The 120,920-nt window shown below is 33.9% G+C and overlaps 1 protein-coding gene across 2 annotated transcripts; it reads left to right on the top strand.

Moving 5' to 3' along the window:
- Positions 1-19,395: 19,395 nt before the first annotated feature.
- Positions 19,396-103,363, top strand: NCKAP1 (NCK associated protein 1). Of its 2 annotated transcripts, none has more exons than XM_032479876.1 (31): positions 19,396-19,754; positions 33,931-34,041; positions 51,347-51,439; positions 51,626-51,682; positions 52,387-52,529; positions 52,613-52,703; positions 54,939-55,076; positions 55,896-55,944; positions 57,321-57,477; positions 59,986-60,042; positions 62,217-62,313; positions 62,693-62,799; positions 63,566-63,698; positions 66,360-66,441; positions 68,057-68,115; positions 73,535-73,680; positions 75,852-75,984; positions 79,940-80,059; positions 80,704-80,843; positions 81,826-81,957; positions 84,207-84,425; positions 84,621-84,751; positions 84,985-85,082; positions 91,056-91,149; positions 94,858-94,940; positions 95,403-95,483; positions 97,168-97,261; positions 99,026-99,142; positions 99,804-99,913; positions 101,365-101,454; positions 102,441-103,363. In XM_032479876.1, the coding sequence occupies exons 1-31, from the start codon at positions 19,647-19,649 to the stop codon at positions 102,555-102,557; spliced, it is 3,387 nt and encodes a 1,128-aa protein (XP_032335767.1). In that variant the 5' UTR covers positions 19,396-19,646; the 3' UTR covers positions 102,558-103,363. The 2 variants fall into 2 exon arrangements, with proteins under 2 accessions (XP_032335767.1, XP_032335768.1); XM_032479877.1 differs by lacking the exon at positions 19,396-19,754 and adding an exon at positions 32,820-32,864.
- The last annotated feature ends 17,557 nt before the right edge of the window (positions 103,364-120,920 follow it).

The raw sequence follows: 120,920 nt of genomic DNA, 5'->3' as shown, positions 1-120,920 counted from the left end.
TTTCATTGTTTCTATATGTAGATTAACAAGGGCTTATCACGTGTATCTTCTGACTTCCCGTCAACATTTTCATTATCAGTAAAAGTACTGAAGAAGCCTTTGTGCAATAAATATATACTGTTTGTAAGAACAATTGGAGCAAGTCCTTTCATACACAGTTTCAGAAATTGGGGATGCAAACTTCCAAACTTACAAAACTGATTGATTACAAAATCAATTACAGAATGATTCTGATTACAAAAGGATGATTGTTTTACAAAAGAAATTACGAGATTCATTTAAATAGAAAATTTTCTTACCCCACTTAAAATCAAATGCAATTTTAAATGGACTTAGACACAATGTGTAAATACATGTATCAAGTGAAGAAGTTGCACTTAAAGAACACTAATTCACAGCACAGCATATTAAAATTTTTGTTGTTATTGAAACTTTCTGACTTAAAATTAAAATAAACCTAATTTCTCCCTGTTGAAAAGAGTGCGATATCAGCCCAGGCTAACTACAGAGCACTCTAAAATGAAGAACTCAAGAAATTCTTTGCATCATTTAAACAATCACATGTTCATCAAAAACAACTCTAACCATAAATCATTTCATATATTTATCATAAAATGATCCAAAAAACCCTGCCAACTATTGAGCACAAACTACATGCTATGTCCTGTGCTTATAAGCAATTTTTAAATTCTTAATGTAATCAGTCAGGTGCTTAATGATGCTTTACACATATTATCCCCTTTGATCTCACCACAAATCTATTATGTATATAGTATTATGATCATCTACATTTTACAGTTGAGGAAACCCAAATGCAGAGAGTGCAAACATCATACACTACATCGCACAGATCATAAGTTTAGCCCCACAAGTAGAGTCTAGATTTCTTTCAGTCCAATGCCTTCGCTCTTGTTTACTATGGAATACTGCCCTGCTCCCAAAATAATTATAGTTAACATTTTTTTTTAATTGAAGTATAGATGGTTTACAATTGTATTAATTTCTGGTGTACAGCATAGTGATTCAGTCATATATATTTGTATATTTCCTTTTCATATTATTTTTCATTATAGGCCATTACAAGGTATTGAATATAGTTCCCTATGCTATACAGTAGGACCTTATTGTTATCTATTTTATATATAGTTTAACAAACATTTATTGAGCAACTACTATGTGCCAGGCACTATTATAGTCACTGGGAATATAGCAGTGAATAAAAACAAAGTCCCCTCTTTTATGGAACTTATATCCAAATGGAGGGAGCAGATGCACAGACAATAAATAAATAAGCTATAACTATGTTAGTTCATGAAATAAGAACTAAAATGAAAAATTAAGTGAAACAAGGTAAGAGAGTGAAAGAGCAGTGTACCATTTGCTATAGGTTGGTGAGAAAAGGCCCCTCTGATAAAGTGAAAATTGGAGCAGAGATGTGAATAAAGTGTAGGAGCCAGCCCTGTAGATATCTGGGGGAAGGGCTTTGCACATAGAAGGACAAGGTGCTGAGACAGGAGTTTGCTGGTGAGAGGTAGGAGTTGGGGAGGTTTAAGAAACTGCCAGGTGGCAAGCGTGGATTTAGTGGATGACTGAAGGGAAGAGTGGTAGGCGAGGAGGTCAGAGATAAATGGTAAAGACTTTGGATTTTATTCTGAGCAAGATGGGAAGCCACTGGAGAGAATGGGGTGGAGGAGTGGTGGGCCCTGTGTTGTGCTACCCAGATTCCCCTTCAGTGAATGCCTGTTGTCTGGGAATGCTGTTGGCTGACTGGTAATTGTCCCTTCGCTTCATGAACTGCCTCAGCTACAGAGGGCTGCCTTGCCTGAAGGTGTGCCCTTCATGAAACAGATCACAACCAAGACTAATTGATGAAGGAACATAAAGTTCATTTTGGGACATGCTAAGTTTAATATGCCTATTAATCTACCAAATGGAGATGTCAGTTGGGAAGCAACACATATGAATCTGGACTTCACAGAAGAGACCTCTGCTAGAGATGTAAATTTTGGAGTACTCAGCTTAGCGATGCCGTTTAAAGCCATGCCACTGAATACGGTGATCTCATAGAGAAGGTTGATAGAGAAGTAGGAGGTGTGCCTTCATTTAGGAGTCAGGAAGATGAGAAGGATCCAGCAAAGGAGACCAAGAAGGAGAGGCCTGGGAGGTAGGAGAAAAAGAAAAAGAAGTCTGAGAGTACGAAGAAAGTGTTTTAAGGAGAACAGTGTGATCAGCTGTGTCATATGGTGCTGAGAGTATTGAGTAAGATGAAAACTGAGCACTAATACTGGATTAAAGGTCTTCTCAGCAAGAGCAGATGCTATGTCCCAGCACAATACAAACATGATATGATTCAATCCTCATGACAGCCCAATGAGGGAGGTAATACTTATCACAGTTTTGCAGAGCAGGGCATTTAACTTGGATATTAAAGACTAGCCTTTGGTCACAGTGTTTGGATTTGTTTGTTAGGTTCTGCAGCAAGGATGGATGAACACAGTCCCATCTTAATCAAAAACCCACGTTCTTTGCACCACATCATTCTGTAAAGGATGAGTAGAATTGATTCTTACATTGATACCCACAGCCCTTGCTGATAATACTGTAATACTAACATGCCTGCAATGGCACTGGGTCCTAGCACAGTGATTCTTAGACCCAATCCTACTCAACTCTTCATTCTGCAGAAAAGGAACCAAGGTGCAGAGAAATAAACTGATTTGCCCAATGTCACATCACTGGTGGTCCCAGGTCTCTTGAATTAGTTATCGAAGGGTTGTTCTACTACGTTCTATGGTCATCCAAAAAATACTTTAAGGGCAGAATTCCTTTTCATTAAGCTAACCTGGGTGCAGAGAAGTTCGAGTTCTGGCAGAGAGAAAGAAGGAACAAAAGGCCAGAGGGAGAAGGCAGCATTCCACCCATGGGGGAGGCCCTGCTTATGAAAATCACCATGAGAATATTTAATCTTCATTAACTCAGATATGATTTATATGGGTAAAAAAAATTATTAATAATCAAAAATCCACTTTGCATTATAATTTTTGGCCTGAGTTGATAGTCTCAATTCTGCATTTCACTGAGAGCACAGATACAGCTCTCATTCTTTGTAAACAATGGTTATTTAAAACCATATTATTTTGGCATGAGACTACTCAGAGTGAAAGGATTTATTTCTGATTTTGGAGAGGTCTGTCATTCTATGATAGTTAAGTCCTGATACCTTTTGGTTTAAAAGATCAAGATTTAAACACTTAAGGTTTTTAAAGACTTGGATTTAATATAAATACATTGTTAAATAAGTATTTAACATGAAGAGTAAGGCATACTAGATTGATGAATATGGGGGGAAATGCAAATTTCACAAATCTTTCAGTGCTGAAATTCAAGAAGGCAGCGTGACAAGAGTGCTAAAGGGAAGTTAGGGAATAAAGATTATATTACCCACATTTTCACTGATCTCAATTTTTGATTTTGTTGATTTTCAACTGAAGCATTTATCCCAGCTCTAAAACTCCATGGTGCTTCAGTTTGAAAACAGCAGCAAATATTAAGAAGCTTTACATGACTATGTTTTACAAGGACTGTGAAAGTTGATGTGCTATTTTATGACTGTACTTTTTGTACTCTTTAACAATTATGGAGTATTTATTTACTAATCAAATATGTTTAAATAGCTATCTTGCGGGGAGCAAAAACACACTGGTTGTATTTATTTAATCTGTATTTCTTATGTTTCTATAAAACAAATCAAAGTGTATGGCTTCCTTTAAATATAATTTTATACACATATGAACTAATTAGCCTTAAAAATATTAACTGGTTTAAGAAAAGAAACATAAATGATGGTGTGTCACTTCAAAGCTAAGTGTGGCTAAATCATCAACATATTAAATTGCTGGAATGTTTGAGGAAGCATTATTATTATTATTCAGGTTCTTGTTTCTATTACTTTCATTACTGAATTTAGTACCTCACATTGAATGCTAGACACAATAAAACCTTTAAAGTTTCCAAGAAAAATAGAAAAAAATCAAATTATGGAGAAAAAAAGGTTTCATATTGGCTAGTGTAATTTTTCAAAATACATGATGTTTATCTTTATCATGATGGTTTGGATTTGCTTTAAAATAATGGGAGAAGGTAGCTTATAAACTAAACAGAATTAGTCATATAGTTATAAGTACTGAAATTGGGTGATGGATATAAGGGAGGGGGAGGTGTTTGAAAATTTGAAAACGTCCACTATAAAAAGTAAACAAAAAAGTAAAATAAATAAAAACAAATACACTTTAAATCAAAATGTATACCTTTGTAATCCCCTGAAAGTGGTCAGTTTTTTTTTTAAGAATAAGTTCTTGAAAAATTTGTTTCTTGAAGCAAAAGAAAAGGCAAAAAAGGAACGGAAACAAAAGAAAAATAAATGACATAGCCAACTAGACAGAGGGAGACAGAAAGACTAACTGCCTAATGTTACCAAATGCTTTGGTAAGGTCTCAAGAACTTTTTTGTAATACACTCTGGGTTTTTTTTTTTTTTAAACATTCTTATTTTTGTATTTCCACTTTAAAGAGCAGGGACATCTGAGAAGTATAGTCTCACCATTTATTTTACATGTTATGTGTGTTATTAGTCTTTAAGCTTGGTTTAGACTACTTTACAATGTTTTTTAAAAGTAATTTTTATATCATTGTACATATTACTTTTTAAAATGTCTAGAATTTTCAGGTCCTTCCATCACTAGAGATCAGCACTGCATGGAATATTATTATTATTATTATTTTACAAAAAGAGAGTGGAACCGAGCAGAACCCTGCAGACCCCCATTCCCCACCTCAAGTACAAAACTGAGCAGTTAATGATTAGGACGATAGAGTCACAAACTCAGTGTCTGATGCACATTCCTGAGTTGTTTTACAGATACTATAACTGCCACCAGAGGGAAAAAAAGCTTGCTGCATGATGACCAGATTGCAGACATGATGTAATCTGCTCCATCTTGAGCAGTGCTGAGTCTATGGCTAGCACAATTCCAAGAACTGGCCTCAGTAGAGGGGGATTAACATCATTGCTCATAATAATCTATAACTTGGTGGGCATCAAAATCATTGTAGCTTGCTCTGCCTATATATGTAAGTGGGCAACCAAAACTGTCAACAGAGAGATGCTACAGACCTATGCCGACATCTTCCACTGAGAAAACGGTGCCCTATGTCAGCATGAAAAAGTTACAGAAGATGGACCTTAACCCCTAATCCTGTAGAAATGGAATGATGTTTGACAGTGGGGAATTGAAAGCAGCTCTTTTGCCCCTTTCCTGTTTGCCCATTTCTGTCTCCCTCTAACCTTAAAAGAAACCAGTTATAGGAATGAGATCACAAAATAATGAAACTAACTCCTGACTTATGCTCTCCTGAATACACACCATGCCTTGCCTAACCTGTTGATTCTTTTCCTAGATAAAAAGAAGAATGAATAATTAAATAGTTAAAGAATGGATAGCTGTCTACCTCCAAGAACCCACTTAGCAATCCTGCAGGCAGATCACGTGGGCAAGATGACATCTGAAGAGAGAGTCAACCAGTTTGCGTGAAGTGGAGAAGGATGCTGAACCCAACCTCCTGCCTCAATGATTCACTAAGATTCTTCTCCCCATTTTTCCTTTTAAAAACTGTCATGGCTGAGCAGAATCTTTAGAGCTGGTCTCTGGACAGAGGTCCGTCATCTCCCCAGACTGCTGGCTTTTTTGATTAGAGCAACTTTCCTTTCTACTGACACTCGCCTGTCTAACTATTGGCTTTTGAGTGGCAAGTAGCCTACCTGAGTTCAGTAACAAGAGGAACAATATAACTTCAGTGTGCATGTGTGCCTCGGCTCATGTGCATCGATGTGTATATTCGGCTGTCTACATCTCAGTAGCATTGAACACTCTAATTCGAAAGCTGTAGAGTCACATAACATGTGCTCATCTCCATGGTAACCATTTCTAAGATAAATTCACTTCTGAACAATAGTCCCAAAATAGTCTATTACCCATTTTTGTAGGTTTCCATTGCAGTAGCTAAAAATAATATTGAAAAACCTTGATCCATTCCTTAACCAGAAAAACAGAGACAACAAACATAGACACAAAACTGCAGAGAAAATATGGTTAAGTGTAACAACAATTTCTATAATAAACTCAAAATTTCATTTGCTCTGTCTGGTTTTCATTTTATGGATTATCTGTACTTATTGCTTCTCCTACACTTTTTGGCTTTCTACATTTGAGTCATTTATCCTTTCTGGGATTTCTCTGCTATAAAATGAAAATGAAGAAATGATCTCCCAGGTCTATTTAGCTCTAAAACTTTATGATTTTCTGATTTTTCTACTTAATATGAACCATTATGACAACACAAGCTCAGGAAATAAAAACAATTAAAACCTAAGTCAGGCAATCCTTTCCCACTACTAGATTAGATAAAGGAGAGGTTTAAAATTATTTACCATAATGAATGGATTGTCATTCCCACAAATCTTTTTTTTCTATTAAATTGGCTACATTTTCTTAGTATTAGAATATCTTAATTTTCTGAAATGAGGACAGATTGAAAGGGCTTATTACATTGGGGGAAATAACTTCTATGATTTTAAAAATGCTCAGTTTCCATTTACTCCTCCATATCTCCTCTGCTGGAGTTTTAGAGTCACAGAGTCCTCCAAGATTCTCGGTGATCCTCAAATGGGCCAGAGCCTATGTCAAAGCAGAGGTGATTCTAATTGACCCTCTTCAGTTCCTGGGAAGTGGAAAGATGATGCCATGAGTTTTTGTAGCTGTACTACTTCCCTTCCCATCACAACCTCCAGTGACATTAAATTTTCTATGCTCCAAGATTTGGAGGAAGAGGGAGGAGGCTGGTATAGGCAGAATTGAGACACCATACATTTCCTTTGAGAGAAACCCTTACTTTAAAGCCCAACTCTAGGAGTAGATTCTTTGTAAATTGTTTCCTGCCTTTGGAGTGCCGCATCTTCTCCCACAACATTCTTGAGTGCTGCCTCTCTTTAGTGAAGGGAGACTTCCTCTCTTTCTTATCTGGGAAGAGAGACTCCTTATATCGCACCCTGGTCAGACCACCCAGATTATCACTATCATTTTTTCCCCAAATCCAGACTCACTCCTAAATATACTAAGTCCTCTTCTGCCTTGCCCTCAGTTTGAGGCTGCCTCCTGACCTAGTCCATGCTAACAAAGGAAAAAGAGGGACTGGAGAATTTGCATTTACCTTTTGGATATAAGTATATTTTTAAAGCAGTTCTTTGTGATGCATGCCGCTACATTTTTTGGCTAAACTAAAGGACAATGGGGACTTTAAAAGGGTAGAGCAGCATCATGGAATGTCTGTGACAGGGATGGTTTTAGCAATGCCCTTTTCAACCCACGAAAGGGATGGCCTTGGTATTGGGCTTTGTGGGTACCACAGAGGATACAAAGAACCCCAAGAACCAATTTCATCTGGGTCCCCACAGGTTAGTGGATTTTGTGCTTCGAAGTCCAGCTCTATCAGCCATCATTTATAGCTCAAGTGGGTCTTGAAACCACTGAGCTGCTTTGTCCTGAGCCCTTGTCAGACTACCAAGGTTCCAGGTTATCTCTATTTGAAGGCCTATTTGCCTGAATTACTTAATCTTAGGTTACAACCTTCAAATGGGCCAGAAGGTTTAGTATTTCATTCACTTTCTCCCTTCTGCTATAGAATCTGAGAATTCTAGAACACTATAATACGTAGACCTTCAAGAGCTTCTAAAGTTACTCAAGTTGGTGCTCTACTTGGTCTCATTATGGGGGCCTACTCTACCAGTAAAAACATACCTTTTAGTTCTCAAAAGCTAATGGAAGACCAAGAACTTCCATCAAAAGCTCCAGCTGGCAGCAGATATACAAGAGATTTTAGTTAAGACCTGGATATCCATGTTTTCTTCCATTGACATTAAATTGCTCAGAATTTTCTTGGTGTGGACGTACTATAACTCCTGTAACTATTCCCTACCATGAGAATTTAGGTTGTGTCTAATGTATTTTATTATAAATAGTATCCTTGTGCACAATTTTTTTTTATTTAGGTTTTTTTCCTTAGGGAATATTTTTAGGAGCCAAATATCCAAATAAATGCATGTATATTCATATTTAGAAAACATAGATAGTTTTAATGTTCTTTATACATATGTTCAAACTGATCTTCTAAAGGATAACAGCATTGTTTGAAAGTGCCCTTTTTACTAAAAAAACAGTTTGTTTTTAACTTATTTTTTCTTGTTTTCCAACGTATGGAATCTTGTTGCTCTAAACTTTGGAGGGCTTTTTCCCCCACATTGTGAATTCATGAAGAAAATACAGTTTGGATTTCTTGTGTGTTATAGAAAAGAAAAGGCATTTGATATCACAAACAACACAAAATTATATTATATAGATTAATATTTCTCTATTTTATTATAGCTCTTTATCTTACATTGGATTTTAGGCTTAATTAAAATTTAATAAACAAAAATTAAATGAAGAGTATATTAATCAATCATGCCGACATGATAAGTTAAATTTCCAAAAGCTACAGTCAATGCCAGCAAAAATGCTCTTCTATGAGTCTTCGGAAATAAAAAAAAGGAGAAACTATTCTTAGACTGAATCAACTAACATGATTCTGTAATTTTTCTTTTCAGTTAATACCAATATCTAGCAAATGTTTAACATTAACTGAAAAAGGTTTTAATCAATAAAATATTTCACTACGATTCTGAGTATTATCTGATTTAAAAAAATTTTTTTGTTTACACCTACCTACCAGCCAGAAAGCTTTTTACATAATCAAATTTCCACAATCAAAGTTGCCTGAGATCAAAATATATGAAACAAGCACTGGGTATCATTGTAGACAGGACAGGTAGCACAAGGCCTGGTGGCTTCATGCCTGCCAGTCTTCAAAAAATTGTGAATCACCTAGAAGGAAAAAATGTGATTGTTCAGTAGGTAGTTGGTCTTTCTCTCCTTCAGCACAGTGACTAAGCACAATGAGTGCGCTGCGTGCATTCTTCATTTGCTTCTCAAAAAACCAAGATTTATGAAGCCTGACTCACACAGTCGTGTATCACATGCTGTTAGCTTAGCTTCAGTTTGATAGAGAGATACGTACTTAACTGATCTTAAGTTTTACCACTTGGTTTGACTATTGCTAGGCTTTTTGCTTTGATATTTATTCTTACAGTCTTCTCTTTAAAAATGTTGCTAAAAATTACCACCAAGCATCATGAGAATAAAATTAACTCCTGTTAAGAATACTGTTAATAAGTTCAGTTCCCTTCTGAGGGAACAATAAACAGTTATCTTTTTAAAATAATTCAAAATGATCTCTTTCAAGAGTTTCTAATTATTATTTATAGTATTTTGTTCTAATTATATATTTTCTATTGCATAAATAAAAGAATTCTAGTTTAGAATATAGACAAGTTAAAATCCTTTACATTCAAGTTTGGGAAAATGCTAAATGTCAAAGCTGGATAATGAGTACATGAGAGGTCATTACACTCTTTATTCCTTTTATGTTTGAAAACATTTATAATAAAAAGTTAAAATTAAAAAAAAAAACTTCCCACTAAAAGTAGGAACACCTCTTGAAATTAAAGAGACAAAGGAAAAATAAATCTTTCACATATGTTAAACTAATCTTTCTCCCATGGACAGAAGAAAAAAATCCCTTAATCCTAGTTTTTGATATTTTTCACATGATCTTATTCCACAAAGAATTTGAAGCAGCTCACCTAACACTGATAATTATAGTCAAGTCCATTGTTTTATGTCCAACAGTTATTTAATGTTAAATGATGGTGGTGGTATTTACTATTATTTACTTTTTGCCTACCTGGAAAAGCAATAGCAGTATGAAACATACAGTACACTGTAAAGGGGGAATTTGCCACCTGGCATAGAAGCCAAGAGAGGGAATATTTCACTAACAAGACTATGTTGTCAACATTCAGACATATAAATGTCTAGGTATCTGAAAACCTAACCAAACCAATACTGGCTTTTCTTAGAATTCGTTGCTTCTTCTGTTTTTGTGATCCTTTCACAAATCCTATGTCCCTTTCTTCCTCATGTTAAGTTTTAGTTCTTATTAATCCAGTATGAATAGAGTGTACCAGCAACAGATTTCCAAATGTGCAGCTTTATACAAAGCAGCTTTGAAAGCTGAAAAGCTGGCTGGGTCTGCTCTAGCAGCAGGCTTCTGAGACTAAATTTACAATTCTTCTGCAGTCATTCTGAGGCAGACTAACTAGGGCTTATGTAATGTGCAGAAGCCACAGGATCTCTTTAAAGCACTATACGTTTCATTAAGGAGGCAGCCAACCCTGCACTGCATACAGCAGTAAGAGAAAGCGCTGTGTAGGCAAATGATAACTTGAACACAATTGAAAGACTTAGTGCTAAATAGCAGTTTCCATTTTTTCCCTTTGCACTAAACTGTTTAGTCAAGGTATTCAATTGAAAGTAAAACAAAGGAACTTGAGTTTCACACCTTCAGTTCTCCTTCCTACCTTCTTATGGAGGTGCCAAAGGTCTGGCAGCAAGAGGGACGCAGATAAAGAGAGAACCTGAGTAATCTATCTACAGTGGGAAATTTACTCCTGATAAAATGTAGATTACAATGTCTACCCTGTCACTTCTGTGGAAAGGTTACCATAAGGTGGTTGTAATGCATTGAACTGATCAGGAAAAGAGACACTTTTTACATCTCTAGGTGAAGGTCTAAAAACATTTGTTTTTTAACATTCATGTCAGGTTAGACGTGGACACCTAACGCGTGATTACTTGGGTATACAATTGTTCCTATTGTATCTTTTTGGATGAACTCATTATAATACAGAATAATTCTGACTCTTAGGTCTATGGGGCTTTACATAGGCTTTAGTGAGACCACAAACTCTTTAAAATTGTACTAAAATTTTGTATATTTTTATGGATGGGATGCCTAGCTTTATTAGATTTATATAGGGTCCATGATCCAAAGCTAATTAGGAAACTTAGAACCAAGAATTAATTTCGCCTATAAAGACCAACTTGTAAGAAAAAAATGATTGCAGCTTTGTTTTTGTTTCTGCTTAAACTCCTTGGGGGAAATGAGCAAAGATGAGTTGTTCGTTTCATTCCTTTCTCCTGATTCAATTCATGAGCTTTAAGTCTATCTCACCCTCTCTCAAAACAAGAGAGTGAGCTAGACTAACTTTATTTCCAGAATTGATTGACTACCAACATTCTCTTCTGATGTTTTTAGCTGATATATTGCATAACTGAATGACTGCCATTTTTAAGCTATTATATTAGATAACATAAGTATTTTCTATTTAAATCAACTTAAAAATGTCAAGCTATTCTATAATTAAAATCTGACACAAGAAAGTATTTATACATATATATGTATATGCTAAAGTTTGTTTTAATATGCTCCTAATGTTGTAAATGTAGAATCTACAGTATGAAGTAAGTAAAAAATTTGTTACTAGGTGGGAAACATGGCTTTCCTCTCTTCACAAACTGAAAATTAATTGTTCGTCTTATCATTTCAAATTTAGCACAAAGACCATTGAGAATGGGAGAAATACACAAAGTAATTGTAGAAAACTTGAATAAATTCTGATTCTAAAGGTTTGTTGGGGAAAGAGTAATCAGTTGAACTAATTAGAAATAATGGAAGAAATGGTAAAAATATAATATGCAGAAGTCTAGGTAGGACAGTGAATGTTCATAGTTTTAAAGCAGAAAAACTAGATTTGACAGTAGCAGCTTAGTTTGTATGATGATGGTTAAGTAATACTGGATTTGAATTTAAGTGGGAATAGAAAGTTGAATTTAAGCATCAGTGAACACTTGACTTACTGTAAACATTTAGACTTCAGTGATGTTTTAATGGAGGAAAATCATCTTATAATGAGTTTATAATATTTTAGCATAATGTATATTTAATAATAAGAAAATATTTAATGTCCCTAACATTTGCACATAATCAACACTTAGAAGCTTAATGGTTATGCTGCGGTTCTAACATGAAATAGAGAAAATATCATTTTCAGAAAATTATTACTTTGAAATAGGAATTTGTCAAGCAAAGCAATGTTAATATAATTAGGTAGGGTTTAAAATTTTTTTAGATGAATGCTAAAACACTGAGTTAGCTATATTATTCCCTAACCACTGCTCTCAAACAACTTTGCCACTTTGTCTCCCCATGGTGCTCACCTGAAAAAAAAATCTACAACCCTCCATCTCTTTTGCGCCATGTACCAATGTAGAGAATCATACAACTGGGCAGACTGGGGTAATAATCATCATCATCATCACCATCACCATAATAGTAGTAACAACAAACATTTACATTCACTGAATTACACAAGGTACAGTCCTAAAAATTATCTCATACATTCCTCAAACAATTTAGTGATGTAGGTACAATAATCCTCAATTAGGGTGAAAAATTGAGGCTTAGAGTGTTTTTGTCATGTGTCCAAGGTCCACTGTAAGTGGCAAAGCCAGGATTTCAGCTCTGTCAGTCTGACACCAGAGCCTAGGCTTTTTCCTGCTAAACATTTAGATACAAGACATCAAACTCAAATGAACACTCAACATTTCTGACACATGACCTCCCTTTTAGGCTGATAAACTATTTCTAATTGATTGAGAAAATAGAAGATAAGAGAAAACTTTCCTATCTTCCCCAAACCAATTCTACTGACCTACATCAGTCTACACACCAAGTGGTCAATAACCTGAGCTCTGCCTCTCACCAGTTGTGACCTTGGGCCCAGCTTCCTCATCTGTTTAATAGGAATGATAACATGTAAATATTGCAGTTTGTTATGAAGATGAAAGACATTAATGCATGTAAGGCAGTTGGAACAGTGCATGACACATTGCAAGTGCTGAATAAATGTTAGCTAATATCGTTATCTTATCTTTCCCTAAAGCCCCCAATCAAAATCAGTTTGGCTGTACATCTTCTGCTTCCTCTCCTCCTCTTTTCTTCCTGTTGTATCAAGGCTTCTGCACCTTAGATTATCCTTTCTCTCTGTACCGAGTTATAAATCTGTCATTCTCCACAGGATAATCTGACAAATACAGCTGAAAAGAAACCAAGGACCCTCCCTTAACCCCTCCAGCTATTGCCCTAGACTCTTGTCTCCATCACACCCCTGTTCAGTCTCATTTGTTGACTCCACTTATTATATTTGATTCCTAAAAGTTGGAGTTCTTCAGGGAATTGGACTAGGCCCTAGTTTCCTTTTCAAAATAAAAACGATCTCGTCTAATTCCATGGCTCCAAACACCCATATTCATGATACTAAATTTGTATCTCCAATCTAGACCTCTCCTTGGAGGTCCAGTTCAGTATATTCAATATCCTTCCCAATTTTTGAAAGACTGTTCTTCTTTAGGGTAGACTAAATGTAAAAATATAAATAGATTTTATGTTCAGCTGGAAGTTGTGTATAATCATAGGCTTAGTCTGTAGTCTAACTCATTTTGTTTTACCATTGATTTTGCCAATTTTGTATGTAACATTTTAATATTTTAAAAGTACTTAAGATAAAACCCAAAAGATCAACCAATAAGTGTATGTATGACATCTACTATTTAAGTCTAAGCACAATAAATTTCTAAAACAAGAATCTCACAAGTCCTTTGTACTGTGAAAAGAGCCAAGAAGAATCAAAACCAATCATAAACAGAAATTATTCATTCCTTTAGACTTTTTCCACAGAAAAAAACTGAAGTTCTTTGAGTGACTTTAAAAAGAGAAAGAAAAATCTATTTTTAGTTGCAGAGCAGAAGCTAATAAACATGTGTGAAGTGCATTATCAAGATCTGGCCAGCTACAAGACGAAGTTAACTGGATGTGAGTGGTCAAGATCAAGGCTGTAATTAATTTTTCATTGTTTTCTTTTTGAACTTTTCGGATCAGTTCAATTTCTGGCATGTCTTCTGACTACTGGAGACATCTTATGTTTCATTTAGACCTGTCTTGGTTACTCCTTTGCAATACCAAGTTGCAATCTCTGGCTAAGTCTTAACTCTTGATTCATTTACTACAGACACTGGGATACTATTGCTCCATCTTTTCTCTATTTACTTTCTTAATCATTTTTAGTTGAGTAAAGTTTCACACCTTGCATCCTTTGGATATATAGGAGAATGGAACTTGAAATGTTGATTTAGCATATATCTTACTGTCTCTCCTTTTTATGACCACAGTTAAACTACAGTGAAAACTTCTATTGTCCTTTCCCACAGTTCTTCACCCAAAGTTGGTTCCCCTGTTTATGTTATGGTCCAGCTATATGCAGTCTCAAACAATTTGAGAAGTAGCAATGTCTTGTAAAACTCCATTAGTTTCTTGTTTACATATGCCTGACCTTTCTCCACAGCCTGACCCACTTTTTTCTTTCTGCACTCAATTTTGTCAGAAGGTAGCAGTTTCACAAAAGGAAGGGATGGAGGACAGATAAAAACAATATATGGCTACTATGCTATTTCTAGGCTATTTCTCAAGAAATTTGGTCATATATTTCTAGTCATGCATAGCTACCTGGTTTGAAGTCTGATGTGAGGATATACATTGCTTTTGTCTCTAAGAATGGGTGGAACATTACCTTTGACAGGGGATATCCTAATCAAAGGGCTTTACCCTAAGAGCCCAAGAAGATGCCTTTCATCAATTTCTCTCTCTTTTTGCCTTAAATACAGAAGCAACAGAAGGCTGGGTGATTAAAAAAGGCAGTCTGAAGTATTCTTCATGATTAGCAAAAAGCATTACAAAAATAATTCCCATTCTAGTTTCTGGAGAAAGCAGAGTTAAAGAAAGCCACCTAAAGACCTGGTATATTAGTCAGGGGAAAATGTGGCTGAGTCTAGCTGTTAATTGAAGAAAATTTAATGGAGGGACTATTTATGAAGATTTGGGCAGAGTTAAGGAACTCTAGCAGAAACTACAGAATCATGTTCCCTGGATGCATGACAAATTTATGCCATCCAACTGATTGTCAGTGACATGACAGAGGTTAATATGCATGAACTTTGGACTCAGACTGATAAAGGATCCAATACTAGCTTTACCACTTTCTGTGGGTGTGCCTTTGAGCAATTGAAAAAGCCTATCTGCATTTCAGTTTCCTCACCCGTATAATGAAGAGGATAAAATCTCAAAGGATTGTTGAGAAAGGTAGATGAGAAAATGTAACTCAAATGGAAGCATCTGACACAAAGTGCAAAAATACTTAATAAATTTAAAATTTAATTATTAGTCTTTATTTATTCCTACTAGTTAGAACATTGATCACAAAAACCATTATTATTTAAGATATGGTTTGGCTGTGAGTAATAAAAAAAAAAAATCCCAACTACAAGAAGCTTAAATAAAAGTTTCTTTTTCACAAAATCCCGATGTAGAAAGGGCAGGTTTAGTATGGTAGTTCTGCTCTAAGAAGCCCACTTACACCTTCCATTTCTATGTTCTGCCATCCTTGGTGAGTGGATATTGTCTTCATGGCCCAAGATAGTAGTCATTTCTTCCTTGTTTCCTGTGGCAGAATGAACTAAGACAAGAAGACTGGCAAAAAGAGAGCACAGCATTCTCTTAAGGAAGGTTCTCAAAAGCTTACATCATAATGGCGAGAACATTGGTCATGGGGCCATACTAGGCTGCAAGGGAGGCTGGGAGATGTACTCTTTATTCTAGAGCTTGTTGTCAAGAGACAAATACGTATTGAAGGATAATTAGTAATCTTTGTCACAGTAGCTGTTTCAAATTATTTTTATTATCCTCAAGTCCTTAAAAGTCACCTTTCATTATCCCTTTTTTCTTCTATATTTCTTCTCCATTTTTTTCTCTTGCTTTCACAATCATAGGCCTACATATTTCCTGTTCTACCTCTAGCTTTATTTCTGTTTCTTTCATGTATGCAATGAGTATTCCTATTATTTTCCTGTTTTTTTTATTACTATTTTGCATTTATTGAAGTTGAAACTTCTGCTTAGAATGTCATTTTCTATATGTTTTTTTAAGTCCAAGACTTAACTTCTCATTCAAAGCCCAAATGTAAATTTTAGAATAACTCTGAGGAACTTAGGTTTCTTAGGAATATCAGGAACTTCAAGTTGAAACTCTTTTTTCTAGGCTTCTCTTGTGGCCCTGCATCTCAGGCTGCCTTATATTACACTCTCTTACGCATATTTCTGTTCTTACTTAGAATGCGAGCTCAAGGAGATTAAAATCTATACCTTATACAGCTTCATATCTCCTTCTAGAACAACTGTACTTTGCATGTTTTGAGTATTTACTGTTCAAATACTTGAATTTGATTATTATATAGGATCGAAAAATAGTTTTTAAATCCATCCAGGATTTTTACTGTAAATGACTGGATGTTTTACAATACATATATAAGAAGCTGTATGTCGTAGCCATAGATTTGTGTCTGAAATTTTATAAGAATCTTACAACTGAATCATTGTGAAGTATATTCGAGGGCCACAAAATATAATTGCACTATGAATTCCTCCACAAAGCCAAATTTACTCCTCCTCCAATTTACATATTTTCCAGTTTGGATTTTCAAATGTTTACTTTCCTTAGAGTAGTTACCTTTATACTTGTCTCAATAAAAAAATAACTTTCAAACATAGATACGTAAGTTTTAGTCGTATTTATTGAGATATAATTTACGTAGAGTAAAATTCACACTTTTAAAGGCATACTGTTCTATACTAGCTAACTTTCTATGATTAGTACAAATATGAAGCTATCATCTACTTTCTAAATCTCTTTGAAGGCTTCTAATAATTTTAATGATCTGGGGACAAATAGCAAAAATTTCTTAAATGAAGTGAAATTATTTGAGAATGTTTAGTACCAAAGGAACTGCAAAGACTGTGTTTTACAGGATGAGGAAATAAAATCTTCAATCATGCTTTTTAAAACTTAGTTTCTTAATCATTTTTAAAATTTTATATTTTTCCAGAAAACTATACCAGGAAAAAATCTACAAGAGGGGCAATTCTTGTAATAACTTTATAGTCTGATTCACATGGTATGACATATTTGCAAAGACTGAAAAACTGAAAGGAAATATAAAATGACATATACTAATTACACTTGCCATAAAATCATACATGCATGGCAAAATATATGATTATTACCTTAACACTGACAGTATACTTTGTACTTCACTAACAGGCAAACTTCAGAAGGGTTGGCTCTGAATAACAAAGTGCTTTTTATGCAAAATGTAGAGAAATGCAAGAATTGTGAATACTTCATCTACACCTAATATCTTTTACTGAGACATATTCCATTCAATCTAGGGCCAATATGTCTAAAAATTAGTTATAATAAAAATTGAATAATGAGACTAGAATCCACAGAGTTCTCCCTCGATTGGGTACTTTCTGAGTTACAATTAGCTACAAGCGTTCCAGTTCATGTGGAAATATGACAGTAGTTTTCTTGAGTAATAGTTGTATTCAGATTTTAATATGGCACCATTTTCTTGTTCTCTTTACACAGCACTTTTGAAAAACTAGAAAATGATACAGCCTTTTCTTGGTGGGACTCTGTAATTCTGCCTCTAGTAAATTTGTCTGTGGTCCCTGAAGAAAGCACATCTTTACTCCTCAGACCCCTCACTGCACCCTCCCCTTTCTCTCCTCTCCCCCAGATCTGCCCTCTGTCTCAGGCTCCAGACCCTTACCTCCTCTAAATTAACATTTAAACTATCAGGTGGAATGTAGCTAGATAAATGAAATTCCCCCAACGCGTTAATGACTAGTAATAGCTCAACATGTGATCTCTCTGAGGTGTTTGTATTGAAAACCTTCATTCAAGTTAAATTCTGTGTACAAGATCCCAAGCACAACGGCAGGACGTAGGACTCTTTATTTTTAAAGCCCCTTTAAACCAAATTCAGTCTGTCTACTGCCTCTCTCTCATTGGGATATTAAAACGAAGATTTTTGTAGGATCTGTATATATACTAGCTTAAAAAATGTTTTAAAAGATATTCGTCACAATTTTCGTTTCATGAAGTGTTCTGTTCACCCACTCCCTGACCCGAAATTTACTTTCCTTCTCCTGGCGTCATTTTTGTTGGTTTTTCTGTAATTTCCTTGTTTTCTTTCACGTCATTTACACTATCATCTATTTTTATGATTTAGGTTTACAATAATAAAACAGATTTTTTCCATTAAAAAAAGTGTTCTGTTCAATTAAGTGATAGCCTATTTACACTTACAATGTCATTTATTGAAGATGGCAGAATATTTTGTCATTTACTTAAAATTAATGACTATTTTATAGGTTAACACATCGAAGGAAATTGAGGACAAAAACATCAAGGCAGCTTGAATCCTTTTTTCTGGAACTCCTCAGTCAATTACATAAGTCCTCGATTTGTTCACGTTTGAAACCATGTCTAAAATATTGGACCAGAAGGAAGAAATTGATCAAGGAAAAAAAAAAAAAAAGAGGGATGGAAAAGTAGAATGTTGCCAAGAAAGAGTGGGATTTGGGGTGGAGGCCAGAGAAAAAAAATGAGAGCGTTCCTTCATTGAACAAACATTTATTTTTGCCTCCCACATGCCGGGGCGTCTTCTATTAGCGCCTTCTCCGGAAGGCTGGTCTTCGTCGACAAATTCCAGATCCTGATTATCTCAGGAACTTGAGTTGCCCTCACTTCCGACCTCTCTCTCACAAACTGCCTTGAGGCGGGGGAGTCAGGACGGGATGGGGAGGATGGGAGAGGGGAGGCCCGCCTCGCAGAGCGCGACATCTGCTGTGTTCAGCCGGGAGCGTCTGTCAGGCAGTGGGAGGGAAAAGCGCATGGAGCCACCGGCCCACTCTTGGGCGAAACTCGCCAGAAAAGCACCCGCCCTGCCCCCGCCCCCTCCTCCCCGCCGGCTTCTGCTGGTTTCTTGGGGGAGGTGGTGCTGAAAGACAACTTTTGGGAACTTGAAGGAGAGGGGTGTGTGGCGAACAGAGAAACGTGACCTCATTAGGCCCCAGCTTAGACTCCTATGCCGGTATCGGGGGGCAGTGGGTGGGCCAGGTCTGGTCGGGTCTCGGGCCGGAGCCGCGTCCCGAGCGGCTGCAGCAGCGAGGCGGGGCGGGCCGGGCTAGGGCCCCAGCAGCAGTTCCCCGTCCAGCCTCGTGGGGGCGCCGGCGCGGCCGATCAGGTGACCGAGCGCTCGTCCGGGGCTGCGGGAAGCAGCCTCGTTCTCAGCCGCCGTAGACGCCGCCGCCGCTGCCGCCGCCACACCTAGTGGAGGAGCCCGGGAAGGCGGCTCGCGGGGGTAGCTGGGGCGGAGAGCGCCGGGGGTGGGACGCAAGGGCGGTAGGCGGAAGGCAGAAGGCTGCCGCGGCGCGGGCTGCAGCGGGGAAAAGGACCCCGAGGCGTCCGCCGCGGTTCCCTCTGTCACCGGCGCGGGATTGGGGCGCGACGGCTATGGGCGCGCTCCCCTGAGGCGGAGGTCGCGGGAGGGAGGGGAGGAGGCCCGACAGAGGTAGCTGCGGAGGCCGCGGGCTGGTGACTGCGCGCGAGGCGGCCGGCGGCGACACCACCACCACCACCATGTCGCGCTCCGTGCTGCAACCCAGTCAGCAGAAGCTGGCGGAGAAACTCACCATCCTCAACGACCGGGGCGTCGGCATGCTCACCCGCCTCTACAACATCAAGAAGGTGCGCACGGGCCGGTGAGGCCGCGACGGGGGTGGCGGGCGGGCTGAGGAGGGATGGAGGGCAGGGGAGGCCCGGGCGTCGCCCGGGGCAGAAATCACGGCCTCGCCGCGGCAGGCCCGGCTGGGGTCGCGGGGATGCGCCGCGGCCTAACGCGGAACCCCGGCGCCTCCCCCGGTGGCTCGCGGGCCGGCCAGTGGCAGAGAGAAGCCATTTCCCAGCTCCCAGCGGCGAGATCCGGCCGGGCCCGCCGCGGGGTGAGGGGCGCCGCTGCCGCTCCCTCCTTGGAGCCCCCGCCCCCGGAACGGGGTCTGCGGGAAAGGAGGGCTGGTGGGTGGGCGACATTCTAGGAGCCGGGTAGGGAAACTTGGCTGTTCCGTCACTGAGGTCGAATGGTAGGAATCTGGCGGAGACGGTAGCAGTTTTCCCTCAATTTTTTGGTGTGTAAGTGTGAATATGTGGGAAGGGAATGGCTAATCGGGGTGAACCCCGCATCCCCTCCGCTTTGCCATTTTATTCTAGATTGCTAACTAAAAGCCGTTTGGGAGCGTGTTGGCGATTTGGAATTATTTCATTTTGAAGGTGGAGAGGAGGGGGAAGTGAGGGTGGAACCAATTTTCTTCTGAAATACTTCTGGGTTGTGAGTCACTAGAACAGGAATAACAACCTTCTCTCTCTCTTCCCTCTTCACTCATTAGTTTTTCCAGCCGTGTCTGGTAGTATCAAAACATAATTCCTTAAAGTTCGATGTCTGTACAAAGTAAAAACTGTAAATATGTTGCTATTACTGCGGATTTTATTGCGTATTTTGATAATTTGAGTAGCTCTAGCTAATATTCAAAGTCTCTACATGGCTTCAACAGATTAAGGAATGAAAGGCTGAGTTAAGAAAAATAGATGTAAAGTTAGAACAAATATTATATTAATTTAGCTTAGGGGAAAAAACGGCCAAAATCCTTTTCCATCTAAGACAGAGTTACTAAGTTTTAAATAATTCGATAAAGAGAAAATTAAAGAGAATTTTCTTGATACAATCTAGATCCTTAGGGTTTCCAATGTGTACTTGATATTCTATCTTCATAGTTATCTTTGTTGGCTTTTTAATGCATCATGAATATTTCCTTTTAGTTTAGTCATAGCAGTAGAATTGTAGCCCTTGTAAATTAGGGCTACTGAAGAAAGAGTATTTTTTAAAAATTCATATCATGGGATTCAAGTATAAAACTGATTTATTTCAACAGTATGATGTAGACCCTGTATTCTAAAGGAGAAGACTGTCTTGGCTTAATAATGATAAATTTTGTATAAGGATAGCTATGCTGCAGTTCGTCACCTGGATATGAGGATTGATTGACTAAACCCAATGCAATCTGGAGAGTCACTGCAACATGCCTGTTCAGTTTGTTACGTTTTATGTGACAGGAGCTCAGGGTCATTACAAAGAAGCCTTATATAATTACCAGAGGCCCTTGATTATAAATTTATATAAGTTGAGAATAATTTAATTTTAGAAAGTGTTATGTATAGGTTGCATTGACATGAATTTTTTTGTGAGATTATGCTCCTCAATAAACTTGGAAGTTGGTTCCCATATGACCTTTGTGCAAAAACGAGCAAGTCAACATCGCTAAAAGTTACTAGACCTGTGGTATTGTGGTTAAAGGAAATGGTTATGATGGTTTCCAGAAGAGGAAGTGAGAGTAACATCAAAAGTGATTTGGGTATTGGGCAAAATACCGTTTTTCAGGCATTCATTAAACATTTTTTATGGCATGAATACAATCAGACATTACATATTTTACCTTCATAACGAAATAAGATTAGACTAAATTCTAAGCTTTTGAACTCTTATAATTTCAGTTCACTGCCATTTCTCAAAAGCATATTTTTTTCACTTCCTGTTTTGAGAATCTTCAGGCTCTTGTGTTATTTAACTAGTAAAATTTAAAATGAGGTGAATATGATCATTATATCCAAGTGTCTAATATTTTGATTTATTGAAATGTTTTATTTCAGTACTTAATATGTTTATAATTTGTTGAGAAGTATTTTTCTATCCTGCCTGATTGTAAATTCTCTATGGGTGGGGAGGGTGTTACACATTTTTGAATTACTGGTACTTAGGGCCTTACCTGGTCCATAAGGCCTTTGGTTAGGACTTGTTGATGGATGAATACTTTATGTATATTATATCTTTATACAACATATATATGAATGTGTGTATAATCTTGCTCTAGTTTTAGTAGTAGTAGCTTTTGGTCTGCTCTCCTTGTGTGATTTTGCATACAAATACATCAGATGGGTTTTGAATCTTTCAGTCCATATAAACTTGTCTATAAAGGCTGACTTTTCTTCTGGGTGTCTAGGATTGAACATTTTTCCAAAAATCTTGCCAAAAAAGTAAGATTTGTTTACCATGGGTTTATAAGATTCCCGCTGTCTACATTTTTATGACGGTATAAGCCAAGTAATCTTTTCGTTCTCAATCTTTTATAGTCCTCAGAAAAACCTTCTACCACGTAATACATGTTTGCCAGTCAGTTATCACATTTTTATTAATGCATGTGTGCATTAGATTGTCTATCAGATCTGATTACTCTGCTCTGTTTCAATTGGAAGTCTTCAATGGAAATATTTTAGTGACCGTACACAATGAAAAATACTTCAGTGGCCTAAGTAAAATAAATTCTTAAGTTCCTATAATCAAGAATGGCTATACTGCTTATTATAGGGATATAACTTGGTTCCTGAAAAATGTTTTGCTTTTTTACAGAAAATTTCATCAATTGAGAAATTTTTGAGTTCTTAATATGTACATTATGAACATTTTAAGGAATTTGTGTTCAAATCAGGGATTTAAGAACACATAAAGGAGAATTTTAGGGAAAAGAGGTGAAGATGATGGTAGGTAGTTTTACATTTAAATTTATTTGTTTCATAATTCCGTAAAGACATTTTTAAAATTAAAAATATGTTCCCTTTTCCAGATCTAATAATGTTACTCACTTATATAGTGAATTTTTAACATTTTCAGGCTACTTTTATATCTGCTACTGTAGTATTGGCAGGCAATGTGGTGATGGAAGTAGAATACTGAGCCAGAAGTTAGGAGACCTGCCTTCCAATCTTCAGTCTGTCACTGAGAGTGCTGTAATATTGGGTAGATGTCTTAACTTCCCTGAGCTTCATTTTCACTCATCTGTAAAATGGAGGAAAATTAACTGAAAGGAACACTAAAGTCTGTTCCAGCTCTGATATGTTATCTTCACAAGTAGGAGTTAAGGCCCATTTTTTTTTCCTTTTGTTAGGTAGAATTATTACAGTTCGACTGCACATACACATTATATTGCATGTAAATACATTAATACAGTATACTGTACTTTTTTTTAGTTTACGTGTATGTACTAATCATCGTTTCTAAGAACAGATTAGAGCTTTAGCTTTTTAAACTTACATAGTTATCAAAGGAATAAAGCCAACTATAAAATAAGAATCAACAGGATATGGTAATCCAATCATAGAGTCAGTCAAATGTGCTTACACATATTCAAGAAATCAATCAACTTAGTTATAAATAATAAGTAGTTCATTTGTGTCATTATTATTATTATTTTTTAGATTCTTCATATATAAGTGATGTCATATGGCATTTTTCTCTTTCCAGTAAGGCCCATTTTAAACAGTAACTGACCTCAAACTGAAAAGAACTTAAACTAGTTTTCCATAATATAGGGGTGATAATGCCTACTCCTCTTACTTCACAGGATTGTTTGTTAAGGTAAAAGATTATAATGTGAAAGTAGTTTAGAACTTTTATGAATGTAAGATAGTATTTGTTTAGGTATCTCAGTGACTTTTTTGGACACTTGTTTTTCTGAAAGTTTACTCTTTAGGAAACTCATATACCAAAACCCCAAAAGAAAACATTTTAGCTGAGCTTAAAATTTTTTTCTTGTTTACTCTTTTCTTGTTTTCTTGTCTCCTATTTTTTCCTACACCATTACCGACATGAACTTGGTAATTGGTATCTCTGTACCAAAAAGGTCTCAGTTAATACTTTCATATTTTTCATCTTGTTAAATTATTGCCTCAGTTCTAAAGGACAGAAGAGAAGAGACCACCCAACTATTGCAGACTTTATTTTAATGGAGTATTTTTGCAGATTTCAACATACTTTTACTTCCTTTTTTTTTAAAATTAGAGGAATACTTTTTTTTTCCCCATAGTACATTCTCCATGATTTTGGATAAATTTATTTCATGAGGAAAAAATTAATAGAATAGCGATGTAAAATTGAAGTCTTTAGCTGTTATCTGCTTATCTAATGGAGGAAAAAAATGTACTTGAAAGATACAGTCAAGATAAAGAAAAGAGAATGAGCTTTAGCCTTCCCTCTCAGTGTTGGTTTTCTCTTTCTTTAGGGCCTTATTTTCTGTGTAGGTTAGTCAGGAACAGAAGCATGTTCCAAAGATTGGATTCTGGCAAGTTCTAGACTGAAAAAGATTGTTAGTATTTATAAGATTTTTTTTTCCTAGTGAGATTTCATTATCAAGATCCTTAAACATGTTAAGAAGAAAACATTATCTCTTCATAAATCTGAATTTAAATAATATATATCTACCTAAATCCTACTATAGCTATTTGTAACTTTACTTTTCAAGGAAGCTGCTTATAAAAATGAGGATTTAATAATTCCGTTTCTTGTTATGCTGGATGGTAGGCTGAAAAGATAAAGATCACTGAAAAATACTTAGGAAAAAGAATTATTTTTATTTTTTTAAGTGGCAGTGGTAGATTATACATCTTGTTAATTTTGTGGCATTGTTAAATAACTTAAATATTAAATTTTTTAAATGATTACAAAAGGAGTACAGGTTTATTGTCAAAAACTCAGCCTTCAAAAATTCTCTGCCTGCTCATCTGCCACTTTTAAAAATAAGCCATATATACTTACACAATTCTGTACAAATGCTGACATGTGTGCTTGCATATTTTATTATATTCTGACTAAATTAGATACTTTACAAAAATAAAATTGAAGAAGCAGCATGGTACAGTTTACATATAAATGAAATTAGGGTTCTTTACTGTTTGTATACTTACATTTTAAGAAAATTACTGGGATGGACATATTTAGCTAGCTACATCCAGTGTATTTAAAGTGAGGAAGCCCATTTCAGAAAGTGTGTCATTGTTGAAAGTTCTTGTCCTTACTGGTTAGGATGATTAAAATTTTAATTTGTTTCTTGTTTGATAATTTACTTCCACTGTTATTGTTAAGTAAAATTCCAACAATTATTTCAGATCACATTATGCAGATGTACATTTTTTATGTTATTCAAACTAAATAGTTTTATCTCCTCATTCTTCAATAAAAATAATGCGTAATAAAAGTAATGCTGGCTGCTATTTATTGAGACTCCAAAATATGCTAAATTAAAAATTTTTTCTTTTATTTGTCCATAGATCTGTGACATAGATCCCTATTCTATAGATAAAGCAATTGAATTTGAAGTTAATTTGCACAATTCTTACTCTAAAAGAGGAATTTGGATTGGCACATTTCTTTCTTTATCCCTAACTCTGGGTTCTTTATTATTTTTGCCATTAGATTTATAGTCATTAGTGAAATTTTAGTGGTAGATATAATTAGATTTTGAACCCACAGTAACCTTAAATATGCAATTATATTACAGAAATAATTTTCCTTTTTAATGTAGACTACTTTTGTATGAACTTTGTATGGATTTGTATGAAAAAATCATTGTGATCATAATGATTAGTATACTGGTGATTATTAATAAAGACATGTTTAGATTTGTAATGTATTAAAATGTGAAATAGTTTAGAATTAGGAAACTTTAAATTTATTAACATTTTTGAGAAAATATATTTTGTATTTACTTTTCACATTATATTCATTTTTCCTTTGTGATTCTTTATAAAACTTAGTCTATGACATACTAAAATACACAAACTGAAAAGACTAGACATACAAGTAATACTATGAAAACTAACAGAAAATTTTGCTTAAACTAGGGGAAGAGTATATGTAAAACAGAAAGGAAGATGTAAACTTGGAGAAACACAGTAAAATAGCATTTATCTTCCTTAATTTTAAGGACACATACAATCATTTCCTCACTGAAGATATTTTGTTTAACTTCAACATTTCAAATATATTTTTTTCATTTTACATTTTGATTTCTAAAGTCAAATGGTATTTTTTTGCTTTGAAGACTTCTGCATGATATATAAGAAATGAAATTAAGAAAGTATAACCAGTAAGTTTCTTTCTGTCTTGGACTTTACAAAATTAGTAGTATTTTTTCTGTTTCCAAGGTGTGTTTTTTGGTGACTTTTTAATATTACCTTTATTAGTAAATGTAGCAAAATCTTCTTGATTTTGATCCTATTAGGAATTTTCAGTATTGTAATTATTAGATTTTGGGTTACTTAATCTGACAACGATGAGAAAATCTGGTTAATCATTTCTTCAAATAATGTACTGAAATGTTTTACTTGAAGTTAAACTTAATAAGCTCTTCAATTGTTAGATTGTAAGTAGAGTTGAACAGGTGCCAGTTACGAAGGAATCTCTTATATTAAGTAAAAGAGCCTGTACTGGAAAATACTTTTCTTATTGCATATTTGATTATTTCAGATACTTGACAGTAATTAAACTGTATCTTTACAGCTATTTTATTAGTCATATGAACTATTCTTTCAGGGAGTACCAAATATTGAGGATTTCCTTTTCATTCATTCATTCACTCTTCATTTATTGAATGTCTTCCTGGACACTGAGGAAACAGATAAATTAAGATACAATCTCCAATGCCAAGAAATTCATATTGAGGTGGATGAGAGAGATGTATAGATAATTAATTAAAATCCAGTGTTTAAGTGTGGATGTGGGTGTCTTGAGAAGGGAGTTACAGGTTCCCATCTGGAAGAAATGGGAAGAAGAGATAATGACTTTTGTGCTTGATTTTGAAATATGAATAGAAACTTCAGCCATGCGGTGACGAGTAGCCAGTCATTACTCAAGATTCCAGACTTTTGTTCATAAATATTTATAAGTATATAAAGATACAAAATATATAAGGTTATATACTATCCTTGTAATATCTAACGTCTTAGAGGCTGGCTTACAGCCTCTAAACTTCTCTATTACTTTCCATACTTGTAGCATATTCTGTGGGTTGAGAGGGCTAAATTCTAAATAAAGCTCTGATACTAATTTTTTTTTTTTTTTTTTTTTTGGACAAGTTGTTTAGTCTTTCTGAGTTAGTTCTTCATTTATAAGTCGAGGAGACCAGTGTTTTTTTGTCAGGGATACATAATATAATCATTTTAGAAGGTTTTTAAAAATACGTACATCTAGATTTTGACTCAAATCTACTGAATAAGAAAAAGCCCCCGAAATGGTTCTAATGTTAAGAACACTGAAATAAGTAAGGCATAAGTTCTTAATACTTCTGATTTCTTTCTCTGATAATTGTTCACTGTAGTGATTTAAGTTTGTTTTCTGGTGGTAACTAAATTTCTGGAATGCTAGGCTGCGAATAGGCTCTATACTAGCAAAACCATCTACAGGGGTACTTGGTTTCAGCTTCTCTTATGCTCCAAGTTATATGTTTTTTGGTATTCAAAGCCATGTTAGTCTTATTGATTCTGACTCTTGGAATCTTAGATATTTCAGTTCTTCCACATTTGTGGAATACTCTTTAATTAGCCTTAAAAGGTTAAGAATTAAATGAGTTAATTCACATGAAGTGCTAGTATAGTGCCTGGCGCAAGAGTAAGAAGTGAATAAGTGTTCACAGTTACTAATTTATTTCAGGGGCTTGAAACATAGTGGACACTTACTTACTATGTGTTCATTTTTTCCTATTTAATCCAGCTCAGGACTGCCTTTAGGAAACATTTCTTAATTAGTCCTTTTTACTGCATGATACCATAGTTTGATGTCTACTACTACTAATACAAAATAGCTATTTGTACTTCAGAAGTATGTTTCTCAGCAGTCTTTTAAAGAGCAACTTCTTTAGAACAGTAAAATGTGACCATGTATAATATTTTTAAAAAACTGTAATCAAACATCTTTGTTCTGTAAACTGAGATGCTGAAAAATCTTTGAAAGTAACAATGGCATTGACATCTTCTTGAGAATCGAATGGTAATTAGTAACTTAATATGAATCATTAAAATTTTTAATAATAAATTTTGAAATACATAATGGGTTGAAATATTCATTTATGATTTCCCCAGAACCTGTACTTAGAAAACAATAAGCCTAATTTATATATCTTTAAATCTGCTACTGTTGGCTCTAGTTAAGAGGTAATTTATAAAATTACATTAATTTAAAAGCATTTCCAGTAATTTAAGTAAACTTTCCTACCAAGTTTATTAATCCAAACTGTAGCAGTGGGTTACTTTTTTTCCTTTCTTTCTCTCTCTCTCTCTCTTTTTTTTTTTTACCTACCAGAGCTCAAAAGGAAGTTGAAAGCAGATTGGTTGGCCAAAATATAGGTGATACGTGTGAAAAAAAATTAACCAATAATACTAGAATTGGAGTCTTGTTTTGATATTGATGGAGTTTCCAATTATTGGAAAATCTCAGACTGTATTACTTTTGTTATTTTTAAACTTAGAAAATAAAAAAGAATTATAAGCAAGTTACTTTTATAGTTCATGATCTTAGGTAATGTCCATTTTTCCTATAGGCATTTATTTAAATTTATTAAGACTTGAAGGAGAATCCCCCTTGATTCCTTGATGCCTTCAGTTTTGCAAAACTTACTTTAAAACAAGTTTATTATTTCTTGTTTATTGAGTAAAAATTAGATTCCTCTTCCTAGCATAAATTGGTCACATTCTGTATTTTTCTCTTTTTCCCTGACATGATTCAGATGAGGCTGATTTCTTTTCTCTGCTCTCACAAATAAACATTCTCAATCTGATCCCTGAATTTTGTTCATGTTTTTTTCAATTAAGGTATTATATTTAAAAAACTATTTTGTCCTATAGTATTTTGGCAAAAGAATGTGTTTTATTGCTGAGTTAGACTAGAAATTTAAAAAGCTGATTGAACTAATCAGATTTTTCCTTTAATAGTGGTTACTCCAATAAAAGTTTTGAGCAGGTGAGGTATTGAAAGAATGGAACAATTTTTTTATACGTTTTTTGGGCACATACATTTTTAAATAAGTATTTTTAGTGCTTTGGAATCTTTGGGTACTCAAAGTTAGTAATTGTAAAACCTTGAGCAAGTCACTTAATTTTTTTGAAGTGCCTTTCCTCTCTGTTGAGTGATGGTTTAGAGAATTTCTGAACATAGGTGTTTTGCATGCAACAGGTGTCCAGTAAATATTCTTTTTACTCCCTGCTCTAGTGTCTTTATTGTTTTCTTTTTTCTTGGGTGTTCTTTCTCTCTTATGAATAGGGAGAGGACTATTTCTATATTTGATTTGATGATATTTGATTTTTTTTAACATTGTGGTAAGGAAGTTCTTGAGAAAATACATAACATTAACCATATGAAATTAAGTTGGTATTTAATCTATATGTTGTGACAGCCTGAGGAAGGGCCTTGGGAAGGGATTTTGGTGGTAGATTGGCAGAAAGATTTGTTTTAAAGTCACACTTCAAAATCTGATTTTGAGGTTTCTAATCAAAGACATTTATTTTGTGGCCTGAATAAAATATTATGTGGCTTTCTGAAACATGTTTCTTCTTTGTTTTTGATAATAATGTTATACTTGTGTTTTGCAAAAAAACAAAAACAAAAACCTAACTTGAAAATACTGAATTGACAATACTAACGTTGAATTGATTATGAATTGATTAAATGGAAAATCTTATTTTGATAATTTGGAGCTCACTATAAATATCCATGTGTTTTGAAAAGTTTTATTTAAAAAAATAGAAAGTAATTATTTAAAATTTGTAAATACTTGTGTGCCAGGCACCTGGAATAAACACTTACAGGTGCATTTTGTCTTTTAAAAATCTGAACAGTCTACCCTATGAAGTAGGTAATAATAGTATCCTCAATTTATGGATTAGAGTGTGAGGCTTAGGTTAAGCAACTTGCCTAAGGTCATATGGGCTGTGATCTACTTAACTCAGACTTGTTAATTAATATGTTTATGTATTTCCTTTAACAGTAATGTCATTTTATCTACCATATTAGTCTCTGTTGAATTTAAAGATTATTAGAATACTAATAGGAAATAAAGTTCCAATTCTGAAAACTGGAAATTTAAGTACATAAATTTTTAAATTTGCTTTAGATCTTCTGGAATTTTAAATTACAGTATTCTCTGCATTATGAAATAATGCTGAATTCAAGATAAACTAAAACAAAGTTTTAGAAGGGTGCTTTTTAAAAAAAATTTTGTGGTTCAGATAGTTTCCTTTTTGTCTGGTGAAATAGCCCTTTTAGCCAATTATGTATAAAACCTTTTTTGTAGGGCTGTAAGATTCAGGGGTTTGGACACAATTTTGCCCTCTACTTGTGGGTTTTTTTTTTTTTTTTTTCTTTTTCTGAGGTGGGGATAGGCAGGTTAAAAGTACTCAAGAGTTTTATTTGATTGAATTGGTAATTTGTTATATCTTTTTATTCAATCTTTGTGGTAAGCTTTTCTGAAATGTATTAGCCTAAAATGTATTGATAACTAAGTGTAGTAGTATTATATCATTTTCTTAAATGTGGTACTTCAAAGGGCAATACTTTTCAGAGTAACAGATTAATTTTGTGTAATATTACTGTAGTAGGACGAGATAGGGTTTTAGGTGTACCATCTGCAGGCTATGTTCTTTTAGGTGTTAACTTATGATTTCTTTGTCCTCAATGTCATCAAAATTAAATTTTTGAGTTAGAGTGGGGAAGAAGATTAATCTTTATAAACTGAGACATCTGGTTAGTTGGAAATTTGCTGTACTCCTTCAGTATTGTGGGACATCCTTCTCAACTGAATTATTAAGTATGGCTCTTTGCCAAGATGCATTTATATAGATGCTGGGTTTCAGTCAAGTTTTTTTTTTCCTTGCACTTTTACTTTTTTTTTTTTTCCTGAGAATTTGCAAATGTCTCTATTGGTGTTAAGTAAATAAATCAAGTAGGTTGATTTTGGAAAAAATGAAATGATGCCTAGTACCTCTGTATAGTATCTATGAATCTTGCATTTTTTATTGGCATCTTTTTGAGCACATATAGTATGCCTGCTGCCCTTAAAAATTCTATACTTGTGCACACACACACACAGACAGTGATGTAATGGACTTAAAAACTTTTTAGGGTAGATTGTAAGTATTATCACCTGTTTAACAGATGAAGCAACTGAAGCACAGAAAATCACTTGCTTATGGTTGTAGCTAGAAAGTGATGGAGCAGGAGTTGAACATCGACAGCCTATCTTAGAACTTATATTCTTAACCACTAGGCTAATAATCTTTTTCTATAAATCATATTTGGTATGTTTAGACTTGGGATAAATGAAAGTAATAAGTGACTGGGAGAAGGAACTGTAGTTTTTATTGCTAGCTCTGTATACTATGTTGAAGACTAGTACTATTCATATGAGACTTTTACTTAGGCAATTATAATTATTATAGTTACTGTTAACAACAGTTAACATTTTTAAAGTAGTACGTGCCAGTCCTTTGCTTAATACTGTTCATGGTTTATCTGTCTCTCTTCTAATCCTCATAATGACTCTATGAGGTAAGTACTAATTTCCCCATTTACATGAAGAAGCTGAGACTAGGAGATGTTATGTAATATATTTAAGGTCCCATGGATAGTAAGTGATGAAGATTGAAACTCAGTCAATCTTATTCCAGAGTCTGTGTTCTTAATCTTTATGGCATACTGCCTCCCAGTGCAGTTTGTTTAGATATGGCTCACTGAGTAGTGTGGGAAAAAGTAAATCAATTAGAAGGAAAGACTATATAACCATTTATTTTTCTACTGAAATGAAATTCCATTCTTTATGTTTTCAGTGTAATAAGGAAGAGCTGTTCATACACAGACATCTTTAGTTACTTAAATTCTTCTGCAATAAAATTTGTGATCATTGGAAATGGGTATGGTAGTCTATCATATTTTTGCTATTTGGTAGCCACTAATGTTAGAATAGGTAGCTAAATTTTTAAATAGAGTATGAAAGATAATACATATCTTAAGAAATAATTTGAATCACCTTAGGATTCTGCACTACCTCAGGAGTGTTTATGAAACTTGATTTTCATTTTATCATTGATATGAGGAAATCCTATGTATGCTGCATATGCTAACATGTAACTGTTTCTGTTTGGACAAGCTCTTAGTTGTGTGGCTCTTAGTTATTCTTATTTATAGTATAATATTTTGGGAGAAGTGGATTAATTGGAAGACTAATTTATGAGAAATATTTTAAGCAAATGATAGTCTACTCTAAGATATATTTTAATATTTATAATGTTGAAATGGAATTTATGTAATAGCCTTGTGTCAATCTGGTTAAGGATTATGAAGTTCTAAATTTCTTACAGTTAATTTTGTTTTATCTAGTTACATTTGATATTTAAGATAATTCTTACTGCATTCCTATTTCCATTTGGAAAATATAGGAATGTTTGCTCTGATTTTTATACTTTGGCTTGGAAGGGAGTTAGTTGATATTTGAAGTATAGTTTCAGTTTGAGCTGAAATGCAAAAGTCATCCAATAACGATTTATTTTTATTCTTGGCTACCATTACTTTTTAAGGTATGTAAAATTTCACTGATGGTTTTGCTCCTGTTTTTTGTAGTTGCATGTAGTCTTTATTTTTCCTTCTAGTATTATTTTAAGTTGATTTAGAAAGAGCACCAAGAAACTGACATGGTTGTACACCTACACAGTAGTATTTAAATATATATGAAATCTATTGTATACTAAAACTCGCTACTTAGAATACCTTTAAATTGTAGCACCATATACTTCTAATCTTGTTTTGTTATTCATAGTCTGCAGTGCATAAGTTCTCTACTGAAACGTATGTCATAGTTTGACAATCATTGTTTACAAGTAATTTTCTCTCTTTTTATTACAATGCTTCCCCAGCAAGGACAAGTTTGGAAGGTTTGCAAAGCTTTTCACCTTCCCTCTGCCCGCTTGCCCGCTTTCAGATCAGTTTCATGTTTCATAACTTCTCTTTCTGCAATCCACAACATAGCCATAGTAACGATGAAAAAACATTAAATTGCAATACTATATTTCCTCACATATAGTAGAGTGATAACTTTTCAAAGGACACAAACCTCTTTAAAAATGTAATAAAAAGAAATTAAGTAGGAATGTTATAATTTTAGTAATTCCCTAAGAAATGACATCTCACTAGAAAGCAGTTAATTGTATGTCACATAATAAAATAGTGGACAGTATTGAAGATTATATTCTGTATTGCTAATAGTTCAGATAAAAAGTTCTAACAATAATACCTTACATTTGCATGATGCTTTACAGTTTACTACAGAGAATGCTGTACTACTGATGTGGTCAAAATGTAAACATTTCCATTTGTTCTGTGCTTATAAGATGTAGAATAGATGTAGATTTCATTGTTTAAAGTGCTGCTGGTATGATGGAAAACAGTGTTGTAACTCAGATATTTAGAGGAACAGGCAACACACGTTAGTACTATAAAGACAATTTTAGCAGCTTCCAGTTCTTTTGAACTAGGGCTCTTGTATTAAAATGTTTAAAGTGAATGAGGAAAGCATTTTGGAAAAGACATTTAAACACAAGTTTTTATTATATGACACATAGAAAGAAACATTTCCAGTACTCTACTGAATATTTAATTTTATAAAATTTTATTAGCTTCAGATGAATACAATCCTACCTCAAACCAAGAATTTTTTTTTCTTTTTCTTTTTTTTTTAGGTTTGAGCTTTTTCCTTCACTGCTGTTCTGCGCTAACTGCTTTGAAACTTTCCATGCATTTTTTTTCAGTAGAAGAACATCTCTGTACTGTCTCCCATTGCATATTTCAGCTGTGACAATCCCTGCACTTTGCCTATTCATTTTATCACCTGCTCACCAAAAACAAATATCTCTCTGATTTCTGATTACAGATTTGCTATTATTCCTTGGTTATAGAAGAAGGATGCATTTCACTTTTTTTTTTATTGCTGTTGTTTTATAGGCTTGTGGAGACCCCAAGGCAAAACCATCCTACCTTATTGACAAAAACCTGGAATCAGCTGTGAAATTCATAGTCAGAAAATTCCCTGCAGTAGAAACTCGCAACAACAATGTAAGTTGTTTAAACTTCTGTATTACTTGATTTTAGTCATCTGTAGTGAAAGTAATGGTCAGTATAATGCTTGAAGTAGCTTTTATTTATCTAATTATTTGTATTTTAGAGCCCTTATCTCTGAAACTTCGGTGGGGGGATGACTCGATTACATTGCCATTTTATTATAGAAAACATAGAATCTTAATTTCTTTTATACACATACTCCCTTTCAAGTTGCAACAAATAGTGAGGTAATAGATATGTATATATCCAAATACTTGCATGACTAGTTGAGAGATTTTTCTTACAGTCATAGACTTAATAACTTTGTCTTGAAGTTAGTTAAATGTCTTCATAGAGCTTGTATTGTTTTTAGTAATTATCTATATTTAGCTTTAAAATATATTTCTCTAGTTTTTTTATAATTAAAGAAAACATTTTTGAAAATTAAGTAACATAACAGGGTCATGGTGTTAGGATCTTTATTATCCCATATTTTCTCTAATGGGATACTTTTTCATAGTACTGTTTTGAAATATAATGACATTTAGAGGCTTCCCACTATATTCACATATCTTTTGGTAAATTTTTTTATAATAACTGCTATGAATAACTAATATTAGAAAATTAAATTAGAGTTATTTTTCACATTACCGTGGCCTTTTCATATAAATTCTGTTGACTTGGAATCTTTCTGCATATCTTCTCTCTTTCCTTTTTTTCTTTGATAGTCTCGTGTTACAGTCCTTGCTATCTCTTTTTCTTAATGTATAAACTTAGTCTAGAAGTTTCTTCTTACATATGATTTCCCTACTTTTAAGAGGTTCTGCTTAAAAAATATTTTGTCATCTTTTGGTTTCCTCAAATTATGTATATGTTCATTGAAGATTTGTATGTAGCCTGTTGATACTTTTACTTAAAAATATTTTAACGTAGAGGGAAAATACCAGTCAGAATTAAGTCTGGTGAAGTGCTTTTTTAAGAATTAATCAAAAAAAGTTTTATGTTTTTTGTGCATATAGTTCAATAGAGAGCTTTCTTTGTTTCACAGAAGATTGTGTTTTATAATTGTTACATTAAGGTTACACAATTAGTTCCTGATTACAAATGGATGATTCAAAGCACACACATTTTAAGAACACTATTATTTGTGTGGAGAACTCTTTTTTAGTTATTGACATTAATTAGCTAACTCATCTGAGAGATTATATACTCTGAATGAAAGAGATTTTTGTAATGAAAATCTGTCTTACATTTAATTTCATGTACGCTTCTCTTCTCATGGCTCATAAAATGTCTGTGAACATGCGCTCTGCAGAGAGTCTTTTAAGTTTAATTTATGTGTATACATATGTAAATTTCTGTGTGAGAGTAAGCATTGTTCCTGGATATGAGGTCTTTTCTTAGAAAATTAGCAAGATCTGATTAAATATGTATTCACTATTTCATAACAGTAACGTTTTTTGTTAAAGAGTACATCAGGAATCTTTGTTCTTGATTTGCTAGGCAAACTGTTTACAATAATGTTTTTTGGTTTTTTAAAAAATAGTTTTGCTTATCTTTTCAACTTTTGCAGCACAAATTGATGTTTTAAATAACAGCTTTATTGAGATATGATTCACATAGCATACAGTTCACCCATTTAAATTGTACAATTCAGTGGTTTTTAGGATATCCACAGAGCTCTGTATCCAATACCACAGTCAGTTTTAGAACATTTTCATCATCCCAGAAGGAAACCTCAGACCCGTGAGCAGTCACTCCTCCCAAGCCCTACCCTCCACATCCTTCAGCAAACCCCAGTCTACTTCCGTATGCATGTCTATTCTGGAGATTTTATATAAATAGAGTCAAATAACATGTCTGTTTTGACTAGCTTTTTTTCTCTTAGTGTAATGTTTCCAAGGTTTATCCACGTTGTAGCATGTATCAGTATATCATTTCTTTTTATTGCCAAAAAATACTCCATTGTGTGGCTGTATCACATCAGTTGATGGATGCATGAGTTGTTTCTGTTTTTTGACTATTATGAATAATGCTGCTGTAAGTATTTCTGTAAAAGTTATATGGACGTATATTTTTTTTTCCTCTTAGATATATATACCTAGGAGTGGAATTGTTGGATCATGTGATAATTGTGTTTAACCTATGAAATCAATTGTACAGTGTTGTTGAATGTTATGACTACTTGTAGAATTTACTCTGGTTGTTCTTGTTTGCAAAGTATGAGTTTTGTCATATGGCTTTTACAGTTCTGTGTAATGCTATTCTGTTGTTTTTATCTGCTGAAGTACTGTGTATTGAGTATTTGTGAAGTTTTATGACCATAGTTTTGATTTGGGCCTGTTAAAATCCTTGTGAGAAGTTCCTAGCCAGCTTGGGTTAGGAAATGAGAAATAAGGAGTTTAGTTTTAATATTTTTTTTAACTCTAGAAAAAGTAGTTAGACGTTTACGGACAGAGAATGACAGTTAGCGTCTGGTACTGATAGGAAGGAGCTTGCAGATTTCTGGCTACTAAGTGCGCTGAAGAAATGGTATTGATATCACAGTTGGCTTTTTTCCTTCTTAGTCTTGGTCTTTGGTCCATTGTATAAATATGTGCTATGCTTACTTTATATCAGGGATCAGAGAGAATTACTGGTTAGCACTATTTCTTTTTTGATATATGTCATATAAGCACCACTTGTCCCCAGTTTTAGGAAAGGCAGTCACAAAAAAGAGATGTTTCAGTGAAAAAATGCAGGAAAATTTTTGTTTTCAAGGTTCTAAAATAGACCCTTATGTAAAAAAAAAAAAAAGGCTAATCTTATTTTGTAGCCAAAAAAATTGTTGATTTTTATTGCTTCTTTGGTAACTGCTTCTCCTCCAGCTCCTATACTTTTAAATCCAGTGCTGCTATCCAGGGAGCACATAGATATCTGGTACACAACTAAGGAGGGCACTGCCAGCTTATAGCAAGATTGGTTCTTAATATGGTTTCAACACTGATGGTGTTGGACTCTATTGAGTCACTTTTATTGTCTTGCTTAGGTCCCTTTGTGACAGTTATAAACTTTCCCTGCAATTCTGGACTTAAGGAAAGTCTGTATCAAGGAATGGACTTCTGGGGGGAGGCGGGTAGTCCTTGTGTTGAACTAAATGCCTGCCTTATATGCTTCAAAGCAGGTTGATGAAGTAAAGCTGAAATGAATAAAAGCCATCCAGTTTTATAATTATAGCAGGCACTTGTCTAGTGTCTAACATGTGCTAGGCTATATATTTTAATAAAGTTTATAGATTTTCTTATTTAATTTAGATTAAGGAAGACATTTCTGAGCTAAGAGATTATTTGTCTACAACATTATATCTTCCATTATTTTGAAATTGTAACTGTCAAATGGATTTATGGTTTGTTTCCCATAGGTTTCTTATGAGCATATAGAGGGAAATCTGTTATTTCCCTGGATGAAGAAAATAATAGAAAACTCCTTATTTTATTAACAGGTAAAAATTGTTTTGCCCAAGAAATTCTAAAAGCTAATGTTCAGGTGTATGTTAGAATTTTTCTTCAAGAATTTTTTTTCTAAAATTTTTTAAACTTAATTACCCCTCCTTCCTATGTTGTATTTGCATCTAAAAGCTAGTTTGTGTTTTTTAAAATAGTAAAAGTATCTGACACAAAGTGTCATTATGAGATTTTCCTATTTATTATACATTTTAGTATAAAATTTTGGATTTGAGTCCCAAATTAAGAGGGAAATGATGTAAATTACTGTCTTATATATGTTAAATTAGATCTTAACTCCCTAAGAATGAAGATATTGTTAGTGAGTAGAGTGCCACAATAATAATATAGAGATTCTAGATTTAAGTACAGCCATTATTGAAATAATCACAAAATAAGCTTTCAAACTTAGAGGAATATTTTATGTTATTGATAGTATTTATTTCCTCTTTCAAGGAGCACAGTATTATAAGATACTAAGTAATAAGTTATATTTTTCATTCAAGTAGCTTATAAGGTTACTCAAAGCAAGACAAAGTAACTCTAAAAGTGTCATAATTGGCAGTAAAGTTTTTCCAGAGACACAGCATTAGAGTCTGTTTTTAGACACCATTTTATTATCCCTAATGCTTGGCTCATAAGAGGCACTAAATAAATGTTTGATGAGTGAATTAACCTAATTGATAGGCTTTAACTTAGCTAGCTTTCATTTATTCAAGTGTGATCTTAGATTATGTCAGGATCCAAACTTACCAACACTTTTTTTTAAACTTCATTATGTTATTAGCTAAAAAAATAACTGTACTTTTTATTTTTAGTAGGGCTGTACTAATACATCTCATTAATGAAATTACTGAAAGTAACCTGAAAAAGAGTAAGAGTCCCAACTTAAAAACATGAATGTGTTCTGAGGTTGGGTTGGTGATTTTGGGGATGGGGATGGGGAGGCTCATGATACATGCACTGTGGTTTAGTCAGGAGTTAGAAGGGAAGGGTAAGGAAACTTATTCATTCCTGGTTAGTCTCTACACAGGCATTCCTTATCTGGTCATGGCTTTCATCATGATGGTAGTATACTGGTTAAGAGGATGGACAACAAACTGGAATTTGAGTTTTGGCCTTTCCACTTATCAGCTGAATAATTCTGGGCAAATCATTTAACATCTTAACGTCTCTCTGTTTTTATCTCTAAAATGGTGATATTACCAGTATCAAGGAACAGTTTAATGTCTCCTAAAGCGCTTAGCAGATTTGTGTAACAAATTGCTTTTGTAAAATGGAAGCTGTTATTTATATTACCTCTCTGGCTTTTGGTCTACTTCACTGGCTTTTCTTTTAGCAGCAGTTTAAATGTGGGTATTTTTTAATGACCTTTCTTTTCATGCTCCACAGTGTATCTAATCTGTATGAAAACATTTTACTCCCATGGCATCAACTAAGTAATATACTATCAGCTAAGTAATATACTGGATACTATCCTGTCTAGTATACTGTCTACAGCTACAGCTACAGCTACTCTTTGAACAGCTTCACAAGCTAAATAGCAAACTTTGTATCCAATGCTGAACACATGATGATCCTCCACTTTGTTTCTGTTCTGTGTTCTCTGCTTTAAGCCATCACCATTCACTTGGTTACCTAAACCAGAACCCTTAGAAACCCCTTTAACTTTTATACAACATCAAACTGGTCATTGAGGGCTTGTCAGTTTTGATACTGTCTGTAATATCTTTTGAATTTACCCTTTCAGATCTGTCCTGCTGGGACAAATGCTGTGATAATGCAGACACTGCTTTTCATGCCACCCTAGCTCTCCTCTTACTATTCCTCTCCTCCCTTTCCCCAGCCTCCTCTAGGGGAAACAGAACAAAACAAAAGTAATCTCTTTCTTTGTACTACCTCACATCTTGTTTTCCTGGACCATGCACCCATCTAAATCTCTGTTGACTAGGATATAGTAGGGCAGCAAATAATACTTTGATTTTAAAAGGAATCATCTTAAGTAAAATAATGTAACAGAGTTTTGATGATACCGTTTTTTGGAGAAATCTCTGTGTGTATATAAAATCTTAATAGAAACCTAAGGAAATATTTGGTTTTGACCAATTAAACTTTGCCAGAATTCAAAGAATTTTAATACAATGAGAACTGACGTGTCAATATTCTTTTTAAAAAGTATCATTAACATTCAGTGAATATCTCTTAGAAGAATTTAGGATGACAAGCAAGTACATGTAATCCTACCACACTCTTTCCCACCCTGCTTGTATTTCTCAGGGGGAACTTCTGCTTTTAGTATATCTGGAGGTTACCTCCAGAACTATAAGGAATATGCTTATTCTTTTATATATTCATTTGCCAATTTTAGACAAGATCTATTAATTCTTTGCTACAAAATAGAAGAATTTAGCTTTTTAAGTTTCCTGCCCCTCATTTACCTTTTCCCCTCTTCCTGATAATTTGATAGTTTTTTTGTTAATATTTTTAGATCATTGTTTACTTTTTAAACTTTAAGTAATTTAGTTCTCTATATTTATACCCTTACCCTTAGTCATTTATACTTTAATTTTGTCAGAATTGTTAATGCTTTCCTTTGGTTCTGTAATCATAAAATGTTCTGAGATTGAAATATATGCTGATACTAAAAATTAAAAACCAATAAGGATCTTAGTGTTCGGTTTGCATGGCTTCACTCCATTATCACACTTTGGACTTTATTGTAACTCCAAATAATGTAATATAACATACTATATTATATATATTTATATATGGTTATATGTGTAATATAATTATCATTAAAGTGAAATGGATTCTCTCTTCCAGAATTAGTTCAGTTAAACTTGTTACATAGATTAGTGATATTATGACTTTCTCGAATTAGTTATGGGCCTTATAGAATTATGAAATTTATTGAGTCTAATAATCATACCACCTTTTTATAAGCTTTCCTTTTTTTCTGGAGCCCACTTTCCTATAACCGTCGGCCTTCTAACCTCCCTCTGGACGGTTTGTATAAGCCTGCTGCATAGCTTTCGTCCTGGGACATACTACTCTTTATTGTCCTGAGTGTAATGGTTTTCACCTGAGCTTTCACACTGAGTTTGGGAATCCCCTGATATTGTGTACAGAGTTTGTGTATGTATTTTTCAGCTTTTGTGATACTCCCAGGGGTCGTTCTTATCCCAAAACACATCTGTTTTAAAATCACATTATTTTGTGAATCTTGTGCGCTATATGTTCTAATCATACAAAACTACAATTATAGCCTCTTCAGCTCAAGGATGCTTCTGGTTTTTCTGTAAATGAGGTGGCCAGTGAACATTATACTGGGGTTTCATATAGCCCCCAAGGAGATGCATTCCTGCCATTTGCAATAATTTTTCCATTTTCTTCAGATTTCCTAACATTATGTCTTGCCTCTAGTGATAGTTTTTCAGACGTCTTTCAAACAGTTGTTAACCAGTCACTTTGTCTGCAGTGGTGATTATGATTTCCTTTCATAATAGCAAAGGATGTTTTTACCAATACCTAATCACCTGTTCAACTTTCGTTTTTGTTTTCTTGATTATTTCTTTGAAGGGGCATTTAGCCATTTTTAACCTGGTATCCTTTGAGGACCTTTAATGTGGTATCTTACTGTTTTCCATGGCCAATCTGGTCTTACCTCTTGTCAAATCAAAAGTTATTTGCCAAGTTCCAAAATAAAAGACAGGGAAATAACTATAATGGAGTAAATAACAGATGTTGCAAAACATTTATTTCTGTTGTTCTTCCTAGCACTCATTTGGCTAAAAATGTTTTAAATATGTACACCAGTGATCTTTGGCCAAGAATATATAGGATAGTGTTAGTCCTCATTGTCTGGTGTAGGATAGAATATAAAAAATGGAGAAATAGGTTTAATTGCTTTATTTTTTTTAAGGAGTATTTAATTTTGGGAGAGTATACACTTTCATGTCACAAATAAATGGCTGTGCTTTCTCTTGCCTCTGATTTTGTTCATGCTGTTTTGGCTATTTGGAACAATCTTTCTTTAATCTTTCACTTGGCTAACTTCTACTTGTCTTTCAGGTCTATCCTTAGATGTCACCATTACAGAGAAGCTTTTTCTAACTCTTTCAGATTAGATTAAGTACTTCTTGTATGTGTTCCCATAGTCCTCTCTACTTATCATTCACTTACTTATTTAAAACATTTACTAAGTTCCTTGTGTTAGTCAAGTTCTGTTCTGGGAGAGGGAACTCAGCAGTAAGTAAGTCAAGTCACTGCTCTAGTAGAACTTACATTCTGCTGGACAGAGATAAACTAAAAAAAAAAAAAAAAAAAAAAAAAAAAGAATAGGAACATAATACCAAGGAGAGATGAGTTCTAAAAAGAACAAAGAGTAATATTGAGGAGATGCTAATTTACTTGACCCAGGGAAAGCCTTCCTGAGGAAGAGGCAATAGGGCAGAGATTTAAAGATAGGAAGGAGTGAGGTGAGCTGGGTCGCCTTCTGTGCTGAAGGAGCAGCAGCAGCAAAGGCTCAGGTGGGAGCTTGCCTGGCTTGTTCAGCGAACAGGAAGTAGCCCGTTATGAGTGGACCAGAGTGATTGGGGAAGGGGGCAGGGAGATAGTAGTAGAAGATGAGGACAGAGTGAGTGATCATATTGGGCTTTCTAGGACATAGTAAGGACTTTGGCTAATTACTCTGAGTGAGCTGAGATGTTATTGGAGATGAGCAGTAGAGGAATGAAGTGATACACCTGTGATCACTGCTGGATTGAGGAATAGTCTGGAGGGGAACAGAGGTAATAACAGGAAAACTGATTAGGAAATCTGCAGTCATTGAAAGGAGAGCTGATAGTGGTTTGGACTAGTGTGGTAGAGGTGAGAAATGTTGAGATTCTGGATTATTTTGAAGACAGAGCCTACAGTATTTGCTGATGCATTGAGTATGGGGTGTAATAGACAATGAGAAATTTAAGACCCCGGGGTTTTTGGATTGAACAAATACCAAGCTTTACTGGGGTGAAGAAGCAAGAGGAACAGGTTTAGGGTAGGAGTATAGAAAGGAATAGCACTCCGTAACTCAATATTAGATACGTTAAGTTTGAGAGACCTATTAGAAGTCTGAGTGGAGATGTTGAGTAGTCAATTATCGGTATAAGTCTAGGTCTCATGCTAGTATCAAGCTGAGAATCACGTTAAAGAGGAATTATTGAGAGAGAGAAGGAGGAGAATAATCACTGTAGAGAGTGGGAGGGTGAATTGGTGAAAATGGCATAATGTTGCTACTCAGTTTTGGTTAATGGTCATGAATTCAGGTTGAGATGGAGTCAGCATAGTATAGGCTTTCTCCTGTTGTGGGTTTTATCAGGCAATTGTGATAGCGGGAAAGAGGGCCAAGGGAGTAATATAATAATGGGCCAGTTAATCTTAGGATGGATAAAAAAGGAAGTAACATGAGAGGGTGAGTGACAATAAAAAGATAGTAGGGTGAATGGATAGGAGGTCCCTCTGCGTTCATAGAATTGACAAAGGTAGGGTATTAAGAAGATATTAGAGATAACAAATGGAATTTATTCTCCCATTGATGCCACTTCACCTTGTCTCCAAATCTCCAAAGAACAACAGATGCCCAGGAAAGCCAGAAGGAAGCCAAGACAGCTTAAGCATAAACTTTATTCCTCTTTATAGGCCTGCTGATTGAGGCAGTTTAGTATTAGCCACCATTCTCTGTCAGTATGTAATCAAGTAACAAAAATAATCCCTGGGTGCCTTCTCAGTGTTAGGCCCTCCTTTAAATTTCCCCATCTTGCTCATCATCTTCACCACTCCTAAAAGCTCTGACCTTTCTTGTTTGTGATCTTTCTCATACTTTGTGTGTGTGTGTTTAAACTTCTTTCGTGTTATTACCAATTGGTGAGGGTCTTTGTCTTGAAGGGAGGGTGAGAATTAAACATTATAGTTTTTCACCATCTTTGAACCTTGCCACCTAGAAGTTAGTTGTGATGTAAGCAGATTCTAAAACTGGATATTGAACTAAAAAAAGTGAGAGTTACCTGTATATATACCTGTACACTCCTCACTAGACTGTATGCTCATTTAGGGGCAGGGTCAGCATTTTATTCATACTTTTATCGCCAGCTTCTCTCAGTGTCTGATAATATAAATTTCTTTTTTTTTTTTTTTTGGTTGGGGAGATAATTAGTTTTACTTATTTATTTATTTTTTGGAGGAGGTACTGGGGATTGAACCTGGGACCTCGTGCATGCTAAGCATGTGCTCTACCACTTGAGCTATACCCTCCCCCTAGTGTCTGATAATGTAATATCAGGTTGAGATATTTGTTGACTATATAATATATTATTACAGTTACTTGTCTTTTATCTAGAGGTTACTTTTCATATCACATGCCTCTGAGAACAGGCAGGAAACAATTCCAATCCTAGAAATCTTTCCAACAAAGATGGAAGTACATGTCCACATAGAGATATGTTCATAGCAACATTCATTGTTCATAATAGCTTAGACATGGAAATAATTCAAATGCCCATAAACTGAAGAATCCTAAATTGGTATGTCCATTTAATAAAATACTATACAGCAATTAAAAGAAACAAACTACCAATACATGTTAAAAGCATGGACGAACTCCAGAATTATTAGGCTAAATTAAAGAAGCCAGATGTAGAAAGCTTTCATGTTATATGATTTCATTTTATAGGGAATGTCTAGAAAAAGCAAATTTATTGAGGCATAAAGCAGGTCAGTAATTATTAGGGCTGAGAGTAAGAATGGGATTAACTATAAATAGGCACAAGGGAACTTTTTGAGATAATGGAAATGTTCTAAAACTGGGTAGGGTTGATGGTTGCACAACTCTATAAATTTACTAAAATTATTTAATTGTTTGCTTACGGTGGTTGAATTTTATGACATGTAAATTGTACATCAGTAAAGCTGTGAAAAATAAATGATTTTTGGCAACCCGAAATGATAGTTTAGAAAAAATGAAATGTATTTAGAAATAAGCTTTTTGGTCTCATTGTGCCCAAGCTTGTTGAGTTTACTTAGGCAAAGCTATAACATGTATGTTTTCTAACACATTGTACATTAAAGGGTACTCTCATCAGGAGCAAATGATAATTGATAGGAAGAGAAACTTTAAAGAGTAAAAAGTATAGCTGGCAAGGACTACTTATTGTTGGCATGTTATCGTGCACAGATCAATAGCACCTGAGGCCACTTTTGATGTTAAGTAGCTCAGTATAACTATCGATTACAGTTACAACATCTAATCAGTAAAGAAAGCCTGACTTATTTCTCTGTACCCAGGTTGTGAAAGCAAGCTAATTATATATTATATATTAAAAAGGCTTTTTAATAAATTATTAAAATTGAATGTAAAGGGACTAACTTCATTTACATTTTCATTCATAATGGAAAATGGTGCCATTATATGAGGTAAATTATATTATCATTAACACATTTATACAAAGATATTACACCTAACCGACCACACTGTACTGGGACATAATTAGTGCTTTTCTAGTACTAATGATGAAATTAGTCTCATCAGTTTGCATTAATTTGACCATCTTGCGACCAGAAATCTTAAACTTCCAAAGATTTTCCTGGTGCAAGTTAATGTACACAGGTGGTGAAATAGAGATTGTTTTAATGTATTTTATTGAGCTTTATATTAATCTTTGCTTCAGCTACCTAGTGCTGCATAACAGACCACCCCAAATCTTAGTGGGCTTAAAACAACAACTTACTTTTTATTGTAAGGTTGACTGGGCACTTCCTCTGCTGGTCTCACCAGCCTTAGGTCATAACTGCATTCATCTGGTAGGTGGCTAGGGCATGGAGCCAGCTGGTGTAGCTGGATATTGAACCTCTTCATGGGCTATGACATCTCAAGCTTCCTCACACATGACACTTTAGGGCATGTTCCAAAAAAAGAACAAAATATGAAGCTATAAGGTCTTGTAAGTAAAGAGTATCATTTCTGCTGCTTTCTGTTGGTTAAACAAGTCCCAAGGCCAGCTGAGATTTTAAGAGTGGTAAAATAGACTACAACTCTTGATGAGAGGAAAAATAAAGAGGCATGGATACAACCTTTAATTTTTTTTTTTTTTTTTTTGCCTTTCTGTTCTTTAGAATACAGAAGCCCTTTGCTTTCAGAATTAATTTAAACAGATGACAGCAATGTAAACTTGGGAAAAAATGCTTTAATATATAAAATGAAGTGGTTGAATTAGAGGAGTTCTTAGAAGTTTAGATCTGTGAGGTTGATGAAACTACAATTAAATACGAGTATTTTCTGAAAAGAAAATACGTTTAGCTTTGCTTATCCCTGTACTCCTTCTGTGTCATTGTGTGGCAACTTGAATTTTGAAGTATATTGAAGAGATGTTTTGAACTTTGAAATCTGATTGACTTGGATTAGCATCTTACCCTTTTCTAGTCTATTTCAGTATCTAGAAAATGAAGATAAGAATATACCTTGATTGGAAAGATGAAAAAAATTCTGGGAATAGATGGAGGTGATGGGTGCACTGCAGTGTAAATATACTTATTAAGTGTGAACTGCATGCTTATAGATAAAATATCATTAAAATGGTAGATTTTGTTATATTTTACCACAGTTTTAAAAATGAACCTTGAAAAATAGTTATGAGGATTGAGTGTAGTAGGAAATCTTAAATACTCAGTTATACCTATTTATTAGGCAAGTGTTAGGATAACTTTCCCTAAAATTTATTTACTACCGTTGGCTCAGAAAAATGTGTATCTGAAATACTGAATGCCAATAGAATAATTTGTATATGACAAAAGGAAAGTCTGACAAAATCCCATGAACTCTTTTTAAAATGACTAATCCTTGTGTTAATTTGGATTTTCATGTAATCTTAGGAAATCTGTTTATATTTGATATGAATGTCATTCTCTTTAGATGTTTCTCATTTTCTTTTTTTACACTTTACTGTCCTGTAAGGACATAATGAAATATTTTGCCCAACTTTAGGGATTTATTCAAGGGATTAAATCACCACTCTGTTAGGATACATAAACTCACTTGAGACATGAATTGATACCTGATAATTACGTTCATTTATAATTAACAGTGCAACTTAAACATTGATTCCATGATTTTTATGCTGAGAAACCTGAGGATCATTTATTTATTCATTTATATACATCCATTGTATGCTAGTTTTCTAGATTCTGTAGATATAGCATGAAATAATACAAATCTCCTTACCTCCATGGAATTTTAATTCAAGTTGGAATGTTAGACAGCAAACAACTAAAGTGAGTAAATATGTACTTTCATTTGGAGGTAAGTGGTAGGAAGAAATAGAAAGCAGGATAAGGAGTTAGAGAGTAACATGAGTGAGGAGACTATTTTATGTAAGCGCTCAACAGTGGCTTCACTGAAGAGAAGTGAATTGAAGGATTGAGCTATGTGAAGAATTGGAGAAGAGCCATCCCAGACATGAGAAAGAGCAAGGGCAAAGGCTCTGAGGTGGGACCAACTGTGGTGAATTTATTTGATGAACACAGCAGGCAGACCACCATGACAACTACTGAGAGAGGTTGGAGGAACATGAAGGGAGATGAAGTCATGCAGACAGGCAGGGGTCCTATTTAGATTGTACTCTGAGGCATTGGTAAGGACTTTGTGTTTCAAGTGTGATGGGAAACTGTTGGAATTTAAAAAAAAAAAACTCTTAATTTTGAAACAGTGTTAGACTCAAAGAAAATTGTAAAAATAATGCAGAGAGTTCACATACAGTCTTCACCTAGTGTTAACATCTTCTGATTGGAGTTGCCTTTTCAAGTAGTGTGTTACCTTAAAATGTCCACTCTCCTGCTGCTATATGAAGACTGAAGAGGCAAGAGCAGAAGTACAGAGACCAGTTAGGAGATTACTAGACTATAGTATCCACTTAAGAGTTGATGACTACGGTGGTGGTCAGACAGTTCCTTTTAAAAGAGGTTTACGCAAATAGCCTCTCAGGACTTTTATTTTAAAAAGCCTGGTTTGGAATATTATAGTAAGAAATTTTGAACAAAGCTTTTCCTGAATCAAACGTCTGTACTTGGTGATGTTTTAAGAGGAGCAAAGTACTAGCATAGTTTAAATCAAGAAAAATAATTTATTATGCATAAACAGCTTTGATGATGAAAGAATAAATGAAATAATTGAAATGGTGAATAAAGGACTATAGTCACTTTCCTTTATGTTGAAAAATCCATGAGTTAGCTCTTAGTCATTGGTTCCTTATTGTAATTTGCCAGTACTTTTTCTTTGAAAGAATGAAAACTAGTAAGTACTAAGTTTCAGTGTTACTTACTTATTTTTTGTGTGGAAAATGCTTCTTTATTTTATAAAGACTCATTACCAAGATTTTTCAGTGCAGAGTTAGGATCTTATTTTGTGATTTACGTGGCTGTTTATCCTGTTCATTTTGTTTTTACACATTGTACTTAAATGGTAAGAGTAATAATCCATAGTTAGAAATTTAATGAAAGCATTGTACAAATATTTTCCTAATACTGTTAACCCATGTACCCATGATATGCTTTTAAAGTGGTAGCAAATAAAATCATTTCTTCTCAAAATGAACTTTTCTAATGTTTTGCTCTGTAACATCAAACAGTGTATTACTGATTTATATTCTTAAACCATTTTCTACCTTTAATTTACTATAAAACAATGAGATGATAGAGGGGAAAAAAAAACTTGGTCTGAATGTTGAACCTAAGGTTTCTTTTTGGTAGTGTCTGTTCTCTTTCACTTTAAAACTAAAATGTAGCATTTTTTGCAGTTGAAGCCCAAGAGTTGTAGGCACTTCTATTCTTTTTTGTTATAGTTGAACTCTTTCATGCAGAGCTTTATGAAATTTATTTTTATTAAATAGGGAACATAATCATAACTATCTGTAGAGATTTTGAGAGGATTGTATGAAATACTTGTAGAATATTTGGAACAATGCCTGGCAAAGAGCATGCTCAGTTAATATTAGCTCTTACTCGAAGTACTATGGGTAGTGTTAAGATTATTTAAAATAGCTTTAATTTTGCTTATTTTGAGGAAGTGGTCTGTGAGTGTCTTCTGTTATTCACCTAATATTTAATGAGCAGCTTCTCTCTTCCAGGCACTTTAAAATGTTCTCATGTACATTATCTTGGCTAAACTATCCACATCAGCTCCCACTTGATAATGAGGGTATTAGGCTCTGAGGTTAAGTCATTTAGCCGTGATTTCACAATGAGAGATGGGCTCTCCAGTGTCATCTACTAAAACATGTCACCTGACGTATAAAAATCTTTTATATTTGTCATAGTCACTCATCTGATAGATATTTATATTGGATACGTCTTTATGTGCAGAGCTATATGATATAGGCTATGGAGATTAAAACATCGAGTTTGGTACACTATTTTATAGTGTTGGAGATAGCGGATATAAAGTATTAAGTGATACTATTAGAAATTATATACATTTAGAGGAGGGAGATGTTATTTGCATTGAAGGAAGAAGTTATCAGGGATAGTTTCTTGAAAATGGGGTTAACATTTTAAGCTGAGTAGTTTAGTAAGATTTGGACTTGTTACATGAGCAGTGAAATTTGGACATCCCAATAGAGGAAACTGAAGAAAACAGGGGATGTATATAGAAAATAGTGAATAGTTTGTTTTGGCTACTGTGTATAGTGCATAAATGGATGTAGGGGAAATTTAGATTGGAAAGGTAAATTAGGGCCAAATTATATAGAGCCTTAAAAACTTGAGTAATTATTTTGAATTCAGTAAATTTGTTTTAGCCACTTATAGAGGCTAGTTACATACAATTTTGGGGGAAAATAAAGTTGAATGAGAAATTGAGACCATAATGAGATTTTATTATTAAAAAGGAAGATTTGGGGCATATAGAATGCTAGAAAGACCACTTTTCTATGAAATATGGGTACGAAATTTCTAATCTTGGCTTTGTCATAGAAAGTAGTTATGTAACTTTGGGAAGATTTTTATTTTTTAGTTCTGTAAGCATTAGCTTCTTAATAAGTGAAATGAGAGTTCATATAAAAGATCATTAAGGCCCATATTAAGATGGTGACTATGTCATTTTTTTGATCCAAACTAGGACATTAAAATTGAAAGGAGGTTCTATTAATAATTAAGCCCAGTAACAACCAAATTATACTTTTGCTCCTTATCATATTGTATGATGAGTTTGCTTTCATCTGTTAGAGTTCAAAACTCAAACTGAAAATACTGAAAGACAGGGAAAAAGATTAAGACATCAATTATAAATGTTTAATGTTGTTGAACAAGGTAAAGATAGTATAATCTGAGGAAACTGAATTATTTTTAAATCAGTGTCTCCTTGATGTTGTGAGTGGTAATGATTGAAAATGCGCGTATAAACATAGAATTGTTTTGAAACATATATTGTTCAAAATAAAGTCAGCTACTCCTATAAATAAGACTAGAACATTTGTACACATCTCTATAAGTGTATAACTCAAATTTGCCTGGCATGGAGGGGAAGTGATGAGATAACTTCATTTATGCTTTTTTTCCTAGACATACTTACTTTTTTAAATGTCTTAAGGGACTGCAGTATTTAGAGTACTTTATAATAGTTGAATCTACCAGAATGCTGTGCTTGCTGTTTTAAATAGTCTTTTAATCGTTATTTTAAAATCTTCTCTTGATGTTATGTTCACTATTATAAATGTTCTGACTTACCATAATGGTTCAGTCCAATTATGTGTAGAGGCACCTCTCTCCCAATACTGTAAGTAAGAACTGTCTGAGAGCCTCAAAACTGAATGAGCTTTGATAGCAGGTTTGATATTTTGAACCACTTTCTCATATTTTCTAGTTTTCTCATGTTCTAGGTAAATTATTCTCAGACATTTAATATTCATTCATACCACCTGGGTATCTTGTTAAAAGGCAGATTCTGATTTGGTAGGTCTGAAGTGGGCCTGAGATTCTGCTCTTCTAACAAGTTCCTAAATGATGTGGATGTTATTGTTCTTTAGACTACAGAGTATGAAGGTCCTAGGTGTCTTCTTTGGAATTCTAGCAGACTTATGATATACGGCATTAAATATGGCTGGTTTCTTTCAGAAATTGTATTAATAGTTGTTTTAAAAAAGGAAACTTAGGACTTTTGTAAATTTAATAACGGTTGGAATAATAATTGTTTTTTGTATTCACATTTCCCTCTCATATGTTTACCAGTGTCTTAATTCTAGTTTTGCTTCTTTCTCATTTCTTTTTTTGTTGTGGTTTTTACTTTTCTTTAATATGTTATTGTGTTTGTGGATCTGGTCAGGGAACCGTTACTGTATTTTATGTTTGTATCTACATTTTATTTTGCATGCGTAACGTGGCTTTGCCTGGATGTTCTTTTTGGTAAGTTCCAAATTTATAAAGCATATCATTTTTTGTAGTGTAAGTTATAATGTTTTTCACCTTCTTTTCTCCCACTTCTAGTAATGTGATCATGCTCATAAGTTGTTTTTAGTTTTTTTTAAGAGTTCATTTGGTAATTTTTTTTCCCTAACGTATTCCACTTTTCCTTAATAGTAGTGCAGTTTGGTACTAATCTGCTTTGATTCGTATTATAGCCTCACACTCTCAGTTGCTGATCACTATTAGCAATTTCTGTCTTGAGTATTTTGACTTTTTAAAAGAGCCTCAGTCATCTAGAAATACTGTTCTAAAAGCTTGTGCTTCTATGTAGCAATCATAAAAGAAGATAGTTTGTAGCAAAATTAAATAATTTTGTTCTCAGTAAATAATAAATTTTAATTTTGTTTTTACAGCAACAGCTTGCACAACTACAGAAAGAAAAATCAGAGATTCTGAAAAATCTGGCATTATATTACTTCACATTTGTAGATGTTATGGAATTTAAGGTATATATTTTAATACGTAAAATTTAACATTTCAGAGATTGATATCTGTTAATTGTATAAATTGCTTTGTTACTTGTAGATAATAAAATTAGAATTCTTTTAGAACAATAAAATACATCTTATTTGTGTATGTTTTCTGAATTTAGTAGTATTTATATAGGTAAAAAATTAAACTTTTATTTTCAGGACCATGTTTGTGAATTGCTGAATACTATTGATGTTTGCCAAGTCTTCTTTGATATTGTAAGTATTATTTTCAGAAAAATTTTCAGTTCTTCTGTCTGTTTCTAGTAGAACTAAGGGGACCACATGCTTTCCTTTAGAGAAAATTTATATGATTAGTGTATAAAAATTTTAGCATTGTTAATTTTGCTTGTATTTTTTAAGGTAAGGCTTTATAATGTATTCTCTACTTTCACTTGTTTATTTGATTGTTGTTGAATATAAATCTTATACATACTGGGAAATAGTTGTTTATTTTAGTATTTTATTTTAATGGGCCCAATTTTAAAAGGTTACACAAATAATATTTTTCTCTATAAAAGGCATACTTAATAAAACCTTTATTAGTAAGACAATTTCTAGACATAGGAAGTCAAAGTGAAAAATGTCTTATTTAATACTTCTTTTTTCTTGCTTAGTGAGATTTGCTTCTGTGTTTTTTATTATTCTGGTTTTGATTATCCATTTAAACTGTTAGTTTGAATAGGGTGAACGCAAACGCTTTGTCATCCATAAAATTGTGTCAGAAACACAAAACTATTATCTAACACCCAAATTTTAGACATGTTTTTGGTGAAAGGAATTAGATAGAATTTCAGAAATGGGGATAAAATAAATAACTATAGAAAATTATTAGCTTTCAGTAGCTGCCATGAAGATTTTTGTGTATGTGCTTAAAAGTTTGTGAAATAGGAAGGAGTTGAACTTAATGTTTTTTTCCCTAGACTGTAAACTTTGATTTAACAAAGAACTACTTAGATTTGATTATAACTTACACAACACTAATGATACTGCTGTCTCGAATTGAAGAAAGAAAGGCAATCATTGGATTATACAACTATGCTCACGAAATGACCCATGGAGCAAGGTATACCTGTAATATAAAAATCTGTGTGAAATTGTTAATTTGATGGTTTACAATTCAGTGATATTTGATATGTGTATTTTAAGTGACCGAGAATACCCACGCCTTGGTCAGATGATTGTGGATTATGAAAATCCTTTAAAGAAGATGATGGAAGAATTTGTGCCCCATAGCAAGGTAAGAGCTGATTTTTAGTTGTGCTTTAATAAGCATATGAATTAGTTTAAGGATGGATAGTTGGTGATAAACTACTTTTAGGAAAGAAAATTATAATGAGATGTGAATAATAGTTATGCATGGTTTTATCTCATTGTGAACCAGAGAACTCATTAATTAGATTTGGAATAGTGAATAGAAACTCAGAAATATATTAATCCATTATAATTTTAAGGTTCAGTATGGGATATAGAGGGAGTGAAGTTTTGTATGTGAGAGTGTCTACTCTCACATGAGACTGCCTGGGTTCTAATCCCAACTCTGCCAATTATTGTGTGATACTGGGCAAATTACTTAAACAACTTAACTATATCTCAGTTTTCTTATCTGTAAAAATGGAGTAATGATACCTCATGTGGCAGTTTTGAGGATTAAATGAGTTACTTTGTAAAAAGTATTTAGGTACATAGTATTTGATAAAGTTTAGGTATGTTATTATAATGTAGCCTCTTAATGAGAAAAAATTGCAGGAGTTTTGTGACAATTTGGAATGTCTGTCTTTTATGATATATTAAAAAAAATAGTTCTTAATGAAATGGTCTTGGTTTGAAAGAGTTTTGCCATCATGGCTTCTTTGCAGGAGGGCTAATTCCTAAGCACATCAGGGAAATTTACAGGTATCTCATGTATCCTCATTATTTATAGATAAGGAGATTGAGGGCTAGAGAACTGATATGACAAAAGTAAGCCGTTTGGCAGCAATTGTGGCAAAACTAGAGCTAAAACCTAGGATGTTAGAATCTTGGTCCATTGTTCTTTTTGAATATGGGAGTTAAGACTTTTTAATAATACAGTATTTTGTATGAATCAATGCTCTTTGTTCTTTTTTTTTTTTTTACAGTTCACACAAAGAATTTTTCTTCATTATTCTTAATCCCATGAAAATTCTAAAGATGCGTTTTTAGTTTAATTTCTTTGCATTCTATTATACCCACAAATTTATATAGGTTTAATGTCTTAGAGTTAGTTGAATCATTATTTTTGAAAGAAGCTGGGGGTGACATCAATTTTGAATTAAAAATCAGCACTGTAGATGGAAGTGTCAGAATTCCTCAAAGTGCTGAGTATATCATAGTCACCTGTGTCTCTGATTTTTATAGTGCTTTTTCACGCCTAGAAATGTCTTCCCCTCTCCTCTCCTATTTTTTTCCTCTGAATGAACTTTTGCCAGTCATGCATGGCCTTGTTTTTATTTAGCCACTTCAGATTTGGTTCTTTTCCCACTTAGGTGATGAAAATTTTCTTAAAGGCTGTTGGATCTCTGTTTAAGCTCTTCATAGCCGTTAGCATATACCAGACTATTAATAACTACTTGAGAATTGTCCATTTGGATTAAACTAGTTATTTCCTAATCTTGATTTTTCCAGTGTTCTAATCTCAGAGTTTGATAGAAAAACCATCATGTATTTGATAAGATTTGTTAAAAGTTAAATTAATTTAATTTTAAAAAGCTATTTGGAATCATTTGGAGTGTGATAAAAACAGATTTCCTGGGTTTTACGTCCAGAGATTCTGGTTCAGGCAGAGCCCTGGATTCTTTTTTTCTGAACAAACTCCCCTGGCTGTTTATGTGCAGCCAGATTAAAGAATCACTTTCTGTAGAGAATTTTTAGAAGCAGAGGTGAATAGCAAAGGATAGTTAAAAACAAGCAAGAAGCAGATGAGATTAAAAAGTAAATACTTTGATGATAAAGGTTTAATTAGTAGACCAAATGGCAAATAAAAGTTAAGTAATTTATTAGGATAAAGTACAGTGGATTATTTTTAGAAAGCATCTTTGAAGAAATATGAGAAGAAGCATTGAGCTCTAGTAACAGTCATATAACCTTAATGTCTTTTTCTTTCAGTGAGAGCTTTAGAGTAGAAAGTGATGCACAAAAGTATGGCACTAGACTCTTCATCCTTTTTGAAATAAAGATCTCAAGATTGTCAAACAGTTTCACTTTTAAGATGATTTCCTGAGCTAAGCTTCTACTCAGGAATGTTGAATCTATGTAGCTTTCATGAAATTTAAAAAAAAAAATCTAGAGGAGGGTAACTGGGACCCACCTCAGATATATGGAGCATATTTGTTATAGGGCTCTTGTTTTATGATGGTATAATTAGAAACACACAGCAGTTCTAGCTGGAATTTAAATGGGAAAAGGAGAAAAACCCAATCTATTCCTAAACTTTCTTTTTCCCTGTTTTAATTAGTCTCTTTCAGATGCACTGATTTCTCTTCAGATGGTGTATCCCCGAAGGAATCTTTCAGCTGACCAGTGGAGAAATGCCCAGTTACTGAGTCTCATCAGTGCACCAAGTACAATGCTTAACCCAGCACAGTCTGACACTGTATGGTTCTATATTTTCTTTTTTGAATGAAAATAGTGAAGTTGATTTTTAAAAATATATAAAGCAGTTCTATTGCAGTTCTTTTTTCTAATTAGTATTAGCTTGTCAGTGAAGTTTATTGTAAAATGCTTAGTATTTGTCATACTGTTTAATTTTTTAATTTCTAGATTCTGATGCTAAGTTAATATGATTAGTAGTATGAGTATTTTCTTTTAAAGTTGAAAATTTGCCATATTCTATTATGGTAGAAAATTTGGAAGTTTCAGAAAATTATAAAGAAAAAAAACCCAAAAATCACCCCAAATCTCTCCTACTAGAGAGAATTGCTATTGTATTCTGTTCTATTTCTTTTCAGTCTTTTCTCTGTGTATATGAACATAGATGTTATTTATGTAGACAACACACACACATAATTACTGATTTGGGTATGGGTACGACAGAGAGCATCCAGGTACATAAATCTTTTTTAATTTGACTGAAAATGGTATTCTTCAGAATACTGCAAACTCTGCAGTAGCCTTGGGAAATTCAGAAGGTGTCATTTACCAGATTGAAAATGATTTAGCAGCAATGTTTCTTAAGGAGAAGTGTCAGGGTGTGTAAATGTGAAAAGGGTACAGCTTCCATTGTCCTTTATGCACTGCAAGTGTAAATATAGGTTATAAAACTTTTATCCAACTTTTCAAATATGTTGTGATATTTGAACCAAGAATTGAGTAGTCAGACTTCTCAGGAGGAAGAGAAGGAAGACTGACTCAGTATGGAATATTTTTTTTTAGAATTTCTTTAAGCCACAAATTTATATTTTCTCTTTTTAAGATGCCTTGTGAATATCTCTCCTTGGATGCCATGGAAAAATGGATTATCTGTAAGTAAAATTGGTTAGTTTTGTGATTACCTCTCAGGTTTAACTTTTAGAGAAAAATAACAAGTAACATGTATTACTTCTGTGTCAAGCACTGTGCTAAGTAAGCCTTCTATGTATATCATTCAGTCCTTATATTAACCCTGTTAGGGTAGTTTTTTGTTTTTTGGGTTTTTTTTTTGTCCTTTTTCCTGAGAGATGGTCTGTTATATAAATGAGGAATCTAAAGCTTAGTACACACAGCTAGTAAGTAACAAAGACAAAGTAAGAACCCAGACTAAATCGAAGGCTCAAGGTCTACATAATATATTGTTATATTATAACATGGCCATCAAAACTAAATTTTTTAAATCATTTTTTGGTATTTATTCAATTAAGTCTTTTGGTTTTAATTTACTTTAGTACGTATAGTAGACAACTCATGTTTAGCAGTATGTTAGATGCATGAGGGAGGAAATTACTAGTTTGTGCTCCTGTGAAGTCCACAAACTAAGAGAAATAGACACACAGAATATGAAATGAGAATTGCCATAGGATATTTCTTTTCTACCACCCTCAGGCACACTGGCAGAGGGGAATAATTTTGAGCAGTTTGTGCTTTTTATAGTTCTTATAGTTCTTGATGTAGGAAGATATCAACAAACATAGGATTACACAGTTGTGTAGGATTTCCAAATTAGATAACAAAAGGTAAAAGATAATTGAATTCATATAATAGAGAGCAGCATAATATATTGGAAGAATGTTGACTTTAAGTATAACTCCTTGAGGCTAAGTCTAGCTGTAATACTTTCATTAAGATGACTTCAGGCAAGTCATTGAACCTTCATTTCTTCAATTGTAAAAGGATACCCCCAATTCTTTCTACTCTGCAAGATAATCATGTGAGATAGTACATGTCAAAGGACTTATTTAGTAAAACCTATAATTTGCTATGAAAATGCAAGATGCTATTTCATCTGGTGATTTAGAAGAGTAGATTAGCTTTATTTTTCAGTTACTGTAACAACTGTAATGATTACTGTATTATGTATGTATTAATAACCTCTGATCTCTGGCTTAAAATATCTTTTACTCATTGATTGAAATAACTTCCTTTACAACCCAGAAGTGACACTTTTTTTTTTCATCAGTGTAGGTTCAAAGCACTGGTTTTGCAGAGTACAGAAAATTATTATTGAAAAAGAAATATTGTTGCCATCTTATACATACACACACACACACGCATATATATATGTATGTGTTATTACTTGTTGCTTAAAAGCCTCAATTTAGTGATTGTATTTATGTTTCTTTATTTTTGAAAAGCTGCCCTTTAACTCAAATAACCTAACTTTGGAATACTTTTACATTCACATTTTTTTTCTTTTTGTTTAAAGTTGGCTTTATTTTGTGCCATGGGATCCTAAATACTGATACAACAGCACTGAACCTTTGGAAGCTAGCTCTTCAAAGTAGTTCTTGCCTCTCTCTCTTTCGGGATGAAGTTTTCCACATTCACAAAGCTGCGGAAGACTTATTTGTAAACATACGAGGGTATGACATTTTCAATTATTTTGTCTTTTTTGGAAAAGAGTAGTGAGTGTAATATCTATTGAAGTTTTGGGGATAGAGAAGGATCATACTAGTCAAGAAGATAAGCCTGTACTGACTTAACAGTCACACCAAGTTGTTTTTAACAATCATCCCGATATGGTAGTAATTATATTTTTTATAGGTAGCTTCACAGATTAAAATATCTAGTGTTCTGTCCTTTTAAAGCTTGTATTCTAGGAGAAAGAAAATATGTACTCTTTACATATTGTAGTATGGTTTTAGACATAAATATTACTAAAAGCATAATATGTATTTTAAGAGTGAAATGTTTAGAAGTGCTATTTTAGAATGTAGTGCATTTGGAAAAGTATATGAATCAATCAAAAATACTTCATTACAGTAATTATAACAATTACAGAAGTCAGACTGCTGCATATAGGAAATCATGTTTCCTTATAATAAAGTATTCCAAGTGACTCATTTGTATTGATTTCCTGTAACACAAATAATTCTCAAATTTGTTTCTTTGAAATTTTTAATGTCTGCATTTCTTTCCACTTAAGGTTCTGTAGCCAGGAAATAAAAACAAAGTTGAGCTAAGACTTGGTAGCAATTATGAAATATTTTGAAATTAGGAGCATATAAAATATCCTAGGATCCCCTGAACCTGAAAGTGTTGAATAATTATCTTGGGTTCATTAGCTTTGTAGAAATGAAATTTACCTATGTTTATTTCATATTCAATTCAATAATGTCCTAAATGAAACTGAGATTTTAAAGAATCTGTTAGTTATTAAAACATAAAGGTATGTCTATTACTGACAGTTTAAGCCAGTATACCATTTCAAATTTTAATGTGTGTATGAAATACCCTGGGGTGTAAATTAAAATCCAGTTCCTGAGCATTAGCCATAACCTCCTGTATCTCCTGTATCTGTATCTTGGAGAGGTTTATAAAATCTTCCTTTTACCCCCCCCAATAGTTTACTGAGGTAAATTTATTAACAGAAAAAGTCATAAATTTTAGGTGTACAGCTCAACAACTTTGCATATGAATACTTTTGGTGACCTCTTAGATTAAGATGCAGAATATTTCCATTATCCCAGAATATTCTCTTGTGCCTCTTTCTCGTCAGTACTACCGCACCTGGTCTCCCTTCCCCTGGCCCTTTCTCAGGTGATCACTATTTCGATTTCTGTCACCATAAGTGGCTCTGACATTCTCATGCAGGTCAGTGCCGTCTGTATTTTTCAACTCTTAGTTCACCTTTTATTTTAGATGGTGGAGTACCTGGAAATATCCTGCCATTGTGGGCTTTGTCATTTCCTAATTGATTCACGTTGAAAATCCTGAAGCTTATGTGATGTTTTAGCATATTGACACCCTCTCTGTGGAATCATATTTAAAAACATGTAAACATTTAGAACTAGATAGTCTCTGTATATTGACTGTGTTTTATGTATGGTACAAGTAAGTGTAATAGCATCATGAAGCCAATTGTCTTTTTGTTACACTTTTAGTGTTAAATTTACCATTTAAGAATCTCTGTATTTAAAGTCGAGAAGTTTTAATTTTTTACTAAATTGTGAGTGATCAATCCAATATAAAATGTGAATTATTGTAGTAATTACAAGTCAGACCGTAAGTATAAAAACTCATTATTTATACAAGTCAATGATTACAAAATTAGTGTATTTTGAACATTTGCTTAAAGAACACAGAAATCTTGGCATACTTAATTTAGAAGTTGGAGTTCTTGGTGTAAGTGGTTCTAGCGAGGTTGTCAGGAAGATAATTTTTCTTTAACATTTTAGGAATTTTGAGTTGTGTGTAGGAGCCAGGAAATTAACATGTATTTTTAGCATTTATTTTTCAGATGGCATCTTTAAACTGTTTGATATTGGGTTCTGTTTCTTTTATTTAAATGTTTTTTAATTTGAAAAAATATATTTTTTAAATGGTGAGTAAATATCATCCAAAATTCTATCCCTTAAAATAATTTAAAGTAGTCAAATACTTTCCTGCCCTAGTTTTCTCCACCACAAAACCCCTATACCCAAATAGTCACTAATGTTAATCACTTAGTAAATGTCCTTTGAGAAGTTTTTTTATGCTTATGGGATAGCATAAAAAGTCAGAAGTAATAGCTTTGTCAGCACTTCCGATTTTTGGAAATCACTGTTATTATATCAGAAATATAATTTTAATGTCTCTATTGGGGGCTTAAGGAAATATATTTAGTAAAATTAAAATCTGCATTATGAATGTTAATTTTATTACTGGATTTTAATATAATACGAGGTTTATTTTTCTAGGTAGACTTGATTGGGTACTTAAGGTGCTAGGAAAGGATGGGGGTAGACTTCTTCCATATGTATCCAGTTTGAGAACCAGTTTTTCTTGTTGATAAGTCATTTTTGGTTGACTTTCTAGTATTTGACTAACTTGTTTTTACTGTTATTGACCACATTAAGATTAACATAGTTCCATATTTTTTTTGCACATAGCTATAATAAGCGTATTAATGACATAAGAGAATGCAAAGAGGCAGCTGTGTCACATGCGTAAGTAGCTCTAACTTATGTGTGGTACTTTCAACCAAGAATTCCTTTTTTAAAGCATTATTTTGTTGAAGTGATTGCAGATTAATGGTGTGTAAGAAGTGGTAGTAGAAGTGTGGGACTTTCAATCAATAAGAAATAAATTTATAACCTCTCTGTCTAGTAACCTTGGTATTAAGTGCAGATAGATTTTAAATATTTTTTGAAGTGTTTCAAAAAAATGTGCTAAGGAATACCATACAATGACTTTGTTTTGGTATCATTCAGGTCTCTTATTGCCACTATGCTCTGGTGCCAATTTTTGCAAGTTATGATGATTTTTGTACTACTTTGTGAAAATTGGTGTATCTTCACATTCTCCCGAATAGTATTTACTTTTCAAAGTATGTTAATCTCATATCTTTCCCAAATTTTAGTAAATACATTTTATTAGTAAATATATAGATAACTTAAATTAGAAATTAGTGTTTTTAAGATGTTTGAACTTTTCAATTTTCTCATTTAATAATTTGGTATTTCAGCTTAATTGTTACGTATGGTATACTTGCATAGAATATTTTCTCCAATAAACCTAGATAATATAGAGATAACATTATCTGATCCATCAGTATTTTCTAAGGTAGAGAGAAGATAATACCATTGTCATAGGTGAAAATATAAAACCTCAAAAAGTTTTAGAATTTGGGTTTAGGCTATAGGATAGATATTAGGAATTTAAATCATCTTTATTCATTGCTAACTGTACTATATTATTTCCTCATGCATTTTTTCCCCTTTAATAAAGTACTTATTATAAAATTCTGGAGTACAAATAACATACTTGGGAGTGTGTTAGAATTCCTTTCCTAATCTGCAGAAATACGTGTGATTATCACTTCTTCATGTGATAGACCCTAAGCAGATGTATGGTGTGATAGCTATCTTTTATAAAGATCTTTTAAAAGTAAGGCATTTTTATTTCCTTTATTTATTATATAAAACAATGATAAATAGTAAGTGGTAGTAATTCCTGATTCTCATTAACATGTGCCAGATGTAGTACTTTGTAGACATTTTCTCTCAATATTAACACTCCTTGCAGCAACCCTGTACAGTAAAATAGTAAAAACCTTTGCTCACTTTCTTAGGTATTACACCAGATGAGCTTATTACCATCAGTTAAAAGAGAGCTTGTCATTAGAATTATACTAACATTGTAAAAGTACTATATATTAGGCATTATGAAAGATGTATCTTTTGAATCAGGTGTCATCATCCCTGTTTTATAGATGAGAGGCTGAAACTTAGAGAGATGAAACCTAAGGTCACATAGGCAAAAGTTAGATTTTAATGTGTCTTCTAAAACTAATCTGTTGTGTCACAGCCAAATTTCTGGTGTTGCATATTTCTTCTACTCAGATTTTTTGGCATGTGCTCTGTGTATGGGTGTGTGGCCATTTATTTTTTGCACCTATCTAAATTCTAAAACTTTTTTGGAACAGTGTATATTTTACATAATATGAGTTGGAATATTTACAATATTCTGTGAATTTTTTTCTCATTGATATGTGAGAATAAATTCTAATTTGTAGTTTATTTTTGAGCTATCTAGTACATGAATATTTATGATTATTTTTCATCTTTCTGTTTTTGGGCAAGATGAGTGCAAAACAGATTTTATCCCAATGCCTTTAATGAATATCCTCTTATTTAGTTAGTTTTATGTATTTAATGAATGAGGATATGAATAATCAGATATTTATTAAGTTATAATTATTGATTCTATATAGGTGTGACAAAAATGTATACAGTAGGATAGTGCTTACTTTTAAGGATTTCACAGTCCAGTTTATAGAGTGCTAGTCTGAATGGTGCTAAACTTGCAGAAATTACTCAGAAATAGACATCTGGATATTAGGAAATACTTGTTGAAGGATTGGTCTTGAGGTTTGGGTAGGATTTTGATTAAGTAGAGAGTAAGAGGGTAAACATGGTTACAAAGTCAGCATAAGAAAGGCAAGGATTAAAAATAAGATTGGGAAGTCATTTAATGACAAACACATAGAAGATGATACATGTAAGGGCTTCTCTTTCCTAAGAAAACTTAGGGAATTGACCCTGAAATGATGTTATTTAATTGCTAATAATAATTTTAGTAAAAACAGATAAACTGTAATGGTGGGTGTCTTTCCCTATAGTGGTTCAATGCACAGAGAAAGACGCAAGTTTTTAAGGTCTGCACTGAAAGAATTGGCTACTGTCCTCTCTGATCAACCTGGTTTGCTAGGTCCCAAGGTAAATTGATCTAATTTTTTTCAACTGCAAATGTGACATACTAAATTTTTTTTTTTTAATTTCTTTTCTCTGTGAAATTTTGCTAAAATTTTGTCAGGGACTACATAAGAGGGTTTTAATATTTAGCTGATAGTGAATTTACTGACTTAACACTTGTAAATTACACCTTCCTGCATTTTCCTCACATTGTGCTTATGTGCGTGTTTTCCCTGATACATACTTTGAAGTTCTGTGTTCTGTCATTTCTGTCTTTTAAAGTTGCTGCTCTCGGTTCTTGCCAGTGACTTCTCACTTGAAGGAAGATTATGAATAGATTTTGTTTTTAATCTTTGCATGAGAATTGACAATGTTGTTTTTTTTTTTTTTAAATATGTATCAGGCACTTTTTGTTTTTATGGCATTATCCTTTGCCCGTGATGAAATTATCTGGCTACTTCGTCATGCAGATAACATGCCAAAGAAGAGTGCAGATGACTTTATAGATAAGTAAGTTAGCAATGTTAAAAAATATGTTGTTTGTATAATTTGATTTATGGGTTGTGGAATTTGGGGACTGAAGTAAGATTATTTTGAAAAACTTTTTTGGGGGGCTTTTCATATTTGTTATAATGCAAGGAATATTTTAATGTTAGTTGATACGAATTAGAGTGCAAAGTCAACTTTAGCTTAAAATTAGGGCTTTAAATATTTTCTCTCTAGTACTCTAGGTGGTCACGGAAGTCTTATTTGTTATTTTACTATAGTAATTTCTTAAGAAATTCATGTTTCAAAATGATTTACTACACAAAAATTTGGATAAGAATTCTAACAGAGTAGTTAAACTGACTGTGTCGTTTGAAATATCTTTCTCTCGTTTTAGTCTGCAGTCCCTCAATAGGAGTTAGGTAAATGAATCAGAGAAATAAGAATGTACAGAAAAATCTTACTTCTTCCTAATTCTCCAATCTTCCATTTATGATTTTTTAAATGATGTATTTATGAGATGGCCTAATTTTATTTTTATTTTGGATTTTCCTCTATCAGTATTTTAGTCCTAGCTTTTTTTTTTTTTTTGCTGTTTGTGATTTATTTATATGAAATAATACAAAAAGAAAGTAGTTGACATTAAATATTTAACAAGTAGTTGACATTAAATATTTAACAGTGCTTTTTCTAAGGAAAAAACAATGTAGTAGTATCAAAGGCATTTCATATTTTCTTTGATAACAATGAATTTATTTTTTAAAATATTTTTCTTGAATTTAAAAAAAAGGCACATTGCTGAATTAATATTTTACATGGAAGAGCTTAGAGCACATGTAAGGAAGTATGGACCTGTAATGCAGAGGTATTACGTGCAGTACCTATCTGGCTTTGATGCTGTTGTCCTCAATGAACTTGTGCAGGTAAAAACTATCTCAAATTATGCTCCCTTTTGTTCCTTTCTTGCCTCCTTTCTAATAACTGATTTGTTTGTTCGTAAACATTTATGAAATGTAATCTTGTGCCAGGTGGTGGAGATACAAATGTACATAAGACATGGTCACATCTTGTCAAGGAGATCATCTTGTGGGGAGAAAACATTTAGTTGTAGTCCAGCATGATAGGCCTGTTATGCTTAAGTGTGTACAAAGCTCATAGTGAACACAACACTGGGAGTGATTCTTTATCTTGGGAATGGAGGTGTACAGTAACCAAATTATAGAGGGCTTTGCAAAAGAGGAGGTTAGTCATAAATCAGATTTAGTACTTGGGAGGATCACCCTGGCTCAGTGAATAATGGATTGCTCGGGGCCAAGAGAGGAGGCAGAGAGTTCAGAGGAAAAATTACTGTAGTAGGCTAGGTGAGCGCTGTTGAAAACCTGAACTTGGACAGTGACTATGGAGATGAAGAGATGATGGCTACATTATAATTGATAATTAAGTATTAGAGGAAAAACAGAAGGTAAATATTTTTGCATAGTGTGTTAGAGAATGGCCAGTAAAAATAAAAATTCATCTAGATGTCCTAATTTAATGAAATGTCCTGATTTTATTTTCAGTTTCAGTTTTCCTCTATTGATTTTTAGTCTTAGCCTTTTAAAATTCTTTTCTTTCTATAATTTCTTGATTCAGTCTTTTTAATCTTTATATAAATTTCTTTTTAGTTTTTTCCAAATAAATTGACTGTAAGAAAAATTATATTTTATTTCCCTTATTTTATAAAATCATAGATATCTATAAACTATTATAAGCTGTCATACACTACAAAGGAAGAACAGCACAAATTCTCTGTATTAAGACTACTCTGAGACTACTGGTTTTCCAGAGAAATAACAATACTTTGAAATTCTAGTTTTCTTTCAAACCTACCTAAAAATGCATATAAGAAAAAAATTTGTTGATTTAATTGTTACCGTGAACTATATACAGTTTACAGGTTACTGTCCTAAAGTAGTTTATTTCTTCTTTTATCCGCTAGATGGAGCTCAGATGCTTTCTTTCTAGAATATCTATTAAAAGAGGGAATAGAAAAGTTAATTTTATCCCTAGAGTGTTACTGCTTTGCTATAGTTTTTTTGAATAATTACTACTTACCAGATAAACCAGAGGCTACTGTGCTATCACAGTCTAAAAAGTAAACCAGACCCCTAGTTTCATGTCATTTTGAAACTTGTTGTGACTAGTTGGATATTTATTAATAAATTTAACAGGTTTATGTTAAAGTTTAACATTTTTTAAGTCACTGCATGTTTTTTGGTGTCTTTTATATAAACTGGATTTTAATAATACTGAGAAAATTAATTTCTAATTTTTTTCTGGAAATATAGTAATAGTAATAGCAGCAGCAATAATAGTAATTTATTGATAGTATGTTGTATTACATCTGTGCAACAACTTTGTGAAGGTAGGTACAGTTGTCATTATTTATTGAAGAAAAGGGCCTTATGTTACTTGATTAGTATTGCACAGTTCGTGGGTAATAGAGCCAGTGTTTGAACTGAGGTCTTGGGTGGAGGGTATAGCTCTGGTAGAGCGCATGCTTAGCATGCATGAGGTTCTAGGTTCAATCCCCAGTACTTCCATTATAGTAAATAAATAAGTGAACTCAAGTCTTAACTCAAATGCCTGAGCTTTTTTATCACTGGCTTCTGTTATAAAGTTCACACATAGTGTTTTTAACCATTTGCTAGGATTTAAATTTATAACCAAGATTAACCTGTTAAAGTAGCTAATTGTAATAGGTATTAAAATTTTTTAAATTATGGTAAAGTATACATAGCATAAAAGTTACCATTTTAACCATTTTTAAGTGTACATTATAAGACATTATGTACATTTACATTGTTGTGTAGTTCTTAATGTTTTGAAAATTATGCTTTTTGTGAGCTAAGCATCCACTTTTTTAAACATTTATTATTTGGCATCTACTTTAGATGCAGTTTATCAAATATTCACTTTTTTAACCAGTCTGAGAGGCATTTCTTTGGTCCAAATTTTGTTGAGGTAAAATTTATATACATTAAAAATTAGTGTACTTGGAATTTGATACAACATTGTAAAATGATTATAAATCAATAAAAAATGTTAAAAAAATAAAAATTTAACTTAAAAGAAAGAAATAGCCAAATACAACAGGGATGAAATCTTCACAAGAGTTAAAAAAAAAATTAACATACTATTTGAATTTGGGCATCTGTATACATTCACGTAACCACCACCAGTGAAGATGTAGAATATTACCAACACTTAAAAGTTTTCTTGTGCACCTTTGTAGTTGATTCCCTCTCTAGACCCCAGACAACCCCTTATCTACTTTGTCACTTTTGCCTTTAAAAAAATTTTTTTGTATAAATGAAATCATCATGATACAAGTTTTTGTTTTTCACTGTTTTCAGTTAGCATAATGTTTTTGAGATTCATCCATGTTATTTTGTATTATCAACATTTCATTCCTGTTTACTGCTGAAAGATATTCCATAGTATGGATATACTGGTTTGTTTGTCCTTCCAGCAGCCGATGGCCCTGTGAGTTGTTTACCAACTAGATGTTTTTAACATTGCTTTATTTTTTGTTTCTTTTTCAGAATCTTTCTGTTTGTCCTGAAGATGAATCAATCATCATGTCCTCTTTTGTTAACACTATGACTTCTCTAAGTGTAAAACAAGGTAGTAAGTCTTTTAAGTAGAAACATATGTTCCCGCAATTAGGTTTTCAAATTTGATTGTTAAGGAGAGGATTTAACAGTTAAATTTTACAGAATTACTTGTTTTTGGATGTATTCAATGTGTTCTCTTTTGTTTTAACTTTGTTCTATGAAGCAGAGGTTTCTAAAATGGGTGTGTGATGATGTTTACAAAAATCATAAGAAGTATAGCTTGACATTTCTTACTATTCAGCAAGAGGAAAAAAGGGCATTTTGTAATAAAAAACAAAAGAAAGAAAAATGAGTGCCCCATATGTACCAAAGTGTATATTTGGTCCAAGCAATACCTATGACAGTCATGGATACCATTAATAAAATGTTTAATCTGGGTAGGCACTTTATGTACATTATCCCATTTAATCTGCATCAGTGTTAAAAAGCTGTAATTACTTTTATTTGACAGATTGGAAGACTTAAGGTTTGAGGGTTAACCTCAGTTATTTAACATGATTTGCCCAAACTCTTAACAGGCATTAAGCACTAGAATATCAACTTAAGTTCGTCTGTTAGTTTCAAAAGTTGATGTCATGTACTAGGCTGCCTTTCCATTATTTGAGTACTCCATTCCAGTAGATTGATATGATGTTTTAGTTTTGTAATCTTTAAGTGAAAGGTATCAGAAACCTTGAAAATTTCCGAGTAATAAATTTGTTTATTTTCGTTTTATCAATCTTTATAGTTATCACACTTAAGTAATGAATCTGCTGTAAACTTGCCTGGTGATATTTGGTTTATATGAAGTTATTTTTTGGAACTTCAGCATGCTATCCAAAGTTTCTGTTCATAGGATTTCTTAATGCTCTACATTCGGTTCTTTAAATTGACGTGTAAGCAAAATGAGAATCACAGAGTTTAGGAGAGAAGTCTGTACTTTATACTTCTCTTAGCATAACTGCCTCCTTTATCATCATCTTTGTAGGAAATGAGAATCATTTCACTGTCATAGCTATTAAATTATTTTTACTTTTTAATTGTGGTAAAATAAACATAAGATAAAATTGACTACCTTAACCATTTTTAGTGTATAGTTCAGTAGCGTTAAGTATATTTACATAGTTGTGCAATCAATATTCAGAACTTTTCATCTTGTAAAATTGAAGCACTATAGCTATAAAATAACAACTTCCCATTTTCCTTTTCCCCCAGCCCTAGCATCCAGTATTCTACTTTACGTTTCTATGAGTTTGACTCTTCTAGATACCTCACATAAGTGAATTACAGTATTTGTCTGTCACTGACTTTTTCACTTAGCATAATGTCCTCAACATGTCTTCCGTGTTGTAACACATGGCAGAATTTGCTTCCTTTTTAAGGCTGAATAATACAACATTGTGCATAAATACCATATTTTGTTTATCTATTCATCTGTTGATGTACTTTTTGGTTGCTTCCACCTTTTGGCTGTTGTGAATAATGCTGCTTTAAACATTGCTGTACAAATCTCTTCAAGACTCTGCGTTTTTTTTTTGTATATATTCTCAGAAGTGGAATTGTCTTAGCTCTTAAATTTTAAAATGTGATTATAGATTTGTGAAAACATTAACTTACTTTGTAACCTTTTTTTTCTATTATTGTAGTGGAAGATGGGGAAGTATTTGATTTCAGAGGAATGAGATTAGATTGGTTTAGATTACAGGTAAGAGTAACAATAATTTCATTGTCATTCTGTTTTGCTATTGAATATCTTAGTTAACAAGAGAACTTGTATAAATAACTATAGTCTTTACTTCGTAGAAGAAACTTTTTTTAATTGAGATATAATCGATGTGTAACATTATGTTAGGTTCAGATACACAACATAAATGATTCAATAGTCAGTGATGTATGTATTTTGAATTGATCACCACAGTAGGTCTAGTTAATATCCATTACGCATAGTTACAAATTTTATTTTTCTTGCTTTGAGAACTTTTAAGATTTACTGTCTTAGCAAATTTAAAATATACAATACAATATTATTATCTATGGTCACCATCCTGTACATTACATACCCAAGCACTTATTTATTTTGTAATGGGATGTTTGTATCTTTTGATCACCTTCGCCCATTTCACCTACTCCAGACTCTGCCTCTGGCAGCCACCAATCTGTTATCTGTATCTGTGAGTTTGGTTTTTTCTCTTGTTTGTTTTGTCTTTTTTGTGTTTTTTTGATTCTGTATATAAATGAGATCATATGGTATTTGTCTTCCTTTGTTTGATATCTTTCACGTAGCACAATACTTTCACTATCTATTCATGTTGTCACAAATAGCAGGATTTCCGTCCTCTTTTTATGGATGAATAATATTCCAGTGTGTTCATGTGAAGGGGTGTGTGTGTGTATAGCCCACAACTTTTTTATCCATTCATCAGTGGACACTTAGGTTGTTTCCCTGTAAATAATGCTGCAGTGAAGAAAGAGGTATAGATAGCTTTCTGAGTTAGTGTTTTTATTTTCTTCAGACAAAACTCAGACATGGAATTGCTGGATCGTATGGTAGTTCTATTTTCAATTTTTTGAGGAACCTCTTTACTGTTATCCATAGTGGCTGCACCCATTTCCATTCCCATCACTGATGCATAAGGGTTTCCTTTTCTCCACATCCTCACCAACACTTTTTATTTGTTGTCAATAAATATGATGGTTATTATTGTAGCCATTGTAACAAGTGTGAGTTGATACCTTCTTGTGGTTTTGATTTGTATTTCCCTGATTATTAGTAATGTTGAGCATCTTTTGATATACCTATTGGCCATCTTTATGTCTTCTTTGGAAAAATATCTGTTTAGATCATCTGCAGTTTTAAAAACTGATTTGTGGGGTTTTTTTTTTTTTTTGCTATTGAATTATATACAGAAGATACATTTTGTACTAGTTGTTATATTTGGATAAATGTATTTCTCACTTATACCAATATAAAAGTTGTTTTTAATAAAGTAGATTACTATAATTTTAAAATATCCAGATATTGAAATCCCAACTTCTCTTGATTATTCTGATTCAAATATTTAATTCTAAAGTGAAAGCGCAAAATCTTTTTTGACAAGATGTTTATAATCTAGAAACAGTTGATATAAATTATAGGCTTTCAGGTTTTATAGTCTTTGTTGTAACTACTCTGCCATCGTAGTGTGAGAGCAGCTATAAACAAATGGGCATAGCTGTGTTTCAGTAAAACTTTATAAAAACAAGCAGCTGGCTCACAGGCCATAGTTTACCATCCCCTGACCTAGTGCTAAAGTTTTTAATCTAATATATAACTGTTACATATATGATTTTTAAGGACTTCTAAAATTCAAGCCTGAAACCTTTGTGTATACTGTAAATTTAATGACAGAATTTAATTACCCTTTCAGTATTTCTAGTAATTATGGGAAAACTGTGGCATGGTACTTTAAGTAACTACATGTTTCAAAAATATGTATGTTTAAAAATAATAATAGTATGTTCTCATTATAAAAAGTCAAAGTACCCAGAGGTAAAGTAGAAAATGAAAGTTTATACTTTTCCCAGTTCCATTCCCTAGAAATATTCACTTTTAATAATTGGCCTATGCAGTGTCCTTTTAGGTGTTCAAACTTGTGAATGAGATTATACTGTGTACTGTTCTGCAACTTAGAAAAATTTAAAAGTGTTTTAATTAAAAAGTGAAAATATAAGCACTATGTGTTTGAGGAAGGGATTTTTAGATAAATACAATCTAAGGAAGGATTCTAGGAAAGAGCATACTTCTCTGCCATTCTGCTTAGTTCCCTGAGGTGATTTTGCTTTTCTTAGGTTCTTTCCTTCCAATATCAAAATACATGGGCACTTTTGTCTTTCTTATTCTGTGTTTTACAGCAGCATATTTTTAGAAATTAAGATTTTATAAACTAAGCCACAGTATTGAGTAACTTGCCTGAGTTGCAGAGCTGGTTAGTGGGAGATCAGAGAAGAATACTTTGAGATACCACCATCCCAAAATATTTAATGTGTATGTGTGATAGATTATTTTCTTCTGGTTAGAAACAAAGCTTAAGAATTAATATTACCTTGTTTTAAAAAATATTATGAAACAATACAGAAGTATTGCTTATAAAATGAATGAAAATAGAAGTGAAATTATTCTGCCAAAGGATATACACATTAAAAATTTTGAAAGTCATTGTCGCAAAGTTTGAACTGTTTTCAGTCTCTCACTCTGTAGACATGCCTAAGCCAACATTTTAGTTACAGAGAATTTTAGAGATTTAAATGTATTTCAAATTTACCCTTATTAAACACTTTCAGGATTATTAAACTAACTCATTTGAAGGATTCACTTGAGAATTTAGCCTTTGTCTGATGCAGTCGTACAGTCATATAGCAGGATATAAAGCATTTGAGTGAGCATTAGGAGTATAGAACTGATATATCCCTTTGTGAGATTTTTTATTTTCCTTAGCTTATAGGTGTGACACTATCATAACATTATCTCTATCTCTTTTCACATAGTCTTCCTTCTTTATGTATTTCTGTGTCCAAATTTCTTCTCTTCATAAGGACAACAGTCATTGGATTAGGGTCCAGTCTAATGACCTCCTTTTAACTTGGTTACCTCTAGAAAGACCCTATTTCCAAATAAGGTTACATTCTGAGGTATTGGGGACTATAATTTCAACGTTTCTTTTTGGGGGACACAGTTCAACCCATAACATTGCTCTTAACCATGATTGGGACATATAGTCACCTGGCCTCTTTCTATTGCATAATAGACTCTAATTTTTTAGTGATAATAGGTCAGAACATACCAAGGAAGAAAATAATGGGACATACAACAAGCCAGAGAAGTCTTGGCTAGGAAAAGAGGACCAAAATGCAAGGTTGGAGGCAGTGTCCGGAATCTAGGAGGTTTGCCTAGATGATGAAGAGCAGGTGAACAGTGAAGTTTCCAAGATTATAGGCTAGACCATAAGATGCAGGAGATAAAATATTCAGAGCAGTATTATATAATCTATGGAAAAGTACAAATCCACTTTTCTTTTTAGTATTTTATAATCTGACTATGGAGAGAAGGTATAAAAGATAAGAAACATTAAATAGCAGTTTATAATACAAAAACAAGTTAAAATATGCCACTGACAGGGTATGATTATCAACTAACTATAGTTTTCTTAGAAAGGAGAAAGGTTTTCTGAAGTTGAAATTGCTAGTAATGGCTTTATAAAGAAAGTAATGTTTTACTCAGACATTAAAAGATGGATAGAATTTGAATAGGAAAATAGCTTACACAGAAGAAGAGCATGCAGTGAGGAAAGGGCAAGTAAAGAGAGCTTTTAGTGTAAATATTACTACACAAAGGAAAGTATCTTCACAGAAGATAGGAATGATCTGACTTTGATCAGTGATCTGGTAGGACAAGAGTTATTAGCTGTAAGCATATGACCAGAGAGAGATGTAGAATTCTACAGATACCAGTTCTTGAGTAGAGCAGGGCCAGAGGATGAGCCTTTAAGAGAACGTTATAGTATGCTTTGTGCCTTCACTGAACTCTTTTTAGTCTTAACGTAAGAGTTCTCCCTTTCTACATTTATTCTTTGCCATTTATTTCTGCTTCCTAAGGCATCTCATTCCCCTATGTATTCCATTAGTCCCTTCAGCATCTTCAGTCACTCTTTAATTTAACTTTTCTTCTGTCTTCTAATTTACTTAGGTTGTTCATATCTTAGACTTTTATTTAAACTAGTTCTTCCTTTTTAGTAACGATGTTTTTCCTTCCACTGTTGTCAAGCATTTCAAATGAGAGTTTAAATTATGTCATTTTGTCAACATTCATTTCATCTGAATTTATTTTCACAGTGATACTTTAATTCAGAATTTTTAAGTGAGGATCGATTAATGGAAGTTTTATCTCTGTTTTATCATCAACAGTAAGCATACTTGCTCTTTGTCCCAGAGGGATGAATTACCTTATTTCTCAAGTTTGAAAGCTGCAAATAACAACCTTGAGAAATGGCCTGGTTAGTGAGTGGTCTGGGCCCTGCATTTTTGGCATATCCAGCAGGGAATGTAGGCACACATGAGATTCATGAAGGAATGTCTCCCCAAACTAGAACCCTGGCTGTCATTCATAATTCTACTGTTGCCTACCACATCTAGTCATTCCTAGATTAAATACTTTTAAACTATACCACCCTAGACCACATCGTACTATCTGGAATATTGCTGCCACTGCCTCCTGAGAAATCTCTGCCTCCTGCTCCCTTTCTATGCACCCATTCCTATTCCCCCTCCACATAGAACAGTCTCTCTAAAACAATAATTACTGTTGTACACACAGAACTTTTGGTGATTCACAAAATATGTAAATTATTAACATGATATACAGGGATCTGCTGGTTGAATCTCTTCTTTGCTGTCAAGCTGTAGCCATAGTGAAGTGTTTATTCTGTAGACACCCCTCCTATTCTTGTTCTCTGCCCTTCTGAAATGCCACCATCCATGGGCACATTTTTGCTTTCTGTGACTTGGTACCTCTTTAGTGGAATTTCTTTCTCTCACAACCTATCCTGATGGTTTTGGTTAAGACCTATCACCTTTTTGGTCCACCTGCACTAATTTTACCATCTTCTGTGCTTTTCTAGAATTCATCGGTTAGGACAGTGTATTATGCTATCCAGATTTTAACATTTCAGTATAATCTAAAACCTCCCTGAATTGACATGTGTAATACTTACTTTCATCTTATTGTTCCTATATATGTTTTCTCTTGAACTAGATGAAAACTTATTTTGGTAGGATCAACATGATAATCCATTGTTTTATACTTCTGATACTGTAACTTCATTTCTTTTGGGGGTTCAAGATGAATGATCCACGAATTAGGTTCTGTTTTATGGGACAGTAGTATTTCAGTTTATTTAAAGAAATTCTTCATAGGAATTTCAAGTTTGGGTCACTATAGACAATTTTAAAAAGATGATGTTGCGCATACAGTGTCACAATAAACTTGAAGTATTTTTCAATAGTGGGTATAGACTACTTTTTCCTGTAGACTTGGTCTATAGTTCAGGTCAGTACCTAATCTCCTTTTGTTTTTTGCTTTACTTTTACAGGCATATACTAGTGTCTCTAAGGCTTCACTTAGCCTTTCAGACCACAGAGAACTTGGAAAGATGATGAATACAATAATTTTTCATACAAAAATGGTAGATTCCCTGGTGGAAATGTTGGTGGAAACATCAGATCTGTCCATATTTTGGTATGTTGTAATTTTCTTTAAATCAGAATTTGAAATTTTTATTATCCAAAGATATGTTTCTTATTTTGCACTAGTGTAGTGCTTAAGACAGTTCAGTAATAGATCCTTAAGAATAAAGAAAATAGTGGACAACTTGCCAACAAAATTAAGTTTATCAAGTTGGGATTTTTTGTCTATTTTTAATTCTTTATAAGAGCAACTCTTACTGATGTGAATTTATTTTTTACACTTTCTTTGAGGAGGTGAAAAACAGTCACATCAAATTGTGTCATTTAGGCTACGAAAAAAAAAAGATTTGGATCAGGGTCAAATAGAGCCAATATTAGAAATTAAATACCAAATAATTTGACTGCAGTATTTGGACATTACTATGGTGATGATGTGGTGACTGTTCCCTCCGTTGAGCTCCACTCTTCTTTCCTTCTATCATATAGCTCTTTTGTTGTACTTAATAGTTTACAACCTTTGTCCCCTCTTTCTCCTCACATAATGTGGTTCTTGAAGGAAGGTCATGGTTTTGTTTCCTTAGTGTCTGACATAGTAGGTACTTAATAAATGTTTAAATGAATACATGATTGTGATAAAATTAATAAATAGTGGGATCAGGACTCAAACTTAAGTATTCTGGCTCCACAGCTATATAATGTCAACTCTGTTTCTGCTTCTTGACCTTTTTTTCTTTAGGAAAGCTGATGGAAATAACTTAGTAGGTTCTTTTATTTCTAAAATGCTGAGATAGTCTCAGTGGATAGTGATAGTAGTTTCTATATATTGAATAGAGATCATTATAAAAAGCTTCTCATTCCTGTTTTAAAAACTGAAGTATAGTCAATTTACAATGTTGTGTTAGTTTCTGGTAATAACATAGTGATTCAGTTATACACACACATGTATATATTCTTTTTCACTATAGGTTATTATAAGCTGTTGAATATAGTTCCCTGTGCTATATTGTAATATCTAGTTATTTGCTTATTTTGTATATAGTAGTTTATATCTGCTAATCCCAAACTCCTAGTTTATCTCTCCCTCTCCCTTTCCCCTTTGGTAACCATAATTTTGTTTTCTATGTCTGTAAGCTTTTCATTGCTTTTATTTTGGCAATGGGGAGGAATAATCTACACTGATTTTTGCAGTTTGTTGGTATCACTTTAATTAACAGAAGAAATCCAAATTGCCAGGGAGAGAAGGAGTAAGAGATCCCTTAAAAGAAACACAATAATCACATAACAAATTTGTAAGAATTTTAAAAATTATTTGGAGCCCTGTCCTATTGTCTGACCCAAAGACTCCCTTGGAAAGAAAGTGGAACGTTTTATGTTTAGGTATTTTTTGGCGGCAAAAAGTTTCCTTTTGCAAAAGAAGGATACAGCAATTAGAATTCCTCCTCTCTTTCTTGGAAATAAAGACACTTTTAGTAATGTTTAAATTTGCAAATTTTTATTCAAATTTAATTAATTTTTTTTGAGTAAAAGTAGGTTTGTTTAGAGAGATGCACACTCCATAAACAGAGTACAGATCATCTCAAAAGGCAAGATAAAGGCAGAAAGGCCTAGGAGATACACATTCCATAGGCAGAATGTGGGCCATCTTACTCAGAAGGGAGAGCGGCAGTCTCGGAGCATATTTTTTCTTAACCACATCCTTATTTTGTCTGTCACATACAAAATAAAGATGTTTACTGCTCTGTTTGTCTTATTATTCCAAGATGTACTATATTTTATCACCTCACAATCATTTAGATTTAACATCTTTTAAACTTGGAAGTAATTTAAAATTGATAGTGTGTCATTGTTTAATTGACAATGTTGTTCCTTCTTAGCGGCACGTAAAATAATGATGTTTCTTATAATAGATAGTGACTTGGCTTTGATGAAATTTGATGTAGGATTTGAATATTCATATACCATAGATATGGTTCATTTTCTCTTTAACTGTTTTATTTTAAAATGTGTTAATGTTATACAAATAATATTTTTATTACTCTAAAATGATTATTGGTGTGTAAGAGAAAACTCCTTGGAAAAATAACTGTTCCTTTCCTAAAAGAATAAATGCTACTGTTAGTAACTTTGATTCACTTGAATCAAATTAAATTAACTAAGGTACTGTATTATAAAATTTTAATTTTAACTATAAAAATTGTGATTCTAATTTTTGTTTCCTTACAGTTTTTATAGTCGTGCTTTTGAGAAGATGTTTCAACAGTGTCTGGAGTTACCCTCTCAGTCACGATACTCAATTGCATTTCCACTACTTTGCACTCATTTTATGAGTTGCACACATGAACTGTGTCCAGAAGAGGTAATTTCAGAGTGGTATTGTTATTTATATGGTATGCAGTATAAACGACGCAAACATGTAGCTGACCAAATGTTCACAAAGACTCACAACGTCATAATTACCTAATCTAACTCCCCACCTAATGCATCTCTATGCAGAATCAGAAGAATGCTTGAAAAAATATATGATAATAGGTATAATAGATGCAGTATACATTTGAATGGATAAAGACACGTACATGTTTATAGGAACATAGCATAAAGTCACTTGGAATAACCTTTATTAAAATGATGGTGGGTCAGGTATTAATATTTATGGTAAAGTTACATATAGTGATTGATTTTTGTATGCTTAGTTTTCCTCTGAAACTATCATTGAAAAGAGTTGGAAATTGAATGGAGGAGAGGTTACTAACTAAAAAGAAACATGTCAAAGAGGAATTTCACCAACTTATTGAATAGGTACAGTAAGCAGAATCCAGATTTGCTGGTATTTGTAAAACATTCACATACAGGCACATAGACACACAGTTACTGAGTAATTCAAGTAGTCAGCAGTTTTATAGATACTAAGTATCTATCAAAAATGTACTCAGTATTTTTTCTAATCTTTTAAGAAGAAATATTACTTTGCTAATATGGTAAGAATATATGTTAAAATTAAATCTTTTTTTTTTTCAAATAATTTAACTTAGTGTTGAGTCTCTTAAAACTACTGAACTTGTAGATAAGAAACTTATAGATGGCTGAGACGTTACTAATATCTTTAAGCATTAGGTATTATCTATTGCATATTGTTTTTCGTATTCCATTGGAAGCAGACTCTGAGACAGAAGTTAGCCTGTAAGAAATTTATTAGGCAGTACTTTTAGGGTAAAGACCTGTGAGGCTGTAATGCCACCAATTTTAATAGATTTAATAGATTTTTTCCCCCAATCATGACACATAAAATACATTATTAATTTTTTCTTTCCCATCATCCTTCCCATTAATTACCCATGAAGTCCTCCTAATTTTATTTGTGTGGTATCATTTCTTGAATCCATCTTTTACTTTCCATTGCTATTATAACTATTGTAGTTCAGCTTTCAATGGTTTTCATATGTACTCCTAAATAGTTTTTCTTCCTTCAGTATTTCTGCCTTTAAGACTTAACAATGCCACTAGAGTGCCTCTTTCCTTTTTAAAGTGCATACAGAGAAAATAAAAAATGTCTCAGGCATATGAGATCCTCAACAATTTGATCTCTATCCCCATTCTTTTTTTACTTTACGGATATGTATACATATATATATATAACATAAAAATGTGTCCTTTTAACCATTTTAAAATGTACACTTCAGTGGCATTAATTACCTTCACAGTGTTACGCAACCTCACCACTGTCCATTTTTGAAACTTATCACTCCAGCCAGAGACCCTGTATACCCTTAAGCAATAACTCTCCAGCCTCCTGTCCTTTGTATACTCTAGTCTACTTTCTGTCTCTATGAATTTGCGTATTCTAGAGAGTTCATATAAGTGGAATCATTCAATATTTGTCCTTTTGTGTGTCTGGCTTGTTTCATTTAACATAATGTGTCAGGACTCATCCGTGTTACAGCATATATCAGCACTTCCTTTTATGAGTAATAATCAGTGCTATGGTATATCACATTTTGTTTATCTACTGTATACTCACAGTCTTCTACTTTCCACTCCCTACTGTAACTAGCTCACCTAATATAAACCGTACTAATTTACTTGTCTACTTTTTGGCATCATTGAGGCTTTTCCTCATACATAAAATTCATTTCACTACACTTCTTACCTTTTCTTCAGTGCTCAGCTTAAATCCTACCTCCTCCAAAGAGATTTTCAGCATTTCTTCAGTTAGAATTTGTCCTTCCTTTACCATATTTTCATAGCACTTTACATCATTATTTTATCTGTCATCATCTACCTTGTGTCATTATTTTAAAGTTCCTATCTCATTTAGTTGGTTGTTATGTTCCTTGATAGGATAAGACTCAATTCTTAAGAAATAATTACAAAAGGTAATTATTTAGGTAATTAATAGTATGTTTATGTAGAATAGTAAAATTTATATAGTTCTGTCTTTTTTTCCATTTGATTATTACAGCAAAATAACAGCATAATCAGAACTACTAATAATTATCCTTAGTTTACAGATGAGGAAAGTCTCTGGTGGACTGATGTTTTTTCCTCCCTATACTTACATAGCTAGTAAATGGTACTGTTCTGTTTTTCATTTAGCTAATTTGTTAAGGGTTATTATTTTCCAGTTGTGCCTTGTTAAATCCTGTGATTGAAAAGATGCAAAGACACAGTCTCTACCCCCAGACAAATCCGTGATCTGATGATCTGTGCTGTGGTAGAAATAATGTTGAGGGAGTTCACCTAAGGGTGAGGGTCGAATAAATTGATATTCACAGTTAAGAGTTTTCAGTGCATTCTTGTTTTATAATTTTAGTTTTAGCTATTCATCTCATTTAGATCAGGGTTGTAGAAAATGCCTCTAGAATAACTTCTTAATGCTGAGGCCTCATTCTAAGCTGGAGTACTTAAAATGAATTTGCAGAAAGATAGTACCTTTTGGGGGGTGGTAATTAGGTTTATTTGTTTATTTAGTTTATTTTTAATGGAGGTACTGGGGATTGAACCCAGGACCTTCTGCATGCACTCCACCACTGAGCCATATACCTCTTCTCACCCTTGTACAAGCCACATCTTTTGCCTGGATGATGATTATTGCCTCCTAAGTGGTCTCTCTGCTTCTGCCATTATCCTCTGATCTCAGCACAGCAGCCAGAGTTAAGAAACCTTAATTGTTTTGTTTTCCAATCTTAGCATTTTTGAACCATTGAAGGGAAGTAGTGAAATCGGATCTGTATTTTAAATAGTCTAGGACGTCTGAAGCAATGCTAGTTCATTGTTCTTTTTTCAGGAAGAAGTGATAGCAAGGGATATGTTTTATCTTTCAAGAGTCAAAATTTGGTTAAACAAAACCCAAATATTTATAGTTTGAAATCTTTCCTTAAGTGAACCATCATTTAATTGTATATGGCCTATAGATCCCTTTTGGTATGGCTTCCTATTAAAGTTTTAAAGGGCATTTTAAATAAATACATTATAAGCTATGGTAGGTCTAGGAACAGTTATTTTACATGTTTAAGTTTTTTTTATATTCTTTTATATTATCTTTATTTCAACATAGAAATAATGTTTGTAAACTCTCCATAAGTTTGTTATACAATTATGGAAGGTCAGGGAAAGAAAACTTATAAAAATTTGTCTCTGTGTGAAGTGTTACAAATGTATAGTGCAAAATTGTACAGCATTATATACTTAACATTGCGGTCACCATTGAGAAGAAAAACTTATTAAACTATTGGCAACACCCACCAAAACTAAAAAGATACAGAATTTTGTAGCTAAAGATAGCTGGATTTGAGTGAGTGTATGTATCTACATATCATATATAATCTCCCAAAAGTTAGATATAATGTTCTTTTTTCCCCTTTTGTGTTCAGAAAATGCATGCATGTTCAGCTTTTTTTTTTCTCTTCTGAGACGGGGAATTTGATTTTAGGGAGCTGAATGTCTTGTGAATTTGTTTGTTTTACTGACTTGATTTCTAATGATTTTATTTAAATATTTGAGCTTTTCTTTTCCTGTTTATACACTTGAAAGTTCTTTGTTGTCAAGATTTACATATATATAAATGGTGAGATCAGAAAATATTACTCTAAATCTGTTCTTTCACATTGTATGTTTGATAGCTTAGTATTTAAGAACTGAATATAGGACATTGTGGAATTTGAAAATTAATAGTTTTCATGTGAAGGAAAATACTTTTCCTTTGAGATTCCCTCCAATCATACTTTATTTGTATAATCACTAAGTATTAAGTGTTTATATCAAACTACTATCTTATAATTTTTATTATTGCTGTTGTTACTACATTGTTTTAACAGCGACATCATATTGGAGACCGCAGTCTTTCTTTATGTAATATGTTCCTCGATGAAATGGCCAAACAAGCTCGAAATCTCATCACTGATATTTGCACGGAACAGTGTACTCTTAGTGACCAGGTGATAATTTAAATGTTTCCTTACAGATGGGAAAATTATATGAAGGCAAGAAAATTATCTCTTAGCTAGTTTTTTTTCCCCCCATTTTAAAAATTATTAACACTCAGTAAATCTCATTACCTCTTGTTGTGAGCCTCCATAGTTAGGTTTTTAAAAAATTGCTACTGTCCTTAGGATTACTTACAGTTTAAAATCCAGCCTCTCTTGCTTGTTATTCACATCCCGTCCTGATAGCTCAGACCTCTCTACCCTGCACTTGATGCTCCACTACCTAGTAGTTCTCACTAGATTCTGAACATACTGTATCCTTTCATACTTTTGGTCTTCATAGGCCATTTTTCTTTCAGGAAAGTGTTCTTTCTTATTCCTCACTTGCCTGGTATTTTTTAACTCGTCCTTCAACTGTAGCTTTGCTGTAACTACCTCTGTAAAGTGTTTCTTCACACAGGGTTTACCTGTTTCTGTTTTCCACAAAGCTGAGTGGGCTGTCCAGCTGGCTAGGTAAACTCTACCTCTCACTTACACCTCTGTTCTTAGTTCTAGCATGATATTTACTACATAGTCTGGATTTAGCTAAGGTTATTTAAATAGTTGTTTTCAAAGTATTTGGTGTAATGTGAGATTTCATTTCTTTCTAAATTTAGTTGCTGCCCAAGCATTGTGCCAAAACCATCAGTCAAGCAGTGAATAAAAAGTCAAAAAAACAGACTGGTAAGAAAGGGGAACCTGAAAGGGAAAAACCAGGAGTTGAGAGCATGAGGAAAAACAGACTGGTAGTGACCAAGTAAGCCATCCACTGTTACTGTATCATTTTGTCACAGGTAGAAGAGTTTTTTCTTTTTCTTTTTTTTTCTTTTCTTTTTTTTTCTTTTCTTTTCTTTTCTTTTCTTTTCTTTTCTTTTCTTTTCTTTTCTTTTCTTTTCTTTTCTTTTCTCTTTCTTTCTTTTTTTTTTGTATGGCATTAGTACTGATGAAATGCTAGTAAATGTAAATTCTTCATTTCCCAGTTGTTAATTTTTTTTGTCTTTGTGATCTTGATTAACCAGTTAGTGCTTATTTCATCCCCAAATACAGATTTTTGGATTTTTGAAGAAAATGCATGTAATAGATGTAATTTGTCTTTATATGCTGAATATTGAAGGCCAAGAATCTGTCTAAAAGTTTTGGAGGGTATACTATAAGCAATCTATAATTTTCAGTTTATTTAAAATCGGGTGTCTGACACTATTTTGGCATCTTATCATGTATTAGAAAATACCTGATATCATTATTTTAAAATGGGTATATCAGACTAGATAGCATTCAGTGCTATTTGTAGGGGAGACATAGGTGAGCAAAATGGGTGAATATTTTTTGTTTAAAGTAAGTTTCCTACTTTCTTGTTTCCTGTGTTGAGCAAGCTATTGGCTATTTTGTAGACAACGTTCTTCCTCCACAACAGAAAGTACAGCAGGAGTTGGAAATGATTGTCTTTATGAGTGCAGAATAAGCTCTTTCTTGTGTATTAAGTCAATATATTTGAATAAATAAATGAATAGTGCTATCTTTAGAATATTGCTCTGAAAGGTTAGTGATATCCTTAAAGATTTTGAACTTTGTCAGTTTAAGAGAGAGATAAAATTGAATTCTGTAGTTATCCCAAAACAAGATCTGAGATATATATATATATATATATATATATATATATATATATATGTAAAATTAATTTTGTGTTGCTATGATAAAGTGTTGAAATTTTTATTAACTGTTTATTAATATTTTTTCAGCCTTGATAAATTGCACACTGCACTTTCTGAGTTGTGTTTCTCTATAAATTATGTACCAAACATGGTGGTTTGGGAACATACCTTTACCCCACGAGAATATTTGACTTCTCATCTGGAAATCCGCTTTACTAAGTAAGAAAGAATATAAACTTTTTGTTTGTTGGTTCAGTTAATGAGTTATATTTATTCTTCATATCTGTGCAATGTTTCCTTTTATGAGGGAAAGCATCAGTAGAAATGATGTAGTATAGAGAGTAATTAACTGGAAAGTATAAAGAGTAGTGAACTGGTATTAACTTAAATTACTCAGATTCTTATCCCATGCTTATTAACTAGTTATAAGATTGGATAAGCCAATCTCTGTGAGTCTTAACTTCCTTATAAGCAAAATGAGAAGATTGGGGCAAATCAGTGTACTTCAACTGGCAGGTGGCAACCGAACAGGATAGGATCACGAAATCAGTTTAGAGAGTTGTAGTCAACATTTAAAAAAAGATGGAGAGAAGGAAATAAGAAGAAACAGGAAAAAATCAGTTCATTGCATGTAGTAAGTAGAAATAATGCTTCATGAAACTTTTCAGTTACATGTATGTATGTGTGTACTGAGTTGTGATGCTAGATACATATCTTATAGTGAGTCACAGTCAAATGTTTGAAAACCCAGTACTTCTGAATTCAGATGTATGCTGTTATTTACGCTAGTAGAATTCTAGACTTGAGGCACTCAGTTCTAATTAGTTTTACATTAAATATGCTTTTTGAAATGATGTTTTATGTAACAAGTCAGAAATCTTTTGATTTTGTAAATGTTGCTTCAACCTTTTTCTAAAGTTACACACTTACTTATTAAAGAAAATATTGATTGATTGACAGGTTTTTCATGAAGGCCTTAAACCAATTTATAAAGCAAAATTTTGCCAAAGGTTTTTCAAAAAGTTTAGCAAAATGTTGTAATCACTAACAAGCAGTGCCATATGTATACATTGTGCTAAGTACTATGAGTAGTAATGAAATGATCTAAAGCTTAGAGCTACAACAATTACAGAACAAAATAGAATATGTAAGTGAGGAGTAAATTGAGTGTTAAGTCATCAGTTGAGAAGAGTCTAGTGTTGAACGAAAACTATCTTTTGCTCTTCTTTAGTAAGGCAGGCATCCTGACATGAAACCCAGAATGCGCCAGTGTTTAGCCCAAAGGGACCTTATGCCTTCTGTTATTTATTATTCTCAACTGGTTGGGGTGGTGGAGTGGTAGGTGGAAGATAGGGTTCAGTTTACAGCTCCCTTGTTTTCCTTCTGTAAACATTCTGGTCCGTTAATCCAAGGATAAGCAGATGTTCTCTTTAGCAGACATCTACTTAGTGATCAGGATCAAGGCAAGGCTGTAAACTTGTTTACCTGGGAAAGATTTTTATGCCAGGACCAATAGCTTGTGAGCATTAGTTGGTTGATTTTTGCTGGTAGTTGAACACACTCGCAGGACTTAGGGGCTGTGTACAAGGATAGCAGTTTTTGTCTTGAGCTGGTCTTCTGGGACTGTTACTAGTGATGAGGTTTGTCTGTTGTCTGTAAGGATTCATTCTTACAAATACAAGTCAAAGATCTTTACAAATCTAATGTTCAGGGAGTTTTAAAGAATGTAGAATAGGGGTGGGAAAAGATCATTTAGGAAAGGATTTTCAAAATTTATGTTTCCTTTTAAGCTTATCCAATTTCTTGGAATATAAACCAAACAGATGTGTGTTTTATGTGCTGTGAGTGACTAAATTACAATAAAGTTTTTTGTTTGTTGCCTTGTTTTTGTTACACATTTTGTTGAGAGGCAGCAGTAAGTCAGGCAAGTCTGAGGTCAAGCCATAGATTGACACTTTCAAACAAAGTGACCTTGATCAGTTTGAGTTCTGTGCCTTAGTTTTTTTCATCTGTGGAATGGTGGTGATAACTGCATAATAGGGTTATTAAATATGAGAATTGTAGGTGATACATATAAAGCCTAAAAAAATACGGGCACATCATAGTGCCAAATGCACCAAGGAATTCAAGCTGTGGACTGAATAGTCCATTGTTCTTGCTGTAGACAACATATCATATTAAAGGAATTTTTTTAAACCCTCTTTATTCTTAAATCATTTTTATTGATGTCTGCAGTATTTTTATTAGTCATTTGCATTCCCATTTCATTATACGTTTTAGATGTTTATTTTTTCAGGTTGTTTCTTTGAAATATAATGGTAATAGTAATTTCATGGATTTGTAACAAATTGTATTTAAAATTAATTTTATTGCTTATTTAATATTAGGGATCAACGGATTGAATGGCTTGTTTACATAAATGCAAAAATTAGAGCTTTTTTCTTACTCTTCCCTGCCCCCTACCCCAGGTCAATTGTTGGAATGACTATGTATAATCAAGCCACACAGGAAATTGCAAAACCATCAGAGCTTCTAACAAGTGTAAGAGCATATATGACTGTACTCCAGTCAATAGAAAACTATGTGCAAATTGATATTACAAGAGTATTTAATAATGTTCTTCTTCAACAAACACAACATTTAGACAGTCATGGAGAGCCAACAATTACAAGTCTATACACAAATTGGTAAGGAACATACTTAGAAATTTGGAGTGATACAAGTTTTTTTGTAATGAATGATTTATGAAAGATTTTTTTAATGGATAAATGCTCATTCATGTTAAGTTATGAGTCACCTTAAAATTAGGTACAGGAATGTATACCATAATAAACTTTGAATTAAACAGTTTCTCCCGGTTGTAAATTTACTTTTCTCCTTAGGTATTTGGAAACTTTGTTAAGACAAGTCAGCAATGGTCATATAGCTTATTTCCCTGCAATGAAAGCATTTGTGAATTTACCTACAGAAAATGAATTAACATTCAATGCAGAGGAATATTCTGACATATCAGGTGAATAATACTCTGACGTATTTTAGAAAATCAAGAAACCTTGATTCTTTTGGTTTTTGATTCTGAGATAATTTTTATCAATTAATGGATAATCATACATTCTATCTTAGACTTACCTTTGCATTTGTGTTCTTTTTTTGTTCTAGAGACTTGTCTTAGGGTTTTCCATTAATAATTTGCTTCTTAAAATATTTGCTCTGTCAAAGTATATAATTAATTACATTTCCTTTCAGAAATGAGGTCGTTGTCAGAACTTCTAGGCCCATATGGTATGAAGTTCCTAAGTGAAAGCCTTATGTGGCATATTTCATCACAAGTTGCTGAACTTAAGGTAATACAGTCTTTATTGATTTTAACTTTAAAACATTTCAGGACTATGAACAGCAAGCCTAGAATGTTAATTATTTTAACCTGACATGAAAGTTGTCGTATGTAAATGAAATTATTGAGCTAGCATGGTCTGTCAGTAATATGTTCATTTAGTTCTGTTTTACAAATGATGAAACAGAAAGCCTAGGGAGGTGAATTGACTAGCTAAAGGAGACTGAAGCTCACGTTTCTTGACTTTTGGTCAAGTCTTCATTCTGTTGTACCATGATGCTTTTCTTTGAATAACCATGTTCAAAATTCCAACCAGTCATTTGTTTAAATTTGTAGTTAGAATGTATTTCCGCAGATTGTAATACAAACATTATTAGGCTTATTATTTATTGATTATTAAGCAATCTTTTAAATTATCTTGTGCCTTTTTAACTGGATGAAGAATGTCTTTAGAGTGCTTAGCATTTTAATAACGATGTGAAAATGCTGAAGCAGCATTTTAAATAAAGTCTTTTAGAAAGGTCTCAGTGCTAAGGTGATTTATATTGAATGAGCCTGTATATAATAGCTATCTAATTTTTGAACAAATTTGTATTTGGGCCACTAAAACTTTTGAATTTATGAACAGAATAGAAAAGGCATTTCTTAAAATATGCCTTTTCCTCTGTGAAAGTTTTTTAGTGATTATTTGTGCCTTACATTTTAATTACTTAAAGAGTATGGTATATACCATTGATAAATAGCATGCATTTCTGGTGTAGCACTTGGAGGTCTAAATGTGGTAGTCTGATTTACCGAAAATTGTGCACGTATATAGGAGAAGCCAATTCCTGCAAGGTTAATAATGTTTTACTGAGTGAATAAAATAGATAGCAAGACTCATTGTGACTAAAAGGAGAGGCAGTATTACCCAGTGGTTAAGAATTCAAGCTTTCAAGACAGGCTGCATTTCAATCCTGTCGTTTAAGAGCTTTGACTTTGGGCAAAGCTTAAACTCACTAAGCTTTTACTATGAGAATCGTGTGAGGTAATACATGTCTAGTGCTTAGGTATTCAGCATAGTCCCTGACACACAGTAAATACTGAGTTAGTATTTGGTATGTATCGTGTCATCCTCTCACTGTTCTTTAAAAGAAAGATCTGCAATTCTTGTATAAAAATCAGCTTTTAGATACTTTATAATTTGGGTCTTACAATGTTGACTTCTTTTTCAGTGCTGTGAGTTTTCTGACTCAAGTGTTATTTTTTGGCTAGATTCTTTTTCAGATATTTGAGAATATTAACTCTGAGTTAAAAAGTTAGGTAAAAGAAACTTTGTGTAAGAACTTACATTCATTATCTTTGAGATACATGGGTGTGAATTAGTTTGGGTTTCTCAGTAAATGTAAAATACTCCCAACACCAAGGTTCAGGATACTAAAACATTTTGTTTTCTAAAACTTTTGGTTTTAACATTTTATTAAAATCTTCTATGTGATTTTCCTTACTTGACCTGACTTCTCATTTTACCTTCACAAAAACTTGCATATTTTATTAATGATTTAATGGTAATTTTAAGAAGACTTCTCAAAAATCATGATTATGTTTTGGTATTTAAGGGCTTTCTGTTTTTACTTTCTAGCTTCTCAAGCACTAAATCCTGATTTAGCTAAGTATTTTTCAAAAGGCTTCTTCATGTGGTCAGCCATAAATATGAAAGCTTTACATTTCTAACATTGTACTGAAGTCATTTAGATTTCTGCAAAACAAGGTTGTCCTAAGGATTCAGTTTTCTGGAATTCCAAGTGCTTTTACATTGATTTTTTTTTAGAGATCTTTTTTTTTTTAAGAGATCCTTCTTAACAATCCCAAGATGTAATTCAGATTTCTCCGAATTTAATTACTTGTATATTATTAAGAACTAGAGGTGTTATTTATGACTTTGTATTCTCAACCTCTGTAGTCTGAGGCTTACTTCCAATGTGTATTCTTATGTTTTTGTTCCATAAGAAATTTTATGATCATAATAGTATTTCATATAAGCAAGTTCAGTGTGTTTTATACTATTTTCTTTCATTGGGTTAAATCTCCAAAAGTACTTCTCTATGAATGCTGATTCTAATTGTTTCACATTTTTCAGCGTCCTATAAAATTGCTTTCCTTAGAATAACAGAATTTATGAAGTTGCGGAAATAAAATAACATAGAGATTTTTGCTTCCAGTATTGATTGGTAGGCTAGGATATTTAGACCAACCTTTCCCTTAAGGACAACTTTTTTTAAGTGGAGATATATATAAAGACAAAAATCTTCTGAAGAAGAGCTAAAAAGACAGTTAGGCCCAAACTGGGCCCAACTCAAGGAGACTCTGGGAACTCAGAAACAAGCCTAGCACTGGAAGCCACTTTTGACCTGACTGTGTTTACTGATCCAAGAGTAACATTTGTAAGATTAAGCTGTAGTTTTGGTGGTCTTGTGGAGCAAGGGGCTCCCTACCCAAAGCCTACCCAGAGTGGGTGTGGGAAGGAAGTCTGCTTAAATTCCCTTTCACCCTCTTTCTGGAGGTACCCCAAAGGGTTATACCTTCAGGGTAGCAGTGAACTGGAAATGATTCACCCCTCCCCAGAACTTGCAGCCCTGAATTTATGTTACTCTGTCTTGAATCTCGAGTCTTAAACGTGGATTAAAGTGATTCTAGATTAGTAGTGGCCCAAGGTGCTTGGCAGATGCTAATAAAAATTCCCTCTGGAGAAAGGTATCGTCACTCTCAGCTTCAGGTGTTTCCTGCAGATGATTTTTCAGACATGATAACCTCCAGCTAGAGAGTGGAAATCTATTGGAGATCAGTGGAGGTAGGAGGTCTAATACATCTGGCTGGCTGCCATGACTCTTAAGGTCGTTCTCCCTCTCTCTGCTGCCACCTTCTATTCCTGGTGTTCCTCCTTGTCAGTGTCACTTCTTAAGATGATGAGAAGTTAGGTGTGTAACGACCTCCCAATGCTGACGTGTAATAACCCTCATGTTACCAACCCCAAGTCTTCCTTTCTTTGCCACTGCATACAATTTCTGAGCACTGTGTGGGTCCTAAGACTTCCATTAGCTTGCCTTCTGCATTGTATCTCCCCTCCAGGAACTTAAATGCTCAAATTTCTCACCTCTACTTACACTTTGCTCGTTTTCATCTTCTAGAAGTTTGTTGGCATCTCTCATTTGGTCTTGTTTCCTCTGTTGTTTCCTTTGTTAATGCAGATTTATGCCTTTTTATATTTTTCCTCTCACTTCAGTGGATTTCTGAAAGAAGCAGTTTTAGACATGTGTACAGAGTTTTCTACATCTAACCAGCATTTCTACTTATTAACATACTTGTTTGAACATTTCTATAGGAGAAATTTATGGAAGTGGTTCAAAGGATTTGAACATTTACAGTTTTTTTCTGATATTGTCAAATATCCCTCTGAAAAGACTATAACTCACACTCTTCACATTAGAGCATGATGATACTGATACAGCATTTTAATCTTTTTGAAATTAGTGCATGCAGTGTTTTGGGGGAATTATAATATTTTTAAGATCATTCTGTAACTTCTTAGCTTTTAATTTTCTCTTTTTTTATATTTAATCTAAACTGACATAAACTAAGTATTTTGTGGCTGCATCTTCTGTGATCTTAATTGATTCTTTTAGTTCCTATTTTAGCTGAGGACCTTTGTTGTTTCAGAATAAATTTGGGGGCCAGTTAAAAAAAAGGAAAGTTTCTTTATATTTAGTGTTGTGAATAAATCGTGTGTCAGACATAGTCAACACTATGCATGTGTACTAATGGTAAAACGTGTTTATTACTTTCTGGAGAAGAAGCAACCAGTCTCCGTTCCTACTTTAGTTCTTGGGTGTTTAATTTGGAGCTGTGCCCGTTGAGTCAGTTTCTCCTTCCAGTCCTGCTGAAAGAATTGTTTTGGCATTTTACAGATCAGTTATTCTAGTTCTTCAGAGTCCTAGAAGATGTTTTTTTAAATAGTAAAAAAATTAAATATGAATTGTGTCAAGAATTTAACGCTTTCTACAGAAGACTAACGTTTTTTAAAAAATTTGTTTCACTTGATTAGTCAGTTTATTCCATATCATTTAGTTGTAAATCTTAGTATTACCTCCAGCCTTTGGGCCATTTGTCAGTAATATTAATCAATGGTTTTAAATACATAAAAAGCTCTGTTCCACGGTGCAGTTGAGGGAGAAAATAAATTTATGTAAATTATACTGTCAAGAGGAGACATCATTAGCTTTTTTTTTTGAAGAGTAATGTACAAACACTTCAGGGTAATCGTTTGTAAAGTATGGTTCCCAGATCAGTAGTGGCAGCCTTACCTTGTATCTTACTAAAAATGCACAATTTTTGGTTTTACCTCAGACCTGCTAAATCAGAACCTGTGGGGCTGGAACCCAGCAGATCCTCCAGATCATTCTGATGCACATTAAGGAATAACAACCATTTCTTCAGGGATTAAGAGCATGGATTTTTAAATCAGACATACCTGATTTGAAATTCCAAATTCCATTATTTAATATCTGTAACTTTGGGCAAGTTATCTGCCTTCCTTGAGCCTTTGTTTTCTCAGTTGTAAAAGGGAGTATTACCTCCCTCATTTGGATTAGGGTAAATGGGGTTGTCAGTTGCCTAGTAGAGGCACTTAAAAATGATTACAGCATCCTTACTATTAAATATATTGTATAATTTATTGATTCTAAAATATAGTTATCCTATATTAATATTTCTGAAATTGTATAGCTTATAGTCAGATGGTTAGAAAACACTGTGTCAGTTTAATTGGTAGAGTTTTTTATTTCTTAATGGCACATGAAATAATGGTGAATTTAAAATTCAATGTTGTCTTTGATGTTCAAGGTGCATGAGCACTGTCAAGGTTGGGCATATAATTGAGTGTGTATTGATTTGATGGGACAAGTATTGAATTGGCCTCAGAGAGCAGGCAGTCTAACTAGAAATTGAAGAGACTGAATTTAGCAAATAAATGTGACTGGAGCTGAACATTTGCATGGGAGCCAAAAGAGAAATAATCTGAAGTAACATAAACAAAATTCATACTAGTTAGTATAGAAAAATTATATTTATTTATAGATTTTTCTGTATAGTTTTTTATGCTCCTCTTAAGTCAGTTGTCATCAGCCTTTGGCTTGTAACAAAACCACTGTGGCACTGAAACAATATGCTTGCAACATCTCCACACCCAGACCTGCTGAACTGAGATATCCAGGCTTTCCAATTACATATATCCATTATCTCTGCCAGGATAAAATTAATTACATTTGTTTTAGTTACAGTTTTTAAACTGAGTTACTTTTCTGGTACTCATTTTAAGAAAAACATTCTTCAATGAGTTATACCTTTTAAAATAGCTATTCTTCACTCCTTTCCCTCTCTTCTGTTCCCTTTTCTCAGTGGTCCCTGGAAGAGAAGGTAGATAGTTGACATTTCTGTTTTGTGCTGGGAAACATTGCTCTAATATGATCTCCATAAAGGGGGTACCATACCTAACCCTACAAATTTTTCTCCCTCTGAGTATATATATCTAGTGATGAACTTTAGGCTGTCTTTGGTCAGCATTAACTGTAGCAAGTTCTTTCTGTTTTGTTTGCTCTCTATATCGACTTCTGTGTCTGCTTTTTACTACTGATGCTGTTATGTGTCTAGGCATAAAATAATCCTTTATCCTACTACTTATCTTTATTGCTTTTTCCTCAACTCCTCCCTTCTTGGATTTGAAAACTGAAGGAAAACACTATTTCTATGTAAATAATTTTAAGGTTCTTTTATGAAAACATTAACAAAAACATACAGAATAGAGCATCTGAATGTCGTGAATTGTTTTTCCTACTTACCAGATTGTAATGTCCAAGCATGTTCTTATCTCATCAACATAAGGAAGTCTATGCCTGACCTAGGATCTTTCTTTTTTTCTTTATTTCTTTTCTTTTCTTTTCTTTTTAAGAAACTTGTGGTGGAGAATGTTGATGTGCTAACACAAATGAGGACCAGCTTTGACAAACCCGACCAGATGGCTGCACTCTTCAAAAGATTATCGTGTGGGTAACTCATGATACTTTTGATAAGCATTAAGACCTTGATATTCAGTATTTAGCTTTTGCTCAAATTTTATAAATACAAATATAAGTAGTAAGTTATAAAAAGTACTCTTTAGTGATGAAAAGAACTAGAAAAATTTGCAGTCAAAAGATCTTTTAAGTGAATGGCTTATCTGTTTCATAATTTTTTTTTCTTTACCATACTCTTAGTACCATGTGTCAAATATTTGATATCATTATCAATTGATTCATGAACCATTAAGTTAAATACAATAAATATGTATTAAGGATTTAGACTAGAAGATATTTAACTGAGTCTGTAACTTTCTAAAAGTCAACTTTATTGAGGTAGGTATACAGTAAAATGTGCACATTTAAGTGCACATTGTGATAGATTTTGACAAGTACATACATTCACATAACCGTTACCCAGTCAAGATACAGAGGAGGGGGAAGGGTGTAGCTCAGTGGTAGACATGCTTAGCACACACAAGGTCGTGGGTCCAATTCCCAGTACCTCCATTAAGAAATAAATGAGCAACCTAACCACCTCCCCCCAAAACAAACAAAAAACAAAAAGTCCAAAATAATCAACTATCCTTTAATAAGGAGGGGGGAAAAAAAAGCGATTGACCCAAACGAGATTTTTTTTTTAAGTTAAAAAAAAAAGATACAGAGCAGCCCATCACCTCAGAAAGTTTCTCATGTAGTCAGTTTTACATCCCCAGACAATGAATGGTCTGATTTCAATCACTGTAGACTAAATTTGCCTGCCTAGAACTTCATATAAACAGAATCATACAGTATATACTCTTTTGTATATACCATTGAGATTCATCCCTCTGTGTCAAGTGAATCGGTAATTTACTCCTTTTTGTTGCTGACTAGTACTCATTGCATGAAAATCTGAGCCTACAACTTAAAAAATTTTTTTAAATGTCTCTTTTTTTTTAATGTCTTCCTAATAGTGATTCTTTATGGGAGATAGATTGTGAAGTAGCAGTGAATCTTAAATGTTAAAGTATGTCTGGTCAGGTTACTATTTTAGATGCACTTGAATTATATTTGAATTTGCTCTTTGTACTTGAACTCAACTATAATTAAAAATTATTTTAAAGCCATACTGATTGTTTCATTTTAAAGCCTTTCCAACATTAAAAATTTAGTGAAATCCTGAGTAAAATACTCTCTGCATTTGAGAAAACTAGAGATGTAGTTTATTTTCCCAAATAACAAATAAACGTGGAGTAATTTAAAGCCATACATATATTTTACATACTTTGATGTTGTTCTTTTAAATGTTTTGCAGCTGTATCAAATTTTATAAAACTATAAAATGATTTAGAGAATCACTTTATTAGGCTATCTTATCCTGCTTTTAAAATACAAACTTATTTAATAAAAATTAATGTAAAACTAAACTATACTACAGGTTGCCCTTTACAACAGATCAGTGGTTGCCAGAACTATAAAGGGAAAGCAACAAAGGAATTCTTTGGGGTGATGAAACTATTCACCACTGCGGTGATGGCGGTAACACAGATCCACATGTGTTAAAATTTTCCTAGAGTTGGGCACCAAAAGGGGAAAAAGACAAGTTTACTGTATGGAACTTTAAAAAATGAAAAAGGGAAGATTGACTTGATAGCATTATAGGAAGGAGTGTGAATAAATACTTACCATTTTTTAAATCCCTCCCTGATCTCTTTTGTTCATTGTTTTACTTTTGTACTTACATTTCCTAGTATGTTTTACTTTATTCTTTTTTTTATGTTTCTCTCATTTTTTAATACTCATTTGACCACCCAGCTGACCTTATTTAACTCTGCTTAATTTCCTGCTAATAAACGTTTTAACTGTATCATGTAGTTAGAAGCAACTAATCCACAACAGTGTGCACTGCCTGTTTGCTGTTACTTTTTGTGGAATTGAAACAGTCTTTTTAGTAATTTGGAAAAAGAAAAGATCTGCTTGAGAGTGACTTACTTAGGGGAATAGAGAAAGTTTGAATTGAACTGTTTTCCTAAATACTCTCTTTTGTCTCTGATCTCTTCTTTACTTTTGTGCCACCTTCATCCCATATCCAGAAATTGATGTATTTTTGTAACAGTTTGATTTTCAAAGTCAGCAAACACATTCTTTTAAATATCTTTAAAAAGAAAAAGCAATATAATTTATTAAAAGTAGCTCTGAATTGGGAGACAATCTGAAATTAATTTTTAGTTTTGGAAATTTCTATGTGACTTGAGTAAATTTATTTTATTTATTAAAACAGTAAGTTAAACATGATTTCTTACTGTGAAATTTCTCAGAAATTTTAATGTGTTGTTATTGTGCAAACTCAAGAGGAGGTTGTAGGTACAGTCTTTGCAAACTTACTTGATTAAATTCTGGGTAATCTCCTTTGGATATGATTATATCACACTATTTTCTGATTATTCACCATCTTATTCTCTGCATTCTTTTTTCTGGGTTTGCTGTCTTATTTTCAGGCCTGGAATGCCCTTTTATTTGCATTCCTCCTTTATGCCCAACTTGGATAACATATTCTCTCCATTTCTGAATAGTAACAATTTCCTAGCATCAATTTTTGAATAACTTTCATTGAACATCTTCTGTTCTCCTGGGTCTCAAGCACTCTGCTGAGTGCTAGAGATAGCTAAAACGATTAGTAAGATTGGTTCCTGCTCGTGTGGAATTTATAATATATGAGTTATATCATTTTGTTAATACTACTATTTTAATTTTTATCACATTTGGCTTATGTTATGCCTTTTCATATGTGTTAATAAGAGACGCTTATAGTAAAGGTTTAAACAAACCACACAGGAAGTGGAAAGTCAAAACATACAATTCTCTCCATTCCTACTCCTCAGAGAGAACTACAGTTAACAGTTTTCTACACATCTTTCTAGATATTTGTTATGTAGATACAAATATATGTGTGTGTGTGTATATATTTATCTTTTCTCACATAAATGGGATCATATTTTTTTAGTTTTCTTGACAATCCATTTAGACTGTTACTTAAGGTCTAAATTATTACTTTGTTTATGTTTACATTCTTATTACATAGTACAATGCCTTGTATACACGGAGTGATTCAGTAAATGTTAGCTTTTTAAAATATGATGGTATTGAACCTTCTAATTCTAATCTCCCTTGATTTTATTTAACCAAGTTTTTATATTGAGTATAATAGTAATAATTTTCAGAATAATACTCTGACCAAAATGCATGTGATCAAATTCATAGTCTTCAGAAATCTGGTCTTACTGCATATGATCCCAATAGTCATTTTTTTGTTCCTTCACTCTCCAGGCCTCAACAACTTAATTTAGTACCTCCAAGTTACAAGGCCATTTAATTTTGATGATCCACTCTGATCTGCTCCCTCTAGCCTTTCATTCCTTTTTGCTACCTCTACCATTATTGAGATAGGTGGCCATGTAGATGATAGATGATTGTTTCAAGATTCTGATGAACCATCTAAACCATTTTAAAGAACAGTGTACTCCATTGGAAGTAAACTATAATTTCCTTAATTTTAATATCAGCTTTCAATACCTTTGCCTCTTTAATCACTTGTTGTAATCAAATTGTTTTTAATTGTGCCTTTTATCGTGGGGATTTTATGACTGGGTTTTCTCCAGGGTTAAGAAAGAATCCAATTCACACTCTTCTCTTTTCCCCTTCCTTCAAATTTAGCTGTTGACAGTGTCTTGAAGAGGATGACAATAATTGGTGTAATTTTATCCTTCAGATCATTGGCACAAGAAGCACTTAGAGATGTAAGAAACCATTATAAGTATATGTCCTATATCCAAATAATCCTTTTTAATTTTCCAGAAATTAAAAGTAAATTTTAAAATTTATAGTTGGCAGTAATATAATTAAAATTCTAGTTTTCATAGTTTATATAAAATAAAGTATATAGGTATTATAGTTACTTAAACCCGTTTTTTGTTTTAGTATTGAAATTCGGGGGTATAACTTGCCAAATATCCAGTATAACTGGATGTTGTGCTACTTTTTCAACTATTTTCTTCATTAAAGCGCTTTGCATTTTGTCTATACTTGGCTTGGCATCAAATACATTCCATTTCTGAGTATCTTAGTACTTTCGAAAATCACTTGAAAATAGATAAAGTAAAATAATTTTTATGAAAACTAGAAGTAATTGAACGGTAATATTTTACAAGTTTAGAGGTTACCTTTTAAAAATAATTCTGTGTTTTTATTTGTTTTCCTAGGTCTTGTCCTACCACATTCCTTTTCTTGTAAGTTCAATTGAAGATTTCAAAGATCACATTCCAAGGGAAACTGATATGAAGGTAATAAGACTTCTATTTGGACTTTACAGCTTCTAAAATGAAATATTTAGCTTACATATAAAATAAAATTTAGTAAATCCTAAACTACTACAAAGTGTCTATTTTAAAGAGATCATTTAAGATGCTTGCCTTTGAAAATGCATCTTTGTGAGCTCAGCATCAAAATACTACATAGGCATTTTGAAAGTCAGTCTTCCTTGATCACCTGTAGCTCTGTAAAATGAGTTAATATCAGTCACCTTTTCCTTAAACTGATTGCTGTTTATACATGGTCATAAGCAGAATGAGAAAAATATGCCAGTGAAATGACAGTTGTTTGTTTTAAATAAAGCTGAATTCAATCAGTTTTTTAAAATTGATGTTAAAAAGTCTTATAAATGGATATTAAGTATAGGCTGTCATTTTTTAAAATTAATATCCTATTTTAAATAAATTAATTGATTAACTTTAAAAAAAAAAAAAGGAGATTGGTAACCTTATGAGAGTCCACAGGTTTTGTTTGTTTTAAAAATTTACTAATCATGAAATACAGCCACTGATAATCTCAGCAGATTTACCAGTGGTTACACATCTGGTAAGTGACCTGTCAGGGCTCATATCTGTGTTTTCTAAACTTTCATGTTTCTTGAAAAGATTATTTTCTGATTTTCATATTTTGAGAAGCCCTTACTTTAAAAAGTTATTTCTAAACTTTTTGTATGGCTTTTTGAGTCTTCTCTCAAATTGATTTTTTAGGCTTATCTTCCTTCACTTGTTCCATCCTTCTCACTCACTTCCCTTTCTTAATCTACTCCTCTCTTCATTTGGACTCTGTAAGGTGACCAAATCTTGCTATGTGCATTTTCACATTTTCTACTTAGTTCTCTAATTTATTCTTCCTGAAAACCTTGCCTTTTTCTATATGTGCCTTTTGAAATCTTGCTTATTTTTTAAGGCCTGCTTTAATTGTCATCTTCTAAGTAACATTCTTGGATCCCCAAGTGATAAAGAATTTTTTTTTAGTGTTATCAGAGAACTTTTTGTTTGTTCAATGTAGAATTTATATTCTGCCTTGTATAATAGTTGTGTTTTTCCACTTAAATTTGTACTAGATTGTAAAGTTTTGTTGTTATAATATCAGAGGTAACCAATTGTGTAGGTAGTTCCAACTGAGGTATTGAGCAGTCAGAATACCCTTGAATCCATATGTGATACCAAAAAAATTACTTTGGTCATTAAAAATTGCTTTACAAGATTTCAATTTAGTACTCCTTTAAAAAGTAATAAGTAATTTACTATATTTATAGATACAATATTAGGCATTGAACTACTATAATTTTTAATTAAACAAGAATGGACATAAACCTAAGGCCAGTAATTTTGATTCGCTTTTGTTCATCTCTTTTGGCTTTATCTTGATCTTACATTTGTGCTTCCAAGAAAAATAACTTTCAAATGATTCTGTTGGAATTTGTCACAGAAAGTATACAAGTTTTGTTTGGCCTAATAGTAGCAAGTTATAATCAGCAGCATACACAGGAAGTACTGAATCAGCTGTTCAGTGTAGTTGTGCTGTAATTCCTTCTTCAGCAGAGTTTCTGAAATTCTCTAGTGTTTTTGTAAGCAGACTCTATCTTTTCTTACTAAAGTGAGATTTGTTAGAATATTAGAATATTTCTTACTCTGAAATTCTTATATTTTTTAGGTTGCAATGAATGTGTATGAGTTATCATCTGCTGCTGGATTACCTTGTGAGATTGATCCTGCCTTAGTGGTAGCCCTTTCCTCACAAAAATCAGGTAAAATGCATTAGTAAATATGTAGTGGTCTTTGTAAATAACCAGGACAACACAGATATATGTGTGACACTTACCTATTTCTTACAGATGCCTGCTTTGTGTCAACTTTTGTTTTGGTAGTTAGAATATATCAACGTAGAAAAGACCAAGATCCTTGTCTTCTGGAACTTATGTTATGGCATCATCATCATACAGATTAGATATTTAAATCATAAGACCGGGCAAGATTATTAGGCCCATTTAGTGTGCAGAAGTGAAGAGGATCAGAGTCTGAGCCCTGGGGCACACTCAAGTTTAAGAACTGAGGGAAAAGAGTAGGAACCACCAAAAGAGAAACTTTTCAAGAAGGATCCATGAAGGAGGGGGAAAAAAAAGGAAAGAATCCCTTCCCAGAAAGGGAATGATCAGCTATGTAGAATTAATAGCTATGACAAGAGCAGTGTCAGTAGAGTCTTAGGGTCAAAAGGCTCATTAAAGAGAGCTTACAAGAAAATAGAAAAGGAATTGGAGATGAATATAAAACAGCTCTCTCACAGAGTTTTACTGTATAAAGAGGAGCAAAGCAATAAAATTATAATAGCTGGAGGCAAGAGTAAAATCAAGAGAAGGATTTTTTCAGATGGGGAAATAATTGAATTTGCATGCTGATGGAGATGGTCTAATAGTAAATTTATCTAGAAAAGGGTGTCCTATTTTAATTGGGCTAGAGCTACTTACCATAGTCTGCATTATTTTGTAATATTAAACATGTAATATATTTTATGGCCAGCCTTTTGAAATGTACTACCCAGAATGCTCTAGATATTTCTAGATTTATCTACAAAGTAAATAGCCTTTCATCTGTCTCTGGTACTAAAATGCCTTCCCCTACTTTCTTGGATGTAACATTGTATTTGACTGAGTTCATTGGTTCTTTTTTGATTTTAACATTATTTTTTATTTTGTCATTCATGCAGTATGTTAATTATAGTCACGTGAATAATTATTATGACTGCTTGATTTGCCATAGCTGTATTTTTCATAATCAGCCAGATTTTTGAAATATATTCTGGCTTTTATCTTCAATTCTTAATTGTAGGTGGTGATGAATAGTAAGGTAGCTGGAAGTTCCCAGGTGCCAGATAAGTCAAGTGCCTAGATAACCCACAATTTTAGTATACATTACAATAAATATCTTAGATAAATTATTTTACAATAAATATTTAAAGCCTTGGGACAGTGCTAGTTATTTTCATTTATGACTGGTTCCTCTTTTCTTCTAAAATGGAGAGCTTAGAAATTCAGTCTACTTTCCACATTTATGTCTTTTTAATAGTAAATTTCAAATTGCATTCATACTGATTTTAGAAAAAAAAGTTTTTTGGATGACTTTGCAGAGTCAGTTATGAGATAATAAATTTTCTATACTGTAACATAGAATTTTCCTGTAAAATAATTTATTCTTAGTTTTCAATTAGGAAATTTTAGGATTCCAGTTATCCTATTTTTAGCCCTGTAACCTTACAATTAAAAAAAAAAGGAAATTTTGCCTTATTGCTTATTAGAGGTCCTTGGGATATGCCTGAGAAACTTGATAATAGCCGATAGAAATGTATGTTATTTCTATTTATTCTATATTTCTTATAACAAAATCATAATCAGTTCTGTAGAGTCTCAGTAAAATACATAAAAATTAAAATTTACTTTTTTTCTGGTTTAGATTATCAACTCTTAAATAATCTTGAAAGAAATACCTTGGATTTATTTTTAATATTTTTCCCTTAGAAAACATAAGTCCAGAAGAAGAATATAAAATTGCCTGCCTCCTCATGGTCTTTGTGGCAGTTTCTTTGCCAACACTGGCCAGCAATGTGATGTCTCAGTATAGCCCTGCTATAGAAGGTAATAGTGGTTTAAAATTGTTTTGGCACTAGGAAAGTTATGAAATTTGATATAGTAGGTACTTTTCCAGTAATTGATTTTTTTTTAATAATAAAATGTGGGTTAAGTTCTGCCACTTACTAGCTGTATATCCTTGAATAGTCAATTTTTCTTTTTCTAAGCTCCAGTTTCATATATACAAATGAAATGTGTATTTGTGAGCCTACGAGTGCTTGAATGTGTGTGTGGTAGGGGTGGTGAAGGGAGTATCCAACTCTTAGGATTATATTAAGGATGGAATGAGGAAATATTTGTAAAAGCAGCTAAGCACTTATTTTTAAGTTTCCAAGACATTGTAAAACTGATACATGATTTCTTTTAGGGGATTTTGAAAATGTGCTTGTTTAATACAGATATAATTATTTGTTGCTCTCTTGCTACTTTTTTTTTTTGTTTCTTTTTGTTTCCTTTTCAGTTTTATTCGGCAGAATTTGCTACACTGTTCTTAAAAGCACTAGTTTTTATAAAAGTGAAAGGAGAGCAAAATAGACTATGCCTCAGCTTTGTTTTTCTTTATGCCACTATTTATGTAGTTTTTGAAATCTTTAAAGTTTTGCCTTGTATGTGTTTTTGATATTTTGGGGTCACACAGAAACCACAAACCCTGTTTGCACTTTCTCAGGGCACTGCAACAACATACATTGCTTGGCCAAAGCCATCAACCAGATCGCTGCAGCTTTGTTTACAATTCACAAAGGAAGCATTGAAGATCGGCTTAAAGAATTTCTGGCGGTGTGTATAATCAGATAGCAAAACTCATGAAACTCATGACACTTTCTTTTAAAGACAATTAAAAATCATAACTATGAGGTGTAACAAAGTAAATTCTATTAATTAATTTATTTATTTTTAGAAGGACAGGGCATTAAAATCAAGGAGCAGTGAGTTTAGTGTTTTTCCCCTTTGACTTAGAAGTCTCTCATCCCCCACCCCCCAGTTTCTTTCTTCTTTCCTTTTTTATTGAAGTATAGGCAGTTTACAGTGTTGTGTCAATGTCTGGTGTACAGTATGTTTCAGTCATACATATACATACGTATATTCATTTTCATATTCTTCATTATAGGTTACTACAAGATACTGAATATAGTTTCCTGTGCTATACAGTAGAAACTTAGTGTTTATCTCTTTTATGTATATTAGTTAGAAGTCTCTCATTTCTAGAGCTCTACAATGTGATCTTTTTTTCTAAACTAGTGTTTGGACTGCCCTAGAGTTTTGCCTAGGGTTTGAAAGAGGGAAAAAACAAAATAAAGGAAAATTGAGGCAAAGGGTGAAGAATGTTCCCTCTAAAAGGATATATTTTACTTATTTCCATTTATTCGGGGAAAAAACTGTTAATGGTGACATACTCAAAAGTAAGAATATTACTCACTACCAAAAGAGGGTAGTAGTGCCAGCTCTAGCTTCATAAGTTTGGCTCTTAGTTTCCGTGGTAGTGTAGCTCTTCTTTTCCCTATCAACATACCTTTTCTGTATTTTACTTAAAGGAAAGATGCACTGTGATATAAAGAACACTAGAATATTTGCATCTTTCCAAGTTACAAGTCCTGTTCACTTTTTAAATTTTTGATTTTGGAAGCAAATGTAGTACTAACTTGAGGACAAAAGAACATCTATTTCAAAGAAAAGAGTATTAAGATTTAACATTTTTCTATTCATTTTCTTTATTTCTTCCATTCAGGACTTAGAACTGTGGTCCCATTAACTGAAACTCAGTATAAAATTTTCTTCTTATTTGAGAACTAAGAAATATAGTTAATACAGATTAACTGTAGAAGAAAAAAATAATTAAAAAAATTAAAAAAAAGACTTTTCCTGAATAAAATCAGTTTTAAAGACCAATAAAAATATTGGATTATGTTTATTATCTTTGTGTCTATTTATACCTTAATAGCTCTTAAGTTATTGCTTGTGTTTGACTTCTTCTTCCTTTTTTTTTTTTTAATGGAGGTACTAGGGATTTAACCCAGGACCTTGTGCATGCTTAGCTACCACTGAGCTATACCCATCCTTAAATTATTGCTTGATGTGAAGAACATAAGCTCACCTTATTTGCTGTTTAATTGCTCATTGTCTTGTATATATAGCCACTGAATGATTGAAAAGTGTTGCAAATTGAAGCATACTGAAAATAAACAAGTTTAAAAAAACTTATTTATTTAAAATGTATGTATACTTTTAAGCTTGCATCCTCCAGTCTACTGAAAATTGGCCAGGAGACAGATAAAACAACAACAAGAAATAGAGAATCTGTTTATTTACTGTTAGATATGGTAAGTCTTTTTTAAATTTTTGTTAGCAACAAAACAGTTACATTCATTACTGATAGTCTTTTCTTGGTATTGTAGCAATTCAGTAACAATAAGAGCATGTACTTTTTTGACCATTTACATTCACTCCACCCAAGCCACACACTTTTTAAAAATTGCTTTAAAAAAAAAACTGATATCATTTCTGTTTTACCATATGGTAATCATACCAGAAAACAACAAAATTAAAGATCACCGTTACCTGCAGAGTATTCTTTTATGAAGTTTTCAACCTATTGGGAAACAGTTGGGCCTTTATATTTTCCTAGTCTATCAGTTTCAACTCTTCCCAGTTTTCTGAGTTTTCTGTTTTCTGACTCTGTTCTGCCTGTCTAATAAAATTTCCTATAACTTTCTGTACTTAGTCAATTCCTTTTCTTCACTGTTCATGAAACCTGCTGTGCTTGCTTCTACCATGTGATTCTTTCCTCACTTAGAATAATTTCTTTTATCTGCAGAGATCTGGTCTATTCTAATGATTCATCATACCCTATAGCTCACATTTTTTTTCAGATAGACCTTCTTGATTACTTTGGCCTAAATTAATTTTTCTTCTCTTTTGAACCCTCTAGAACTTACAGCTTTTCACTTAACCATAGTTAGTCTCATTTTGATTTGGCTTTTTAGCTTAGTCTTGGGTACTCAGACTTGATGATATGGATCACATTTTAAATATGTTTGTATTTTCTTCCAAGTCTAATATATTGTTGAAGGCAATGCAAGTGCTCAGTATTACCTACTGATTACTTGATTTAATTGAGAAGTAGTGATTTAAGACATTTTGATAGCATATACTGTGGCAGATTTACATTTCAGATTTTAAAGTAAAAGGAAAATAATTTCTGTCTGTTCCTAATAAGAACAATATAAAATTATGCTTTACTAGTTGTCAGGATTTATAATGTTCCATTATAAGTAACTTGAATTGATGCATTTTTGGAATTTTTCAGATTGTGCAGGAATCCCCATTCCTTACAATGGATCTTTTGGAATCTTGTTTTCCTTATGTCTTGCTGAGAAATGCATACCATGCTGTCTACAAGCAAAGTGTTACATCTTCTGCATAAAGATATCTACTTACTGAAGACAAGCACGCATTTTTGTTGCCTCGGTTTTATCTGTAAACTGTGGAGCTATTTTACCTTAAGGCCTGAAACACAGTTTTGTGGATTATAAATTTCTTTCATACGACTGTATTTTCTGATCATTGGTTTCTTAATATGGCTGTACTTCAGTATACTTGGTTGATTTAGGTTGCACATTCACTGAATTCACTGAAATTATTCCAATAATTTTAGAGTATCATTTGTTTGAAAAACATTATCTCTATGTTTTTGATATTTGATAATGAAAAAACTCTTTGCTTGTTTATTTCTGAAAAAAAATTGTATTTAGTGATTATTTTAGATAGTGATATTAGGGCATTCATCTGTGTGTAAATTATTTCATATAGGGAAGAGTTCTGACCTGTACCTATGGTTCTTATTGAAAACAAAACTGGATGTGCATTTCTGTGATGTTATGAATACATTTCTACTTTATTTTGAAACATTTGCCAAACTAATTACTATAACACTGTATAACACTAAAAATGCTAAAGGACTGCTTAGAAGCAGACAGTGTCCCAAAACTCTAATAAAACAGCAGCATATGTTGTTGCTTGTATAAAGCCTAGTGATAATTTTTAGACTAATTTCCATGGTGCCCTGTTGGCATTAGCACTATCATTGTACCCTGCTGTATAATAAACAATCTTAGACATTTATCAGCTGTTGATACAAATGTTAGTCCCTAATCACTTTTTATATGTTTTAAATTTTTGAAATTCAAGTGTACCTGCCATAACATAAAATAAACACTAGACTGTATCACATTTTGAATGATTTCTTTAATTTGGGATTCTTGGAAATTCAATAATATGAGAGTTTTAGTTTAAACTTAGTTTAGGAATATTAAAAAGTATCACATTTGGTATCAGGTCAGCTATTACAAGATTGGTTTAAATGTTTTAGAAAATATTCCACTAGAATTAATATTAAAATTAGAAAATAAAATTATGTAACTTTTAAAAAATTAAGAACTCAAAGAGAACTTGTGTGCCATCAGCTTGCAAATTTTATCTGTAAGCAAGTGGACAGATATTTGAAAAGTTGGGGGGAAACTGAATGATCGCAGAACTAGTGAAAATGTTGAGAAACTACTATATCAGTCCAGTAATGAATGAGAAGACATCAGGGGCGTATTGCTGGGCAGTTGGCATGGAGGGCAGAGCAGCTCATTTAGTTTGAAAAATAACCAGGTGTTTTGCTCTTTGGCATTGCAAAGACTGTTTCTCAACAGCTGTGTAGCTGGATATCATATGGAGAGAGTGTCTGTTGTTCACAGCTTCTAATGTATACACTGGTAACTTGTACTAAGATAAAAGAAAGCTACTGTGAACTCAATTATAATTTTTTTGTTGTTCAGAGACAGGAATGGAATTGAATGAGGTTTGAAAGGATGATCATATCTGTTTTGTGTATGATTACTCCAGTCTATATTTAAAGCAAGGAATAGGTGTCACTACCTGTTGAAAATTTCCAGCGGTTCCATGAAGGTATTTCCAAAGGGAAGGAATTTTTAAATGGAATAGTTTTTTATTTTTATTTTTTTAATGGAAGTACTGTGGGTTGAACCTAGGACCTTGTGCATGCTAAGCTTGGGCTCTATCACTGAGCTATTACCATCCCCCTGGAATAGTTTTAGACTTGAAATAGCCTGAATACACAGTCAACAGTTGAAACTAAGATTAAAAGCGGTTTACTTTGAAATATTAGGATCCAAAAGTGATAATAACTTGTTGGTAATGATATCCTCAGAGGAAAAGTAGGCATTTGAGTAAATATACTTTAATTGGAGTAATAAGTGGAAGGGCAATAAAGATGTACGTAAGAAATTATTAACCCTTGTTCAGGCCAAGAAAGATCACACTCTTGTATAAGTCGGGTAAAGTATTTCTTGCCCCAGTTTTTTTTTTCATATACTTAAACTGACTTGCTGACTGACTGAGTGGCTGGCTGGCTGACTGATTGGTGTACTGTGTGAATATTTTTTGCAGAGAGTCTTTCTACCAAATAAATAATTTTTTAAAAATAAAAGTAAATTGACAACTACCATTTTTAACATCTTGTTTGTGTTACCTTTTCTTGTTTTCTCCTGTAATTTATACTACAACATACTGTTTTTGTTGTTTTTCTCTACAGTAATGTGATCATACCATGTATGTTTTCCTGTAATCTACTTATTTTGCTTGGGTTAAAAAAAGGCCTTTGATATTTGATATTCTTTTTAATGCCTTCACATATATCATAACTAGTTTAACAGTTTCATTTGGATAAACATTTAGGTGGATTTCTTGTTTTTCATTATAGGCATACCTTGGAGATATGGTGGAGTCAGTTCCAGGCCACCACAATAAAGTGCATATTACAGTAAAGTGAGTCACACAAATATTTTGGTTTCCCAGTAAATGTTTACCCTAGACTGTAGTGTATTAATTGTGAAATAACATTATGTCTGAAAAAAAGTACATACCTTAATTTAAAATATTTCATTGGTTAAAAAAAAATACTAACCATCATTGGATAATGCAGGGTTGCTACAAAACTTCAATTTATAAAAAATGCAATATTTACGAAGTGTAGTAAAGCAAAGCTCAATAAAATAAGGTATCCCTGTATTATATATGTATTGTATCCTGGTAAACTTGGCTATGTTCTCCTTAGGGTAATTTCTCACAAGTAAAATTGCTTGCTAGAGGGATGTGTACGTTTTAAACTTTGGTACATATTATTAAATTTCTCTTCAATAAGATCGTATCAGTTTTACTCCTGTAATTGTGTATGAGTATAGTTTCCTCCACTATTGTCAGCGCATCTCTGCCTCTTTAAAAAATGAAACATAAATCTTGTTTTAATTTGCATATTCTTGCTTATTAGTGAAGTGGAGTATCTTTTTTATGTTTATTGGTTGTTTTTATTTAATGAATTACTCATTTTCATTCTTTTTGTTATCTTCAAGTAGTCAAAAGATTTTTCTTTTAAAATACTAGTCGAACACATTTGCATATGTAAGATTTTTTAGTGCATGTGGTTAGAAAACACCCTCTATTCAATGTTGAGTATAGTGATAATGACTACTAAAATATACAAATAGTACATAGTAATGTTAGTATACAGCTACTTTGATTACTGAATTTTAATTGATTTTTAGAGTTACAAGACATTTATTTTCAAATCCAAGTTAAGAACAGTATTGATATAAAAAGGGTATATATCTGTTACAGGATGAAAAGTTGTCCAATTTAAATATATGAACTTCATAGTAGATTGAAATTACACCAGGACTCTCATTCCTTTATTATATATTTATACCATTAAATAAGTATATTGTAAATTACATACTAAGCTAATCCCAAAAGATGTTCTTTGTGTGTTTAGATATTGTACATAGAAGGCTGTAAACCAATTTCAACCTCATTTCTCAGAGATGACCTTTTGAAACTTTATGTTCCCAAGTGAAAAACCTACCAATCAAAAGGTTAAAAGTTTTAAGACCTTCTTTGCCTTTCATACGAATAGTTTGGAATACATAATTTTCAAAAAAGAAAAAAAACTACTTTCCTCTTAAATTCGTATGATTAATATGAATGTTTTAAGTTACCAATAAAATAGACAATTAAATTACATCTTCTAAAGTTAATTTGTAAAGCTCTTTATATTTTAATGTGCTTGGTAAAATTAAGTGTCTATTATTCATTCCAGTCCAGACTTCATTTTATGGAAGGTTTTCCAATTTTACAAAATGCTTTGGAACCTAGGTAAAGGGGCCTTTTGTTGTTAACATACAGAAGAAATAGAAATCTTTATCATATACTACTTTAAATGTAATTAAGATAGTTCCTTGGGAGGAAATACTGCCCCCTACCTGTTATTAATTCATCTTATCTTTATTTACTGTAATCATTACCTATTTTATAGATTGAGCTAATGCAGGATCTCTGGTCACAAAGACCTCTATTCAGTCAATTTGAGAGCATATGTCTACACTGTTGGGGATGAAATAGTTGTGTAAGATCTTGCCTCTGCCTTCCAGGAGATTAGAATGAACTTTGTACTGTTTAAGTCATATTTTAGTCAGTAACTTCTGTTGTGCCAATGTTGCCAATTCTTAACCTCCCCCACCACAAAAAGAAATATTCAAAGTTCACTGCCATAAGCTCTGGTATTTATTCAGGAAAAAAGAATGTTGGGAACTTAAAAGGCAAGAGAAGGTTAAGTCCAGAAAAAAAGTCAGAGCCTGGCTTTTGGGGTTATATAATATCTTGGCATAGTGCTGTGGTGATAGCTGTGAGAATCTGATGCAGCTGAGTATTTGCTGGATGAAATCAGTGTAGTTCAAGCTAGCAGTATTCCCACCTAGTATTTGTGTTTCCCTAGTTATTAAAAAACGGTGCCTCAGAGTTAAAATGAGGTGTCCTTTTGGCTAGACTGTTATTTATTCCTTTTTTTCCCTTTTCTCTAACTTACCCCTTAATTTTTCCGTCTCTTTTCCGGAGGTAATCGTGGAATTTGGCACAGGTGCCTGCCGTGACTTCCCTTCTGGAGCCTCCAGATAGTCATTGGCACTCTCCTAATCATTTTCTACTTTTACATTCATTCATGCATTCAGTGAATGTTTCTAGATGCCTGGTTATAATGGTGAACCAAATAGAGACGGTTCCCCTTTATAGTTACGTTTGCATTTTAATGACGGTAGACAGTAAAGGAGCAAACTTCTGATAGTGTTAGGGAAATACAGAATGATGAGCTGAGGAATGGGGGAGAGTTGCTTGGGGGCACTCCTTTAGAAAGTGTCATCCAGGAAGGCCTCCGAAAGAAACATGAAGGTTGAGAGGGAGCCAGAAATGGGCAGAGAACAGTGGAAGGTAAAGGCCCAGAAGGCAAAGAACAAACTTGGCATATACAAGAAGTAAAGTGTATCCATCAGCATTTCTATCAGAGGAAGTGCTGCAGGCTCCCCTCGGAGCCCCATTTGCCTAGCTAGCTCTTTTCCATTTCTGGTCTGCCTGTCTTCTTCCTTTGTTTGTCGCTTACATATTCAGAGTTTACAGATCCAGTCAAGGTAGGTTGGTTATAAAGAAGGAAATAAACTGAATTCACTGATGCTGTGGCATTCGTCTGAGAATGGTAAAGCCTATTCTGCACCATCAGGTTTTCTAAACCAGGTCCAGGTTCTATCAGGCAGTGAGCCATAATCTACTAGTTAATTTAAATGAAATCATGTCCATTCTTCTACTGTAATGACATGCCTTTGGGAGATTTCAGCTGTGCTATTTATAAAGACTTGTGAATAAATAATCCTTAAAGAAGTGTAACTCCTATCTGTTCTTCACCTTTTCTCTATAGCCCCCTGAGCATGAACCATCATTTCATTTGATGATCTTGGCCTCAATTTCCAAATAGATCCTCTTTTTCTAAAGGTATATCATGACCTCTGTCTTTCGGGAAAAGAATTTGTTTGAAATGTTAAATGTTTTAATCTTTAGTAAAAATGATTTTTGAGTTATTTGGTCTTGTTAAACTGAAAGGAAAAATATTTTTCAACTCTACTTTGGTGTTTACTTTCAGGGCGGTAAGTTGCTTTAAATGTATTGAAATGGCATTCTTGTATGAACCAAACTTCCCCTACACATTGCTGTCGTTAACACTTCAGATCAAGCATGCCTACCTGAAATGTTTCATTTCCAAGAAAAGTTTTTAGCTTGTCATTCTGGCCTGAAAATAGCAAAATAGGATAAATTGAATCTAAATCAGGAGCCTAGCCATAGAGGACAGTATCTCATTTCTAAGTGCTCCCACCTTGACCCTTACTTACCTTTCTACTTCTTTCTCTTCAGAAGTGAAATGGATGGACAAGTTCTTGGTGTAGGAGTATTCTGGTCAACCTCTTCCATGAAGTTCACAAACCTGGAAAATGAGTGGGCTGGAAATGGGGCTGTATGGAGAATGCAGCACTGGTGATTGGCTGAGTCACGTTCATAGTGCACATACTGGCCAAGTGCGCTGTGGTTGAGTACTGTAATTAATATTTGACCAGGGCCTAAGCTGAAAAGTACCATCACGGGATACAAGTTCTAAAAATACATGAGTAAATTTTATCTAAAAGTATTATAATGCTATTGCATTGGTTGTATTTAAAATTTTAATGTAGTTCAAGATCATTAATTTCTCAGTTTTATCAACTGCTCAATTGCTCCCACATTCATGTTAAATTACTAACATTTGCTTTTTCTCCATTAGTAACTAAGTTAAAGGCATTCCCTCTTTTTTTTGTTAATGGAGGTACTGGGGATTGAACCCAGGCCCTTGTACATGCCAACCATGCGCTCTCTGACTGAGCTATTCCCCATCCTCCAGGGCATTTCCTCTGTAATTCCTGAATTTAAAGTTTTGGGGGTCAGTGGAGATGATAAAATTTAATTAAACTATTCTCACAAACTGAAACTTTGTGCACCTTTGGGTAAAGTTTTCAGAAACAAATGTAAGATATGTAGCCCCCCCCCCTTTTTTTTAAATATTTTTTGCATGGATTTACGACATCACACATTTGCTTGGGAAAAAAATTGTCAGTAAACCTTGGTTCTAAAAATACAGCAATGGAGTCACGTGACTGGCTCTCAAGATAAAAATACTGCTTCTGAATTTCAATTTCCATATCATCTTGTAATTGCATTCACAGCATGCACACCAATGTCAGCATCTTCCTTGCAGTAGAAAGAGAATCTTGACAGCAAGTATCATGTAAGAAATACTTGCATTCTAAAGGCACATTCACACTTAAACTGGTGACTAGAATTCAGCATATAAAGAACATAGGGAGATTTTCACTCCAAGTTACATCTAAAATGTTTATTTGAAAGTGAGTATTCAATGATTAGTTGTAAATCAATTAATTGTACCCTACTGATTAGGTATGACCATATCCTATGTAATCACATAGTAACTGATGACACACAAGCTGTGGAGGCCAGAAAGCACCCTGAAGTAGGCATTTAACCATTAAACCGTGCAAAGGCTGAAGCTGAGGAGCCGCTGATGTGCAAATTCCCAGGCTGAAGCTGAACTTCAGTTCATTCCTAATTCTTACCTTCGGCCAAAATGTACAAGGGTACGTTTTGTGTGCAGCCCGAAGCAAAGCCCAGCTGGCAGAACTTGAGGTGAGAGCAAAGGGAAAATTTGACCTTGGCTGTTAATAGGGGGTTTGTCCAAACTGAAAATGTTGGCTAGAATAGAAATGAGAGCTAACGTTTATTCAGAGGTCACTATGTTCCAGACACTGCGGTATGAGATAAGTTTTATCCAGTAGTATTCATTTATGAAAATTGAGAAAATAATCCCTACTAAGCAATTTGATTTTGGAGGTTAAATGAGATAAGGGACATTTTGAAAGTACTCATTTTACTTTTGAGGCTCAAACTCACACAGTACTTACTTTCTATGTTAAGAGAAATGGTATTTTGGCAAATTTGTGAAGCTAACTCAGTTGTTGAACGTAGATCCTACTTTGGAATATTCAATACCTGGCCTGGCTTTAGACTTAGTGTAGGGAGCTCTGTAAATATGATCGAGTGATCCTCACTTATGAAAGATGACCTTACTTTCAAGATAATAGCTAATACTTGAATGAAAAACCCATTATGCAGCAATGATTGTAATTAATAATGGAGCATTTTATAGCTGGAAGAGCCTTAGACATTATCTAGCCTACTCAAGAGTTAAGTAATTAAACCAAAGTTGCATAGAAAAAGATATATTGAGACTAGAATACCATCTTCTTGATTCTTGGTACAGTGCCCTTGTGCTGTGCGACGCTGCTGCATATATGCTTATAGTTATACATTCATAGTCTTCATCATAATGAACATTCACTGGTTCTTGGTAGGATTTGGGGGGTGGATGTGAGGTATGATGCTATGTCATCAAACTAATCTGAGATTCGAATCCAGCTCTGTCATAATGGATGAATTGCTTGACTTTTCTGAATTTGTTTCCTTAAATATAGAATGGAGTATTACCTACCTCAAGGACTATTGTGAAAATTAAAGTAAATGAGATCACAGATGTAAATCAATGAGATCGTGGCCTGCCACATAGCAGGAATTCAGTAAATGGTGGTTGTTTTTCTGATATTATTAGGCTATTTGGTTTTGCTTCTTATAAAAATTCCCTTCAGAGAGTTCATCATGTTTTTTATGAATAGTATAACATTACAATTTATATTCATGAGAATGGGACATTTTTGTGTCAGTCTATATTCCAGCTCTGATTTGAAAGTTGTTACATTGTCTTAAGTAGGAAAAAAATTTTAAGACTGCTCTATACTTAATATACTTTATACTGTATTTTTGTGTACTATACACAACAGATGTAAAACTTATATTTTCAAATGTCACTGCAGTATCTAGAACAATTCCAATAGTTGCTCATTGGAATCCTCTGTACTTTTCCTCATGTTGTTTCCTACCCTTGGAATAGAATGTTCTTACATTCTGGCTGGCAAATAAATCATCATCTTTTTTCCTTAGCACATTATACTATTTAATAAATCAGAGTGTAATTGTTACACATCGTTGTCTCTAATTCTGCGAATGCCTTAAGGTCAAGGTCCATGTTTATTTCATCTTTCAGTTTAGTCAACCCCTCAACCTGGCACAGCCCTCAGAAAATATACTGTGAGGTGGGAAAGGCTGATGGCCGGACAGAGGCTGAGAACTCCACTGGTAGTGATGTCCTTTGATTCATGTTGGGAGCTAGCGGTTATTTTTCTCTTTGTTCTTGTGGAGGGGCAGGGCTTTATTAGTTACAGGTAGGTGGAGATTTCTAGCACCTGGAATGGAGATGGCTCAGTGGTGACACAAAGAAGTGGTTTCTGTGATTTCTCCTAATGAGATGACCCACGTGTCTGGAGTATTTGGAGGAGAGATGAGGAATCTGAGCTTATATAAATAGGCATAAAGGTGGGGGCATTAGTGGGAGATCAGAATGGTGTTACAGGAAAATGGTTTTTCTTATTTGGAAATAAGTGAATGCCCAAGGGCAAAGTAGAGGAGCCATCAGAGAAATTACAAAGTGGCTGCTCAGGTCACTGTCCTGAAATAGAGCAATGATCCTTCCAATCTGGTGACTCACCTCTAGCTAGTCAGGATTTCATAAAAAAGACAGGGGCTTTGAGGCACTGAATCGTAATCTTACCCCTTGGCAGAAATACCTCCCATACTCAAGCTGGTCTGATCTTCTCATGTCACCAGGCACAAGGATTAGGAGGCCTTGATATGTTATCCTATCAGTATCACTTCTCATCTATTCTCAAGATTGCTCTGGCAATTAGTTTCCTTGACAGCTGATCACACAGTGGGGACCGACCAGGCTCACAGGCTTCCAAGACAGCAGAACACCCTTGAATAAATGCCTCTGCTGCTGGAGGTCGCAGCACCCAGACAGTTATCAGAGGAAGCAGCTGATGGCCTCTCTAGTGAGTTCTGCTCCTCCTGTCTGAGCCCAAACCCAAAGACTGCTGGTGAGTGAAACAACACCCCAACTCCCATCTGACAGACATCACACAGCTATATTCCCCTCAGCCATGAGCCATACAGCCTTCTAGAAAAGCAGCCTGCACATTGATTCTAGGCAGAATGTCACAGTCAGAAGATACGTGCATTGTTCCAAGAACAGCTTCTGAATTCCTGAGGCCACCCTGTGTAAACCTATGGGAGTCCTGCTTTGTGTCATATGTTAACCTCGTCGGACCACTGAAGTAGAAGTTTCTAAAAAGGTACACAGAGGGAACTCTCTAATGAGCTTAACTCTGTGTGAGAGGAAGGACACCTGGAGAGCACCTGTATTCCTGGGAGGGGGGGGGACCACCTGCTCTGACATGATGAATTGCTCCCAACTTGAAGCAAAGGGCATCTCTACAAACAGATTTCTATAATATCTGTCTAGCCATCAGCCTTTTCTACCTCACAGCATATTTTCTGAGGGAGAAATTTATTAGAGAGGGGTTTGTTTCCTTAACTTTTCAATCTTGAAATTAATAATAGAGCCCTTCATGTAACTCTAAATAGGTTAAGTTCTAAAGAAAATTAGAAAAGGAGAGAATAGCATATTGTGGCACTTTTTAAATGCACAGTATCCTCAAGAATGGGTATGGTGGATAAAATGGGTTTCTGAGGAATTATTTACTAGAGTCTCTGGCTTTCTGTTTTAGCTGTTTTAATTGATTTTCCAAAGATTGACTTGATAAAAGAGTTTTCAATTTTAAAGAAATGCTTGTAGGGGAGGGAAATAGCTCAGTGTTAGAGCATATGTTTAGCATGAACATGAACGAGGTCCTGGGTTCAATCCCCAGCACCTCCATTAAATAAATAAGAAAGAAAGAAAGAAAAAGAAAGAAAGAGAGAGAGAGGGAGAGAGGGAGGGAGGGAGGAAGGAAGGAAGAAAGAAAGAAAGGAAGGAAAGGAAAGTAAGGGAGGGAGGGAGAGAGGGAGGAAGGAAGGAAGGAAGGAAGGAAGGAATAGGATTTTAAAAAATGAAAGTAATGCTTGAGTAGGAAAGTTAAAGAAACAAGTTTCCAGCTTTAATTATACTCATCCTTGGAGAATTTTGTGTCTTTCCAGACATCTCCCTCCACTTTCCTTCTCCATCCCACGTAATTCTAAAATTTAAAAGAAACAATAAATTATGTCATATCCTAGCCGTGGTTCAACAAATGTCTTTTAAAATACCTACAATATGCCAGATACTAGAGGCAGAATGATCAACACAAAACAAAACTAACTTAACTAAAAATACAGCTTAACTAGACTTGTCTATGGTTTCCTGCCCTACTCACAGCTTCATCCCTAATGGGGTCTCCTTTCTCTGTGATTACACACTCTGATCCTGGAATGTGACTTCTTCCCTGGCTGCAGCTGATTAAGTGAGGGAGGAAACTTAACCCAAGGGGAGTTAGTGCAATGACTTGAAAATGGTGGACTGGTTTTTTTATCAGACTTTTTTTCACATAAATCAGAACCTGAACAGAGGGTTGCAGGGGCTGCTTAACACAGAAAGTCTCCTGGAGTTAGGGTGAGGGAGCTATTTTGGAATTTCCTGTTCTACCAAATTATGAGGAGGGAGAGTATCAGAGATCAGTGATCAGGTGGAAAGATGGGAGTGGACACACAGAAAAGCAAAGAAGTATGAGAGGACAAGGGTGAGAAAATATCCACTCTTTTCTTTACTTGAATTAATTTGACTAGTTTTATATTTCTTATAACCTAATTTGTATTTCTTGTGCAGGCGATATCCTCAGTATATATTTGCTGAATGAGTGAATGCATGGGGCATTGTGTCCTAAATGCTTGGTGTGTACATCAAACAGATATGGTCCCTGACATCACAGAGTTTACAGTATAGTGGAGAAGACAGATTTTACATATTTGATCCTGATCATAACACGAGTGTTGATACTTATTATATGATTCAGGAGGCAGAGGGTAAAACAATAATTATTCATTGTTGTAGTATTAGAACTTAACAGGGGGTCAGGTGAGAGTTTCAGTGTTATTGATCATGGCCAATGGATATGGAATGCACTAGAAAACAAGTATGATATCATTAGCAAATAAAAATTAATTGCACTTAACAAAAATTCAGCCTGGGCTGGACTTTTCTCTCTCTCCTTCCCTTCCTCCCTCCCTTCCTTCTTCTCTTTCTCTCTTCCTTTCTTTTTGAAATCTGGCTACAATATTGTGCTAGTGGACATATTTTAATCTGGTGCAAGACGTGCATAACAAAATAAGTGAAAAGCTATTAAGGTTAGAGAACACATATATTATTTATTCCAGTGACTAAGGAGTAATAAATAATTTTGTCAAGCTGCACTGTAACATTCAAATTTCATCTCTATTATGGCTAATTGGCCAAGAATTTACAACTCTGGACTCCATAGAATGGGGGGAAAGTGTATTCACTTGTACCAATAGATCACTGAACGTATTAACTGTACCTTTCTTAATTCATTCTCTCTCTTTTGCTGAAAAAAAAAGCCTCTCTCAAATACATCATTTTTCCTAGTCACTGGAAAACAGTGCTGCACAACGGGATTGTTATAATGTACTTAAAGTTGGCACCTATGTCTCATTGGCATGTAGCGAGCTTGTGTGAAACTGTTTTGATCTTTGCTGGCTTTTTAGCTGAAAAGATTTGGAAATCTTTTGGCACTGGCGAAGACAGCAGCGCTCTACTGGCTGTTTATAGTTGGCCGATTTTTAGCAACAGATAAGACAGTCTTTGTCGAAGTCATTTTATTAATACATAATACGCAACATGTTGCCTTAAAAGCAAATGCTTATTTTTCTCATATCAAGAAATCCTCCTGGTGTTTGCCTCCATCCAAAGATACTTAAAAGGGGTCTATGTTTTCTTTTCTGTCTTCTCCACTATACTGTAAACTCTGTGATGTCAGGGACCATATCTGTTTGATGTACACACCAAGCATTTAGGACACAATGCCCCATGCATTCATTCATTCATTCAACAAATATATATATATAGTGAGAAACCTTTGTCGAGAAATAGTACTGCAACCCTGAGATTTAGAGGTTTTCTAGGTAAAAAGAATTTTTCATGATGTAATTGATATTCTAACTACTCAGCTGGACTCAAGCTTTCAAGGGCTAAGTGCATTTGCTGATTTGTTTGCATTCCCTACTCCAGCTAAAAGAATTCAAAGACATGAAGAGTCTATTGTGAAAAATGTATAAATAACGCAAAAGACCCCCTCAAGTGGACTATCAGAAAGGGTACCAGTGCAGTTACTGCTTTTTAATACAATTATGAAACACTTAAGCCGAAAAAAAAGTATAACCATCTCAAATTTGTTGAGGCAATTATACTTCGTTTGCAAAATATATATATTGCAAAATGATTACTGCGTTTTTGTCACAGAGTCACAATTCTCTGATTCTTCGTGTTCCCCATAGCCTTGCATAGACGTCAGCATATTTAAATAACCAGTCGCCAACTCCAGACTTCACAGAATGAGCTCAGCAAGGAAAGTTTTGCCTGCGGGCAGGGCATGCTGGAGTGTGCTGTGACCCTGGGTCTGGTGGAGGAAGGTACCAAGTGTGGGGCATGTGATGGCACTGGGTCCAGTGGCGCGCGACATCTCTTTGGCTTGTGCTGCTCGGGTCCATAACATCACAGCTTTGCGGTCCTTGGTGAGCATGTAGGAGGCCTACAGTAGCTGCAAGGGCTGTTGGGGTCCTGTTATGCCTCTAGGTCCAGCAGCTGGTCACCAGGAAGGCAGTGAATGGCGGCTAGAGCAGGCAGTGTGCTTACTCTTGGGGCCTGATGCAGAGGCTTGTGTGGTAGCTCAGATCAGATGCAGGCACACATTGTGGTGGGGACCGGGGTGGGCGCAAGGGTTGGGCAAACTATGGGCTCACTGGCAGCTGCTGGGGCCCTGGCTGTCGATGTGCTTTCCTGTGGCTGCACAGTCTCCCTGTGGGTGTGTGCACTGCAGAGGAGGCCGATAATGGGGGATTGGGCTAGGCACACGGCTGGAGGGGCTACCTGCAGGCAGTATGGTGCAGTGTCTTCCAGTGGCAGAAGACACGGCCTGGTCCAAGCCCAGAAGCAGCTGCAGGGATCCTGCTTGTCAGATGCGCTTCTGCAGCTGCATTGTTTCTGTGCACACTGCAGTGGACACTGCTGCCAGCTGTCAGGCAAGTGGTGTGCAAATGCACAGCTGGAGGGGCTCTTTCAAGTGCACACTAGGAGGTGGGTGTCAGCTGTGGAGTCTAGGCTGGCATCTTGTGCTCATACAGCCACAAAGGCCGAGGCTGGCCACCAGTGCAGTTCCTGGGCTCTGGCATGGGTGAGGAGGAGGTAGCAGGGAAGGACTCGGGTGGCTGGTGTCAGCAAATGCAAATTCCTGTGGGGCAAAAGCTGGTGAAATCCACAGGGGATCTGTGGCAACGGTGCTGGTGTTAATTTCTTCAGTGGTGAAATCTGGATTTGTCTGCAGAGCAAGTCACTACAAACCGTGCCTTGCCTAAACTTGTTGATTCTTTTCCTAGATAGAAAGAAGTAAGAATGAAGAATGAAGGAGTTAAAGAATGACTAGTTCTCAACCGCCATAGCCCCCTTAGCAAGCCTACAGACAGAACACACGCAAGATAACCTCTGAAGAGAGAGTCAGCCAGTCTTCATGAAGTGGGGAAGGATGCTGAACCCAACCTCCTCCTTCAATGATTCACTGAGATTCTTCCCCCCATCTGTCCCTTTAAAACTGTCGTGGCTGAGCAGAATCTTTGGAGTTGGTCTCTGGACACAAGTCCACCTCCTCCCCAGATGGCTAGCTTTTCTGATTATAACACCTTTCCTTTCTACTGACACTTACCCCTCGATTATTGGCTTTTGAACAGCAAGTGGCTGAACCTGACTTCGGTAACAAGAGCTCTGCAGAGCTGTTTTTGTTCAGAGATAGCTGTCTAATTATTGATCTTTATGAGGGGTTGGAGTGTGGAGTTTCTTCTGAATTATTTCATATTGTTCATCAGATTTTCAAAAAGGCTGGGGAGAATATTAAGAATAATTGTACCATGTGACGTATATAAAATACTTGTTAAATGAATGCTTGAATTTGGACTGTATTTCTTCTTGACAGATTTCTTCTTGAAAGATTTCTCCTTTAGAAACTCCTCAACTAACAAAGGTTAGAGTCTTGTTATTTTACATCAGCAAATGGGTAAACATTAAAAAAATTGTTTCCTTTCCCAGAGGTCCCTGCTCCCCTTTTCTGGAATCTTTCTTGTTTGAGAGACAAAGTACTTGTGAATGTCAGAGAAGCTATGCAGTTGCGGCCGAAATCCTTGGGGGCCATTTTTCCTTCAAATGTAAAGCCCCGGCTGTGCTGCAGCCGGAAACACAGCCGTCCATGTCTTCAATTAGCGCAGGGCCCAGGCTCCCACGGGGACACGGCGGGTCCCATTCAGCTTGGCTCCACTCCTCTAGCAGCAAGGCTGTGTCTTGGGCCAAGCAAGGCCCTGGTGAGAGAGAGAGCGGGGAGGACATGGCAGAGCCTGAAAACTTGCAGGTGTGATGACCAAACTTTGCATTGATCTAGAATGAAGACTTTTTTTTCCCTCCTAAACTGCAAGTATTTGAAATGCTCAGTGGTGTCTTTGGGGTGGGAAATTAGCATAACTTCCTTCTCTCAGTCAGGTCTTCCAGCCTCCCAGTGGGGTTTCCCTTTGAAATAAGAGTAGTGTGTGGGGAAAGGATTCAGGAGCAAGGCTTGGAGGCCAAGAAGAAAAGCAACTGGCCTATTTCCCATCCAAAGAGTAACCAGATACAGCTGTAACTTTAGACTGAGGTGCTTGGGAAAATGATTTTTATTATTATTTATTATTTTTAAGAAGCCAGTGTGCATTGCTGAGGAAAGGACCTAAAATGTAGCTGAGGAAATCCAGATTTGATGATATAGTCTAATATACGATGTAGAATTTAACAAGATAGTTGATTTTATTTCTTAAAAAAAGCCATAACAATTAATATTTTTAAAATACAGAATGATTAAATGTCAACTTAGAAATACAATCCAGAGTTTCTGAAACACCCAGAGGGTACAACATACTTAAAGCCTTTTCCTATTTCCTTCCATATTAGCTACATTCGAGTTTGAGCAATGATTGAAGGAAGTTAGAATGCTCTTGTGTTTTCACTACCTGTGGGAGCCATAACAAGATCTCAGCTGAAACAGGAAACACAATAAATCCTCCTTTTATGACTGGAAGTGAACGTAGTTTATGGTGTTTGCAATAGTCACGTAACTTTGTGGAGGAAACAAGTAAATAATATTGTAAGTTATGTATTACTAAATAGCCTCTGCTGAATAGTAGCCTGTTTTGTATATTTGCCACCTCTTTGTGATAGTAGCTTGTGTCTGCACTGTAGGTGGCACATAATCAGCTGCGATGCTGAAATGAAGAGAAAAGAGGCATGCGACAATGAGTTTGTGAAAGGTTCTGTGTAATGGGATTTCCCATGAACAAATTAGAGCAAAAAAAAGATAGACTGTATTTTATTAGTTTGAATAGAAAAAAAGTTAGGTGACTTAAAAACTAGGAAATATTTTAAGAATTACAGCTTATTGGCTCAGTATTTTTTTCAAGGAGTGTTCGTGTTTGACCTAGAGATTAGAGAGAGAGGCATAAAGTCAATGATCTGAACGGTGCTCACACTTTCTTTTACCCCATTCAAGACAAATTCAGCGTAGTTATTCTTTAATTACTGTTGCCAGAAAGATAGCCTTTAAAAGAGAAAGAAAAGAAACAATCTTTTTTTCTGAGTCCAATTCATTTGAAAAGCCTATATTGGAGTCACCATGTTAGGTGGGTTTGAACCAAACTCTTTTTGTTCAAGTCAGTCTGTGCACCTCAGATCCACATTTGGTGGTGTTCCAGGATACCTGCAGTGCCACTCCTGTCTGATTCTGCATCAGCCTGTGACCTAAACGAGAGTGGATGTAGTTGGGATGAGACTTGTAGGGTGTATCACTCACCTTGACACCATGGAAGGGTCCAGCTTAGTGTCTTTAAATTGTTGAGAAGTCTGGGCTCTATCTCCAGAGTAAGGTTTTCAGATGTAGTAGTGATCATCAGTCTCGCTGCAACCAGGCTGTATTTCGAGAAGGAAAAGAGACATTTCTTCATATAAATGGAAGGCTAATTCCGTCATAGGATGCATTCACCTGAAAAGGGATTGACGTGCAAGTGGAAATTCAGAATTTCAGTTTCAAATACATTGAAACTAAGATTCAACCTTTGAATAGTCTGCGTCTGTTTTCATTCATGGTTCTTGCTCTGAGTGTTGTGACTGTGGCTACAGTCCTCATGAAGCATTTTGTGAATCAGAAAACAGATTACAAAGACCAAAAGTTGCAGGACTATTAACTGAAGTGTTTAGACTTAAGTGAGACACATTTCTCCTGAGTGTCAGAGGATGGCTACCTCATGGCTACATGCATTATGAGTAAAATAGTGTGGGCCCCATAAAAGTGGGGGGAAAAACCCACGAGCCACATTCAAGATTAAAAAATAAAAAAGAATCTCCTTCCATGAAAACTTTACACTGAATGTTTTGGCACATATACAATTCTCCTCTATGTGCTGTTTTCTAGAGTATACAGTAGCTTAAGTAATAATGCAAAAATTGATTCAGTAATGATTCCTTTATTTTTTGTGCACAACACCAAGGCCTTCTGTCATATCTGGTTGAACCTCAAACTTCTATAGCTGAAAAAAACATTTCAATATTTATTTTTTTTAAAGCATTCTTCTTAAGAGCCAGCATTCTACAGAGAGGATCGGGATACTTGACTCTAAGGTGACATTCCCTAGTAGATTAGGTTAAGCAAAGATCAAGAGTAGACTCCTGGTCAGTTTTATTTTTTTCCTTTTAGCTAAACTGCCAACATTTCATTTAACTGTATATTCAAAGAACTGCTATTTTAGTTGAGTAGCATGGTTCATTTTGTAACATTAATAACTTTCTTTAGTTCAGAGTTCCAAAGTGAATTCTAATATGTAAGAGGTTAATGTAATGCAGGGCAATTTCCAGACAAAGTAGTTTTTTTTTTTTTTTTTCTTTTTTCTTTTGTGGGGGAGGTAATTAGGTTTGTTTATTTATTTTTAGAGGAGGTACTGGGGATTGAACCTAGGACCTCCTGCATGCTAACCATCCACTTTGAGCTATACCTTCCCCAGACAAAGCAGGTTTTAAAGAGACCTATGAAAAGAAACTAAAATAAATTCCTAGGTATCAAAAATACCCTTTAAATAGAATTGGTGAATAAAGTATAAATTAGTAAAAAATATGGATTAAATTTTTTGACAATATTCATTGACTTAAGAAAAATATACTGGTTGGAAAATACATTTTGCTAAACATGAAACATCTGAAAAATAACTTGAAGTTTTTGCTAGTTTACAATATGCCAGAATTTACTCATCCCTAATTTTTGTTGCTTTTTCAAATATTAACCTATGGTATTTAAGAGCATCTTCACAAGAGGAACTATCTCCAAGAGGTTGTTATGTAAACTGTCTAAGACCAATGCTGCATACTTAAGGACAGATTTATTCCAGGAGTTACTGTAAGATAGAATTATCTGCATTGGATTGATGTAGAATATCAACAAAAACACATGAAAATGCAATATGGGAAAAAGCATTTAATGGTAGAGGCAGGCATGGTCTGGTCAGCTGTAGGCATCCCAACTACAACCCTGCATGGCCCCTGCCATTTCTGCATATGCTCTTACCTCTATTCACATCGTCTTCT

This window comes from Camelus ferus, chromosome 5 (genome assembly GCF_009834535.1).
Source record: "Camelus ferus isolate YT-003-E chromosome 5, BCGSAC_Cfer_1.0, whole genome shotgun sequence".
NCBI classification, from domain to species: domain Eukaryota; kingdom Metazoa; phylum Chordata; class Mammalia; order Artiodactyla; family Camelidae; genus Camelus; species Camelus ferus.
This window is presented reverse-complemented; position numbering and strand designations above follow the sequence as displayed.

Bases quoted from the DNA above. Each gene is read 5' to 3' on its own strand.
- NCKAP1 (XM_032479876.1), top strand. From the start codon at position 19,647: ATGTCGCGCTCCGTGCTGCAACCCAGTCAGCAGAAGCTGGCGGAGAAA. The intron at 51,440-51,625 runs GTATATATTTTA...TTTTATTTTCAG, and splicing joins TAGATGTTATGGAATTTAAG to GACCATGTTTGTGAATTGCT. The intron at 51,683-52,386 runs GTAAGTATTATT...TTTTTTCCCTAG, and splicing joins GCCAAGTCTTCTTTGATATT to ACTGTAAACTTTGATTTAAC.